Genomic DNA, 144,179 nt, shown 5'->3' with positions numbered 1-144,179 from the left:
TTATTTCTTTGTAAAAGCTACAGATCAAAAAAATAATGTCTTTGTTTGCATCAATTACTACAGCTGTAGACACTGCCACCACATCAAATTACTGGCACAATTATTATATTAATTTAGCATATAATTCTTCATTAGGAAAACAGTACCTTTCTTAGTACCTTTCTTGTGGTTTTTTGCCCCCCCCCCCCTTTTTTTTTTTTTTTTTTTGTTACAGAAAACTACAATAGAAGAGGAAGTGGGGAACTGTTTTAAACCTCTTTAAGAAACTGCCCCTTTTAATAAACTTTGTCATGATATCCCCTACAGCTACACAAATTTTTTCAATCATGTCGTGGTTTAAGCCCCGGCTGTAAATTAGAACCACGCAGTCTACTTCCCACCCCCCGACTCCCCAGAGGGATGGGGAGGAGAATCGAAAGAATGTAACTCCCACGAGTTGAGATAAAAACAGTCCAGTAACTAAGGTATAACACAAATCACTACTGCTGCCACCAATAATAATAATGATAAGAGAAATAACAAGGGAAGAGAATATGATACCGCTCGCCGGAAAAGAGAGCCCGACCGAAAAGAGGACGTGCCCTTCCGGGTAGCTCCCAGTTACATCCCTGGGCATGACGTGCTGTGGTATGGAATACCTCTTTGGCTAGTTTGGGTCAGGTGTCCTGTCCCTGCTTCCTCCCAGCTTCTCCTCCTCCCTGGCAGAGCATGAGACTCACAAAGTCCTTGGTCAGTCTAAACATCAGTGTTATCAGCTTTGATCCCAGGCCAAAAGTCAAAAACACAGTGCTGCAACAGCTACTAAGAAGGAGAAAAACTGACTGCTACTGCTGAACCCAGGACAAATCAAAAGAAGATTTCAGTTACATAACAAAAAAACCCCACATAAAAAAAAAAAAAAATAGTGGCTGTGAAGAAGCATGGTGAAAATTCCTTTAATCTCACTAACTTCTAACTTACCTGTAGCTACCATACCAGAGATCGAGGCCCATGCATCAGAGAGGGACCCATCTGCTAGGCTTTCTGGGACTGTCATCCACCCCTCCCACTGAAAGCTTAGCCACATGCAGCAATTTTATTTTTTCCTTCTGCATCTTTGATTAAAAGCAGTAGATAAAGAAAGACCAAAACAAACAAGGATCTCTGTTTTCCAGCTCAAGGGTACCATCCTAATCTGCTACACACGCAGTAACAATCTTAGCCAGTACAACAATAAATTCTTCAAGTAATCATAAAAAAAAGGAATAAATATCCCACATCACTGTAATCTTATTTCCAAATGTACTCTTTCATTTCAAGTAATCAAAAAGGTAAAAACTATTTCTTCATCTCTGTAAACATTAAGTTTTGGAACAGACACAGCGGCATACTGTCATGTCATCTTACTGGGCAATCTGTTCCAGTGTCTCATCATCCTTATTGTAAAGAATTTCTTCCTAATATCTGATAAAAATCTACCCTCTCTCATCTTAAAGCCATTCCCCATTGTCCTATCATGACATGCCCTTATAAACTTTCTTGTAGGCCCCCTTTAGGTACTGGAAGGCTGATATTACGGTCTCCCCAGAGCCTTCTCTTCTCCAGGCTGAACAAGCTTAAATCTCTCAGCCTGTGTTCACAGAAGAGACGCTTCAGCCCTCTCATCATCTTCAGCCATGTCCCTCTGGTGTTTGGGGCCCCAGAGCTGAACACAGTACTGCAGATGGGGTCTCACGAGGGTGGAGTAGAGGGGGAGAATGGTCTTCCTTAACCTGCTAGCACATCTTTTGTTGCAGTCCATGATACAGTAGGCTTTCTGGGCTGTGAGTGCACATTGCCAGCTTATGTTGATGAGAACAAACATCCCCAAGTCCTTCTTCTCCGGGCTGCTCTCAATCCATTCTCTGCCCAGCCTGTATTTGTGCCTGGGATTGCCCTGACCCAGGTACAGGACCTTGCACTTGGTCTTACTAAACTTCATGAGGCTTGCACAGGCCCACCTCTAAAGCCTTTCAAGGTCCCTCTGGATGGTATCCCCTCACTCCAGTGTGTTGACCACACCAAAGAGCTTGGCGTTGTTGGCAGACTTGCTGAGGCCACTATTCATGTTGTTAACAAACATACTGAACAGCGCCAGTCCCAATACTGACCCCTCATCCATCCCCAGGCAGAGCTCCCTGCACTCCAGGGCTGCCCTCTATCTGAGTGGGGGTGGCTGACATTACTCTTGGCCTCCCACTCACCTCATCAGCTGCTCTCATGAAAGCTAACAACTTCGGGAAAAGAAGAAAACAGCTTAAGCCAGCAGAAAGGAGTTATTTCTTCTGAGACCACAGATGCATTTTGAAGGAAGAGATCAGCACTTTTGTTCTGACAGTTGCTGAAAATCATATATCATGTATATATATGTTTATTTAAAAAAAAGTATTATTCGTCTATTAGACTCCTAATATTGTGTTTGTTCTCTTTAGATTCAGCTAAAAGCACAGTGACTAATACATTGGATCAACTCAGAAACTAAAATTGAGACACATAGGAAACCACAAAACCCCTGGGCTAACTGACACATTTTCCTTTTCATTGACTAATACAAACATGTACAGAAGGAGTTCAGGAAATCAAATACTGCTATGCTAAAACAATCTAACTATAGTCCCTATCTAATTATTTATGTGCTATTAGAGCTAATTTTTTTTCAGTTATCAAATTTTATAGTGAAATAGCATTATTCATTATGAAGTGAAAATTAACAAGACATAACTCCTGATAGCTAACTCAAAGTGATGGAAGACAAAGGAAATCTTTATTTTCCTATTAGCTTTATACAACATGAGCTCTTTGTCATACAGAATACTTCAGAACAGTGAACACATAAATTTTTGCTACACTTTACTTGATAGTCTTTCAAGTCTTTGTACAATCTCTTTTCTTGTGTTTTTCTGCTACTCAACAGATCACTATCCTTAACTTATACCACTTTTGGACTTCAGATTCAAACCTATTTTTTGAAATGCCTCCAAGACAATTAAGGAGATAATATAAAGCTCTTCTGTTTTTCATAATGTAAGTCTCCAACCAAACTTTTGCCTTACAAAGTTTTTTTTTTCTCTTTATCTAAAATGAAGTTTCTATGAACATGTCATAATCGAGTATAAGAATTCTTTTCAAGATAGAAAATAAAGAGATCTCCATCATAAACTGAGCAAGACAGAGAAGAGGATCATTCATGCCAATTCAGCACTGAAGAACAATTTCAGTTTCCTCTGTTTATCAGTTGAATTATTTCTGGTGTTCCTATTTCTGCTTGCAATTATTTTGAAGGCATAACTACATCATCATGCACACAACCACACTCTAAGCTCTACCAGTATCTTAACCTGAAAATCAACTGCCTGATGGTCTTATAAGCACAGATAAAGTCCTACAGTCTTATGGCTTCAGAAATGCAGCTGGTTTGTGTACTGCCACCACAGACTGCACAAAAAAGGTCACATAATAGTATAATGTGGGATTAATTTAGTTCAAGATAGTAAAAAATAAAAACAAAAAATCAAAACCAACCAAAACCCCCATAACACCACAAACAAAAACCCCCCAAAACCAAACACAAAAACCAAAACAAACCCTAAAACAAACACCATAAATATAGCATATTCTTTACATTAACTAAATGCAAGCATCAAGTAGCCAATGAAATCAGGTTCTATTGTGGATTTTCCATAGATTCATTTTCAGATTCAAATTCAAACTGAACTATTACAGAAAACTAAAGGCAGAATGTATGAAAATGACAGAAGCTTTGGTTAGACTAAAAATTATTATTTTGTGTCTTCCTCTTAATAGTTGCTTTTTTAGAAAGCAAACCCATGCAAACTCTTAAAAAAACTTGAAACAGTAAATGGGTATTTCAAAACTGATTGACTTTAAATGCCCAAAAGCCTCTCTACAGTTCAGCTGATTTAATAAAATACGTTACTTCTTATTTAAAACCTTCTCTCACTCAGGCCTCAAATCATTATTATTATAGTGACAATATTACTGCTATTGACAACTGCTGCATATGCTTTGACAAAGTTTTGGGGACTACAGAAATATTTTAGAAAACCTGACTTATTTAGGATATTTTATTTATTAAATTGTCTTATCCCCCTCCCCAGCTAGTTACTTGTTATTTGATCATTTATCCAGTCAAATTCCTGTGCAATTCTTTTTTTTTTTTTTCTGAATTCTGTAATTGCAACATGCGATTTGCTCTCCAGTTAATTTTAATTGTTGAAAAGATACTCATTCTCCTTAATAAGCCATACAGGCAACTCTCATTTGGCAATTTTATCTCAAGTATTATTAGTCACATATATTTTACCATCAACTGTAACTATAAGCCAAAGGAATGATTCTCTCACTAAATATTTAGTAAGAAATGTGCTTCTTTCAAAAATGGGGTGGGGTACTGAAACATGCCACAAAGTTCTTTTTAACAGAGAAAAAAATCCTCAGTATTTCATGCGCAACCAAATCTTTTCCTATGTATATTTTGTTGTATCTATATATGCTTGCATTTTCTTGGCAGTAGGGGTGGTGCAATGTATTTATTTATTTATTTAATCTGAGCTTACTTTTATCCAAATAATATTATTTTTTGTTTTCCTTTTCGTATCAAGTTTGACAAGTTTGTTAATCTACTAGCTTTTTTATCTTGTTTCCTTTTTCCTTTACTGGCGTATGCAGGTTTTGTTTCTCATTCTCTGCTATACTTTTAGAGCACATCTACACTAGGTAGCCTGTGCTAATATAACTATACTTGTTATGTCTTGTAGCTGAGATGCTACATATTCTGCAGAAGAAACAACATGGCTACAGACTTTTCTAATGAACACTGTCTTGATCAACAGACTATTGTCTTGTGCACTGAATTTTTTCTTGGCAGAACAATACTCATCACCATGTTCTTTCTTCCCCTACCTTGCACACAAATTATTATCCTAAATATGGCTTCACGTTCTTTTTGCAGAATTTGAGTACTACCTCTAAGATAATCTTCACATATTTCTGTCACAGCACTGCTTTTCATTCACCACTGTGTAGATAACAGATAGCTTTCTACTCACACCAACTGCATGAGAACAGAGTACACCTTATCTCTGGGTCACCAAAATCAAGGGTCTTTAGAACTAGTCCACTTCATCTTGCTGTAATGTTGCACAAAACAAGCTGTCCCAGAGCATTCAGGATATATTTGGAAGAAAAGATTTACTGCTGAGAGAAAGAAAAAAGGAAACCAAAATGCTCCAAGCACTGTTTAAATTAACTACGTGCATGCATTATGCATGTTTTGATAATTTATATCCAGTTGTGCACAAATAAAAATCTTAAAGATACAGCGTCTGTATGAAAAGACTGCTCCTTTTTCAAAATCATGTACAATTCCTACATTGCATGTGATACCACATCACACTTAAAGCTATTCAAGATTTCATCTCTGTCTTTAATCAAAGAAAAGCTAAGATTACCACTCAGAGCTTTGTCAAGTTGATTTGATTTCTAGCCAATTCAATGACAATCCTTTAAATTCATGAAAGCAATTCTATGGGAAAAACTTCAGCAGCCTCTGAACACTAAAAGCACTGAACAAAGAAAATAAAAAAATCAGAACAGAAGCAGGTGTCTGTTCACTTAAGTCAAAAAGCTGATTAAAAGTAATTTTTATGTAGTCTGGTGCGCTACAACAGTTGCAAGTCTATCAGTACAGAGCTATTCATTATCTACACTTGCTCTGAATCCTGAAGTCAACATTGCTGCTGTGCAGGTGACAGAGTGACAGAGGTGGGGCTATCCACCACTTGGTGTAATTGCCATGAATGCTTTAACTTGGTCAGTCCTGAATTGTTCAGGTAATTGGACTACATTGTTGTAGGTCCCCTCCAAGTGAAATAGTCCAGTCCTAGTCTAGTCTAGCCTAATCCTATTTCTGAATCTCATGAGACTATGAAAACATAACTCACAGATTCACACGTTGCTTTTTTGTCCTAGGACACTGTTTAAAAATGCTATCTGCAATAGTACATTATCCTTTTACTGAGCTACAAAAGTGCACTTGGAAACTATTAACCTACTCTTCACTTGATTGGCTATTAATAAAGAATTCTACCTTCTCAACTTACTACTCTCTAAAAAGTATCTGAGATCCTTCTGGTATCATATACAACTCATTCACCAAATCGATAATCTCATTTTATTCTGGATATACCGACATGCACAGGGCCACAGAAAAATATAGTACTAAAATGTAAGTATTAAATTTTACACAGTTCAGAATGTCATATATTTGTGTTGCTGACTTTCTGATAAAAGCATTTTTGGGTTGCAAACCTTTAGGACTTAATGCAAAGGCCAAATGTTTGAAATGAGCCAAACAGACAGCATCATTCCCAGTTTGCAGCTGACTGATCTCTCGGGGTTACAGGCTCACACAGCCCTGAATGGACGCACTCAGTAATTTCCTACCATTAAAACAGTAACAACAAGGAAAATAAAAGATAACATGGTAGGAACTCTGTTTAACAGTTAAGGACACAACATGAAACAACAAAGCAATAGGTAAGTAAGCTAGACTGCTGGTTGAATGAAACTGTTTAAGAAATATATATATATAACTTTAGAGTAAGTTGCCATTGGAACTGAACTGGGTTTTTTTTTTTTCCTCTTGTTTTGTCATTTCTGACTGGCTTCATTCGGTACTAAAACTGAGCTATGAAATTAGCTCCTCAGGTCTGCAAGAGACAGTCAACCGTACCTGAACTGGAAAATAGCTTGCACATCACATTCTGCACTGGCTAAACAGGAACTGCCACAGAGAAATCCCAGCTATCATGAAAATAACCCAAGAACGGAAGATGTCTGAAAGATGTACATAACCACACTGTAGCTGTGGATCTGTGCTTTGTGGTGATGATGAGCCAAAACCCCAGAAACCACTATGAAATTATGGCATTAATTTCATATTTCTGACATGATTATAGCAACTGTTGGCAGCTGTGTAACTTGGAGTTACATTTTTCTGGGGGTTTTGGCTTTAAGCCAACCAAGAGCACATTGATACATGTATAGGTAAACATACATATGCATGGTTTTCTTCTGCTCCGCTTGTCATAAATCATAGAATCATAGAATAGTTAGGGTTGGAAAGGACCTTAAGACCATCTAGTTCCAACCCCCCTGCCATGGGCAGGGACACCCCACACTAAACCATGCCACCCAAGGCCTCATACAACCTGGCCTTGAACACCACCAAGGATGGAGCATTCACAACCTCCCTGGGCAACCCATTCCAGTGCCTCACCACCCTCTCAGTAAAGAATTTCTTCCTTATATCCAATCTAAACCTCCCCTGTTTAAGTTTTAACCCATTACCTCTTGTCCTGTCACTACAGTCCCTGATGAAGAGTCCATCCCCAGCATCCAAGTAGGCCACCTTCAGATACTGGAAGGCTGCTATGAGGTCTCCATGCAGCCTTCTCTTCTCCAGGCTCAACAGCCCCAACTTTCTCAGCCTGTCTCCATACGGGAGGTGCTCCACTCCCCTGATCATCCTCATGGCCCTCCTCTGGACTTGTTCCAACAGTTCCATGTCCTTTTTATGTTGAGGACACCAGAACTGCACACAATACTCCAAGTGAGGTCTCACGAGAGCAGAGTAGAGGGGCAGGATCACCTCCTTCGACCTGATGGTCACACTCCTCTTGATGCAGCCCAGGATACGGTTGGCTTTCTGGGCTGCCAGCGCACACTGCCAGCTCATGTTCATTTTCTCATCGACCAACACCCCCAAGTCCTTCTCTGCAGGGCTGCTCTGAATCTCTTCTTTGCCCAACCTGTAGCTGTGCCTGGAATTGCTCTGACCCAGGTGTAGGACCTTGCACTTGGCATGGTTAAACTTCATCAGGTTGGCATCAGCCCACCTCACAAGCGTGTCCAGGTCCCTCTGGATGGCATTCTTTCCCTTCAGCATATCAACCGAACCACACAGCTTGGTGTCATTGGCAAACTTGCTGAGGGCGCACTCAATCCCACTGTCCATGTCACGGACAAAGATGTTGAACAAGACCGGTCCCAACACCGACCCTGAGGGACACCACTCGTTACCGGTCTCCAGCCGGACATCGAGCCATTGACCACAACCCTTTCTGATGACCCACTTCCCTGCAATGTAGTACTGCATTTGCAGAAACTGAAGGCCTGCTATGTTACTCTCACAAAGAACAATGTCTGTACTCCGAGAGAAATATTTAGAAAAGCAGCACAAATGGCAGCCCTGTCATTTTGTCAGTATTGCCTTGGATTAATTCTCTTCTCCACTGAATCAAAACTAGCCTTCCCTAAGATTCTTTCAGAACTAAAAATAAATCCAACTGTGAAAAACTCTCCAATAGTTACTGGGAGATTTCATATTAGAAACAGATATATCCTCTTCACAGATTAAATCTGTATTTTGACCACAGCTTTTGACCTGATATATTGAAGCTTGTCAGTCAGTTCAGCCATACTGAAATTGTCAAAATTCCATTTCCAACCCCTAATGCCTCAGAAATCTTGTACATTAAGTGGCATGGTTGTGATATAGCCTGTCAGGCAAAGAACTGCTTTGCCAATTGAATTGTGTGCTGCCAATATTCATACAACTCCCACACCATCCTTAACCATCACTGGTATACCTGTCAATTGCTTGACTTGGGAATTAACAGAGTTATCATCACTGGCAAAAATACATGCACAACTCATTCTATCCCCAGAAACAAGTGCTGCTTTGCTTGACTCACTTCTTCAAACACAGTTGGTCATCATTCAGCACTGTACAAATTGATTGAAAAAACAGAACCTCACTTGCCTCTTAACTCTCAAAAGACGGCTGGAGACTCAGCACAAGTCATCTCTATGCCATAAGTATGAAAATAAATCCTTGCTTTCCTATATTTACCTGTAACTATACGAAAGACTAATTTAGTCAGAGAACATCGCGAACTCTGAATATTACCACCATCTTACATCTTCCACAACACATGCATACAGTCCATTCTTAATTAAAGAACACGAAGAGGCTGTACAATAAACAAACAAGGATTATGTTAATAAATATCCTCAGAAGACACAAAAGAACAGATGAAAAGTATCAGATTAAAAAATCTGGTTATCAGAACAGGCTGGTCCTTAAAGAAACTAAATAGTAAGTAGCTGGAGCCACTTCTTTTTAGATTATTAGCGTATATCAACCTGTTTTTCTCAAAATTCATGTCAATTCAGCTTGTGTCTTATATGCTGCTACCAAATAAAACATAGAACTCATTACTTCAGTAACCAAGGCTGCCTTTGCTCCCCAGAATAGCCAGTGAGCATACAGTATTTAAGTTCACATAAATTCTGCTTTAGAAAATAGCCTGAAGAAAGTTATCACATGTATCTAGTTGAACTGAAAAGACGAATTAGTTCCAACAATTCTGGCAATGATAAAAACGTTTACTTGCTTGTCCCAGTAAGTATTTTGCTTGTTTCATCTGTAATAGCCCAGCTTTAGCAGGCCCAGAATTCACTTTTTGAAGGCAGGAAGAACACAAAACTTCATGTTCCTTTGGCTAATCTGTTCCATCACCTCTCTGCAACTCTGTTCAAGCCAGCTCAGCCACATTATCACAATCCCTATCAGGTACAGAATATCCACTTAATGGCATCTATTATGTGTGCTGTCACTTTACAACAACTCTTCTCTATGCCTCCTAACATTTCACCCAGTCTGTTCATCTGGCATCTTCTAAACCCAGACTAGGTTTTGTTTTGTTTTGCAAAAGATAGAGCTGCAAAGTTAGTCCCAGAAGTTTGACACAAAAAAAGTAAAACATATCCCTCACATCTTTCTTGTTTTCTCAGGCTTACAATTTTAAATGGATATATACATCTTTTTTTTTCTTTTAAAACATACAGAAAAGAATGCTGTTCTCCAAGTAAACAAGAAAAAAATATTCAGTATCCTTTAACAGGTAAAATATCTCTTTAACAAGTAAATAACAGGTAGATTTGAGTAAAATTTGCTGTAACAAGAGTGACGTAACTGAATCTGTAAGTGAAACTGGTTTTTGGAAGGCAGATTAAAAATTTCTACCTTGGTTAGCATTTATGTAATTCCATAAACAACCTATAAACATTGAAAAACATACCTGGCATCAATTCAGCAGTATGGAATATCTTCTCCTGCTTAATTTTACTTTCATGTAATAACTCCTCTTTGGTTAGTGGAAGATCTAGAACATCTCGAATAATCTCCGCCGCTTCTGTGCCTTTTTTCCCCATGACCAAGGATTTTACATCCCAGGTATAGGACTTTCCAAAACTCCCACAGATCTCTTCGAACACTACTGAATAGAGACGCTCAGTATCTGCCAAAAAAACAAACAAACAAAAAACAAACCCCAAAAGATTAAAACCACGTACAGTCAGCTGAGCAGCCAGTCTTACAGGGAGGCTCACATAAATGGTCACAATGAATAGCCAGGACTCAGAGGGACTAACAAAGTGGACAGAACTGCCTCCACTTATTTGCAGAGGGGAGGCCAGACTTCTAAGATCACCTCAGAGGCACCTAAGATTATCAAGCTGTCACTTCTGCATTAAGAACAGGTTACAGAGGGTCAGAACAAAGAACTATCTGGACCTGCTCTTTCACCACCTTTCTTTACTGTACAGGTTATCAGCAGTGTCTTAACTAAAATACTCTGTTTTTTGCACAAGAAATAATAGAAGGGAAGGAAATCTGGCACTTGGAGGATGTCATTACGTTTTTTCATGTAAATTAAAAACAAAAAATATTTAATTATTCAAGAGTATCTTTGACTGGAAGCTTCAGAGTGCCTTCAAAGACACTACAGTCATTTTTATAGTACTGCTGGCACCTCTGCATTTACATGTGATTACCCAAGCAGAACACATCCACTTGTATTTCCAGGGGGTTTCTCACAAGAGAAAAATCCAGGTTGAATTTTGCCTGTGAAACTATCATCTTTTATGTCAAAGGTGATTTTAGTTTTCAAACTATTTTTTTTTTTTTTTACAGAATCTTTCCTGTCTTTAAAAAAGAAGGTAAATAAGGTTTATTTAACACTAAAACAGAGAATAAAATTCCTTGCAACTCTTGGCTTCATTTCATCAAAGATCTTGAACAGCGTCTTTTCTACCTATCTGTTTATCCTTTCAGGTAGTTTCCTCTGAAACTTCAGCTACTGCTGTTAACCATGCTTTAATTTATTTCTCATGCATGTCTTTCCCTTCTGTATCTCTAAAGTTATGTTTATTATTATCATTTTAACAATGAAAGGCACAATCAAGGAAAGAATGTAGTTGCTCTTATGAGATTTATTTAGAGCAATTAGGGACTTCACTTATCAACATGTCCTTTGCCATGTAAAAATATTTTTATAGGGATAGTATGTGAAATTATTCATGCAGACACTGCCTCACTTTCTGAATACATAAAAGGTATACAACAGAGTTTAAACTTCAACATATATACTATGAAGACAACTGAAAAAAGAAGAGCAGATCCCAAGACTACAATATATGCAAATATCTTCCCTGCAGTCTGACAAATGCTTACTGCTTAACCACAGTAATCTGCTTGTCCTGCAATCAGCAGATGATTCTGACATGAAATCAAATGGGAAACAGGGGCCATTTTCCATCATCGTGCCTACCATTATGTGAGCACACAGCAGTGCAGAAGACACACTGCTGCCTGCCAGAATGCTCTTCTCCATGTTTCCCTTCAGTAACTAGAAGGGACATTGAGCCAAAAGATCAGCTAAGGACCCAAAGTACTTGTCTGTATGGCTTAACAGGGTAGCATATGTTTCTCAAAACCCTCTTAGCTTAAAAATGAAAGGAAAAGTAATAGCACCTCTATTATTCCTTGTAAATGCTTCTTAAACAACACTTACTGAAAAAAGTTAAGAGTCATCTTGGAGACCCCTAAACACACAGAAGAGGTATCACAGCAGAAGCACAAGCAACTGAGCTTCGAAAGATAAAACCAGGAAGGAAAAAAAATAAACAAGAAAACAAATACCCCAGTTTGCTTGATACTGGCAGGTGGTACTCTCTGTGAGTTGAAAAGGCAAATTAAGAATACAGTGTTTAAAATTTCACAGTTCTTTTTTTTTCCTCATACACTAATTTTTCTTCTGTATGTCAGGATCACTAGGTGAAGGGCATAAGATTCTTACTCTAAGTTTAAAACTGAAACTGAAAATTAATCCTCATTTTATTGAGTAATACATAGCAAGCTACGCAGAAACAAAACATAGAATCAAAGAGTATAATTGTAGAACATTAAAATTTTCCTATAGGTGTCTATGATAATTCCACGTTAATCTGTTTGAAAGACTCATCTGTATAGCTAAAGATACTCAATTTTAACAGCCTCCTGCATTTTAAATAACACATACCAGACTTGTGAACAAACTTTTCTTTCCTTCTTAAAGAAATGCTTAACCATGTCCAGATTGTGGACCTAAGAATAATCTGCAGTTAGCCAACTGAAGAGCACTATTGTGTGCAGTTCTGGTGTCCTCAACATAAAAAGGACATGGAACTGTTGGAGCAAGTCCAGAGGAGGGTCACGAGGATGATCAGGGGAGTGGAGCACCTCCCGTATGAAGACAGGCTGAGAAAGTTGGGGCTGTTGAGCCTGGAGAAGAGAAGGCTGCGTGGAGACCTCATAGCAGCCTTCCAGTATCTGAAAGGGGCCTATAAGGATGCTGGGGATGGACTCTTCATTAGGGACTGTAGTGATAGGACAACGGGTAATGGGTTAAACTTAAACAGGGGAAGTTTAGATTGGATATAAGGAAGAAGTTCTTTACTGAGAGGGTGATGAGGCACTGGAATGGGTTGCCCAGGGAGGTTGCGAATGCTCCATCCCTGGCGGTGTTCAAGGCCAGGTTGGACAATAAACTATTCTATGATTCTATGACTCTATCCTATTCATACTGAGTTAGAACTTACTTTTCTCAGTGCTGAGAAAAAAAAACACAACACACAAACAACAGGTAAAAGAAACAAAGCCCAACTAAACTGTCAACACACCATAACTGATCACTGCCTACATTTAATTCAAATGTATGTTAGTCTCACATACTACTCAAGTATTTAAAGCAACATAAATACTTAAACAAGCAGGATGTCAGAAAGCCTTCTTTCCTTCCCTCTCCTTATTAATTATCCATTAAAGGAATTGGCTTACAAAACCTCCAAGTTTTCTTTCAAAGCAAGCACTTTCACTCTGCCTGAAGTCGTATCATTTGGACTCTGGACATCAACATGACTGCAATGAAAATTACGATTATCGCAAGATTCATGACCTCTTGTAAGATTCTACTTATTAGTAATTCTTGAGGGGAAAAAAAAATTAATTCTCATGATTGGATGACAAAAGCATAGATGTGGACACTTTACTTCCTCAAATAGACATGTTTCACTATAATGCATGGATAAACACTGAAAACTGGGGGTGGGGGATAATTCAAATATTCAAATAATACACAAATACACACAGACCTCAAAATCTCCAATTGGAAGCTGGGACTACTACTGCTGAAAAAGCTGCACTTCCTACATACTTGATAAGGACATATGTTCCTTTTGACTGAAGAAAAAGGAAAACGTGTATGTCCCCCTTATGACAAGACAGCAGTAAATAAATACTAAATAATGATACAAATTCAAGACTTAGTACTCCCATTGAAATAGAGAAATCTAAAAAAAAGTGCTTAACAAATACAAGGTAGGCTAGCTTTCTGCCATTGTAACAAGAAATAAAACACACCTGATTGATCAGAATTTAACTGGAGCAACAAATTGTAATTTCAAACTACTATAAACCTGCAATACAAAAAGAAATTAAATCTAATGCACACACATAAACATAACACACCAATGAAAGGAAACAAGCAAGAGGAATTAGAAGTTCAATTCAAGCACATAATTATAGGCACCTACTGGTATCTTAGACACCCTAGTCTGTCCAAGATACCCACATACAGCTGATATTAAAAAAAGTAATCGGGGAAGAATTACAGCTTACTGCACAAGCAGCCAGACGCCCTACAGCATCCCAAGTGGTAATAAACACATACATTTCAGCAAGTGAATCCAGCCCCAGCTGCTAGCCCCCGTCAGGAATACAAGCTGAGAACACAACAGGACACATACCCGGCAGTGGCCTGTTCTAACAAGGAAGGAAAAGCAAGACTTCTTAGCTCCTGAAATTTTCAGCAAATGTATAACCTCAGCTTTATTCTCCTCTGCCTTTTAAAATACTCTTCACCTTCCTAACTCTAGGACCTTGATGTATCTTTCACATGGATATTATCAGCACAACATACTGTCCATCCACTCACTACATTTCACTGGGAATGAGTAATATTTATTCCCTAGCCACATATCATCTTCCAGTCATTTTTATAGCAACCCTTCTTCTATATAAAAAGCACAGTCAACTCCACTAGTGCTGTTTACAGTGTGCAAAAGCCAGCCACAATAAATACAAATAAAGTGACAAGAATGACAGAGGTGCTGGATTACTCAATTTGTGATCTGGCAAAAAAAAATTGCTGACGCATATTCAGATAAACCTACAGGTCACTTGGCATCAGACCACAATGCATAACTGGAGTGTATGATCTGCTCAAATCACTGTGGAGTCAGAATTAATGCGCAGATCTACCTAGGCTGGGGGTGCAGCAAGCATCAAGGCAGCATCTAAACTTCAGCTTTATCAATCACTTACTTACATATGAACATATCTTAAAACAGAAGATTATGATTCATGAATATGGAAGCTGATCTTTTGAGGAGGTCTAAATTTATTAAAATTATAAATTTATTAAAGTCCAGAATTTATTAAAATTATGTTATTGTAATTCTAAAATAGTTAATCAAGAAGATGGGATTAGTAGGCATGAAAGCTCATCTTAGCTATAGCTCATCTGAATCATTAGTTCTGAGTTCTTCTTTGAATAACCCATCTCATCTTTGCATCAAGCATGCCAGATGAAATATACCTCTGATTTATCCTTCTGCTAGGAATCTGAACAAAACTATAGTTGTGTAAATTCAGTATAATCCAGTAAATCAAAATTGGATCCTGGACACCTAAGATCTTTATTTTGATAAGGACAGAGAAATGGTTAAAGGGAAGAATTTTACTTCAAGCAATAGCTTTCTTGTGCCCATACCTGTAAGGCAGATTTGTGTCCATGTGTAAAACAGAACCATCTTCAGTAATCAATTTAGCCAAATTCAGACACAATTAGTCATTTTCACCAAGATTTTAACCCAAGATTTGAGAAAATCTCACTAGAGTATGTCACCATCAATACTGACTGAACACACAGATGGCTTTGATTTTGCTTTCCTATCAGTTTTTCATAATATTCCTTAATTTCTTTAGGATATGCAGTAATGCAAGATGCCATACAAATTACTGAAATGCTTATTGGGGGTACAGGAGATAAATATAATTATAAATCAGAATTTAGTTTACAATTGGAAATTTTGTTTTGGTTTTTGCTACTCAATAGTGGCATTTAGCGCAGTATAAAGTGTTAACTTGCAAACAAATCTACGAAAAAGTTGAAAAGGTGGCGGCAATCAACATTCCAAAAAGTACTGGACGCTTCCTCTGCTCATGGAATTATAGTAATCATAATCACATTTTCAATTATTCTCATTTCCAGATTTAAATGTGATACATGCCTTTGTGTGTTTATTCGTCCATTATATCAATCAGTGTTAAAGAACAAAGGATTTAAACACAGTAATGACAAAATCACGGTGACAGTGGTTTCCCATCAGAAAGACTAACTTTGTCAAGTCTTGCGTATCACATGTAGAACTCAGTCAGTGGTCCTCACGCTCACCTACTTCAGCATTGGCAAAATCATGAACTCACAGTTCTCGTCCCTCTCTCTCCAGCATACAAAAGCCATGGCTGATCAGCTCACTGATCACTTGTGTCGTCTGTGAGACTGACGAGTATAACAAATGCTGAAGCACTGCATGCAAGCCAGGGAATGGATGTCACAGTAAGTCTCTCTCCTCTGGAGATCTGTTACCAAGCCTGTCACTCTACCACCCCTGTCCCCACAGGCAGTACATGTTGTTTGCTTGTTTGAGTACACAAACGAACCAATTCTTGAAATATCCATACAACTGAGGATATGAGTATCAAGCAGTGACACATTCACCACATTTCCACATGTGGACTATCACAAAGTTTAGGAAACAGCACTGCCAAAATAAAACCTACGTAACTATTCAGAAGTTTTTAAGATCTGCTAGTGATTTTGGTAAGCTGAGCAGAGTAGGAAATCAATGGCTTCTTGAAAAGCAAACTTAGACTAGAACAAGGAACATCCTCTCAACCCAAAGAATAAATTACGGTATTACTATCCACTGTTTATCAATTACAGCTCTGTGTCAAAAAAAAAAAAAAAAAAAAGAAGAAAATATATTATGACAAACTACTGAAACATAAAAATACAACAGTGTTATAACAACTAGTTACTGAGAGAGCAATAGACTATACCACTGAATAAAGCATGGTGCATTCTTTTTCTGTCCTTACCATTTCTTTCAGACTTTCCCCCTGTGATAGCAGCAGCCAAGCAAGACAGACAAAACCAGTATAAGCAATGCAAAAGACTACCAACTACATGACTGTCACTGGAACAGGTCTGAGATGACAAAAAATAGTTTAAATCACCCAGAAGCACTGAAGAATTACAGCTGAAGGCTCCTGAGTTAACAAAACGATCAGAAAAAAGGAAAGGAGAATTTGAAAATATTTTTGTTAATAAACAATCTTTAGTAGACAACTAGGAATTTGTGGCAAAAGGCCAATCTTCTAGTTCCCTTCCAACATCCTTCCATTCACACCTTCACACTGTGAAAACTAGTTTAAAAATGCATGAGTACAGTTACCTATTATGGCGAGGAGGAGGAAGAAAAAAAGAAAAAGAAATCAGTTTAACAGCTGACCTCAAAATCACTTACAGCAGCTTAGGAAGAGTGGGGATGAGGAAGGTAGGCAGCAAAAATCACTTTCTGCACAATAACCTGAGTGTTACAGCACTAGTCCAGAAAATGAGACTTAGCCTTTCAATCTACCCTATAAGGGCCTGAGCCCACTTCTTTAACATTCCATGAGATTTTTTTTATGCTAGTTATATAAATATATATGCACACACATACATATAATTTATATGCTTGTATATACATATATAAAGCATATATATGTGCATTTATATGTATATAGATGTATATACTGTGTATATAGTATAGTGTTTTAAAGGTAAAAGGCTGTCTTTTAAAGAATAAAAAGCATAAAACTCAGATGAGTGCTAGTCCGTGACTACAAATCAACCTGAAGCCTGTTAACCTGAAGGTTCATTAAAGGGAGGTTGGTTCAAACCCCTTATCAAAGGCGGCGCTCTGAGGAGATAAAGAACAGCAATGTCCTATTCTTTGCCGTAGTGTTCACCCCATTTCTTCCAAATGAACTTGCTTATAAAAAAAAAACCAAACCTAAATCCAAAGTTATCACCCTACAAAGACATCCACTTCAGCCACTGTCACAGGAGGAAAAAATAAGCACTGCTTTTATGCATGCTCAACCAAAATATTTGAGACATGCCTAAATTTCAAGGCATGCAGTGCTGATGTACCCGACCAGGCAGACTGAACCTAAATGAAGTCTGCCCCATCAAACCAAAAGAAATGCTGCTTCAGTATTCATGTCTAGTACCTTTCAGAGGATCTACTCTCATGAACAGTACCATATTAAGCTCACCCTATTGTTACCTAGAAGTTAAATGAAGGTAAAGCCTCTACTAAAATAAATAGCAAGCACAAAATCATAAGTTAGTTATAAATAACAGGTTACTCAGTAAACCATCTTATGTGATTGATAAACCATAAATTCCAAAGATAAAGGGAAAAAAACCCCAACCACCTACTCTATAATTGCTAAAAATTAAAATTACTGCTTCAAATTTGAGTAATGATTTGCAAACCATTATATTTTTGATTAGCACTTAGAAAAATTCACTGAAATGATCCATTATTCATTTTAGTAGGGAGCAGGTAGAAATCTGTTATGGAGCTTTAATTTTTGCTAATCTATTTAATTTTTTCTGTTGTACTAGAATATTAACATAAGTACACTCTCAAGATATATGAGTATGCTACATAATGATTACTTCCCTAAGTCCAGAGAAGCACACTGCCACTGGCTAACTTGTTCGAAGTGCTGTGAATCTGATTGCCCTTCTCTGATATGAGACTTCCTGCCATGAATTCCAGTTATTGTTAACAGGCTTAAAAAGAAAGTAAATTTGGTGCTCCAAAAGTAATAGCTGCATAGAACTGTTCCCAAATAAGCATCACCTATTTTCCCCTCTGGGCTTATATTACTGTAAGAATTCTTCAATGGCAGCCAGAGGAAGCCAATTTCTCATTTTATATGCACAGAAAAATTTTACTTCTATGGTGAAGGGAAGAAGCTTCTCAACAAATTCAAAAGGATTTTCGTTTACATTAATACAGCAGGCATATCTTAACGCTACCTTGCATTCACATATGCACCTTATCCTTCTTTTTAATGTGTCAGGGAAGAAACAGTTCACAAATAAACCATGCAAACACTCTTCTGATGTGGAGCTGTAAACAAATACTCCACCACCAATACAAAATAGCACATGAAAAAGTAAAGAGAAACTCATATTTCAATTTCAGAGCATGAGGGAATCCATCTTTCTACTACATATGACAATTCAAAACATTCTAAAACTGTACTTATTAAGTATCAACTAGGCAACAGCATCTCACTAGTTTAAAAATAGAAAAGCTGTTTATTCACAGAAACTGCCCAACACACTTTGTTAGACATTCACGCAGGCCCTTAACCATTAAAAACAGACCTATGCAAATATGGTGCCTACACAATCCTGCTTGTTGGGCTTATATTACAAACATAAGGCTAACAGACACAGCTTCTTAGTATGTGTACCACAAGGCCCAAGTCAGGTAACAGTTACCCTGTCATTAGCATACAAGCTACTGTAACAAGGCAACAGCATTATACAAGGAATGTTCTCATCCAAAGGAACAATTAATAGCACATTTCCAAGTTAGTCCTTCACCAAGAGGGTATCTCTTTTTTTTGATACATTGCTGACAACTCATAGCAGCAGTTCACTGACCTGAGGAATGCAAAACAATGCTTGAAAAGTTGTTTTGAAATGAGATGTTTCAAGGCACTTGGAAAGAACTACACAAGATAGATGAAACCAAAAGGGTCACTATGTTATCCAAGTCAGCTAAAGAATAACCAAATACATATTCTTAGTAAGTCTGGGGTAGGTTGACCCTGGCTGAACACCAGGTGCCCACTAAAGCTGCCCTATCACTCCCCTCTTCAGCTAGGGGGGGAGAAAATATGTAACTAAAAGCTCCTGGGTCAAAATAAGGGCAAGGAAAGATCATTCACAAATTACCATCACGGGTAAAAAAGACTGAACTTGTGGAAATTAATTTAGTACCAATCAAATCAGTGTAGCATAATGAGAAATAAATATTAAATCTTAAAACACCTTCTCCCCATCCCTCCCTTCTTCCCAGGCTTAAATCTACTCCCAAATTCTCTACTTCACGCCACCAGCAGTATAGTGTGATGGCGGTTGCGGTCAGTTTATTCCACATTGTCTCTGCCACTCTTTCCTCCTCACAGGGAAGACTCCTCTTATTCTTCCCCTGCTCCAGTGTGGGGTCCCTCCCTCCCTCCCATAGCAGACAGTCCTCCATGAACTTCTCCAGTTCTTCATGAACTGCTGCAGCATGGGTCCCTCCCATGGGGTGCAGTCCTTCAGGAACAGACTGCTCCAGCGTGGGTCACCAACAGCTCACAAGTTCTGCAGCAAACCTACCCCAGCAAGGGCTCCTCTCTCCATGGGGCCACAGGTCCTGTCAGAAACCTGCTCCAGCACAGGTTTCCCGTGGGGTCACAGCCTCCATCGGGCATCCCCCTGCTCTGGCATGAGGTCCTCCATGGGCTGCAGGTGGAGATCTGCTCCACTGTGGACCTCCATGGGCTCCAGGGGCACAGCCTGCCTCACCACAGTCTGCACCACAGCCCATAGGGCAATCTCTTCTGGAGACTGGAGCAACTCCTCTTCTCCTTCTGCACTGACCTGGGTGTCTGCAGAGCTGTTGTTTTCACATATTCTCACTCCCCTCTCTGGCTGGTAGTTGCTATTGTGCATAGGGTTTTTTCCGCCCTTCTTAAATATCTTATGACCAAGGCATTACCACCATTCCTGATGGGCTCAGCCTCGGCCAGTGGGTCTGTCTTTCAGCGGGCTGGTCTTGGCTCTGTTGGACACAGTGAAAGTTTCCAGCAGCTTCTCACAGAAACCACATCTGCAGCACCCTCCCCATCCCTCCTCCCCCCCCCCCAAACCTGGCCTATGCAAACCCAATACAAAGATAGGCTTTCTCCAAGAAGACCTCTAAGAAACATGACCTTCCCTGAATAGACTTGCCAGAGCTGCTCTTTTTAACCCAGAACCTAAAGCAGCAACAGTAGCAAAAAGAACAGTCAAGAGAGAGGGAAAAAAAGTCAGAAAACTTTACTCCTCCCTCAAAAAAAAACTACAACAAAATGAGACCAAAGATAAAATACTCTTCAGCACACCACAGTTCTCTTCTAATATCAATTTCCTTATTCTCAGAAAGTTTTTGTTTGCCCAGGAGATACTCTCTCTCTATATATATATATATATGCAAAGACTTGGGTGAGTTGCAAATTCAAGTTGTTTGACTTTCGGTGTTACATGTTTCTAAATCACTTTCTGTAATACTGTTCAAAAAGTCAGCTTCCTCAACAGTGGAAGCATTACAAAAGATAGAGTGACTTTAATAGAAAAGGAAAACATTATTTTTCAAGTGTGGCCTTAGACTATGTTCTAAACTTAATTGCAGCAATGTGTCAAACATGCTACCACAAAGGAAGAGTAAAGAACTACAGATTAATAAAGCTAATCTCTTCCGCCCACTCAAGAGTGTCTAAAATTTTTGAAGTACATCTGCTGATGGAGTAATTTCTCTGTGGTGCTAACACTAAGAGGAGAAGACCAAACATCGCTGATGTACTTGATTTTCCAAGAGGACATTTCACCATGGCTGGCCATCTACATCGAGAGGAAAATGTCAGAAATACTCCAAGACCCAATCACAGTGTCTCTTTAATAGCTCTATACCAAGAACGCCTAATCCTAAATAGAACCTAAAATACAAAAAAGAATCAGACTTTTTAGATTCATGAGGCAAGTGTGATTGAGCAAAAAGAAAATCATGGTTTATGAGCTGCAATCACTGTTTGTTTGAAAACTGTAGATGAAACCCCAAAACCATGGTATAGATATCAATTTAAGGGACTTCCAACATCACGTAAGTGTGGACGTCTATGGGGCTAAGCCACAGGCTTCTCTGAAGTTGCATGACCTCAGCCCTCACCTCCCACATGGGGCTGAGGATCAGAGTAGAGGGCTGTTCTCAGAGGGCACTGAGAAACCTCACATGGTGACAGTGACAGCCGGCCTTCCTCCAGACTTAGGCTGGAAGCAGGTCCTAACGAACTCATGGGTCAAACAGCCCACAGCTCGGAGGAGCAAGACCACTCAAAGTTAGTGGACTGTCACAACTGAGAGTACATGAGCTCCTTTTGTTTCCTAACACCATGGGCGAAGCATAGAACTACTGGAAGACTGTAGTTTAATTTAGACTATAATAACCTTGCTTGTAATTGGCACAATGAAATAAAACCTTATACTTGGCTACAGAAGCTTTTAACTAAGCACCATGGAATCCACTGAGAGATAGTTACCTAAATCACAGAATGGTTTAGGTTGGAAAGGACCATCACTTAGTGTCCTGGGTTCAGCAGTAGCAGTCATTTTTTCTCCTTCTTAGTAGCTGGTGCAGTGCTGTGGTTTTGACTTTTGGCCTGGGAACAGAGCTGGTAACACCGATGTTTTTAGTTACTGCTCAAATGTTAACCTGACCAAGGACTTTGTGAGTCTCATGCTCTGCCAGGGAGGAGGGAAGCTGGGAGGAAGCAGGGACAGGACACCTGATCCAAACTAGCCAAAGAGGCTTTCCATACCACGACACGTCATGCCCAGGAGGTAACTGGGAGTTGCTCGGAAGGGCTAGTTCGCTGCTGGGTGGGGGGGAGTTATCGGTCGGCGGGTGGTGAGGTGGTGTATTCTCTTCCCTTGTTATTTCCTTTATCATTATTATTATTGGTGGCAGCAGTAGTGATTTGTGTTATACTTTAGTTACTAAACTGTTCTTACTTCAACCCAACTGGGAGTTACAGTCTTTTGATTCTTCTTCCCATCCCTCCAGGAGCAGTGGGAAGAAAAGGGGGGGAGTGAGCAAGCGAGACTGTGTAGTGGACAGAGTTTAAACCACGACACCTAGTCCAACCCCACTGCCACAGGCAGGGACATCTTTCACTAGACCAGGTTGCTTAAACCACCACCAATGCACAATACTTTTCTGGTTCTGAGCTGAAACACCAATTGCACGCTAGCACCTCAACAGCAGATGCTGTGCACTGAACACACCTCATATGTGAAAAGAAACTTTTCCTATTCCCAGGAAATTAAGCCAGTCTGCTACTCAGCTACGGTCAGACTGTATCAGTATGAGACCTTTTTATTAAGGTTCTCTAATAAACTGTAACTTACAGAGTTCAGTATGCTATAACAGTTGCTTAATATAATTCCTTTTATTTAATTAGCGAGTATTTACACAGTAATTTTCTGTCCTGCTGCTGAACACTTTTCCTCCAAGTGCATATGTGAACTTTTGCTGAAAATTTTTATCCTCTCAGCATATGTGATCTACCTAGTATTAACAGTATATACAATCACACTAAAAATACAGATTATGGTAGCTTTTATTAACTGGGAAATCTTATCACAGCATATTTTGAATTAGGTTTCTGTTGTAAAATTTGTTGTACAAAGTTGTGTGATCTGCTCAAGATCTCTAACTCCCATCATACAAAGTCTCTACTTAATGCAGAAGATGCAGACTGATTAGGAAGCCTGAAAAACAAATGCAAATATGAAGCATCAACTACAGTTCCTGTAAGACATGGAGAGGAGACACTTCAAAATTAAACATTTGATGCAAAATACCTGTGAAAGGGTTTCAAATCACCTCAGTTTCAAACCACCCTAGGGACTTCCATGTGGAAAAAAAAGCATAAATCTCTCTGCTGCAAACAAAAATTAATTTATAAGTGCTACAGAGTACACTTAAAAATTTGGCACACATCAGGTACCTGGAGGTGGATGCACTAGACCCAGTCTCAACTTTCAAGTAAAATATTTTAGCTTTTAAAGCTTTTTTAAGAGTGGCATTTCCTGACAGAGAGCAGGTGACTTGAGTACAGATTCACCTCATGTCATGTGCTTGGATCAAACTGACCTAGTAGTATTTTAGCACATTATGACAATTCTAAACTAGCATAAGGTCTTCAAACATCAAAATCCACTTAACCTAAACTATAACTATCTCTTGTTTAAAATGGGAAAAAAAAAAAAAAAAAAAATAAAAAAACAGTACCAAGAATGCTTTATAAAAACACATAAAACTTACCCACACTACAATTCTGGAAGAATACAGTGATTACAAACAGGTTCAGACAGAGAATCTCACTAACATGTCAGTGAACCCAATTCACATGAGAAGAAATAGAAAGCTGGAAGAAGACTCTCTGACAGCATCTAGTAACGTCATACTTTGAACTATCTCACGGGAGAGAGGTTGAATCTTATTTTTCTGGAGAGTGGTTCTGGGCATAATGGAAATGTTATGTTATGACTCTGTTTTGAGTGTGACAGCTTAAGAATTACACGAAATACCGTTGTGTAACCTATTAAATGAAATAAAAAAAAAAATGTGTTCAAAGACTGCAAGAAAATTTAGACCATCATTTCATTCTTCCATATGATTAATGTGCTAAAAATAAAAACACATATTGGGAACCAAACTAGGAGTCATTCCAGTTTCACTCAATCTTTCTTCCCTTCTACCTCAGTTCTGCGAGCCAAGGTCAAAGTTTACATCTTGAGACACAAGCAGCTTCACTCTCCGGCAGATGGAATTTAATAAGCTTGACACAGGAGTTTGCTGGAGTGTCCGTAGTCCTACTGCAACAGTGTTTGCAAAAGACAGGCTGGTAAAACATATGCTCAATAATCATATAAGGAGAATTTTTGCTTTATTTCTGTATTAAAAATAGTGTGGCCAGCAAGACTAGGGAAGTAATAATAATCCCCCTGTATTTGGCACTGGTGAGGCCATACCTCAAATACTCAAATACTGTCTGGGCCTTCACTACAACAGAGATAGAGTTGCTGGAGAAGGGCAGTGAAGCTGGTGAAGGGCTTGGAGCACATCTTACGAGGAAGGACTGCGGGAACAGGGGTTGTTTAGTCTGAAGAAGAGAAGGTGCAGTGGGGACCTTATCACCCTCTACCTGAAAGGAAGATGGAGAGAAGAGGTGGCTGGTCTCTTTTCCCTAGTTGGCAGTGATAGGACAAGACATAACAGCCTCAAGCTGTCCCAGGCAAGGTTTAGACTGGATATTAGAAAAAATTTGTTCACTGAAAGGGTGTGCAGGCATTGGAACAGGCTTCCCAGGGAAGTGGTAGAATCACCACCCCTGGAAGTGTTCAGAAAACATACCAATGAGGCCCTTAGTTACAAGGTTTAGTGGTGGACTTGCCAGTCCTGGGATAAAGGTTGGAATTAATGAATTTAAAGATCCTTTCCAACCTTGTTGATTCTGTAATTCCTTCCCTCCATCCAAAAATTAAAGAAAACAATAAAAATCTAATAGCCTGTCTCTACTCAGAATTAGGTACAAATCTACTGAAATCAATTAAGTCATAATGGTACAAGCAAGAAACAATGAAGCTCACAGTTTCTGAATACATGCATTAGATAAGGTACACATTTCCAATTCCACAGTTGCTAACCCGAAATCAGATTAAAAAAAGTAATTTCTTTGCTTCATAGCAACAATTTGCTAACACTCTGCTTGTAAATGTGAAAATTGTTTTTGAAAGTGCATTGCAGGTGGCTTCACAGTTAGAAAGGGGTGAGAACTTTAAAGAAATTAGAAAAAAAAAAAAACAGTCTAATTAACATGTAACAAGGTGTGGCAAAAATAACAGCTAGAAACAATTAATGTAAGCATCACTTGTGCAACTATGAAAACAATTATGAACAGCTGTATTCAGCATTATCCAAAAAGATCTGATGCACAAAATGTAGAATGAAGCAGGATGAAGTAGAAGTTACCCCTGAATATGAAATAACTCTGAAAAAATTGTATTTGTAAGAGACACTCTTCAATACTATCTTCAACTATCACCCCTGACCCCATTCTGGTAATTTCCTCTTGCTTGGTCTGAACTCAAGCTTACAATCAGCAAAATAAAAAGCATCTGCTTCGTTTGCTGAATATACTGAACTGCGCCACTGGAACTTAAATGACATTTAGACAGATGAAGTCCTACAGCTGTAACTTTGGCCTATTATGTTTTGAAATTGTTAGAAGGACTAGTATATCCAAGGTGTATAGTTAAAGCTGCATATCCAGTTAAACAGGGTAACTTAAGCGCAAATATGGTATTCCATCAACAAGCTGAAATACCTTTTTTTTTTTCTGTGGTCTGAAGAGAAAATCTAACTATTAATGTAACAATCCAATTGCATGAAACATTGCAATCAAAGAAAACAGAGCTGAACGCTGTTGAACATGGTTACAGCCTACACTCTAAAATGTAAAGGGCAGCTTTAGCCACTGAGCTTGTCATAAGCAAAAAGGTTGGAGGCTTTTTCCTTGTATTGGGTTGACACAGTTATGGTGGTACTGCTAAAAGGCTGTTTGCCTGTCATCATTTCTGTTATGAACTTTTATCTTCTACAGCTTTAAAACTCTGCTGGTAATCAAATAAACAAAATGAAATTATACAAGAATTAGAGCTGTTTCCTTCAAGAAAGGGATTTCTTCTGACAGTACCCACTGCCCTAATTATAGAACTTCAGAACTTTAACTCCCTCCCACAGACTGTTAAAGGAACTTAAGTAGGTGTTGAACTGGAAATCGGAAGTATCTACACTATTAGTACTGAAGCCATTAATTGTCTCAAAGGCTCCATTATAGACAATTCAAGTGGGCAATACATTTTTCAAACATAAGACTACTACTGAGTACAGTTATACAATACCTATAATCACCGGTCTTTGTAAACTGTTTCACTGAATATTTTATTTATTCTTCTGGGCCTATATTATCAATAAAACAATTCAGAGCTTGGAGTAGGTAATGTTATTTAAACAGAACTGTAGTCATAGTAGAACACCTGTGTCAACTCCTACCAAAGGAAAGAGCAGTATCTGTAAGGTACACTTTATTACACTTCTGATATTGTACAACACGTATGTATTGGGCACCTTGTAAACACTTATGAATACAAGTATAATCTTTCTGAAAGATGTATTTCCATGCTGTGGTCACCTCTAAAGAAAGAATGGCATGATAGAATAAAGTTTCGGAGAAGGCGTAATGATAAGCAGTATAAAATCGGTTGCCAAGTCAAGAAGACTCAGGTAAGATGAGGATTTCAGGACTTCTGTGAGAAAAATTTCTACAAAAATATGACCAAATCTCAGCTGGGACTAAATTTAGAGAGTTGTTTGCTTGTTTTCAAAAGCAAGCCTATTTTTAATTTTAAAAAGAAGACTACTTTTAAGAAATAGCAGGAGAGATAAAAGGCAAATATAAGTATGTAGGTAAGATATAATCTAGAAAGAATGAATGGGTACAAACAAAACTTTTCTGATTGTAGCTCATTTGAAATCTACTTAGGAATAATGTTAGAACATCAATTAAACGTAGTTTCTTGTACATACAAATAGAATATAAAGCAGAGAACAGAAACTCACAATTTCAATATGCAAGATACTATGAAGAGAAATGTAAGCTAAGTATCTACTGAAGAGCACACAGAGGAAAAGTAGCATTCCGCCTTCTTTTTCTTTATATATAAATACAGAAACTTTTAGGTCAAACAGGAATACTTGCTTTAGTTCCCTCGAAAGCTGCAATTGTAACAGAAGGAAGAAAATGAAAACATGAATCTATTCTATGTTGAACTACAGTATTAGAAAAGGGAATAGGTGAAGAGGTGGATAACTTCCATGCTTTTACTATAAATTTCAGAATATAGCTTTTCTTTTTCCCCTCAGTAGAAACTTATAAGAACATATAGCCATTTCTCAATTAACCAGGGTAATGAGGAAACAAAAACCATGCTAACAAACTATCCAATCATCTTGTATTATTGCCTGGGGAAGAAGCAAATTTTGGTTGGTTTTTTTTTTTTTTTTTTTGGTTTATTTTGTTTTTAATCTAACCCTTACAGCCTAGAGCTTCAATTTTATCTTGTTATTCTACAGTGTTTCCAAGTACACATGCTAATTACCTGCTCTCTGTGGCAATTTCCAAAAGAGGGAAGAGGAATAGTTCACTTCCTCTTCGAAAAAGGCAAAACCATGATAAACAGTAAACTATGCAAAGTCAATGGTGAGTCAAGCATTTTAAGAACCTATATTTTACAATACTGTACAATTTGCAAACAAGTGCCAAAAAGTTTAAAGTTCTGGAAGACACAAAACCAGAATAGGAACACTACTTCTTGCTCTTTGTTCTTAGATGTCTTCATTCATGGCAAATTAAGACAGCCTAACTAAAAATGGGAGAAGGATAAATACCATAAAAATATGATCTACAATAATAATAGCAATGCAAGTTATTAGGCAGTGGAGTAGCAATTAGATACACTACAATACCTTAGTGGCCAAAATATATTCATTTTCCTGAGATATGTTTCCCATGAAACATTGTTTTTAATTTTTAAAGACTAGAAATTGATTGCATTGCGATATGCTCTTTGTGGCACCATCTCCCCTGAGCCACAAAGCAAAGAACATTTTGCTAGTCCAATAATATTATAATGCTATAGAGAGGACTGAGTCCCAGCATAAAAGATCAGCTATTTCATATGGTGTAATTTTTTGCAGTAATGGTCTTGCAGCATAATGATGACACTATCCGAAGTTATGTCACTTTATGGGCATGCCTTAGTCTACTCCTCCGTCCTTAAGAGACAGGTCAAAGTAGCTTTCTGTACATATATTACAAAACAAATCAAAAATTCCTTAACATAAAACATTTTATTCAGATGTAATTATCTCTCCATGTACTCATGCTCCACCTTAAAACTCACTTTAGATTTTCTGATACTTTATAATCTCATTTATTTCATTAAACACACTTTATCTTCCATTCCATTCTTATTCAAGTATTAGCATAAATTTTTTCCTCTTTCTTACAGAGATGTTCCTAAAAGAACAGTACCAGTGTCAACTCAAAAAACTTCCCAATCCAGCAAAGACACTCCCTCTCATGACTGGTCAAATAAGTAATCAAGTAAGGGTCTATTAGTTTGAATATGTACTTTGTGGCAGTTTCCATTACACCCAAATGTACTGATTGAAGCAGAACACAATTTTAAAGATATCATGTTCAAAAATATTTCCTAACATGAGTGGGCAATTGCAGTATAAAGCGACATTGTGGAAGAGAACCTGAGTGAACTAATACACACAACAGACAATCAATGCCCAGGAGTGAACAAGAGGGCTGAGCTGCTTGAAAGCAAACCCATTCAGTTCAGCACCCACAAGCACTGAGCTGCTGCAAAGGACTGATATGTATCCACCTATCCTTTGGAGAGCAAAGGGTTCCTGGACCTATTACACCAGCTCAGAGAACGTGTATAAATGAGCTGGGAGAATGAGACACTGTATAATGTCTTATATACTAAACAATGACAAAGATCATAAGTAAATTCCTATGTATGTTAGGTAGAATGACTGGGCTGACAAATAATAAACTGGTCTTTCTTTGCAGTTGTCTTGCGTTATCCTGACAAACTGCACATGCCCAAAACTTGCCCAAAATAACCACACAAAGGCACAGCAGAGGCAAAAACTGAGGGGGAAAAAAATAATGTATGGAGTGTGGATACATAATTGGTGTTCCAAGAAAAGCTTTCAAGAATTAGGAATAAACCTGTTACATCAGAGACACGCAGTTTACTAGAAGTAAGACTTATTTGAGGACTTTAAAAAAAATACTTCATATACCCCAAAAGGGAAATGAGGAAGAAAAGAAAGAATACATTTTAAAAAACACAAAAACTAGTACAGAGAACACTAGCAAAACCATACTTGGCAAAGAGCAGCGTCCACTCATATACAAGTTCTTTCAAATTACAGCATTAAGATTTATTGCCAAACTAATATGGAAAATGGTATTTATTATAATAGGAATTAAAAATTAGTAAAAGCTGTACAATAACAGAAAGCATAGAGGCAGCAAGTCAACAGGTGTACAACACTTCAAGAAGCAATATATAAAAAAAAAAAATAAAAAAGAAAAAAACCTGTCAGATACCAAAAAAAGAGCCACAATAAACAGAGACAAGCATTCCTCACTGGCTATTGAAGGAAAGGAAGCAAAAAGTGAGATAAATAAGACAGGATGGTTTTCTCCTAAGTACCAAGAAAAATCTTGATACAGGTTGGCAGCACCTCAATGAACTTTGGGTCAGAACACTGATATTATTTATTATTATTTTAACATTATTACTATTAAGGAGGAGGAAAAGTACAAATCAAGGAGTCTCTGCCAGAACCATTGTAAGATACAAAAATTATCTTGGTTAAATACTTCTCAGTAGTCTTCTGACTACGAGAATCAATAGAGAGAGGTACAGAAACACATAACAGAAGCAGCAACCATCACTAGCGGTCTCTACATCATGCAAAAGAAAATCAGTTGCCCATAATGAAAGCAGTAGATACCATATTGGAAGGGAGAAGATACTTAGCTTAACGCCTTTTGTGTTACTTAATGCAGTTCCTGGTCTTTAAAACAGCAATGACCATATTGGGAAAGTTATCATCACCATGAAGGTCTGTTGCCAATTAATTTTACATACATAAATTTAAGAAATAGTTAAAAATAAAACAAAATTGTTAAAAACAATAAAAAGCCCAACATGCCTCCTCCTCAAAATCAGAAGTAAAAATGGCAGCATCAAGATTAAGATTGTCTCTTGGAGAAAATACAACAGAATTCATAGAGCAGAATTTTGATGGTAAACTGTACTATCCAGACAAATTAAGGTGTCCCTAAAAATTCCAGTCTCAAAGGGTTCAATTAGCCAACTCACAGAAAGGCTACATGAATGAATTACAGCTACTAAGAACAAGAGCCACAGAGCTGGGCCCGAGATGGCATACAGTGCAACTGCCATTGATATGCATCATAAAAAATGCAAGGTTGTTAAAGTTGTTTTTCTTCTTAAGTAAAAAGAACTGTAATGCAACAGCTGGAAATAGTGTTATTATAAGGTAAAATTCTATGCACCTTTTCTTTGTGTGAAAATCTGTTCCATTTATGGCACCTTATTATTTACATTCAAAGCAAAATTGGAACTTTATACACAAAACAGTGTACACAGCCAACAAATATAAAACCTTATCATCTACAAACAGGTTCTGCATTTAGGCACAGAAAGAGACTAATTTTTACAAATGGTCACACTGCTTTGTGCATCTTTAAAATCACTGAAGGGAACCTTTAGACTCCTAGCACCTTCAAAACAAACCTTTCCACTTGCTAAAGGCCCTTTATACAATTCAATGTCTGTAACAGTCAGAAAATAAAAGCCACATTATTAACAGTGGGATTAATTTATTTAGCAGCTTTGTTTCGTTTTGTTTAATTTCTTTTAAAACCAAATGCTTTGGGTGTGGTTCAACTAATAAATAAATAAGCACAAAAAATACATTGCATTTGAGTGTAAATTATGTACAATATTAAAATCAAATTGGGGATCCTTCAGCTTGAGAACATTCCTCTGTTACCCCCCCAGGGAGAAAAAGGGATCACTGCTAATGCTGCCCACGGCATTTTGAAATGTGGTAACCGTTACAGAAATGAAAAAAAAAAACCAAGCCCTGTTCTACAGATGGTGAACTAAGATCCAATTCTGGATTATTCTAACCACAGACAACAGGCAATCATGTGGAAGGACAATCTGCAAATCAATTATGGGAATAATAGAAGTTAGACTGTAGGTTAGAATGTTTGTTATGTCTTTGCCAAAATTTTCCTTGCTGTTAAATTAAAATGCTAATTTTCAAGTATATGACAAATCTTATTCACTCTACTTATGGTTAATTAATTCTCAATGAGGAGCTGTTTTACTTATGTCCAAAATTTGCTCATGAAGCATCTATGCAGTATTTTAATCTAATAATACCCTTAATCTCTTTGTTTTTGCGACAAAATACAAGTATAGAACACAGGGGCAAGACATTATTTTTGTTTCATTCTTTGTTTCCCAAAATCAGATGGAAATGGAGAATGGCAAGAAATAAGTCTCCACTACCTAGAGGCAAAAAACAGGCTTAAAAGATTGCCAGTTTATAGCCTAAAAAGATTAATTCCTGCACTTAAGCCATAATGGAGGACAATCTAGAGATGACTGATGTTTAGTTGAATTGGTGCTATTTGCTCAGATGCAGAAGAAATAAGAAGCTGTTTTAACCTCCCATTCACACTAAAAAATAAAAGACACCATGCACATCAGCAAACTCCACCATAGAACTCTTACCAGTTTTCTTGTACCAGCAATCTCCTAGGCAACTTGCGCAATGAAATGAAAGTAGGAGTACATTTTTGAGTTCTGACCTCTGTGACAATTGGTAGGTAACACTGGGGAGGAAAGGAAACATGCCAAAACTCACGTGAATCTCAACAGGGTAATGAATTTCACTGCAAGTTAATTTCTTCTATATTATAGACCAGAGATCACCTGTATGACTAGCCATGCAGGAGTTGCTTAGAAGTGGCACACAAGAATCCAACAGTCTCCTCCACACATAGGAGACAGCAGCTGCAAATGCAGCAACTTCTGATCTCAGTTGCTTAAACTACTTCTTGCCCCCCTGTGAATGGTCAGAACAAGCTGGCATACCTGTGCCTGTACAGGCCAACATGACTGAGTTATGCAAAAGGTATCCTGCAAAACTAAGCTACTTTAGAAACCATCTTTTATATCTACCTGAATGCGTTAACTTATCTTACGTAAAGATGATGTTTTACAACACTAGGGGCTGGCAAAGATCATAATTTACATAAAATGGTCACTACTAATAATAAAATACGCGACTAAACTTTCTATACTGAAGTGTGATGTTCTCTGAATGTTACTTTAGCTTTAGTCCAGCTTTAAGTACAATGCTAAGAAATACTGTATCTTTGCTGCAATTTTCACAAATTCATCTGTCAGGAAAGATTAATATTATGCATGCACCTTGTAGAGAATATAATTTCTAATATAGGCCATTTTCAGCCCCCTATAAGTTTAGGCATAGAAAAACAAAGGCAATATTCAATCCTATCTGTGTTCTGGTGGTGGGGTAGTTATTGACTACAAAGACATAACAAACCTAACACTTGTCATAGCTAAAAATACAACCTATGGAGTAGTTGAGAAGATAGATCCTTGGGGGGCATTACTCTAGTTGTGAATTTTGTGCAAATTCAGTATAGATTTTTTGCTTCTCTATCTTCAGTGTTGGTTTTGTATGTTTTTACAATATGCTAAAACGCCAGAATCAGAAATTAAACAGTTCAACTATAACAAAAGTATTAAGCTATCAAAGGTCTCTAGCTTCTGGCTTTTTATTTTAGCCAGCTAATCCTGTATTGTGTGTGCTGAATAAGTGCACACGTAAGTAGGTTTAATAGTTTAGATTATACTACATTGAAGAGTAGTCTTCTGTTGGAACAGACTAAAGCATTTAAAGAAAAAGCAATTTACTGTACAAATTCTGAGCATTTATTGCTAGAATTTGCTGTAGAAAAGCAAGGAGAAATTTAACACTACAAAAGTGTTAAGGAAAAAAAAAAAGTATGGTAGTACACCAAAAATTAAAATTTAGTGATTTCTTTTCCTCTGGTTTACACTACACAGTGAACTGAGCAACACTTATAAACTCTACCAACTAAATCGTGCTACATATGTATAGTAAAGAAGACTGTAACTGCAGTACACTAGCACTAAGGCTGTTTTTTCTATTACAGATGGAGTTTACCACAAAAGTCCTTCAATTAATTTTACGTATTAAATAACAAGCTGTCTAGAGGTGCTGTTCAGAAATTTCACTTACTAAATGAGAGCATTACTCTCTAGTGTGCTAATTTCCTTGCAATTAGAACCACAGATGAAAAAAAAATAAGATTCCATTCAACATCTCAAAGGGAAAGAGAAAGTAATCCAGAAGGGTAAAAAACCCAGAAGGGTGAACTGCATTGATTATAAATGCTGAAAAAAAGGTGTTAGATAACACTTCAAATAAGGATACAGAAGGACTCTGAATAAAAGGGATGAAGTACTTCCACTGGCAAGAACTTTCCTATTGAAGATAAGCTGATGTATCAAGGTGGGACTCAAGGACAACTTAATCAGTCTCAATTATATTAAAGAAATGGGGGAGATGAAGTCACAGAAGATCAGATTCAGCAACACTTTCACACAGCCCAGCGTTAGCCGCTAAAGTATATGGATGCAGATTCTATAGGGTAACACTTGGATTGTTTCCAAAGTCAAAAACCTTGTAAGCTCCTCAGACCTCATTTAAGGATTTTACACTCACTGTTATGAATTATTCATGAGTATTTTGGAAATCTTCCTATCAGAAGATATCGTACCTTCCTTAATCAGAAGCAAGTATGTCAGCTATAGGAAGCAAGCTCATGGCACATTACACTAGATCAATTTAATGCTCGATTTTTCATTGCTTATAGATCAATTCATATTCATTCTACAAAATCAGCGAGGCTTAGGTGACAATTTCCAAAACCAGTCACATTCTTTTTCACACACTACTTTGGAAAATTACTGCAAAACCTAAAGCTTCAGATTCTGAAAAATGCAACCAGCTTTGGAGGTACTTTCAAAAGTTACGAAAGTGTAGTTTTAGATGCCCAATACCAACATCTTTGTCCGTGCTCTTTCAAAATAAGTTATTTAAGCAGATTTCTATAGCTTTGTATTTCTCGAAATTAAAAAATTTCATTTTACCATCTCTGATTAACACTATTTGACACATGAAGAATTTCAGTGCAAAAATTAAAAGGATATTATTTCTCGCATAGCTTTACATCAATATAACCATTTGTCTCATTGGGAAGATTTATAGCAGACAGGTTGGGCAGAAAGTGTCTAACCTGTGTGTGCCTTCAGTCCTTCCTCAAACTTATTCTAAATTTCTTGAAACATTTCTTGAAATCCTGCAGAAGTCCAACCAGTTTCTCAACTGCTTTTCTGCTTCCTAAGGGCCACAATTTGTCATGAAACAAACAGGTTTATAAAAAAATTGTTGAAGTTGTGACAAAACTCGAAGTATTTAGAGACTGAAACATACTGTAAGTCCACTGAAAGGAAGTGTATGTTACAGAAATCATCAAGGTGGTGTCCCTTTTATGCCTCTGTACTGTAAGACACTAAGACTATTTTCAGATTAATTTTATACATAAGTATAGCTTTCATCACAGCTGAAAGATTACTGAAATACAACATACTCTTTCAATGCAACTTTTTAAAATAGAAGAAATCAAAACCACACTGTAGCATAACACAACACAACAAATACTTATCAGGCAAAGGATGCCTTGTCTCACACACAGGGAGAAAAATAAATTATACTAGGGTGCATAAACACTTCACGTAAGTGCATTCTATATGCCTACATTTATGTCTGCTATTTTATTTTGAATCCAGAAAGTGACAAAGTATTTCCCTGGAGCTGTACTTTACAATGGATAAATTTAATAACAGGAAGCAGTAGGTTTATACCTCTAGTGTCTCAATCTTGATAAACATAGGTCCAAGAGTTATGGATCCCTTATAATTACTTCTCAGTAAGAGGTACAGTTAATAATCTAGAGTACTTTTAATGTTTCTTCACTGTATGAACCCCAGGAGTTTGGAGAACTAAATATGGCTCAGAACTTCAAATTGTTTTGCTCGTTTGGAATGTTACAGCAAGGCAATTTCTAAACATCAACAGGATAGCGTCTGAGAAAAATGCCTTTAGCCACTATTGCCCAAAGCTAGAGCACCTGTACTGCCAATACCTGCGCATAACAGATTCACTTAAAACTGATGTAGAAATCTTATGCATCCACATCAATGCCTGCACATTCATATTGCTTACCTAGACTGTCCTGTTCAGGTGAGCATTCTCTATGAAACAGATTTTCAAATTCCACATAAAAGCAGTTGTATGTAAGTAAAAAAAAAAAAAACCTGCCCTGAAACTTCTAAATAAAAATGAAATTGTTAATAAAAAACCCAAACAAACAAACAAACAAAAAAAACCAGCAAACATAACCCCAGGCTATTTGAGACCTCAGTGGTGAAACAGAAAATGAAATAACTTACTTAATCACTCTTTCACATGGTGTACTGAGAGTGCAAATGAAACAAATTGAAGCCAAAGGCTCTAAAGTCACTGAAACTATCTGATTTATGACAGTATAAGTAAAACCATTTTTGTTTCAAACCACGATAACTGAATAGCCTTCACCTCTTATAGGCCTGAAGAAGGGAAAAGTGCACTTCTCCTGCAGAATAATTCGTTAGACTTCACAGAAGTCTTTCCAGAAACTGCAATAACTTGGGTTTTGCAGAAAGAAGGCAGGAACCTCAAGTTCACACTTTTGAAGAATTCACCCACATCCAAAGCTGGCTCCTGTATGATAATCCACATGGACTATCTAAAAAAACCAAGGCACATACAAAAATACTCCGCTATTCTACAGGAGACACACAGCAGAAGGCCCTGATTCAGCAAATAGTTAAGAACAGACTTAAAAGCTGCTCTAGTCATATTGACTATTCAAACCTCAAGGTGCAATCCAGCTGTAGCACAGGAGGCAACAGATTTCAGAATAACCGTGCAAAGCTGAAACCAAAATAACAATTGAGGAATTGACTATCACAGCAGTTTCCAGGCTTTCCAGTTGCAGACTGCAGCTCTAAACATTCAAAAGTGCTCTCCTGGTCAACCCCATCCAGCAGAAGCCACCCCCGGGTAAGGAACTCTCCGTGTCACGGCCCTTTGCAAACTGAAAACCTATGCGTTCCTTACACCCACTCCCCATGGCTTTTAACCCCAATGTGCTCCTCACCTCTCTACCCCCAGCCACCCTAACCTCCCTCAGTTCTCCACCGGTGATTCAGTGTAAGCTCCCTTTTCAGCCTCAGCCCTGGAGCTTTTAATTCGTAAGTTTGCCCACGTTTGGAGGGAGTAACGGAACAAGGAAGTAAACCGCGTTTAAGCAACACCACCCGGGTGCCCTGGCTGCTCGCCCGCAGCGCTGAGACCGTCAAGGAGCCACCGGACAGCCCGGTCTGGCCTCGGGAGGCGCCTCGGTGGAGGGGCGGCGCGTCACGGCAGGAAGGGAAGGGGGCTGCCCGCTACGGCCCCTCACCGCCCGAACGAACGGGCCGGGCTGGGCCCGGCTGCGCAGTGTGCCCGGGCAGCGACGGGCCAGGCCGTGGCGGGGGAGAGGGGCAAAAGCTACACACCCAGGAGAAGGCCGTCCATGTCAAAGATCAGGTGAGTGACTGGCCGCAGCGCGGCTGCAGAGGAGGAGGAAGAAGAAGCGGACATGGCGAGGCCACAACAGCCCCGGCCCTGTGTGGCAGTTGGCGGCGCAAGCGCGCTCCGCCGGGGCGGTGGGAGCAGAGGGGAACCGTCCTGTCGTGGAGTAGGGGTGTGTGCTGGGAGCGGCGCTGGGAGTGTGGGGAGTAGAGGCCTTTCTGGTTGGTTGTTTTGTAGTTCTCTTTTAAAAACAAAGCCTATTTCTCTGCATGGGGCCGTCTTCTAGAGCGGGACTTCTCATTTCAGATTCCGTTTGCTGCTGCTTACGGAACATACTGGGGAGTTGCTCAAGTTTTGACATTTTCAGGCAGCGTTCCTTCGCAAAGCTTTTGTGTGCCTGCGTGGAAAATTACAAGGATACTATCATCGCTGGTAACTGGAGCCATAAGCAGGCACTAATGTATGTGAAACTGTGAGGAAAGAGTAAACCCATCTCTTAAAAGGGCTGCTGGGTGTGGAAATAGTTAATTCTGGGTTGTTTTGCGTGGTAGTTTGGTTTTTTTGGGGGGGGTTTAAGCATTCAAGACCTGAAGTTCAAAAACCAACCCAGTGCTCTTGAGACAAAGAAAAATTTCCCTGCACGGACACATCGCCCAGTTTTATCTGCATGGTTGCAAGGGGAAGAGGTAAAACTTTGCTCATCAGCCTTCCCTTCTATTTTTTTTAATGCAGGTAACTCATCATTGGGCATCAAGATTGCTGAAATACCAGTTGCAGAAGCAGATATGGAAAGAGCTGTGTCAAGCTTACAAGGTGACATACTGACTTGAAGATTTGTATTGCTTTGCTGTTCTGTGGGAAGGCAATGGTTAGTTGCAGCTTTGCATAGGGGAAGTCCTGTCTCTCTTGTCTGTAGGTAGGCCTCTTGGCAATTCTTTTTTTTTTTTTCCTCACAGTTCACTCATTTGAATTTGCAATACTTCACCTTTTTAGCAAGTTAGAGGTGGTTTTTAAAACCCTAACTGTAGGTGTCATACAATCACACTTGAATTTTAAGTTATCCTCCTTATGCATCTTGCCTACCCCTAAAACCTATCCCTTAAAAGAACCCTCACCCTACATTTGTGAGAAATATCATAGACACAAAGGCCTTATACCTCTTTCTATCTTGCAAATAGAAAACAAATAAAACACTCTTTGACTTTACTTGTACTTTAATAATAAAACTTGACTTTCAAACTAAGTTATTTGAGTTATGGGTTGGTTTTCTGGTTGGTTGGTTTGTTTTTAACTTGTCTTATTTTGTAATGATTATATTTGATAATGCTTCTTAGGTCCTGCCTGTGTAGGCTAGTCTTTTTAGACTGTGCACATTGCCTTAAATGTCTTTTAAAAAATGTCATCCGTAGTCCTGATGCACACCTGTTAGGTCTTGCATAAATTACGGAAAACGGATCCTGTGCTTCCAGATTTTTTTTATTTTTTTTTTGTAGCCTTACATAAGTGTTAAGAATGCCCACAGCCATTGTTGTTTCTGCAGTAAACACTGTGCAATAAGTCAATATTCCAACTTTGTTTCAGACACCAAATATGTTTGTCTCCTTAGTTGTTCACTTAGATGAGAACACAGCTAGAATCAATAGAAAGTCCTACGTACAATTGTCCAAAAAAGTGTTACTCTGTTAAAAGGAATAAAAAAATCGTTATAGTAATATCAGTACTTATAATGGTAGCATTCTCCTATTTTAAGAAAGAATGTGTTTCTGCTGTAAAAGCAAAAGTTTCAAGAGGGTGAGTAATGAGGTTGTATGGCAGTGATACTTGAGGTGAATTCATCCACTTTCTAATTAGCAGATAGTCTGAAAAAAAAAACCCCGTCTTTAGTTGTATTTGGTGGCATACTAACTTGTTAAAAAGTTACTTGTTAAAAGAAAAAAAAAAAGAAAAACTACAGCAGTCAGATATCTTGATTTATTGTTCTAATTAGAGAAAAGCATATTTTGATCACAACTCTGGCTCCTCCATTCTCTTCAAAAGGGAGAGACTATTTTTAGTGTCGAGTTCATCTCAGAAAACATAAGGCTTATGCAAAACTTGTGATTATTTAAAGTGGAAATAAATCCTAAAGGCAACCTTTATGAAAAAAGCTTATAAAATTGAAGTGTAATCTACAAGATTAACATTTTAGGGTTAAGTGGTTTGTGCTACATATCTTAGTGTGTGCATTTCAAGACTGTCAGGCTACCTGACAGGCTGATGACCTCAATTTGCTTTGCTTTACTCCAGCTCATCAGTGATAATCAGTGTAATGTTAGCTTACTTGATTCTTCAAAGCTGCATTCAAACACAAGAAAATCTTCTCAAAATAGACAAACTCATTAGGTTTATTCAGCGTGACTATGTCTTTTTACTAGCATAATGAAACTTGATAAAAGTCCAAGGAGAACTTTTAATTCATGGTGGAGCATGGTTTCCTAGATGCACAGTAAGTGAGAATGCTGATTTAAATTTTATTTGAGCTGTCTTAAATATTTGTCTCAAACATTTTAGAGATAGTATTTGGGTTTGTTTTTTTTTAATGAGTGAAGAAGTTGAGATTGAGAATTGTGCAGTTGATTTGTTTTGTTTGCCTTTTATCACTTATTTTAAACCTATTTCAAGTGATGAGGACTTTATTTTAATAACTTCGAGTTGTAGGAAGCATACTGTGGTGGAGGTACAGTAACCATGAAAACAGATAGTTAATTATATGCCTAAGGACCTGATGTGTGCTTATGGGGAAGGGTGAACTTCAGTTACTGAGATGCAAGTAGACTTAAATCCCTCAAAGTCTGAAGAACACAGTTAACTTCTTGTACATTTTTTAAATTAATTTAACTTTCTATCCAGGCGTATACAGAAGCAGATAAGTAAATCTTTGCCAAGTTTTATATTTTATTGTGTTACATGATACATACATATGTGGATGTCCAAGTTTTTGAACAAATGTAAGTTAGCTGCCTACAGCTTACTCTTCCTACTCCAAACGAGTCTTTTTTCTACGGCTTTGTAATAATGCATTACATTCACTTTGTTCTTGCCTGTGAGATAAGGTGTAAACACTCAGGCGTGTATCCATGGGATTATTAAGTACATGACACATTGTTTCACATATACAGTTCTCATAACCTTTTTTTAACCTTTGTATGTTTGTTTGGGATTTGTTTACATTGGAGCTAAAATGTTTGCCACATTACTAAAACTTACCTAAATTCTTTTCCTGGAAAGTAAAAGCTTCAGAATATGCTTAAGTGTTTTCTTAGGTAATGCACTTGACACAAAAGTTGCAGTTTCCTATTTCACAACTTTATATTGTGCTTGAAACATGGATTCACTTACATATTTTTGTACCATATATAGGAATATCATGCACTATATGTTTCACACAGAAATGACTGACTTTATTTTTCTTGTTCTGCAGGCGCCTTGGCAAAGAGGATAAACAGATTATAATCCGTTTTGATTTGCATATTAAAAAAGAATCTAAAGACTTGAATAAATCCAGTAATTTAAAAGTTTTTGCAATGATGTACATGAACAACTGTTAAACCCACTATTAGTAACAAATTGCTTGTAATGAATTAGACTTAAATGTAATTTAATTAAACTATCAGCTGAGATTCACAGCAGTTGCTGTAGTTGAGCCTATAAGCCCTCAGGTAATGAAACCCCTCCCAGTGCTGGATGTCACCAAACAAGAGCTTTTCACCTATTATTGTTTTAGTATATGTTTTTATGGTTGCAAAAGGGAAAATGAGCATGTATATTAAGGCAATTAAATAATACAATGCATCTGCTGATCTGAGTAATCTTTTATTCATTACATGAGTCAAAAGGGAGTCTATTTTCGTTAATCAATCATATGGGTCTTCTTACAGCCAAGCAGGTAGGGGGGAGGAGAGCCATCTGTTTTCTGGATTTTGCTATTTGCCATATAGGTTAGTTACAAACGCAAGAAAGATAATGTGTTATGCTTCAAGAGAATAAAGTGAAGAAGATATGTGTGTTGGTCATCCATAAATTTAGATGAGGCACTATAAAAAGGCTTTTAAGCAGCAATGAGGAGTGAAATTCTGGAAAAGCCAACCAAGCGAACAAGAGACAAGAACTCTTAAGATATTTTTAGATGTCAATTGCTGTATTTATTGATGGGATGGTACAACAGAACAATCAGTTTCTGAGGCTGAGAAATTAAGCCTTAATGCCATCCTTCAGGGGCCTTTTTTTGTTTCCATTCAAGTCAGTGAGAATAATTTTCTCTCCTCTATGGCTTGTGAATAGCTTTTTTGACATAATTTTTTGTCTTCTAGTAAAGTATTGGCTGCACACAGGCAAAGTGTTAAGATGATTAGCAGTGTCATTGTAATTGAAATCCTGAAGTGCTTAGTGGTCACTCTTAGCCTTAAACTACCAGAAAGATTAGGGAGGAAAGGATTGCATTTCCTTCATTTGCAGCTTTATTTATCTAACTTTCCAATGTTGCAGGAGCCTAAAAGTTTGGTCATGCTGTTGGTTTTCTTGTCTGTGAATTTTATAGCTATAGTTTTTTCATTTTACTACAGTTTGATTGTTACAGATTACAAGAAAAAATTTGTAGTGCCATGTGGAATACACATTCTGTCAACCTTCCTGAGCAAGACGTCTGTCACTTGATTGCTGGCAATAAGGGTGGAACTGAATGCACTGACCCTTCCAGTGGTCCCTTTCAGTCTTGTTCAGCTCAACCTCTTCAAAGGCTGCAACAATTACAGCTTCAGATGGAAAAGAGATAGAAGGATTGCGATTCTGTGGGTTGAAAGGTCTCTAAGCCACTGATCTGTAATGCTTCAGAGTCAAGTTTTATATGTGTGTTCCCCACTCAGCATGAAACAAGCTGTAGAACTGAATTTCCAGAGCTCAGACATTCTGCTTACTTTGTGGGTGCACGGCCTTACAATTTTGTACCTACCCAGAAGAGCTGACCAGAGATAAATGAGCTTGCTGACACTCAGCCTAGAATGTTTGTCTGCAGGATCAGGGTAATCATGCTACCAGCCTAGGTAGTGCAGGGAGACATACGTTGAGGAATAAGGTTCAGTGTGTTGTAACAAAATATATGAGAAAATGATGTAGCCTTATTTCCTATTTTATGCTTTGAACTAGAATTTTCTTAGCAGAAGGTAAAGAGCAGATACTTGTCTTCATAAAACATTTGTAAAATGGAAACGCCACTTGTAAATCTGATACAGTCAGATATTAGGGCTGCCTAGAAGGAAGCATATAGTCCCAGTGCTGTGAAGCCAGTGAGACCCTGATTTTGTTTTCATTTTTTATTTCCTAAGACAGCTAGCTCCACCTACTAAGCACATCTGAACCATTTCACCTTGGGTTCTGTAAGGTGAATGATTGCTCACAGACATGCTGCAGGATTGAAAGATTCGTAGATTTTGTTTTCATATAAGCTTAGATGCTGGTAAGGCCAGAAGAGATGTTCAAGACATAGATGAATTTTTTGAGTCAGAATTGTATATGCTAAAAATGTCTGTCCAGACATTCTACCTAAATTTTTCCAAGTCTTTGCTCGTCTAGGATATCTTTGTTCTCCCTCTATATTTTTTCTTTTTTTTTAAAACAAATTTAATTCCTTTAACCTTTCCTCATAAATTAATGCTTTCTGAAGCTTTCAGCATTTCGTTTGCTCTTCAGGATTCCAGTTTTTCTGTATCCTTAGAGAAGTCCACCACTCAGATATATATTTATAGCTGTTGGGTTTATAAGTGACAAAATAGAAAAGCCAGGTTTTACTAATAGACTGCCTTCTTAGTCTCAGGTACAGCATAACTTTGAATTAACATAAGAATTGAATTAGCACTTTTGCCATGGTTTTATTTTGTTCAGTAATGAATGATTTGTAATTCTTTTGAATATTTTTTACTACTGCTGCTCAAGTTGTTCCCATTTTGTAGTAAGCCAAAAGCTTTTGCTGCCACTTGCTCAATTTAAAATTTTCTTTATAGATCACTTCTAGCTGTATCCTCATTAATTAAGAATAGTCAGTATTATACTTCACTGTAAGAGATCAGTGGCAACATATCTAGCCCATGAGGAGCTTACTACGTCTTCATACAGTTTAAAAGATCTTTCTGCATTTTTAAGTATGAAACATTTCTATCTTGCAAGCCTGATAAGGCAACTATCTCCAAAAAAGCTGTGTTACAGAATGAATCCTTGTATCACTGTTTCAAAAACGTTGCATGTGTCACTTAGCCCAGTGGCTGCTAGAACCAGTAGGGAATGAGTCTTATATTAATGACCACATTTGACAGCCTGACTCTGTAATCTGGTTTTCAGTGGCTTTTCATTTTTAGGTCAACAATTATGCCCTTATCTGGAAAAAATAGACTAATGCAATTTTAAAAAAATTATTAACAAGACTTTTAATATTAAAGATGGCTATATATCCTCATTAAGTAAGATGTGCCATCCAGAGACTAGCCGTCTTGTGCTGTGGTCATGAAATGAAGTAGGGTTAGGCTGTGCTCTTGAGCTATAGAGCTCTGAGGAAAGCCTGTGTGCTTCATGAAGCACAAAGCTCCACTCAGTGGGTGGCATTCTTATCACTGACGTTTGTCACCATTATCTTCTGGGGTAGTGCTGTCACTAAAGCTGTTTAAAGTTGGTGGATATATAGTAAACCTTTTCCCATTTTCAATTTTTAAATATATTTAGCTGGGTGATTGTTGCTTCTTAAAGGACCTGACAAAGGGTGGGAATGTACATAGCTGTCTGCTTTTTCTGACTTATCACATCCAGGAAATATAATCAAATACATTATTTAATTTAGATTCAATGGAATATATTTTTCCTGTTTGTGCAAGCCCACCTTTCTTTAAAGATCCTGTTCTGTTTGTGAGTTGGTGTAGCTTAGTCAAGTATCTGCCAGTTAGAAACTATGGCTATAGTGACTACCAAACCTGGATCTTTATACTTGCATAGTATAGTCAGTATGTTCCTCCAGCTAAACTCCTAGCTAAACTCTTAACTAAAGTTAAGCACAACCATGATAAAAAATGCCAAAATCATTAGAACATGTCACTGAGTTCCATAATAAAAGCCATTATGACTTCCTCAGAACTGCACAAAGTCCTCTGCACAGATTTCACAAGTTCGTGTAATGATTCCCCTGCAGCCCTCAGGGTAACTGCATAGCTACAGAATTTTAAGAGCGAAACTTGGCATTAGTGGTTTTGGACAAAGCCAAAGAATAAAGATTAAACATCTTTTTTTTTTTTTTTTGCTGAAGATTTGTTACAGCATAAATATTGTCTAATATACAATAATCCAATTTTTATAAAGTCCCTAGGAACAGCAGAGGTGCATTTTTTAATTCTGGACAAGTGTGACTTTCAAAAACATTTTCTGAAATTAGCTAGGTTCCTTGGGTTTTACTGTAGTGAGAAGTTAACAAGTATCCTTTTTTTCCATTTTTAGCTCTGTTATTGGTTTATTAAATTAAATACAAGTTTGTATTAGCAGATTTATGTAGAAGCATAAGCATTTAGGTGTGTGCCAATATTCAGCCAGTCTAAGAAAGCAGTGCATCATGTTTGGTTTTTACAATGATATATCTGTACTGTAGCTGGTAGATGAACACTTTGTGGTGCAATTGAATTTGATCCTAAACTTCTAAAGCTTTGGCAGAGATATTTTAATGAACTGAGACGAAAGGTCTATCTCATGGTAGCTCTGCCTCTCCACTAGATTAAAATAAATCCAGTCATGCATCTTTTCATCTCCTCTTCTTTCCAAACACAATTAAAAAAATAATTTCCTTTACCAATTCAGTGAGTTGAATTTTGTTATACATATGAATGTTCAAATATAAATGTGTAGCTACTGTCTCCCACTTGGTGACCAGAAAACCAAAGTATCTAAAAAAACAACGTTTCTAACAAATTATGAAAGAAAAAACAAAGTTGAACCCTGCATTCATACCCATGTGGGACAAAAGACATCTTTGGACATGCATCTTTCTGACCAAGTTTCCTTGTGGAAAATATATAAATTGGGGTGGAGGGAAGAGGATAATATGTAAACTAGGTAGCACTTTTCAAAGTTTTATGAATGATTTTTTTTGTATTAGGGTCCTTGGACTTCCTGGGAGCAGTCATTTTCTGGGAGTACAGAAGTTTCTAAGAGAACGTACAGTGAACAAACCAGGATAGGCTACTACTGGATGTATTTATAGAGAGAGAATCTCTGTAATTCTATGCCTCTGATGGAAAAGTTTGAAAAAACTGAAGTTATACTTTAAAAGTGTTTTAATGCAGTTTCTCAGAAATTGCTACATAGATATTCAGCAGGAATGTTTACCATGTGTACAGAAGGCAGAAATGTACCTGAGATTGGCACTGTGCAAAAATTTTTTGTTTCCAAAAATATGTTGCAAAGCCACTAGCATTTGAAAAGCCTAACAGGAGATCTTGAGTAATAAACTAAATTTATATATAGGCATTATGAAAACTTACTGAGATTGTTTCTTAGTAATGAAGTAGCAATTGTGTTGGCATTGTATAGTAAGTTGTCTTTTTCAGTGTTGGCCTTCCTTCCCTTCTTTCTTCTGTTTTCAATTCACGTGACTGGACTTTGTATCCATTTATCGACAATCAGTGTAGAGCCATCTTGTTTGAAAACCAGAGACAGAAACTGAAACAATTCCGTGCTGCAAGGTAAAATGCCCCTCCTGCCCCAAACTCTGTCATTTATACATAGTTATATATAATTGTAAACATTGAGGTCATGTATAGTTGGAGTTCATATTCTTTCACATCTCAAAACAATGTCTTCATGGCGGGGAATTAGCAATTCTTAGAAGTAATTAACATACACTGTGTTGTCTTTTCCTCTTTAACTTAATGCTGTCTATTTTAGATAAGGAAGGAAAAAAGGAAGTTAATACTGTCTACTCTTGTCTGTAAGATACTGTCAACTATGGTGGCAAGTTATTTTGCAACAAAATGCACTTTGTTATTAAAGATTGCAATGGGGTAGAACATTCCCTGCCTGCAACAGGTTAAGGAGTGTATAAGCTTTACTTGAATAATAGTGCAAGCATTTTGAACAAAAAAGCAAGCAGGGTGTTTGTGAACAAGAACATTTTCCAGCTGTGCAACGGTGTTTTTTCTCTTACACTTAAGCTCTGGTTGTTTAAAAAGTAATGTTAAAAGTGTATGTAATTTTGATTACAGACTCTGTTTCAAGAATCAAATGGAAATGAATTGTTAAATAGCTTTGAAGGGGGGTTAGGATCTAAAATAAGCTTGTAGTGAATAAAATAAGCTTGTAGCTTTTGAAGTGACTGTGGTTTGTGTCCAGTGTATGTAATGTGACAAAGTCCACTTGATTCAAAGCCTGCAAGACTTAACTGTACCTTATAAAGTTATATTATATAAATCTAATGTCTTCCTTTGTGATCTTTTACAAATCCAACCTGCTGACTGAGGGTAAACACAGCTACTGAGAGGACAGTGTATATAAGGGTAATCTCTGGGAGAAAGGATGGCAAGGAATAATAGACAAAGAGAAAAGGTGAGGAAAAAATAATCACTTCTGGATAGTTTGTATCTGCCAGGCCTAAGCAGAAGCTCTACATTTAGCAACCATGCTGAGAAAGAAAGAACGAAGATGAAAGAGGAGAAGACTATTTAACCAAAACAAGTGTTAGAACAGAAACTGACCATGCATATTGCTTGCTATGCAATTTTGTAATTACTTGCTAATAATATGGATTCCATACATCCTGTTTTCTCACAAACATTTTTTTTGCTTCTGCCCTTAGGATGCTCTCTAGGTGGATTTTAGTTAAGTGCAGACCTGTGTTAAATCCCTGTCAGACCAGCAGCTGAGGCTGCTTTAACATCTGGAGAACCACAGATGTTCGGCAATTGGAAGTGCTGTATAGTACTGGCCAGTGGAAAAGCCTGTGCTCTGAGGAAAGAAGTCATGTAGGACAAAAGCAGCAATGTGCAGCAGCATCAGGAGTTGTAATGGTAGAGATAACAGCAATATCTGGGCAAGCAGAATTGGAGGAGTTGAGAAGCTGCATACAAGAGGTATTCAGTTTGAGTTTATATTGATGACACAGAAATACAGGATTCTTGAGTAGAAAGGGATTTGGAATATGATGGGAGATGGTTTAGAAAGATTAGGATTGCAGAAGAATTTGTGTGATGGCTTCTTGATTGTATGAGAGGAATTTTGAGGGTGATGAAGAATTAAATAAAATCAGCTTAGTGTGAGAAGAGGAATAGGAGGAAGACAGGATATTTGACTGGGATTGTTAGGAAGTGTTTAACAGGAATTATGGCTATGGCACTCTGGGCTGTGAGCACAGAAGTTTGAACTGCTTCAGGTTCACAGTGATAGTTATCTTGGATTTTTCACATCCTGAACAGTGTTTTAAATTAAAATATAATGGTGTAAAAATGGACTCTTCTTTTTTCTATTATACTAAAGAATCAGTTGATCAGCCTATTCAGAAGGAAATCTTAAGGTACAGAGCTCAGACAGACCTATTTTCCTCTGGCGTTGTCTTAAACTAGCCAGATTGGTGGTTGTATAATGTTGTATGCAAACATGCTTTCTACAGGAATCCCTAGTGTTACAAATTTTATATAATTAGAAATCACAGTTAGTAAGCTAGAAGGCTACTTTATTCTCTTCTTCTCCCCCCCTTCCCACTGTTTTTATTCTGCACTGCTGACAAAACTGGCAACTATGACAAAGAAAATTAGAAGCTGTTGACATGGATTAGTCATTTAGAAAAGTTACTCTTAGCTACGTAAGAAGCATCACATCTCCAGTTCATGTAAGTTATTATAATAGACAACTGAGTATGTTTTCAATTACAGCAGTTGTCTAATAATAGCAGTGAAGTATTAATCCTGAAAAATGCATGTTGGACAGAGGAAGTGACATGTTCTTTTTCACTGATGAACAGAATCCATCCTTTAAAAACATAAGATTGTATTGTACCTAAAGGCATATAGCAAAGGAAAATGTTCTTTCTCATAAACTTCTTTAAAGACATTCTGATACAATTCAAAAAGTGTGTTATTCGCTTCAAACATGCTTGCAGCATGCTTCAGTCCAGGCCAAACGATAATGAGACCCCTGAAGCTATTATTGAGTAACCTTTCAAATGTCAAAAGGAAGTTAATACTGGTTTACCACAGGGAAAAAAAAAAAAAAAAAAATCTTTTTTTAATGCTTGCTATATTTATTTGTGCTCTTAAAATGTCATATAAGGTGAAAATGAAGTGAAATACTATAGTTCTGAGATAATGAAAATTTTCATTTTGCTGTGTTGTGATTTTGCCTTTTAGCGCCTATGTGCGAAGGAACTGTGTTCTAACAGCAAGAATTTACAAGTTTCCTAGAGCTGCTATGAAAGAGAGAAAAAAATAGAGAAAAGAAAGAGGAGAGGGAAGGAGGAGGAAAGGAGCAAGAATTTTATGCTCACACAGGGCAGAAGGAAACTGGATACCTTGTGGCCTAAATTGCTGTTTTTCCTGTATTGCTGTAGTACAATACACACACTTCATTTGTTCGAGATTTTTTTTTTTCTGTCAGACTCTAAGAACCCACTTAGTCTTTTCATGTATTATAGGCAGATATTTTTAGTCTTAGCTTGTTTACTGTTTCAGATATCTCTCATTTTAAGACTTTCATTCTAATTGTTGCCTAATCCTATCTTGTTTAAATTCTATCCCTCAAATATTTCACCAAGCTACGTATATTTACAATTTTTTAGTTTATTTTTATTTTGTTTTTCTGAGGGAGTAATTCAGGTGTTCCTTGGTATTCTTACTGAAGTTACTAAATGATCAAATCTTTGGAACTGGGATATAAAGTTGGCTAATGTATATGCCTTATTTTGTAAATGTCTTTGCCCTTTGGCTTGCACATTTTTTAGAAAAATATGATCTATGTAGTTTGCAATCAGGCAGCTATATAACCATTATACAGCTCATAATCCTTCTTTTCCTAATTGTGCCAGTGTTCTTTCCAGAGTAAATATTTTCCTGATTTGTAAGACCTCCTAATTTTGTGATCACTGTGTTTTGTTTTCAAATCTGTTTCCAGTAACTGTATTTAGTAGTGTTTTCAATGAATAGTGCTAGTGGAGTATCTCTGCATTAGAGCTGGTTAGAAAATTACTTACCATCTTAATTCCTCCCTATTGCGATTTCTGAAGGTTTTTTTCAGCATGGTAATAGGGGAAAAATAAAAAATATGACTGGATAATCCCATTCTATTTGCTCTAATTTTGCATTAGGTCATAAAAAAAATGGGTGGTATGTGGGTTAATCTTTTAACCCTGTTCAAAATAACATAGTAAAAGAATCTCCCAGCACAAAAGAACAACAAAAGTGATTTGGTTTCGCCGTGTAAATGCTAAACACGCTATTTTTCTAGATGTAAGAGAAATAATCATGAATTTAATTTTTAGATGTAAAACAAAACAAACCAAAACCCTATCTTTTGGGTGTTTTCTTTTTCTTTAAAATGCCTTTTATTTTGCCCCATTAGAAAGACTTTTGTCAAAATAATTCAGAACAATTTGTCATGAGACATGTTCACAACTATTTGCAGGATAAGGACATACCATTCCCCGAATATTAGTTCCATGACAGAAGTAACATAACCAGATTTTCTATTGCTTAGAAACTTCAAAGAAGAAACTTAGTCTTCAGTAAGCAGCTATATTTGTTTATTTTAAATGTCTCTTACTTATACAAATTGAAAGGAAAGAGAAGCTGTTCATTTATTTCTTGTGAACCTCCTGCTTACACTAGCAACACCGTAAGTCAGCTGAGCACAATTGAATTATTTTTTACTTAAAAAGCTTTGCCATTTTTCTCCCTGGTAAAAGGTTCACTTTTAGAATCTAGATGGATTGCATCACAGCAAAGAAACTTTTGGTTAATGGTAATCAATGAAAGCAATTTGCTGTTGGATCCATTCATCCTCTTTTCATTTTAAATGTGGTAGGTTGGCCCTGGCTAACAGCCAGGCACCCACACAGCTGCTTGCTTGTTTCTTTCTCTTGAGTGAGATGAGGGAGAAAGCAGGAAAATAGGAGGAACAGAAGTGAGAAGACTCAAGAGTTCAAATAAAGACAGGGAACCACACCTTAATAAGTACTGTCAGGGGCAAAACAACTTGGGGAATTAATGTATTGCCAGGTAGCATAAATATTTAATTTTTTATTGGAGTATTGGGAAACAACAAGAAAGTACAGACATCTAAACATGCAGGAAAAACACCTTTTCTCCTACTTCCCAGGCTCAACTTCAGATTTCTCTCTTCCATCTTCCTAGTCTCCACACCTTCACTCCAGACATCTACTAGAATGTTGCTGCATGTTGTGCTCAATCCATTCAGTAAGGCAATGGGTGGCTTATGAGGATGAAGTCAGTGCTTAGCTATGTGGAGCAGCTCCTATTGCCCTGACGTTGTTGTTCCCGCCTCCTCTCTGTCCTGTCTTTGCCACTCCACCCCCTTCCCTCTGTGTTCATTCCCCAGAGTGGTTTTTGCCCTTTCTTAAATATGTTTTCCCAGGATGTTGCCAGCTTGTCTGACGGGCTTAGCTATGTCTGTAGTGGGTGCATTGCAGAGGCAGCTGAAACTGACTACAGCACAGGACAGCCCCTTGTCTATTCTCCAGAGGCCTCCCCTGCTGCCAATACATTGACACCTGCATTCAGTACATCACCATGAAAAACTGATGTACTGTGATGTTTTGTTTTGATAAACATGGGAGATGGGTTGTGGGTTTGTTTTTTTTTTAATGCTTTTTCTAATACATGTTCTTTATAATAGTGTTACTGGGAAAGAACACAAAGGCTGGATATAAGTAATAGCCCAGATACAAGCATTTCCTCTCAATTAGTTTACGTCCTTCTAATACAGCCATTCTCAGTCTCTGCAATGGGACAAATTGAACAGGTCCTTGTGGACAAATGAGAGGGCTGCTTGCAGTACCATTTTATCCATTGAATGATCTGAGTATAGCTGTATCATATGATGAGTAGTACACTATTACTCTCTCTTCTCCTACCCCTTGTGTGACAGGACTGTCCCATGATGAGAATAAATGTGTCTCCCATGGTGTGATGGGGGTCAGGGGAACATGTGTAATACTTGAGCATGTGAATAGGTTCATTCCAGTGAGACACTATCAAAATGTATGCCATCTATGTGAATTGCTTGATACTGCCCATGCAGATTAACAGACTTTTTCTTGTTGTATGTCAGGAGCTGAAGTGTTTTTTCTTCTGTGAAAAGGAACTCATGAAAGAAAGTAAGAGGATCTAGCAATGACTGGCCAGTCACAGGCTGGTTTAGTTGCTGTGTGTGTGTAGCCCTTAGGCAAGAGGGCAGCAGGGAGTGGGCAGTGAACAACAGTCAGGCTGAGCTCATAGTCTGTTGGTTGGTCATCTCTGACAACATCTTCCTTGAAATATTGTCTAACTTGAGTAACAGTATTGAATGTAATTTCTAGATATAATATTCATTAGGTTACTGAACAGTCTGGAAAGGATGAATACTTATATACATCCTTTAGAGGAAAATTTTGTCACTAAAATTCATGAACGCTTGTCCCCAGTTCTCAGATTTCAGTGGAATTATTCACAGAGTAAGAAACTGTTGCATCAGTAAGTTTGCTAGAGCACATTATACTAATTGAAAAGTAATGTAGTGATCATTTATTGCACAAAGTTGTTTTTTCCTTATTTTATGGTGAGCACAAACAGGCAATGCACCATCAAATTGGGATTTTTTTTTTTATGTAACTTTATTCCTTTTTATATATATCCAGTCTAAACTAGATATTTAGGCTCTCTTTGTAGTCTGTGGAAAAAGATCGTGAGCATCACTTCCAACATTTCATTATACCAATCTTAAGGAGAGATGAATCATCCTCTTAAGGTGCCTGTCTCCTCCTATTAATTAAAAAGGAAGCCTAGATAATTAGCTCAGTCTAAATGCATAACTTTAAGATGAATAAATTCAGATGCACCATGAGTGTCTAGTTGATATGGGCCACGTAGGCATTTAACTTCTACGTGGCTAAAATAAATATTGGCTGAATAGCAACCTTTTCTCAATTTTTATATCTAGATCAGTCAGTTATAACGAGAGCCCTTGAGTGTTATCAAAATGCAAGTATAAATAACAATAGAGCTGTTTTAAAAATCATAATCCCACACTTTAAGAATTAATTAATACAAATGCAAGTTCTCTTTTCTTTACATAAAACATCCTTTTGGAAACAGTATAACATACTGGATTATTTTACTGATGTGTTACTTGCTAGTTTTATGATGCAAAGAAAAATTAACTGGCCATTTCACTGCAATTTCTTTGGTAAACCGTTTTGACTAGAAAAGTAGTTATAGATAGAAGAATATCGTTATAAAATCCAAAGCTTTGATCTTGACAGACTTCAGAGGATGCCAGTGAGTAACTCAGGGGAGAGAGATAGGCTTGGGAGGGTTGAAGGGGTTTTATTTGTTTGGTTTACGGGGGGTTGTTTGTTGGGGGTTTTTTTGGTTTTTTTGGGTTTTTTTTTTCTGTTAGGTTTAATGATTTCCTGTGGCACGCATTTGAATATTACCATTTCAGTGAAAAAGGGTTAGAAATTACTTCAAATTTGATGAAATTAAAATCCAGTGTTAATTGGGTGGCCATTTGTCTTACTGTCCCTCCAAAGACTTACAGCAGGACTCACATACCAACCTTCAGATCTGTGCACTATCCCTGTGAAGGAAGTGTATTGATGGAGTCTAGTGTCTTAGTCCGATATTGCATGTAATCAGATTTTTTTCCTTTTTAAACATTTTGTGGAATATTACTTTGAATATGAACAGAAACTCAAAAGAGATCAGTTTGGCTATAGTTGGATGAACGTGAAGAGACTATAACCACTCAATTAGATCAAGATACAGTTTATATTACAAACGATAATCTTGTCTTCTATTTATATTATAATTTACTATCAAAAATCATGGAATCATAGAATAGTTAGGGTGGGAAAGGACCTTGAGATCATCTACTTCCAACCCCCCTGCCATGGGCAGGGACACCCCACACTAAACCATGTCACCCAAGGTCTCATCCAACCTGGCCTTGAACACTGCCAAGGATGGACCATTCAAAACCTCCCTGGGCAACCCATTCCAGTGCCTCACCACCCTCTCAGTAAAGAATTTCTTCCTTATATCCAATCTAAACCTCCCCTGTTTAAGTTTTAACCCATTACCCCTTGTCCTGTCACTACAGTCCCTGATGAAGAGTCCCTCCCCAGCATCCTTGTAGGCCCCCTTCAGATATTGGAAGGCTGCTATGAGGTCTCCACGCAGCCTTCTCTTCTCCAGGCTCAACAGCCCCAACTTTCTCAGCCTGTCTCCATACGGGAGGTGCTCCAGTCCCCTGATCATCTTCGTGGCCCTCCGCTGGACTTGTTCCAACAGTTCCATGTCCTTTTTATGTTGAGGACACCAGAACTGCACACAATACTCCCAAGTGAGGTCTCACGAGAGCAGAGTAGAGGGGCAGGATCACCTCCTTCGACCTGCTGGTCACGCTCCTCTTGATGCAGCCCAGGATACGGTTGGCTTTCTGGGCTGCAAGCGCACACTGAAGCCGGCTCATGTTCATTTTCTCATCGACCAACACCCCCAAGTCCCTCTCTGCAGGGCTGCTCTGAATCTCTTCTCTGCCCAACCTGTAGCTGTGCCTGGGATTGCTCCGACCCAGGTGTAGGACCTTGCACTTGGCATGGTTAAACTTCATAAGGTTGGCATCAGCCCACCTCACAAGCGTGTCGAAGTCCCTCTGGATGGCATCCCTTCCCTCCGGTGTATATCAACCGAACCACACAGCTTGGTGTCATTGGCGAACTTGCTGAGGGCGCACCCAATCCCACTGTCCATGTCACCGACAAAGATGTTGAACAAGACCAGTCCCAACACCGATCCCTGAGGGACACCACTCGTTACTGGTCTCCAGCCGGACATCGAGCCATTGACCACAACTCTTTGTGTGCGGCCATCCAAACAAATAATGTTTACTATTTATTAATACTGCCATTAAAAGCCGTAATTTAATTTAGCTAAAACTAGCAATTTCTTGAGAAAACATTTAAAAAAGATATCTTATTTACCTTAAGTTGAACTTGTATCTGATGGATGCTGTGTGGCTTCATCTCTATTTGATTTAGACACAATAATTAATCTTGCTTGAGCAAGAAACATGATTATTTGCTCTGGTGTTCTTCCGAGCTCATGTTAAGCAAAATTTCTGTCTTGCAACGAGACAACTTTTAATAAATTTAATGCTGATTTTCATTTTTGTACATAGTTACCTAAAGATGCACATTGAAATCTAATGGCACTTTCCAGAAAAACATTGTGGTGTTTTGACAGACACAGATATCAATCAATTTACAGATACAGAGAGACCCAGCCTTCTGTGACCACGCCGTGAGAGGGCGGAATGCAAATCAGTTCCAACCTGGGAAAGAAATAGTCATCCTAATCTGGCAGTGCCTGATCTCTCTGAATCTGAAGTGCCTAACCAATAGGTACGATGGAAGATGCCTGTATCTCTGGAAAAAAACCCCAACAATGACTAATAAGCATGTCAAATATGCTGGCTGGGCCTGAGGAAACAGGAGGAAGACATCTGGCTCTGAGGACTGGAAAGGATTCTTAGAAGGTATCTATCTTACCAGGCAAGAGGAGAAATAAAATACTAAAAAATGTCGTATGACATAAAAGATGCAACAGTTATGACTGAGTTGTAAGAGAGAGAGATTTTAAGAAATCTTAAGCTAATATCATAAAATTATTAATAGTATACAATATTACTTTACCATTTGTTACAATTTAAAAACTTTTTTTCTCATGAAGCTGATGAATTTTCTTGTTGCAGAATCTTATGGAGGACAGTGTTGCCTTCTAGCTTTTTTACAGTGTGATTTTTATGACTTTTAGAGAAATTTTTTGAGTATATCATTTGTTTTCATCCATTTGTTCTTACACACTTATACTTTATTTTTTTTAATACAAGTAAAAAATATATATTAGAATCCCAAAAATGTAATTTGAAGATATGTAGAAAAGTAGGATATATGTATATATGCATCCACATACATGTGCAGATATGTATATTGACACATCTATGTATATATATATACATATGCATGCATACACGTACATATGCAATGATTAAAGTATCATAGTTTGAAATGGGATGTATGAAATCTAAATTCTTACATAGCTCTTGTTGTATGAAATTAAGCACCTCTTAAATATATTCAACTTAGCAGCCATGTTGGGATGAAAAAAGGTACTATTATTCCTATTATATCACAGGGAAGGTGAAGCAGATATTGAAAATTGCACTTAGGTGTCCTGCATGCAATTAAGGAAAAATTTTGCCACCTGAATCTAAAACATAAGCCTTCAAAGCTGAAGATTACTGTAGGAACATTTAAAGGATGTTGTGGAAGTAAAATAACATCAAATTGGTTCAATGCAAAAAAAACCAACCCAAAATGAAACAAAAGTTGATTGATTCAAAATAGACTACAATAAATTCATGAAGGGAAAAGAATCTACAGGGAAATATTCAATACAGTGCTCTTCTGTTCAAAATGCCCTAAATACCGACTGTCAAAAGCTAGAAGGGTGCACTAGTAAAAGAAGATACTCGCCAAGTTTCTTGCATTCTTACCTTAACCATTTGGATTGTTTGCTGCTGGAGACCAAATACTAGGTTAATGGTTATGGAAGCTTCATCTGATTTGGTGTAGTCATTTATATGTTAGATCTGCATATGCCTGTCTTTTCACAATTAAAAACCCTAGTGTGACACAGATGAGCCCCAGTATCCTCAGAGGTTCATTCTCAATGTTCTTCCCTTTTTACTCCTCTGAATTTCTTTGCTGTTGTCTGTTCCGCTCAATTTCATCCATCCAATATTTCTTGCTTTCCAAGCACATCTCTTCAAGATGCATAAAAGTCTACTGCAGAGAGTACACTAGAGAAATCAGAGTTGTTGGGATTAATTTTTTTTCCTGTTTCTGTGTTGATTTCACTTCAGGGATGTGATACCAGGTGGAGTCAGATAGCCCAATCTGTAAGAGTGCCTACAGATACTCCTTCAGAGTGGAGGAGTATACAGCAATATTACATCAGAGACATCTTTCAATAACATTTTTTGTTGTTGATTTGCAAAATGAGAAATGAGGTACTAAATGAGGCTAACTTCTTCAGGAATAGATCCAGAAAATAAGATTTTCAGCCACTTTGCAAATTACAATGATCCAGTTGACACTGGGCACAGCTATAGTTAACATTGCTGTGTAGATTTATATAAAATATTATATGAATGTTTATTTAAAATATTATTTTTCTCTATGTATATGTATAGCATATACAGAGAAAGATTGTGAAGTTTGACCAAGGTGATAAAGTTTCTTAGGTATTTTCCTGCTCATATCTCTGTGCAGACTTGAAATCTCTTTAAAATTCTTATAAATTGTAGTCGGCTAATTTTGAAGATATTTCACTCATTTTTCAGATTGCTTTCATTCTAGAAAATAAAATACAGCTGCTACTTTGGTTTCCAACAGTAGCTTTGCTCAGTGAAAGGAAAATTAATTTGCTCTGTTCAGTAGTGGCTAAAGACCCCACACATATTCAAAAAGACTGCTCTCTCCATAGTTCCATACCTCCTAATTAAAACACAGGATGTTTTGTTTGTACCAGTTGAATTAAACCTTGGAATTGTTGTTTGGAAGACTTGCAAAACCAGCTAGCTTTGTGCTTTTAAAATGACAATTTTATTAGTGGCAGGAGCATATATTTCTAGGTTTTATTCAGACAATGTGAAGCCTGCAGTAAAACTGAGGACGCTCAGTAATTCTATGAAATAAATGTGCATGTCCTGCGAGCGTCAGAGCAATTCTATATATGTCACTGACATACAGGTCACCCTTTTCAGCATCCCTATTACCATGGGCCTTGAGACCTTTGCAGTCTGAATAGTGGAGTAGGAACTAAAGGTCTGGTAGCAGGTTGTTCCTGTCCTGTGAGGTCAGGGTGCTAGCTGTTCTCTGCAATGTGTGGGAAGAAAATCACACTTATTTATCCTTTGAGGGAAGAAAGCTAAATCTACTGTGCTGATTAAGTCTGCAATGTGGCAGGTGCTACACAGCTTCATTAATATGGTGATTGGATGGAAGGTTGGTTAGATGCATCCCACCAAGCAGAACTGCATTTAGTGGTTTAGTTTTAAAGTTTGTGTATGTATTTTCCCTATCTGAAACAAAGTAGATTGCTTCCCATGGAATAAGCCAGGTAATGATCTGTTGCCACAGTGATAAGGCTGGGATCTTTAGATATTGCTCGCTGAAATTGTTGTCATCAAAGGAAGGTCAATGGATTATAAAGCATATATTAAGCAGTAAAAATCAACTAATATACTTATTAGTGTTTTATCTGTATGCAAACAAGTACTAAGAGTCCCAGTCTGTTGGTTGATCCCCACTATTTTGACTTGCATCAGTCCCAGACTGCCCAGACTCTTTCCAGTCAGTTCTCTTCATCTGCTGTAATCATTGCTCCTCAGCTCTTTCATCCCAGATACTCCCATTTCTCTCACCTGTTTTCCTGAAATTGTTTTCCTATCCACTGTCATCCTGTCCCTTACAGTTTCTTAAACCCTCTACCATTTCTCCTAATTTCACCCTGCAATTCTCATTCCAGCTGGGCCTCAGGCTTTCCTTCTTGCTCTTTATTCAAACCAGTGCAAGCTCTTCTAGTTCTGACTACTTCGTGTTCTCTACAGATAACTTTTAACCACCACACCTCACTGATACACGAATGTATCTCTCTTGACGTCTAGTCTCTGCATCAGCTCTTCTAGTTCTGTCTTCTTTGTCTTCTCTCTTCTCTCTGTTACTTTTATCCGCCGTAACTCACTGATTTACAAGTTTTTCATTTCTTGACCTGCTGTTCCCATTCTCTGTCAAAATTCTTGTTTCTAGTTCCCTTTTCTACTCTTTTACTTTAAAATTTCCACCTCAGTCCTGGTTTCCTCCCCTTTCCTTCTTGTCCCAGCATAATCCAGGGTGCAGGTGTGACTCATGTCTCATCTGCATTTGAAAAAGGCTGCCTGCATCCAGAAATGATGGAAGTATTACTAGAGGCAAAGGAGAGCGAGTCTCTGTTCTTTTTTGATGTGTATTACCTGACACAACCCTTCACAGCCTAGAGGCACTGAATTGCAGCCAGAGCATACTTGATGCAGTTTAAAACAGAGATATGACAAGTCCCTGCTTAGGTAAAATAGTAATAGACTGTGCTCTTATCATAAAAGATGGTGTGTATTATTATGTACAATGCATTCTTATTCCTGTTTTAAGTTGAATATAGCATGAGCATTGTTTATTGAACATAGTGGTATGATATAAAATATTTTTACATAATTTTGCTACAGGCCCTGGTATTTAAAATGTTTGCAAAGAGCTTTTTCTTGAACATTCCGTGCAATAATTTCATAATGTATGTCTTCATTTCCTTTTGGATGGTACTTATTCCTGTCAAGAAACTAGAGCTGGAATTTTTTTCCCCTTGTTGACGAGATATTCAGTCTTTTACATTGGTAGCAGAATTGATGAACATTTTTTGTTATTGTTGTTTTTTGTTTTTCCTACAATGAACCTTGGAAATTTTGGTCCTAAAAGATTTCAGTTTCTGTGTTCCCTAAATCACATTTATGCCTAAAAAGAAAATTAAATAAATTGTTTGCTGTCATCTTTACTGCTGTATAGTGCATCTGTGTATGCAAAAGTATTGTTACTGAGGTTGTAACTAATTCTTTGTTCATCTTTATTTTAAGGAGTCACCTGTGTAAAGAGGTGAAAGGAAAAATTATCTATATACCAAAAGATGCATTTTAATTTTTAAGAACTATAACAGAGAAAATAATGTTAAAACAACTCTTGAGAAAAAAAAAAAAAAATCTACATTCTATTTTTTTTCTTCTACTATACATTCCAGAGCAATAAATAATAGGACTAAATTTGATTAATAGTAAAATTTCAAAAAAGGTCTTATCTATTATGTTTTCCACCTGTTCTTATGCACCAGGAAGAAGATGAGATTCCTTTTATTTCTACTAATTTGCCAGTGTGCCATTAACAGTGTCAAAGCATACAGTGCTTCAAGTCCCAGTGTCATTTTACTGATGGCTGATGATCTTGGTATTGGAGACCTAGGATGTTATGGGAACAGAACGTTAAGGTATGATGATACAGTTGAGGGAGTCAGAGCTTTATTTTAGTTTTTCTATGGATTTGTAAAGTTAAAACCCCAACACATTCAGAGATTTCATTAGTTCTTTATAGGTAAGCAAAGTTAATATCCTTTCTAGAGAATAGCATATTTAATCTTTGTTTTCTTTTCTTAACAAGAAGACTTATCTGTTTTATTTATCCTGCTGAAAAGTTGCATCATAAACAGAGAATTAAGCAACCAACAAAATAAGGGTAGATCTAGAGAAGCAAAGCATCTGATCTTCCAGACAGGTGGGGAGGAAGCTGCATCCCATAGTCTGAGGGGAATGAAGAAAGATTTCAAGGCCTTGGGAGGGATGGTGAAAGATTCAGGGGCTCAAGTGATTTTCTCTGCACTCCTTCCATTTTCAGATGATGGCGTGGGATCAATTAGAAAAATTCAGTCCATAAATGATTGGCTTCAAGACTGGTGCTACAGGCAGGGTTTTGGATTCTTTGGTAACGGCTGGTTTTATAAGACACCAGTCCAGACAGTGATACGTGGGAAAGGTTTATCTCGCAGGGGTAGAAGGATGCTGGGACAGGAATTGGCAGGGCTCGTTTGGAGGGCTTTAAACTAGATTTGAAGGGGGATGGGGCTGTAGCTGGGCTGGCACCAGTGGGGCAGTACTCTAGAATTGATGAGGACCAGGAGGCCTCCCATCCCCATAGGGTGAAATCGGTGTGCTCAACTCGCACCCTGAAATGCCTGTACACCAATGCGTGCAGCATGGGGAATAAGCAGGAGGAGTTAGAAACCTGTGTTCTGTCAGTAGATTATGATCTGGTGGCAATTACAGAGACGTGGTGGGACAGTTCACATGACTGGAACGTGCTCATAGATGGCTATGTCCTTTTCAGGAAAGACAGGCCAGCCGGGCGAGGTGGCGGAGTTGCTCTTTACGTGAGAGAGCAACTACAATGTACTGAGTACTGTCCTGGCACAGATGAGGAGCAGGTTGAGAGTCTATGGGTGAGAATTAAGGGGCAGGCTGGCAGGGGCGATACTGTTGTGGGTGTCTATTACAGGCCACCAGATCAGGGTGAGGAAGTTGATGAGGCCTTCTACAGGCTGCTGAGAGCGGCCTCACAGTCACAGGCCGTGGTTGTTGTGGGGGATTTTAACTTCCCTGATGTTTGCTGGAAGGACTACTCAGCAACCCAGCCACAGTCCAGGAGGTTCCTCCAGTGTATGGATGATAACTTCCTTATCTAAATGGTGGATGAGCCAACTAGGAGAGGAGCGCTGCTGGATCTCATCCTCACTAACAAGGAGGGTCTGGTTGAAGCAGTAAAGGTTGAGGGCTGCCTCGGTTGTAGTGACCATGAAATGGTGGAGTTTAGGATCTCGTGTGGCATGAACAGAATAGCAAGTAGAATCGCAACCCTGGACTTAAGCAGGGCAAACTTTGGCCTTTTCAAACAATTGCTGGGGGAAATCCAATGGGCAAGGCTGTTTGAAGGTAAAGGGGCCCAAGATAGTTGGCTAGCATTCAAGGACTGCTTCTACCAAGCTCAAGATCAAAGCATCCTGACACGTAAGAAATCAAGGAAGGGAGCCAGGAGACCTGCGTGGTTAGACAAGGAACTGCTGGGTAAGCTCAAATGGAAGAGGAGAGTTTACAGATCATGGAAGGAGGGGCTGGCCACTTAGGAAGAATATAAGGCTGTTGTCAGAGGATGTAGGGAGGCAACTAAGAAAGCTAAGGCCTCCTTAGAATTAAACCTGGCGAGAGGGGTCAAGGACAACAGAAAGAGTTTTTTCAAATATATGGCAGATAAAACCAACACCAGAGGTAATGTAGGCCCACTGATGAATGGAGTGGGTGCCCTGGTGACACAAGATACAGAGAAGGCAGAGTTGCTGAATGCCTTCTTTGTCTCTGTCTACTCTGCCGGAGGCTGTCCTGAGGAGCCCTGTACCCCTGAGGGCCCAGAGGAAGTCGGGAAATTTGAGGAGTTTGCCTTAGTCGACGAGGAATGGGTTAGGGAGCAGTTGAGCAATCTGGACATCCATAAATCCATGGGTCCTGATGCCCCCGGGTACTGAGGGAGCTGGCTGAAGTCATTGCTGGACCACTCTCCATCATCTTTGCCAAGTCTTGGGAAATGGGAGAGGTGCCTGAGGACTGGAGGAAAGCAAATGTCACTCCAATCTTCAAAAAGGGCAAGAAGGAGGACCCAGGTAACTATAGACTGGTCAGCCTCACCTCCATCCCTGGAAAACTGATGGAACACCTTATCCTTGGTGCCATCTCAAGGCATATCAAGGATAAGAGGGTCATGAGGGGCAGTCAACATGGCTTCACCAAGGGGAAGTCGTGCTTGACCAACCTCATAGCCTTTTATGAAGACATAACAGGGTGGTTGGATTATGGCAGAGCAGTGGATGTGGTCTACCTTGACTTCAGTAAAGCGTTTGACACAGTCTCCCACAGCATCCTCACAGCTAAACTGAGGACAGAAGCCAGAGAGTTGTGGTCAATGGCTAGTTGGAGGCCGGTATCTAGTGGGGTGCCTCAGGCATCAGTGCTGGGGCCAGTATTATTCAATATCTTCATCAATGACCTGGATGAGGGAATTATCATAGAATAGTTAGGGTTGGAAAGGACCTTGAGATCATCTACTTCCAACCCCCCTGCCATGGGCAGGGACACCTCACACTAAACCATGCCACCCAAGGCCTCATCCAACCTGGCCTTGAACACCGCCAAGGATGGAGCATTCACAACCTCCCTGGGCAACCCATTCCAGTGCCTCACCACCCTCTCAGTAAAGAACTTCTTCCTTATATCCAATCTAAGCTTCCTCTGTTTAAGTTTGAACCCATTACCCCTTGTCCTGTCACTGCAGTCCCTGATGAAGAGTCCCTCCCCAGCATTTTCTCTCATAGAATTGAGTGTACTATCAGCAAGTTTGCTGATGACACTAAGCAGGGAGGAGTGGTTGACACGCCAGAAGGCTGTGCTGCCATCCAGTGACACCTGGACTGGCTGGAGAGTTGGGCTGTGAAAAATGGGATGAAATATAACAAGGGGAGGTGTAGAGTGTTACATCTGGCTAGGAACAACCCCAGGTTCCAGTACAGGTTGGGGAATAACCTATTAGAGAGCAGTGAAGGGGAAAGGGACCTGGGGGTCCTGGTTGATAGGAGGATGACCATGAGCCAACACTGTGCCCTTGTGGCCAGGAAGGCCAATGGCATCCTGGGGTGTATTAGAAGGGGGGTGGTCAGTAGGTCGAGAGAGGTTCTCCTTCCCCTCTACTCTGCCCTGGTGAGACTGCATCTGGAATATTGTGTCCAGTTCTGGGCCCCTCAGTTCAAGAAGGACAGGGAACTGCTGGAGAGAGTCCAACGCAGGGTGACAAAGATGATTAAGGGAGTGGAGCATCTCCCTTATGAGGAAAGGCTGAGGGAGCTGAGTCTCTTTAGTTTGGAAAAGAGGAGACTGAGGGGTGACCTCATTAATGTTTATAAATATATAAAGGGTGAGTGTCACGAGGATGGAGCCAGGCTCTTCTCAGTGACAACCAATGGTAAGACAAGGGGTAGTGGGCTCAAACTGGAGCACAAGAGGTTCCACTTAAATTTGAGAAGACGCTTCTTCTCAGTGAGGGTGACAGAACACTGGAACAGGCTGCCCAGGGGGGTTGTGGAGTCTCCTTCTCTGGAGACATTCAAAACTCGCCTGGACGCCTTCCTGTGTAACCTTATCTAGGTGTTCCTACTCCGGCAGGGGGATTGGACTAGATGATCTTTTCAGGTCCCTTCCAATTCCTAATGTTCTGTGATTCTGTGTGATTCTGTGATAATCAACAGTTGTAGTTTAAAATATACATGACACAAGTACTAAAAATTAAGCATGCTTTGAAGCATTCGTGGGTTAAGCAAAGCTTGTCACTAGCCAATCGTAAAGTGCTGATTTTTTTTCCTTCATCTTTATGCTGTACTCAATAAATTCATTAAAACAGGTGTTAATGTACCTGACACCTAATGTAAAAATATTTGACACAATAGTATTTAGAATTGCAACCCTACCATGGTTTTGATAATTTGCATACAGTAAGTCTTAACTTGATTTTCCTAATAGTTTTTGCTTCAGATGCCTTGATCTTGCCATGCCCATTTCCAAATAATTATCTTTGTGTATTCTTTTGTTGTCTTTCCTGTTTATGTTTTTCTAGAACCCCTAATATTGACAGGCTGGCAGAGGAAGGAATGACACTTACTCATCACATAGCAGCATCCCCACTTTGTACTCCAAGTAGGGCTGCTTTCCTGACTGGGCGATATCCTATTAGATCAGGTAAAATTCCATTGCTTTATATATAAATATAATATTTTATTTGTAGTAAATGTATGCATTTTCTTCACTGGCTTTTCTTGCTATCTTTATCATTACTTGATTAGGTACTTATTTCAGTGACCAATCAAGCTCATTGAAGATGGTCAGCATTTCAAATCTTCCGTATATATGGGAAATTCTCACATTTCCGATAAGTTAACACAAAAATAAAGCCCTTTTTTACTGGGAAAAAGATTTTTAAAATACTGAGGAAAAAATCTGATTGTGTTTTTTTAATGTAAGGAGCAGAGAAATTCCATCGAATTCCTCCACCTTCCAAATGACCTCTCTATCTGCCTCCCCAGTTGCGTTCAGGCTGCTCCCAGGATATTTGAGGGCAGCCTGACTGTTGAGCATCACAGAGATTCATCTAGAAAGACACAATGGAAAACCTGGTGTAAATCTTTCTGCTCAGACATTTCTGTTTCTACAAAATCTTTTGATTTAGACAAGTTGTTATTTTTTTTCAAGGTGGCAGGGGGTGGAGGAGGTGGGGGTGGTGGAGTGTATGATGGCTATTCATTAAGATGTTCTAGCAGCCATTAATACTAGGAAGAAGAAAGAAAAAACCTCCCTTCCTACTAAGTATTTTCATTCCATATCTATGCATACACAGTGTTAAGTACCCCATGAATGCATGCATTTAATAACTTCTCTCACTTTTAAACTACCTGATCCAAAGCCCATTTAAGTAAGTGAAGATCCAGTCTGTTTATTTTAGTGTGCTGGGACTGAGCCCCTCAGTGCTTAGCCGTGCAACTTTAACATTCCCTTAACATCATTTTTAGCAAGGATCATTATACATTAATCAGATCACTTGTTCATTAGTGATAAAACATCCTGTCCTTGCTTCTGGGAATGAAAGCAAAGCAAGACTCTGGAGCCTACTTGATACATTCGTGCTCATTCAGATCAAGTAACAAGCTTCTGCAAAAGTGCTGGCTAATATAACTTGCAAAATTTTCTGTTACATTCAGCTGCAAAGGAAAATTTTATATACCTGTTACAGCTAAATTGCTATTAATTTTTACTGTAGGTAAAACCACAGGTCACTTTCCATTACGACCCGTGTTCTTATTTCCAAAAAATTAGCATTTGAACTGATTTGTTTCTTAACTGTTTGCCTCTCAGGTAAACCAGATTATTTCCATGTTTGTACAAAAATTTTCTTTGTCTTAATTAAATGACTAAATTGCTAAATGTGGACTATTTCCAAACATCAATGAATACTAATAAAAGATTATTATATCTAGAAGATACTACAATCATGATGTGGAAAAAAATGCTAAGAATCTAAAAATCCTGCTAAGAGAGCTGAAGAAAAATATTCCAAAATGCAGTATTTGATGAGAAACACACCCAGAGAAAGGTAGAAATTAAAAAAGTTACCAGACATTGAAGTGCCTAAAAATAAATATGACTAAATATATAATAAGTAAAATACAGATATGTACAGATGACTAAAACTACCTAAACTGTTGATCAATAAAGCTAGCTGGGGTGAAAAACTGAAGTCAGTATTTGGCGGATAGGTTGAGCTCCCTTTAATAAACCAGTCGAACGAGTCTTTTCCTTATATAACCACAAGGGATACCAGAGGGAAGAGTCTGGTTGTCTACATCAGTCTTGTAACTTTGGCACTGCGATCATGCAGTTGCATAATTCAGGCTTCCTGGAGATACATCTGCACAGATTTGCATAGATATTCTGTGTTCTGTCTGTCTATACTTGGAGCCAGCTCTCATCTGGAATCCTAGTAATCTAATTTTCATGAACCTGAGCTCTCAAGTTCCTCATCCTCAAATTAGTTTATAAGCTCAAGTTCATGTTCCTCAGACTCTCAGCATATAATGTCGAAATTACTGTGTCTTATTTAGATGTTGTCTTGTTAGCTGATACCTTATGCTTCTTTAATGCACTCTGTGTGCTTTGAATCATGGGCCTTCATATTGTTGCAGCACTGGTCCTGTCCTACCAAAGCTGAGTGCCTTAGCCGTTCTATTTCCAGAATCAGACTCTCTCTTGCTCTTTTTTCATCTCATGTTACTTACATGCCCAACTGTAAGACTGCCCTATTTCAACTGCCTTCTTTCAAATAACCTTAAAGGCTTGTAGAAAACCACGCATGAGGATAGTCGAAGTTCTGAGAGTAGAACTCAGGAGTGATCTCGCTTCATTCCCAGCTCCATTCCTTCCTCGTGTACAAGAAAACTGAATTATGCAAGCTCAACTTCTTTCAGATATGTTATACCTTAGAACATCGACAGAAGGGGCTGCAGCTTTTTATGTGATGGCTGGCTCCACAACTATAAGCAGAGAATTTTTTTTCTCCACTTCTCAATTTCTGGTGTCGATGCAGGAAAGACCTTGCTCAGCTAAATGGATGATTGTATCTGCCACTTGCAACATTTAGTGTCTGGTGGCAGTACGTAATCTAAGTGATACCATCTAAAGCAAAATAGTGCATGCAGAAAGAATGAATGGAAATTGTTTCACTATATCAACCAAGTCTCATTCATTTTCATTGTACTTAGGAATGGCTGCCTTCTCACGAGTTGGTGTCTTCTTATTTTCTGCCTCTTCTGGGGGACTTCCTTCTGAAGAAATAACTTTTTCCAGACTTCTGAAGGAGAGAGGTTATGCAACTGCTTTAATAGGTAAAATTGCATACATATACAGAATTATTTTTCATTCATTCCAATCAAAAGAACATTAGCTTTCCATATAGGCTATTAAGGATCTGCATTAAGCTTTTTTCCCCCACAGCATAATGAATTTATTTTTCTGGCACAGAGCTGATCACATTCCCATGCGTATGTGAAACACTAATCAGGTAAGTATGTCTAATTCACTTCTGTAGTTATAGTCACATCGTGCAAGGTACTGAAGAAACATGATAAACAAATTGAAAATTAGTCAAGCTCTTGGAAAGTTTTCAGTGCAAATAGGAGTTTGATTACAGCAGAGAGACAATAAGTGATCAATTGCAGGGTACAAGTCAGCACAGTGGTGGGATTCATTTCACCAGTTTTCAAATATCCATAAAGTAGATGATGTAGTATGTGCACTAACCGTCTGGATTCTCTTCTTAGTCATGAGACAAAAATGGGGATTTCTAGGAAATTTGTCTCATCCTGTGGTAGATGTCTAATATAAAAATGTGTTTCTCTCTCATTATAAAAATGGTTCAGAGAACTAACTGTAGCATAAATATCCAGTGATGAGTAAAAGGAATACCATTAGATGAATAATAAATTGAATCGGAATTAGTATCATAAAGGTATAACATTTAAATAATGTGGGGAAGCTTTTTCCTAATTTGGCCATGGACTTAATTCCGCACTGCTTACATTTTAGAACACTTTTGTGAAATACAACTTTTATTACATAATGTATTTCTGTAAAGGAATTTCCAGGAAATAGCTGTTTAGAGAACATCATACCGGAATGTTACTACATTAATTTAGATGATTGATGTACCTAATTTTACCCAATTTGATTTTCAAATATAATAGAAGCTTGCAATTTTGGGAGTAATTTTTGTTTAAAACAATCAGTGTATTTAGCATGGCTAGCAATTCATACCACTGCTAAAAAATATCTGTATGATGTAGCTAGCCAGTATTGATGTTTGTAACTAAAAAACCTACTTAGCGATACCACAGTCTGAGAGAGTATAAACTACCTTGATGTTTTGACAGAGTCAAAATATAAACCCAGAAAATCTTAGCAAAAGTATATTTAGTGCAGTTGTGTTTGAATCATAGTGTAAAAAAGTCATTCATAATTTGTCATGTTCATCATGGAGTTAATTCTTATTGCTCCATAGTCAATTAAAGACTGCAAAGAAATCATTTTTCTGTTTGCAAAAAGCACTGTAATACAACTCATTTTCTGGGGCTGACCTAGTTAATGTTCTTTTTTTAACTACTTTCACTGCAACATGACAGCTTGCCACTTAGATCTCCAGAAGTTATCTCCATGATGCTTAATGAACAATTCTTCCAAGTGGCCTGAATGATAGCTGTGAAACCATAAGATGTAATATTAACATATCCTTAGAGTATAATGAAGGCTTCTAAAAATCAAGAAGTGCATTAAAATTAAGGATAAAGCATGTGTAAGTAACAAAAAGAAAAATCATGTAGATTTGAAGACTAGATAGGCAGACTCTGATTCCCAGCCAGGCCATTTTCTGTCTCTGCTGGTATTCTTATCACATCATATTTGATCTAGGTCAGGGAGTCTTTGCTTGGTTCAGTCTAACTCAGCAGTTCCGAAACAATTAATTGTCAAATCCTGCACCACTGAAGGATTGGCATAAGGGTAATTTGAAGCCTTTCAGTTCGTCAAGCCTGTACTGTTAGTTCTGTTTTTTTTTTTTTTATTAAGTTTCTCTCCCATGTACTCTCTAAGGGCACTTTTTCTTCCCTAAATGCATTTTCGTTTCTTCTTTTTAATTTTCTCCATGTCTCCGCATATATGCTTCCTCTTGCTTGGTACAGCCTGAAATATATTTTAGTTATGAATCTATTTTATGTATAAACTTTTTTACCTCATTATTTTTCCCGTGACACAAAGAAGGTGACATCCAATAGATCTGGCAGGAAGAGACACAGTCAGAAGATCTGTAACAAAATCAAGTTTTCTCAAAAAAGGTAGATGCATTGCATATGTAATATTTCACCGGTTAAGGATCTCAGAGATTAGCAAGAACTGTTAATGTTTTATAGGAAATAGCTATTTATAATGCAAAAATTCTACTGAAAGTAGATGGATATTATTTTAACTACTACTATACTCAATTACAGTCAGCTTTTCCTCACTACTGTTATCCAGTGTGTTGTCCAGCATCCAGAGAACTTTAAAATCCACCTATGTAGCTTGTCTCCAAAGCTTAAAATACTAATGTATAAACTGAGACTTGTATCTTTCCTCCAGAATGAGGTGTTGTAATATTTGGACACATGACAGTAGTGAAGTGTCCAATACAAAATTGGCAGAGTCTATGGAGCACAATTAATAGAACAGCTTAAAAACGGACTATATTAACAATATATGTTTAATACTTATTATTGCTATGTACTTCATGTAAATATATTACTTTGAGCACATAAAATATTTCTTTTTGGATCTTGCTGTGCATCTTGCATCTTACCATTTATCTGAAGAGCAGAACTATATCATTATATACAACTCAGTCTTCATAATGCTCCCCTTTCAACTATCTGAGGGAAAAGTAGAGGGAAAACATCGATTTTTTGCAGCTTCTCCAGCATTCTGGATTCTGAAAAACTGAGTTCCAAATTAAGTTTCTTGGCTGAATAGCACTTGCCTCTCCTTTCCATGTGGCTTTCATTGCGTCGCTCTTGCTCTGCAGAAGCCTTATTTGTGGCCAAAGGAGAGAAAAAAGATTTCAAACTATTAAGGTACAAATAATTTACAATTAACAGCATAAATCTTACTCAAAAGCTTGCTGAAATCTGTTGAAATGTGTATGATGCTTGTCTGAAGTGTCCCTGCTATGAAGCTTCACTTGGCAAGGAGGTGAGAGAATTTTGCACTGCTCTTGGATTCACAAGGGCCCCAGAGTGTAAAGCACATTACAATAATCTGTTGAAACACTAGCTCAAGGCAGCAGTTATTGTCACAAGGAGTGAAACAAAACATATACTGTGGGCCCAGTCATCACTTGCTTTTTCAGAGTAGTACAGCATCTATCAAAACCCTCTACCTCGTCAGCCATTTGAGAATGGCAATTTTGTTTTTCCATCACAGCTGCGGATATAATTTGAACCAGTGCTTCTGTGCTTTTCCCAGCTAACCTGCTGTCTGCTTTGTTTGGCTTAAGTTGCTTCACAACAAATCTTTTTTTGAGACCTAAGTTCATCTTGACATTGAACAATTTGTTGTGCTTGCTAAAACCCTTTTGAAATAACAGGTCCTACATTTTACCCTGTCCTAATTTGTTATTGCAAGATTCTTCTGTCCTAGCTTGCAATGTCTAGTTTTATTGAGATCTAGTTTAAACAAACATCTTTGTATAATAATAAATGACTTTGAAAGTATGCTTAAGTTGATGTGGTTTCTTTTTCTTATTTTTTACTGAATTATAAGCGATTTGAGATTAAGAAATAACAGAGAAAAAAAACCCCAAACTTTAAGACCATTTATATTTGTGGTTATAAATCTCTTTTTTTCCATTACCTAACCTGATAAGAATTGTTACATCCTAACCTTGCTACTTCTGACTTTATAATTATTTCATAAAGACAGTCATGTAAACCTAAGAGAAAACACTGAAACATTTATTTTCCAAAATCTGTATCTTTGCTTGCTGGGAATGAAATTCAGAATTGCAGCCTTGGCTAGCCCTTTATGGCACCATTCTGACATCTGAAAATTCAGTACAGTGTCCTGCATTTCTGGTTTTGTAATCAGTTACAAAAACGTTCACTGGACCACATCAAAAGTAGTGATGAGAGCCATTCTGCCCACAGAAAGTAGACTTCCTTCTCAGGTGAGGAGGTATTCTGACAGTTAAGAGGGAAAATTTCTGATGGGATGAGAAAGCTATGGGCACCTGCATTTCACTGGCACATAGGAGGACCTGAAAATGCTTTCATAGCTGCTTCTGTAACCTACTGAAGGCATTTCTAACCTAAGACCATCAAGAGATACACGAAGAGAAGTGGAGTCAATTAAACACTCAGGTTCAAGATTTCTGTTGTGTTTTAATTCACCTTTGCTATGAAAGGGAAATAATGACATTGATCCCATTTGCAAAGCACTATCTCAAAAAATCAGAACTGATCCCCATCTTCACCCTCTTTGGTACTGCAGTATCTGCATTTGTCTTTGGCAAAGGAAGAAGTGCAGGATCAACGTGCTGCTCTCTAGATCCCCAAGATGCTCAGGACTGCCTGTGTCAGGACTTTTTCTTACAGATGTGTAAAAGCTGGAATGGTGCAGGAAAGGGAAAAAGTCTATTTGTCCTTTTTGCCTTTTATGTACTTTCTCCCACTTGTATCCTGAAGTCTCTAGAACAAAAGATTTCAAATGTCTTTGGGCTAGGTTATGGGGATGAGGACTTACTGGGTTTGTGGGGAGCTTTGTTTATTTCTTTAAAGATCATGATCCCTAAAATATGCTGGTCATGTTTAGGTATTTGATTCAGAAAAAATAAATAAAAGTTGACCTAGCAGTACATATTGTCATCTGTTTTGTCAAGACTGATATGTTTGTCAAATATTCAACATCCTTGCTGAGACCAAAAAGCATATAGCTGTAGCCATCATTTATGTCAATAGACTTAACTAAATTTGATTTTCTTTTTTAATTGTGCATTTGGATTTAATGCTACCAAACAGTTAGGTCTGTTGGACTAAGTGATGCATAAGTATATGATGAAGGGATATACCTGAATCATAGATTGAATTACCTAGATACTTGTAATTAGCGTGAAATAGATTATGCTACTGTAATGCAAATCAGACTCTCCATTTTCTTGTATCAGTCAGTGTCCAACATTACTGCAGAAATACAATGATTTCCTAGTGAGACAGAATGCTATGAAAGATAGTATTTAGCAGTAATTTCTTTTTTACTATTGTTTCTTCTTTTATTTTCATACATATGCACACCCATATGTATAAGTATGTATATAATGTATATTTTATATATAAAATAATCTTCCTCACTATATATATGTATATTGTCCATTTCAGACACCTTGCAATCATTTAAATAATAAATTTCTTTTTCACTATTCTTGTTTTATCTCCTGTTTGTCTGTCTGTTACTGTTTTGTTTTTTGGGGTTTTTTAAACCTAGTTAAAGGTGAATGATTTGCCAGCAAAATTTTGGAAAATATATTTCATTACTACATATTGGCTTTTCTTAAAAAGGCTGTAGCTGCCACAGTTTTCTTATGACTGCTTAACTGTATATGTACAAGGGCTTAATTTTCAAAGTTAATTATCTGTTAGGGCTATGTTGCTCTTCAGTGACCTGCTAACCCACTCAAAATTTAATGGTTTCCACCAGAACCCATGCCAAACTGTTTCTCACTAAAATGAAGAGGCAGACATGGAACAAAGTCTTTGATGAAGGCATAAAGAAAGATTAGATAGAAGATAGAAAATAGGGATGCTCACAATAAATGCTTGGAGGCAGGGAAAATATCACATAATGGCAGTTTCATGTTTGGAATAGGGAACATTATAAGTTTGATGATTTAACTACAAGAGTACTCCCTGTCCTTCTCTTTTTGTAGGAAAGTGGCATCTTGGGATGAACTGTGAAAGAAGCAATGACTTCTGCCACCACCCCCTCAGTCATGGATTTGATTACTTTTATGGGCTTACCGTAACCAACTTGAGAGACTGCAAACCTGGCCAAGGCAGTGTATTCTTAAAAGGTGTTCAGAAATCCCTTGTCATCCCACTCCAAATCACTGGAATCAGCCTGGTCTCTTTGGCAGTAGTGCATTACATTGGTCTTCTCAGAGTACCTTTCCGAGCACTGGGTTACTGCTTTTTAATAGCCACCATTTCACTTGTGGTTTTGATTTTCTTCCTTTATCATTTTCGACACTTGAACTGCTTTTTAATGAGGGACCATCAGATTATCCAGCAACCACTGTCCTATGAGAACCTTACTCAGAGACTCACAAAGGAAGCTGTGCAGTTTATAGAAAGGTAGGTTTCTAATTGTGTTATAATTTAATGGTGGCATTTCACAATGATGATGCTTCTGAAGAAGTAGAAAGAAAAAAGTGAGCTGGTGGGCATAAGGAATATGTCATTACATATTATCATCATATTTTTCCTTCAAAAGATGGCTGCAGTTAATCTTTTTAGTGAAAGTGACTGATTCTTTTTCTATCGGATATATAATTATAAAAATTAAAAGCTTTATGTTTACATGCTTCATAAATTTTTGTCAAAAAAAAAAATTAGCTTTTTTAGGACTTTCATTCTTGAGAATTTCATGTAACTTGAGATATGAAAAATCTTTCGGGGTGTGACTTTATTATGTGAAAGCACAATGCAGAGTCATAATCCATTACTTTTCTAGAATGGGAAACTGTTCTTCATCATTGATTTGATGCATCCATTAAATGCCAATCATAAGGCCAAGTTTTTAAGATACTGTCTTTTAGATGCCTCACTTTTATGGCAGATTCATTTTGAGAAGATTCGATTTACAGAAGTTAGGAAATAAATGGGGTTTTGACAGAAATGATTTTTCTTATAGCCATCACATTGAGTTACCTAAACATTGGATGTACAAAATCATCCTAAGTCATTCTTCATTTTTTAAGTATTAGCTACTTTGGTGTAATTATTACCACAGGTCTCTTAATGAGATCAAATCATAAAAGTATACATTTATAGATTGTGAAATATAAATTGATATATTTGGAGAAAAAATATTTCATCCATTTAAATTCTTGAAAAATATTCCAGAGTATTGGTCACTTTTTAAACAGGTTGCACCATTTCTAGAAATAGTTAATCAAAACAAAAATATGTTCTAAAATATAGGAAGTCTCTTAATTGCTATTTTGAAAAGTATGTACCAGGTTGTTACTGTGAATACATTTGCATGGTGTTATTGCTGAATGAAAACTTATACCAAAGAATTGGAGCCTATCTTTTCTAGACTTAGTGTGGCATTCATCAAGACTTTTAGAAAGAAAAAGAAATTTATCTAAAATCTTGATCTCATACTGCAATTTTATATCATTTCTATCTATATAAATATTTGATGTGGCCATCTGTAGTCGTCATATCAAATAAAATGTCTCTTATATCAAATTTCTTTAAGTGAGTAAGCCTTTCCAACAGCAACATTCTCATGAGTATTTATAAATAACCTAAAACATCTTTATTTCCTCTTGGCAATGGTGATATAAAGATGCCTTCTCATCTACATTCTAACTAATTTAACAGTGAAGTACTTTGTTTACTATAAATGCACACCCCTTCGAAAATTGTTGAAAGGTTATTTGTTCAGTGACCAAGCATTTGGTGATTTCAGAAGACCCTTGAGTACATTAACCATATGTCAGATGATTCTTTCATGATTACAAGTGTGCAGTGTGCCTGTAGTGATTCATAATGTTTTTGATATGTCTGAGTGTTGCATTGATTTCAATGCAATGACAATAAAATGGTAGCTCCAAAACAGGTGAGTTGAAGATTGGAAATCAATGCCAGAACACTGGTAACTCTTTTAAATTTATTACTATTCATAATGTGGACAATGTTATTGCAGAGGTTAGTAGTTAGAGCTGGCAAAACAATTTATCATCTTAAGTCAGCATAGCTTTGTTGATGCAGCTGAAGGTAAGTGACTTTACATCAGGGAGGCGCTTGGCTTCAGTTCTCAGTGTAGTTCCCAGACAAAAGAGATGTTAAATTGAAGTCAAGGTTAATATCACATATTCATAATTTACAATAAACTTTGTTACAGGAATGCTGCAATTATAATGAGAATTATAACCCAAACAATTCAGAGTCAATGTTAAATTAAAGAATATCCAAGCATATTAAGGTGTTGAGAAGCAATTAGGGCACTTGAGCAATCTTAATTGTGCCCTGTTCACATTGTATATGACCATAAAACTTGTTCCTGGGGATAAGAGTAATCAAATTAATATGGAGAAAAGAAGACTCATGGGGGACCTTATCATTCTCTACAACTATCTGAAAGGAGGTTGTAGCAAATGGGTGTTGGTTTTTTCTCCCCAGTAACAAGTGATAGCACAAGAGGAAATGGCCTTAAGTTGTACCAGGAAAGGTTTAAATTGGATATTAAGAAAAAATTCGCCAAAAAGGTTGTCAAGAATTATAACAGGCTGCCCAGGGAAATGAGCAGCCTGTCACATTGCTGGAGGTATGAGTCACAATTCCTGGAGGTAATTAAAAGAGATGTCAGTGTGGTACTTAGGGACATGGTTTAGTGATGGAGTTCACAGTGTTAAGTTTATGGTGGAATTTGATCTAGAAGGTCTTTTCAAACCTAAATGATTCTATGATTCTGTATAATAATTAGATTTTGTATTTTTAAAGTCTTCTATAATTTCTTCATAGCATATAGCTATGTGCAGTTATACTTAATTTGGTCTGTTTTTTTTGAGAAGTGGTATTGTATTTGTTCTTCCTTAGTCTTGTGTATGTGTATTACCATTTGTTCCTAAGTAAACTGAAAGAGAGTAAATACAACATTCAATGCAGAAATGGCACAGGAGTAGCATATATGCAATTAAAAGTGTCAGATCTAAGTGTGAAAAAGCAGATACTAATTTACTTGGTCACCCTAATTGTAAGTGGGCATGTCAGCTCAGTCTATGTTAATTCTCACTACTTTTTCCCAAGAGCAAGTGTGTGTACATCTTGTAAACCTATTAGAACACTCTCTAGACATTACAGCATATTTGAAAGTCAAATGGATGCTAATTATTCAATGTGGTTGTCACTCGGACATCTTCTGGATATCTTTTAATGACATGCTGCACAGACAATCCAAATTTGGACAATTCCAGGGATCCATTTCTAACATATCAGAAATTAACAACACAAATTACCACTCTATGATACAGAATACTTCTCTGACAAATCGTATAGGAGATCACAAATAATAATATTAAAAAAAAAATCCTAATGAAATCTCACTTCTGGAAAACAGTCTTTGCATGTAAACTTGTATATGTTCAAAATCTTATGTTGAAGTTAAACAATTTTAATTCCATTTTTTCAATTAAAGATTGGATAGCTGTAAAATTCTGTGATGACAGTTGATAATTTTTTAATTTTCCGTTTATCTATTATATTTCAGTCATTGAAACACTGTTAGAGCATGCATTCTATTTTTTTTTTTCATCTACTCTACCAGATTATGGTTTAGAGTTTTTCCATGTATAACTTAAGTCTTAAGATACAGCAGTTAGCATGTTGTACTGGAGTTAAGAGTTCTGAAATCAAGTGTTTTTATGAATCCTGCAAGAATATTCCTAATAGTTTACAGCAAAATACAAATTATAGAGAAGCGTGTTTTTTTTCTTTGTATACACATGATGCATATGTGCATATATATTAGAAAAGGGTAGTAACTTATAAGCAATAACAATTCTGCTGAATCTTCATCCCTTTTTCTCAGACTTCTGCTTGTTCTTTTTGAGCAAAAAGCTAACAGGAGAAGCTGTGAATTCATATACTTTAGGGCCATCTGGAAATGAAAAATTTAAGTAATTTCAGAATTAAGGACCTAACTCATTCTGTGATGAGTGACAGACTGCATTGGAAATGGAACACTTCTAAAAAGCAGTAGATCTGTAAACTGGGCTCCAAGGCTTTGCAGGGAAAAGGGGTTTAGTAACGAGTATAATTTTTAGTAAATGAGAAATTTCTTTCTTTTTTTTTTTTCCCAAGATGTTTAAGAGAATATACTCTTTGAAGGGAAAAAAAGGTTATATAAAAGGGAGATAAAAACATATATGAATTATGTGTCTTAACCATTTAAAGGAAGAAATATTTGTGAAATCAGGGATGTCAAAAGTAACTTGTTTGTTTGCGTGTTAGAGTTGTTTCACAAATGTAGATATAGTAGTAACACATCCTACTTTTTTATGTCTTCTAGAAAGACTCAGGTTTTACAAGTTTCTACATTTTTTTCCCTTTCTCATTCCATTTTCAACACCTTTTTTTGTTTTGATAAGTTACTCCTGAGTGATCTGGATTTCTCTTTTCAGGTTAGGAAAATTTTGAAAATATGAGATCTGTGTTTTAAGGTGTGTCACATGTGTGAATTAGCTGGAATTTATAAGACTTTGGGGGTTATGGAAACAATTGTTAACCCAATTTTAACACAGCACAGCATTTGCCCAACTCAGGGAAAACCAAATATATCTGCTTTCATAGCTGTTGTGAATCGTAGTACCTTCATTGATATAAGGGGTGTAATGGTCTAAAACGTTAAAATTATCTACTTTATGACAGAATGTTAGGATAATTAATTAGAACATTAGGATAATGTTAGGATAGTCAAAAATGTTCAGAAAGATCATATTTGTACATCGTATTAGAGGTTAATTTAGAATTTATTGTGAAAAAGTAAATTGAATGGCCATTATGGCATATCCATATCTCGTTTCAAGTACATACTTGAAATATCAGTTTGATTTACAAGTGCAGGACAACAAATTCAGAGCCCCCCTGTTGCTCTGCTGCAGTAGTCTTCGATTATTAGACTAACAGCAATGAACAGAAAAGCAAACAAAATTACCTAAGGAGTTTTCAGTGCAGCAAGCATCTAGAGCAAAATTTCAGGAAAAAAGTTAAAGACCCATTTATGAAGCATGTCAAATTTGGTTGTACCTTGCTCTCTCACCCACTTTAAAGCTGTGCTTTGCAGCTCAAACCTGAACTGAATCCTTAAGTAATGTAAAAGTGCACGCTAAGAAAGAAGGACCTAGTACTCTACAATGCAGGGGAGTCACCAGCAATGTGATGCTTTTAGATGTTTTTGAGATCAGTTAAATGCATATGAAAGAATGTCTTATGTCATATATATGTAATCTCTCTGGCTACTCAGTAAATTGAGAAGACTGTGTGATTCATGTTATGATAAAAAAAATTATGATAAAAAAATTGAGTAAGTGAATCTCTGATCTTTTGAAACTGAAGTTCCCTGTGTAAAAGATAGTGGCAATACATTTTTGGAGGAGCTGTTTACTGAAGTGGTTCTGCAGTTAAGCTGTTATTGTCAAATTTCTCTCCTGCCTACTAGCTGATTGTTATTCCATTTTCAAGGTCAGGGTAAAGGTAGACAGTTATGATCCTTCTCAAAGAGTTTGGGCAGGAGATAAATAGCTGCCTGTGATCTTTTATAGGATATTAATAGGTGAGACACTTCTCCACCTGACAGCGAACTGTCAATCAGATCCTGTCAATTTGAGTTGCAAAGAAGAGAATGATGAAGTGCCCTTCCATATCAATCCTTGATTAGATGGCTCTTCATGAAAGTTAGATCTTTGTGTCAGTTCCATTTAAAAAAAGAAAAGAAAACCAACAACAAAAAACCCCACAAAACCCCCACAAACCAAACCTGAATTATTATCTCTTGAGAATAACATTTAAAATGGAGGCTTTAGATACTATTAGCAATACAGCTATGCATTTACAGTAATACACTGTCTCTGTGATCACAGAACAAGGCAGTTGCATGGAAAGTAAATTGTGACTATGCCATTTTATGTATAAAGTAAATTTTTGTGGTGTTTTACTCTAGACTTTGTATATTACTCTCAATTCAGTGAACTGTGCTTAAGGAAAAAGTCAAAGATAATCACATGCAGTAAAAAGTTGTAAACTGAGAATCAGCTGCCTTGCAGAAATGTTCTTTAGTGAAAGGTCAGTGTTACATTAATGTACATATTAAATATTAAACTTACTTATATTTCTTTTTACTTGAAGGGCTGGTATTTCCAGTCTTTTTAATTGACTCAGAAGTCTCATATTATTTATTGTTACAATAATGTAACATGTCTCAAATAGCAACACAACTTCATAGAAAGTGTATATTTTATGAAAAATATTGACATTTTTCTTTTTTTTTTTTTTTTGAATCTGTAGTGTATAATAGTGGGAAAATACAGGATATGTGCACAAATATTTGAAGGGAATTAATTTTGTTTCCATTTTCCGCATGAAATTTGTTTATTCTGTCATTTACATTTTTTTTAAAAAAAAGTGAAAATTTATATGAAAAAAAAGTCCCAGTCAGAAACACATTTATCAAGTGAGTAATCTGGATCAAATTTTTGCATTTTGTGCTTATGTACTGCTGTATACGCAAGTAAAAAAGAAAGCTTTTACCATGCAGCTTGTATAAAAACAGATCCAACTAAGGGGAGAGGAAAAATGGATCATAAATGTACTAGATTATATCTAGTTATTTTCCTGAAGAATAAACTATTGATATCAGATTAATCCCTTTTATTAAAAGACTTTGTTTTCAGGTTCTAAAGGTTAGATTTTTTTTTTTCTTTCATTTTAAAGAAACAGTTTGAATGTGCATGTCTATATTGTTCCTTCCCTCTTTAAAGGGTGAGTGAATCAACTCCATGTGGAAATATACAGTCTCCCTTTGATGTTGATGTGAATCACAGGTATTAGCCACCACAGACTGGTGAGAGAAAATATGGTAAATAAATGCAAAAATACCCTGTAATTTACTGTGAGCTTTAACGTAAGATCCAGACAAGTTTTCTGGGTAGTGCTTTTGTGATTCAACTGATATTTACAATATGCATAATGCACTACAAATGCTGTTACAGCATATAGCAGTAAATTTGGCTAGTGCCGCACAATTTTAAGTAAAGTTCTATAAATAATGCATAAGTAAAAGTTCCTACTTGAGCTGTGCTTTCACAGCCTGCTGGAATTGATCATAAATATCATGTTGACAGATCACATGAAGAGCAAAATTTACAGATTTTATTTACTGTACTCTTCTGTATCAGTTCAGGATATAGACTGAAGACAATGGAGACTGTTAATTACTGTGAGAGGAAAAATCTTTGTATTAATATGTACTTTGAGATTACATATTCTTTGGTGCAACATACTTATAGTGTTATGTACTGTTATTCAATTGAGAATACACAGAGAGAGCATTAAATGACAAGAGATTTGGTCATATACCTTAGTCCAGGATAAAGGAGGAGGAAAAGTACTAGTATTCTTGGTTTAACATAGTTATGATGTTATGGTATGTTTGACCCTGATCATCATACAGTCTAGTTATCAACTTCCATATGACTTTGTGAGGAAGGTAATTGTGTTCCTTATATACATGCATATATAGTTTGGAAGGTATGTTCTTGAACAGCAATTATGTTTGGGCTTTTAAATATGTACTTGTGAAATGAAGAGAGGTGCTTGCAGCCAGAAACTATGTTCCTGGCTTTAAACAACTTTTTCAGTATATATAGCAAACAGCAATTAGTTAGGTTTTGTCATTTATTATTGCTTTCAATTCAGTGTTCCGCGTGTGTGTGTGTGTGCGTGTGTGTTCAGGGTTACCTTGTAATCAGTTACAGTATTACTTTTCATCCTCTTTGTTGTTGTTGTTGTTGTTGTTGTTGTTATTGCTTTGTTGGTTTGGTAGAAATTTTGTTATAAAATATACTAAGTGTTTGGGGTTTGTTTTGTTTCTTTTTCTTTTTTGTTTTTCAGGAACACTGATGCGCAGTTTCTTCTTGTCTTGTCTTATCTTCATGTCCATACTGCTCTATATGCTTCAAAAAATTTCAGAGGAAAGAGCAAGCATGGTTTGTATGGGGATGCAGTGGAAGAAATGGACTGGAGTGTAGGTATGTTACATGTCCTTTTAATAGCAGCAGAGGGAATTAATGGAAAACTTATATTCACCAAATGCAGGCTTCTGTGGTTTGGATATCTACAGTATATCTGAGATACTTGTCTTTTATGCTTAGAGGAAAGAAACAGTTGTTTAAAAGGCACAATAATTTGACCTCTTGTAATATCTACTTTATGACCAAATTTATTGTGTCCTACAACTGCCTGCTCTCTTCTTTGACTATTAATGTAGCCTATGTAGTATAGTCTCAATGGAGATACGGACACCATAACTGTGGACATTTGAAGCAGAGTAGTTAAATCCAACTCCATGAGCGTCTGGGTGCTATTTGGCTTCTGCATGTTGTCTTCATAAAGCAATATAATAATTTGAAAAGTTACCACATTATATTGATACCAAAACATTTTCAAATACAGTGACTACAATATGCAGTGTTGCTAAAAGTAATTTGCTAATTATTTTAATGAGTTTTGTGAATAGTGAAATCACTCACATGTGGTCCACTTCTGCTCATGAAGAATAGTCAAAACCAAACAATTTGCCCTTCAGAGCCTTCCATTCTCTTTGAGGCTGGAGAGCAGTTGATCATTACGTCTTTCAACAGGCTTTCTTTACAGCAACTAACAGTTATTTGAAAATAGATAGATTGGAGCATAGCGGCATTAGGAGCTAAAGATGATCTTACATTCCACCTTCACGTATACCCCAAGTAAATTCTGTTCTCAGTACAACTCAGTGCAAGTTGGCTTTCTCTAAGAACACATTGCTTCCTTATTAAATTGCTATAAACAGATACTTAGTTTTGGTGCATACATATTTTTAAACTATGCAAGCATGTGCACTTAAACATCATGCAAAGTTCTTTGCACATTTTGCATCAAGAATTCTAGTTGCCGAAGCTAAGGGACAAAAGGCAGCATAGCACATTTAGTGATTTGTAATGTATTTAGTGCACTATTTGGAAAATGGGGAAAACCCTTTTTTTTCTCAGGAAAAAAGGGGAAGGGTTTTCATGTGGCAGATAACAGAAAAAAAACCCCTCTTATTTTAAATCAGGCTTTGTAAAGAGGGAGTGGCTTTCATTCCAGTTGTATCACAACTTGAATCATTATCACTTTCGTAGTGGACACCAGCATTTGGTCAATCAAGTGTTCACATTTGGTAAAAGTATGCATGTGTTGTTATTTCTGTTTGCATCTGCATTGTAGTAAGCTACTGATCATTAGCTGGTCTTGCTGTCTATGATTGATTTTACTATTGTTTTTCTGTTCTATGATATTTATCTTATGGCAACGTAATTGATCATTTGCTGCTGCCATTATGTTTTTCTCCCTCTTCCAGGAGAGTGGCTCTGGGGCTTAAACAGCAAGTTGGAAACTAGGGCAGCTGACATGCTGCTGTTTTTGGCTATTTAATGATGCAGAGGTGGTAACAAATTTAAAAACACTGCTCTCTTCCAGAATGACCACAGGCTCTTAAGAGATGTGTCAAACAAACCAGTTTTTGTAAGACAGAAGCATATTATTAAAAAAGCTTAGGATAAATCAGAGATACAAATTTAATGGTGCTAACAGGAATTTTTAAACAAACTCAGAGGAGATAAATGAGTTTCCTCTTGTACTGTCCTTTACAATTCATTACAGAAGCATCAGGGGCAATAGAGCTAGCTTAATCAGGAAACAGATCCTCAGCTGTCATTTACTAGTATACAGGCATCAAATCTTGTTTCAGTTGGGGGTCTGGTTATGTCAGTTGGTTTTGCTTATGTCTTCTAAGATTCCTCTGTTGACACATGGCATACTTCCTCCAGGAGGTAGAAAACGTATTTAGTTCCATTCTTACACTCTCCTCTGGTATTAGAATGGTGAAAAAAGTTATGGCTGGCATTTCCAAAGGAGTCTGAAGGAATAATATAACTTCTTTTCCTTTTTAATTCTTTTTTTCATTGGAAGGGAGTGCTTATTTTCATTAACCTCCACTGAAAATTCCAGTGCATCAGCTATATCAGACAAAGTAGATTTATTCACTGTATTGCTGATGTCAGTAGCCATTACTTTCTTGAAATGCCTCTGAAGATGTAACAGTAGGAAAGTTAAACAAAATTTTCTGCAAAAGCTAAAAAAGATAAAATTACAAGCTTTCCACAAAGGGAGGTTGTATTATCCACTAGACAGAAATTAGTATTTATGCATAGATGAATGTAACTTGTAAAAGCAATAAGAACAAAGTAGCCCAGATGTAACAATATGATGCAAAACCTTAAAATAAAAGACAACACAAGCATAAGAAATAAAAATAAATGTATGGAAAATTGTGTTATAGCACAATATCATAAATGTTTGGTAGGAAAAGAAGCAAAAATTTTTACTTAGTTCTGAAAGAAGCTTAAAATGTGTTATCCAGTGGTTAGAAAATGTAGAATCCCTTGTGGATGACTAAACCAAAAAAAGGTAGAATAGAAGTTACAAGTAGAAGTTAATACTGTCAAGTACCAGTGATTAAAAAGTTGTATCAAGATTAGACCATTAAATGCAAATGAAATATTGTTCCTGATTTTAGAGGTCGGCTAGAATCAGAAAAAATACTTTAGCTGCCATTTACAAGAGAAAAAGCAACAGTCTATTGAGACAGAGAAGTCCACAATGAATGAGAATTCTAAATAAAAAAACAATTCTATTTTCATTTGTTTATTTATTGGGAATCAATTACCAATAATTCAATTATAAGACAATCCCTATGCTAGGAAGGGAGAAACCTGTAAGACACATGAATAAAATACTGCTTTGAATATTTCATATTTGTGACTTATTAAACCAATACTGAAGGGTATGATTACAGTTCATGTCAAAAATGCAGAATACAAAGTCTCTGGGTAAGCTTTGGGACCATATATGTGTACTGCGTTTGCATACCAATGTGTGTATAACAGAATTTAATGTTTAAAGCATTCACAGTTATAGTGTTACTGCATGTGACATGCCTTAGAGAGTTATTCTCTGGCTAATAACATTAATTTTCTTTCAATACAGGCTGAGCACCTTATTAATTCTATTAATTATAATTCATATGAGAGCAGATAAAATAATCCTACAGTCCAAAAATGGAAAAAGAAATGATGAATGTGTGAATGAATTCAATATTACAATTTTCTTCCTTCCTTTCCTTCTTTCTTTCCTTCATCCCTTCATTCCTAATTGAGTATAGGAAGAGAAATGAATATGTTCAGGAATTGTTTTTGATGTGAATCGCATTACACTAATCCGAAAAATATCACTGCAAAGAGTTTTGGAGCCCCCTGTAGACTTGCGTGCAAGCTGTGTGAAGATGCACTTATTCAACATCACTTTTGCAAAGTGGTTGTTTATTGTTCTGCTAACAATAGAAAAACTACATATCACTTCTTAGTCCTTTGTAGAACCATCACAACTGAATGGTTTAAGTGTAAAAAAGTCTCACAACTGGTAGTCTGGCATATCCTTGTCTGGATATCTTTATTATGTAGATGCCTTACAAGCTTAAAAATCTTAACTGTCTCTCTGTAATGATCTCACCTGTTTTAAGATCAAGTTATGCCAAGAAAATATTACCATCATCTGATGTTAGTAAATTAGAAGAAAAGGAGCAAAAATAAATCCCAATGCATCTTGCTTGTAACTGGTTTTTGAAATATTTTGAAAAGTTTGGTAGGGTTTTATATGAAGAGAGTAGTTCTGTATTTCCCCAATACAAGAGGTATATGGAGCTAGTGAACAGTGTCCAGCAAAGAGTCACAAAGATGATTAAGGGACTGGAGCATCTCTTCTATGAGGAAAAGCTGAGACAGCTGGGACTAGAGCTCCAGGAGAAAGCTGGGGTAGGATCTTCATGTGTATGAATACTTGAAGGAAGGATGCAAAGAATATGAGGCCAGGCTCTTCTCGTTGGTGCCAAACTGAAACACAGGAGGTTCCCTCTGAACATCAGGAAAACCTTTTTTACTCTGAGAGTGATCAATCACTGGCACAGGTTGTCCAGAGAGGTGGCGGGGTCTCCCTTCTTGGAGATATTCAGAAGCCATCTGTGCATGGTCCTGGGCTCCAAGTGACCCTGCTTGAGCAGGTTGTATTGAAAAAAGGCTCTTCCAGAGGTCCCTTCCAATCTCAACCATTCTGTGATCCTGTGAGATGCTAGAGAAAAAAAAAAAAACTATTCACTGAAGTAAATTCATACTGTGAAAGAAAATCAGACATAACCATTAGAAGTCAGTCCAGAGTAGCCAAGGAACATTTCACTGAAGCAAACAGAAGCAAGATGCTCTCATGATACTCTTATCCTCTACTCCACATTTCATTGAAAAAGGCCAGCTAGGATAAAATCTTGTAGGACTAACTGAAAGTCAGACCACTTTTCACACTGTTTTTCTTTGATTCAGCTTTTATTATGCTTAGGAATTGTCTATAAACTTATTTTCACACAGTGCTTTCAAGGAGGAAGGGAAGAGCAAAAACTCTGCCAAGTCAACTCCAGACCTTTATGGAAGCATCTAATTCACTTGTTCCATGATTAGATTATCCAGGGTTGTAAAAGAGATTGTATCAATATAAATATGCAAAATTATGCAGTGTCTCTTAATTTGTACAGTGGCTGTAAGATGTAAGATGATAAAACCCAAATGCTTATATGACTATTATCTGATGAGTGTCTGCACATCTGAATAGAGAATGTATGATGTTTGTGGATTGATCACGTCCTCTGCTTTTAACTTTTATTCAACTGTGGAGTGATGTGATTCAACGGTCTAAGTAGAAACCATTTCAATTAAATTTAAACAATTTTTATCGACCCCTGTAGCTTTTTTCTGTTTAAGTAATAGATGTACCACTGCTTTCCCAATAGATAGAAAGAATGTTTTCAGAACCAAACGAAAGCTACTTTCGGAAAATCGTAATGGAGACATAAAACTGCATTATGCCCACAAGACTCAGTAAAGTTCTTGTTCTGATGAAGGCATCGTAGTCTAAGGTATTCACTATACAAAAAGAAGGGTCTAAATCTTACAGCCAAGGAATTGTTGAGGTTCTGAAGCACATCAGAGTCACCCAATTTTTTAGGTTTTGTAAACTAGCATAATAGCATGTGATCTGTCTTCAATTTCTTAGTAAAATTATTTTCTTTATAATTTAAAAAGAATTATTTTAACCTTTCAAGTCTATAAGCTCTTAAACTTGACTTATTATTTTTAATTACAAAGCAATTAAAATGTACTTTTAATATTTATTTCAAGTTATCCTGCCCATGAAATTGTATTCCTAGATGTTGGGGGTTTTGTTTGTTTGTTTGTTTTTTGTTTCATGTTCCTTCCTATATTGAGCAGCAACTATTCTCCTTCTGTGAAACAGCACAGTATTGGTGAGTTTCATCTGAAATCTAAATTTCTTCTTTTACAAATAATTGCTAATGGCTGTTACTGTGAATTCTTACATCTTTATTTTGCTTTACTGTGTTTTTTTTTTTGCTTTCAACCTCTATTTAAAATGCTACACTATTTGAACCAATCTAAATACGTACCACAAATCTTATGAGAATTTTGAATTATGCTAAAAATAATCATTAACAATATGAAAGAAAAAGAAGAATAAATTCCTATTGCTTTGAGAAAAAAATGAATAGGCTATCCTTATTTTTTTCTTATTTTTACTTTTTTTAAAAAAAACTTTTGTACACAGAGATAAGCCTAATTTATCATGGTTTTTCCCCTGATGTAGTCATTTGTAACAGTGCAAAGTTGATACAAAACATAAGCACAGCTGAATGATGCCACATTATCAAAAATTGCAGATAAGCAGGCTCAGATCGTTTTACCCAGCTGTTCTGAATGTGACATAAACTTAGCTGAGCCAGGTGTTGTTATCTTGGAAAACATTCAGCCAGCATCTCTGAGGAAGAAGATATTCAGCCAATACAGGTACTCTCTGACTTGAACAGAATTATCCCCCACTTTTCTGCTTTTACTCTAAGAGACTGTTTCTTCAGCTAAGGCAGTAGTTAAGCTCTTGAAGCACATTCAGTCTTTAGGTCAGATTTGGGAAAATCATCAGTAAGGGTGCACATTGAGGATATTTGTGATTCTGCCTTTTATGATGTGGATGCTTTCAAACTACCATCTCCACTAAGACCCAAACTCATTTCATATGTCACTAAGCAGCAATAACTTTCAGTCACTACTGAACAGAACTGAATTTAAGAGGTAACAAAGTGATGAAAGACTCCTATTTCCACGATGATAAGCCTCCTGAGCTACCTAATCCTTCTTAAGTACAGTTCCCTTTTTCTTTATTACATCTTTGTATACAGCAGAGCTCCTTCTTAGAACATTAGGTATTGCAAAGCACATCTTAAGCAGCCATTCTCATAGCATTTTTTTAATCAATCAAGTTTAAATAATGACTTAGTAATGTGCACTCTGTGGTGGAAAACTTCAGTGTAATGCAGTTTGTGGTAGTAGTGCTGTGTTGTTCAAATTTGCTGCCAGCTGCTAAGCAGATTACATCTGCATCTGATATTGCAGGAGTTAAATTGTCTGAGCAAGATGTGTTAGTGCATTGTGCATTTTACTGTACAAAAATGTAATCATATACTTCCAAAGTTTTAAAGGCTTTCTATTAGTTATGAACTTTTAAAAATTGTGTCTAATACAAAAATTGTGAAATGATATCTGACATTGTGATCAAAATGTTCTAATCATTGAAAAAATTAGCATTGTTTTCGGTACAAACTAATCTCCATTACCAGGATAAAGCACAAAGCTTGTCTTAGATCTGATAAAGACAGAAGAATCATAGGATAGTTAGGATTGGAAAGGACCTTAAGATCATCCAGTTCCAACCTCCCTGCCATGGGCAGGGACACCTCACCCTAGACCGTGTCACCCAAGGCTCTGTTCATCCTGGCCTTAAACACTGCCAGTAATGGAGCATTTACCACTTCTTTACGCAACCTGTTCCAGTGCCTCACCACCCTCACAGTAAAGAACTTCTTCCTTATATCTAACCTGAACTTCCCCTGGTTTAAGTTTGAACCTGTTACCCCTTGTCCTGTCACTACAATCCCTGATGAAGAGTCTCTCTCCGTCATCCCTGTGACTCTCCAAGCAAGAGGATAGGAAGTTTTGTAATGAAATGTACTACCAACATTTTCCCCTAAATTTTAATTTCATAAATAAATGGTATGGTTGGATTTTTGCTCTTTGCTTAAGGTAGATGGGGAGTGGGATTAAGAACACAATAAAGATTTAAGCCAAAATTGACCTGCAAGAATACAGTAATTTCTATGTATACTTGGGCCGAGGTTGTGATGAGGAAACTGACTGTGCTAACTGTATCCAAATTATAGCTATCTCCAACATAAAAGCTAGGAAAGCAGTTTAAAAGAACTTTAATGACTGTGCTGGTGGAATGCCTCTGCATAGCAAACTTTTTCACACAGATACTGTGTTTCTGTTAAAAGGAATTACATTTGCCCTGTCCCAAAGTCACCAGGAATTTAGTAAGCCAGTCACCTAGAACAAGGGATCAGGATGACAGACTTTGCTCTCTTTGGCCAAAGTGTCCCTGTTGTGAACCTGAAACCTTCATCACTGTCTTATGAACATGAATTTGCCATCCTTTTTCTTCAACACTTGGACTCTGAAAGCAGTATCTGTCTAGGTATTTATAGAGCTTGTAATCATGGTTTTAATAAAGGATGCAACTGAGCTAATAGGTGAGGGATGTTACTGGTAGAAGTTACATCCGTATGAAAGAAGATTAAACAGAAGAGTAGATGAACTAAAGATATTTAAACCTTCCCTCCCACCCCCCTTCCTTGTACCTTCAGATGGTTTTGTAGTGGATAACCCAGTACCTTAGTATAACTGATACAGTCTATGAATTCCTACAAACACACAGAAGATACAGTGAGCATTTTAAGACTATGAAGTCAGGTACTCTAAGACAGGAGAAATCAGCCTTCCTATGTTTGTGTTTTATGGTACAGCTTTTAAGTGTATGTGTACATGGCATTTCTTTTCCCATTGGAACTGTGTCTCGTCATCACAGAATGCCTTCTTAATTAGCAGCTACTCAACAGTAGGTGTATTCCTCATTGTTAAATATGAATTCTCATGTTTTATTTAACACAAGCTATTGAAGTTCAATGTTGAAGACAGATTTATTTGACACCACTCATCTTTTCTGTGGCATTTCTTCACTACACTATATAACATATTCGCAAATAAGCACTTTCACAAAGTTTCTGTGAGGCAGGGGAATCTCATTAATTGGTTTCCAGGATGAGAAACTAAGACACAGAGATGATGTTCAGATTTACCTACTGAGGTATAGCTTTGCTGCCAGTCACCCACTAATCCATCTCTGGACCTATACTAAAGTGTTAGGGCTTTAATTCAGCTGGAATGCAGGTAGAGAAGAGGGGAAAGCAAGCCATTTATCTTTCCAGGTCTTGATCCATGTTGGAGTTTGGAAATGGTTAGAATGTGCACCTAGGCTCAGGAACTCCAGTTGTCTTCTGGTCTTCACCAACACATGAAGCATAATGATATGAACAGTTTCTGTGATGATTCAGGAATGTCTTCCAGCCTTTTGCCATTTGTTCATAGTTGCCTGCATCTCTTTTAACTATAGAAAAACCCTAAAATTGACCAAGTGCATTTCAGTTTCAATGATGATACTGAGAATCCTAGGAGTCCTTTTTAAATCATCCCTGCTGTTTCTTGGAGAGAGACATGAAACATTTTCATGCTTCTTCTGAAATGTACATTAATTTTTTTGAGACCATACTATTAAAAAGAGGGGAACTAATTCTCAGTGAAAACAGTAATCATACAATAAAGCTTATGACAATATTGATTATGCTGTAAACTATTGTTCAGTGCCAGGCTGGTTCCTATTAATGAATCGCCATGCAGAAATTTCACTCTGCTGAATCACAAGGCTCAAATTCCGTGTGGTAATAAGTTCTTATTGATGAGGTTGGTAGAACTGCCTTTTTATTGGCTGTGGCTGGGGTTTTTTCAGTGGTGTGTCTGACTGCCGAAACGACTTCACTATATAATATGCAGGCTGGTAATATTACCAAAGATCATTATTCCTCTAGAAATCAGTTCTGTATTTTGCATTACAGAAAACTCTTTATCATTTTCTGTGTAATAATGAAGTATAATAATGAGAAAAATAACAAAGTTTTTAAGGTTAGGGAAAGTACTGGAATAAGGATGCTGTGATTAGTGAAAGGCAGTCTGGTAAAGCTATAACTTTGCGCTTCTCCAGCTTTTTTCCTCACTACTTGGTTGTAAAATATGCCAATTTTGTTTCAGTTTAGGGTGCTGTTTCATAAAAACTGATACTGAATCTTCACTACGCTTTCCTACCTGTTATTATTTTTTTAATGTTACTGTCTTTTTTTCTTTTTTTTTTTTTTTCCCCCCCGTACTTTATTTAGTGTACTCAGGGTATTTGTTACTATTTTGAGTATTTTCTTTTTTGTTTTCTCTTGGCTTACCTCTTTTTAAATCATTCCGTCTCCCACCCCTGGAAGTTTCATTGTAACATTTCCTCAGAAAGAGCACATTGTAGTAACCCTGAGAACACCCGACAGATTCTAGGTTACAGTACTAAGGTCAATATCCAAAGGAGCACATGACCCCCAAGGGCTGAGTTGCTTGACTGAGATGATGAAAGAGAGGCTCTAGGATAATAAAAGCCCTATCTTAGACCACCATGAAGTTAAATTGCACAGCTTCAGTCTATCTTGCAGCTTGCTGCTACCACAAGAAGAGAGGCAGTGTACCTTTTTGCTCCCTTCCCTTCTTTTTCCTAGCCAGCTTCCACGCAAAGCACAAAGGAGGAGAAACAGGACAAGCATCTTCCTTTTTCAGCAAGTACCCTTTTAGCAAACTACTAGATGGACTCATGTCACACTTAGTTTGCCTAAAATTACGTGTGATTAACTTCGCCCTTTGTGTGCTTCAGTTTACATGCTTTTAAAGCACTACTGCAATTTCTGTGTTAAAAGGATAAAGGTTTTAGGCTTTTCAGGCTTTTGTATTTCAGTGGATGAGATATTAATGGCTTAGAAATAGATTCTACATGCACTTCTGAATCAGACTGAATTTAAAAACAAAGCAGGCAAACAAGAAATAATACAATGTAAATGTGCTTTAAACTTAAAGAAAAGAATGGTCCGCCCCTGAAAAGTAATATGCATTTTATATTCCTACAAACCCAAAGATAACTTAATGCCAGATGTTTGAAATAAATGAGTAGCTCAGGATGTCTCAGCATTTCTACCAAAGTCATGGAAGATAATGTTTTTGGCAGTGTGAAAAGTATAGCCGTGTGTATAGAACATGGCTATGTGAAAGGCATCAAAGTGCTTCTAGTCTAGAGTACAGCTGATTATTGTACCGCAAAACAGCAAAGCACACATTAAACAAATAATACATGAATATTTTTTTTCTTTATTTATGATTGGAACAGGTATAATTTATCTGTTCAGTTCAGTGTATGAAAACTGGACATGACCTGGCAATGTGCACTTGCAGCCCAGAAAAAAACCCACTGTACCCTGGGCTACATCAAAAGGAGCATGTCCTATAGGTTGAGGGAGATGATCCTGCCCCTCTACTCTGTTCTAGTGAGACCCCACCTGCAGTACTGCATCCAGCTCTGGGGGGCCCAACGTAAGAGGGATGTGGACTGTTGGAATGAGTTCCAGGGGAGGGCCATGAGGATGATCAGAGGGCTGGAGCACCTCCCCTATGAAGACAGGCTGAGAGAGCTGGAGCTGTTTAGCCTGGGGAAGAGAAGGCTCCAGGGACACTTTATTTCTGCCTTACAATATATGAAGGGGTATTATAAGGAAGACAGAATGATACTTGTTATCAGGGCCTGTATTGACAGGACCAGGAGCAACACTTTTAAACAGCAACAGGGTAGGTTTAGATAGGACATAATGAAAAAAAAAAAAAAATAAAAAAAATTACAGTGTGATACTAGGAAGAAATTATTTTCTGTGAGTGTGGTGAGACACTGGACCAGGTAGTAGTAACATATGTACCTTCCCATGTCAGGGGTTTGGACTAGATGATCTTTGAAGGCCCCTTCCAACCCAGCTTCAGGACAAAGTGATGTAAGTTCCTTTGTATCAAACACGGCACATCCTACAGGGTGAAGTTTGAACATCTTAGCCCAGTGTTATGGGCAAAGTGCTGCCATAATGGCTTTTGTTACAGTCTTATTTTAATAAGGCACAAAATTGGCAGTTGTCCTTAAAAGAATCCCTAAAAGATTTATATGGGATATAACCTAAATATTCTTACCTATAGAGCTGAGGTAGTCAAGCCCCATATCCCAAATTTCTCAGTCTATTCACACTTAGCTTACATGTGATTTTGCTGTAGTTGATCAAGTAGTTGTTGCAGTAGCCCCCTGCTCATAAAAGTAGATGGCTGAGTTAAAGACAGCTTTGAGGATTTTCTTGGCAAAAAGGTGCTAAAGAGTAATACCACATTTCTCTCTCAGAATACAAACTTATTTTCTGATGTGGCATTTAATTACTTCGTTGGTCTATGTTACCTTTAGGAATACACAGTAAGATAGTAGAAAATAATTGTTTTAAATAGGAGACACTATGTAATAATATACACAATCAGGAAATGTATGCAAATGCTCTATCTTGCTGTTTTCCTACTTATTTAATCTCAGTAATGATATAGTCAGTGGCTGAGTATAGCTAGCCATGCTTTCCCAGTGCCTTTGAGAGCAAAAATCTATTTGCTGTTCTATACTTACTTTTGTCTGTATGTGATACTTAAGGATCATGGTTATGGGTTCAGAAAGAGCTAACCATGTCCCTGCCTATTTATCTATATATTCCTAAAAGTAAGAAACTTGCTGTCTGGAGCATTCTAGTAGTTATTTGCCATCTGTGCTTAGGAAAGTTTACCTTAGCAATAACTCCTCTCTTCCCCAAATGCTATATATTTACAGTTAGATTAATTTGTTCATGTATCTATGTTAGTATTTCAGCTGATCTGTGGTGTTGCTATGTGAATGATCCTTCCTTATCTCATATTTATCCTTCAGACTTACCTTAAACCCCACATCTTACTGTGATCCTTGTATGCAAAGCAGAGCCTTTCCAGAAATCTGTCTTGTCTTCACACAGGAAAGTCACATAGGTCTATTTTTATAACTCCATTTTACAAACTGAATAAGACATAACGTTCATATTGTTGAACCTCTATAAAGATAGATTAATAACAATATTAGTAATTTCACATCACATATTTATTCATGAGTAAGAATTAGGTAGAGAAAAAGCGAGAAAAAAAAAGAAATGGCCTGATGATTTCAGGGCCCTCCATGATTTTATGCGCCTACCATGTTTTGGGGCATCAAATGCATCTTGGCCTAAGGTATAAGAAAATAACTCAAGTATTGTCAAACTAATTTAAAGTGAGTGACATGTTTCTTTCTGCAGGCCTTGGACCAGAAAAAGGCAGATTTTTTTTTTTTTATTTTGTTTTGTTTTGTTTTATTTTTATTGCTCTGCTACTGAATACTACTCTGAAACTTCAACAAAAGCTCTTCCTGAATAGGCTGGGAGTACTTTTACAAGAGCCTTTAGATGAATTAAGGAATCAAAGTCCCATTTTATAAGGTAGTGAGCAATCTTTTCAACTAATCATCTATGATCAGTGAGAATGACCTGAAAAAATATTTGCCTTCCCTTCTGAAGGGATCCTCTGGAATTTAAATAAACACAGATACTGTCATATTGAACTCACACACACATATACTGGGAACAGAAAAAAAAAATGAAAGAAGGAGAACTGAAAAAAACCCCAAACAGCAAAACCTGAATCATAAAGGAAGATCTGTGACCTTCAATCTGTTTGGGTTTTTTTACTTAATTTAGAATGTCATCTAGACAAGGCAGATTGGAGTTTGCATTCATTAGCGGAAAACTCCCTTGAGGACAATTATCAGTCAAGCTTGCCTTCTTATTGGTATTAACAGTGTCTATACAGAGAATCATTCACAGGTAGCATGGTTTGGAGATGGTGATTGCACAGTAGGCTTCAAGTGTCTTAGGCACAAAAGCCACTGAGTTGCCCCAAAACAATTAGAGAAGTAGATTACATTAGTAAGTGTGAATGGTAATGGTCCTGTCCAGGCTAAGAAAGAGGCATCTTGTGTTTTGGGGTGAGTTAATGCACAGCTACTTTCATGTAAGATTAGCTTTATACAATTCAAACCAGAAAACCAGGAAACTAAAATAATTAAGATTTCATGAGGACTATTAATTTGATCTTCATAACAGTCCTCTTAACTTTATGGTATATGATTATACCAAATTTTTAAAACCTACTCCCAAATTCAGCAAAGTTTACAAGGTTTGGCTGCTGAAAGACAAGAAATGCTTAGGCTCTAATGTCAATCAATTTTATCACAGTTCCAATTTTATTTAACAAAAATTATAAAAATGGAACAAACACACTGACAAATACTTTATAATTTTCAGAAAAGTGCAGAGGATTAAAAAGTGGGGTTAAATCACTTGCCCTTTTTTAAATTCTTCATAATTCTTCATACTTTAATCTGGCAAAAAGTTGGCATTATACATCTGGATCTAAAAGCATATGCATATTCAGTTAAAAACTGAGTCTGACATTAATAGATGTTTAAACCTTTGAAGATATGGAGAAGGGTTTCTTTTATCACCCCATAATTATTGAATCAATCACCATCAGCTTATATTGGAATGGTCAAATAGCTGAAGCCTTAACTTCACCTGACAGTCTAATTCAAAAATGAACAGCATCCTTTGGTTGTCTTTACAGTTTGTCTAGGTCCTACCTAGAGAAATCCCTTCCAAAATTTGAAAGAAAACATGGGATACCTCAAAGTGGGGAACTAGACTGTGTGATTTTCATTATGCATCTTAGTTATATGTGTGAAATGGCATCTTATTCTCAGATGTGTGCAAAATGAAGATGCAAATTTCCTCAAAAAGTTATCACAGCTGTCATGCAAAATGCAAATGCAATGGACCCTTCTAAAATGCATCTCTCATATTTTAGAATTTTAAGCAGGCTAAAAATTAAGGTTTCCATTAGAAATACATAGCCTTATGTTCAACAGATGTAAGGTCTAAAAGTGAATTTCAAGCAATAAATTTGTTAGCTAATTTAAATACTAATAAGGAGATAGCCACTGAATAGTTATATTTTGACCTTTAATGTTCTATCATTAGTGTTGTAATATTGATGTAAATATGAGAAACTTTTCCATCCTGCATTGTCTATATTGCAGCTATACCTACAGGTCTTCACAACTTTCCTAATCACATCATAGCTCTGTGCTTCATTATCTGCATGTATTTATAAATATCTAAAGTATCATTTCAACTTTAACATTTACAAACTAAATTGAACCCTATATGAATAAGAAAAATAAGAGATGTGGTACTTATCTCTAGGAAAAACTTACACATAATTACAAGTCAAAATTTGTTTGATTTATTCATAGCTGCTAAGCAGTGCATACTAATCTGCTGTGCACTATGCTGAAAATTTATCCTGAGGTCTGAAAGACACATTATACTTATAAGACTGTATAAACAGTCATAAGTCAATTACAAGTTTACAGTTAGAAGGCAATCCAAAGCCAAACAGAAAGCAAATTCACAAGGATAGCTTAGCTGACCCCACACCACAGTTGCTCTGCTTTTTTTAAAAAGACTGCCCTTCTCCAAGCACTGATTTTAGTTGCCTAACCCTGAGTCTAGGGGAATCCTAGATGTTTGATGTTCTGCAGATCTATCTGGAGCTAGCAATCGCATAATTTGCATGGTAATGGTAGGTAGGTAAATCTAAGGCAATTGTCTCACTTTATTGTGAAAAGAATTCAGATTTCTTGGGGCCAAATTCATTCATCTTAAGATAGATGAGCTGTGTATGAAAATGCTTCTTTTACTTTACTGATCTTAAAAAATCTTTATAGTAACTATATCATATGGAGATGGGTACACTGTTTGTAGATCCCAACCCCTATCTATCTACAATGTGCACAAGTGGAGCTTGATTGTGCAAGCACCAGAGTTTCAGTGTAGGATTCATCAGTCCTGCCATGTTTTGAACTTCCAACAGTGGCAGGTCTGAACTATTCAAAGCTGGAGAGAGACTGTCAGCACATTAGCAGAGATGGGAAATCCACTTCAGACCAGCTCTACTGTGGTCCTGTAGACCAAATGCCCATCAGCAGTGTGAGTGCCTTAGGTGCATGCCTGGAGTCCATCCTCGAGTTTAGTTTAATTTGAAAGGAATCCAGGTCGCGAAATCCAAGAGGGCTTTGCTATGCAAATAAAAATATATTAACTGTCCCTGACTGGATTTACTGTAAATATGCACTCCTGATCTAAATTAAAAAACCAGTATAGATGTGCTTTTTTCAGAAACAGGTATTACTTGTTTGGCAGAATATCCTGTTGACACCAAAGATCCCACTAACATGTCATAGGAAGAACTGAGCACATTTGAAACTCCAGTTTTGTACTTTGGAGAAGACTTCTTTGTATGGGCTGATTCCATCGCATAACTTTAAAAATAATAGTAGCACAATAAGACTGATTCAAGACTTTCCACTGAATCTACACTCCACTTTCTTCCTGCAGGAATTATTGTACATTTTGTAATTAGTTATGCATTTGTTTTCTGTTCTAGTACAAACAGTTATACTAACTAGTATTCCCCTCACCTTTGATGTTCATATACTAATACTTCCTGTATGCAGAATCGCTCATCTTCCAGATAATGTGCTGTAACATCAACCTATTGCTTCACCCCAGAATTTCCACTTTCCGGTAGTTGTGTTCTAGCTCTGAATGTTAAACAAGTTGCATGCAGAGTTTATGTACTATTCACCATATGTGCAGCCACTTCTTGTGTTACTGTCAATGGTTTTATTATTTTCCATCTTTACCTCAAGTGTTGAGCTCAATGACTAGGTCTGAAAGTGATAATTACTTCCTCTCTGCAGAGACAAACTGATTTGCATATTTATCAAGGGGAAACTTGATGGCTCTGAGCATACCACAGAAACATTTGCATATTTATAACCTGAAATGTAAAAAACCCTAAAATTAAGATAGGGATGTCTTGGTCTTAGTTACTAAGCTTGTTTTTATACAAAGGTTTTAGTCAGTGTATTTTGTAATCAGATCAGTGCATTAAAGAGTGAAGTATCTTTTTCCATCATGCAAAATCAGCATAGAGATTAAAATGATTGTTAGCTTCTGCATGACGGTGTGCAGAAGTTGCAACATTAAGTTTTTATAAGGTGAAAATCTTAGCCTTTGATCCCTAAAGAGATGATGAACTGTGGAATTACCTTCATTAAATCCTGTAGGAGGAAGAGTGTCCCAAAAGGTTTACTGTATAGTGGTTATATAGTTGAACAGCTTCAGCATCTTTTCAGGGAGAAATATCGGCTTCCAGATACTTATGCATGTAGGGTTAATTTGTAGGAGTTTATGCATGTACTGATAGTACTCCTGGGTTGCCACTCACAAAGGTGGCCCCCTTCAGCTGATTACGTTAGTTGTGATTCTGATTAATGATTCTACTCAAAGCCAAACATTAGTATCAGTAGGGAATTCTGAAAACACAAATAAAAATAATTAAAGAAAACCAAACAACAGTAACAAAACCCACAACGAACTGCCGCTTCTAGGTAGAGATGTGATGGCAGATGTTCCCAGATCACTCTTCACCCAGTAATTGTCTCAAGATTACTGGAAGCTTCTGGATGAAACAGAGGGTTTTAAATCACAGAATCACAGAGGGTTGGAAGGGACCTCAAAAGATCATCTAGTCCAACCCCCCTGCAAGAGCAGGGTAACCTAGAGTACATCACACAGGAACTTGTCCAGCCAGGCCTTGAATATCTCCAACGCAGGAGACTCCACAACCCCCCTGGGCAACCTGTTCCAGTGCTCTGTCACTCTCACAGTAAAGAAGTTTTTCCTGATGTTCACATGGAACCTCTTATGCTCCAGTTTACACCCATTACCCCTTTTCCTATCACTGGACATCACTGAGAAAAGCCTAGCTCCATCATCCTGACACTCAGCCTTTACATATTTGTAAACATTGATGAGGTCACCCCTCAGTCTCCTCTTCTCCAAGCTAAAGAGACCCAGCTCCCTCAGCCTCTCCTCATAAGGGAGATGTTCCACTCCCCTAATCATCTTTGTGGCTCTGCGCTGGACTCTCTCCAGCAGTTCCCTGTCCCTCTTGAACTGAGGGTCCCAGAACTGGACACAATATTCCAGATGCGGCCTCACCAAGGCAGACTGTTCGAGTGGGGAAGAAATGTTGTATTTACAGGAATTCCCTTTATCATCAACTGTCTTGTTCTGAGACAGATCCTTAAGCCTCCTTCTGAATCCAATTCCATCTGCAAATCTGGCAAACTACTTTAAAGCTTTCCTCAATGTTTTGTCCTACACAGAGGTCTTCTGTATTCTGGGCTTTTTAATTCATAATTTTAGAAGACTGAATTATTTCAAATTAACACAAATAACATTTCTGTCCTATTGACTTCAAATGGCAGTAAACTAATTTATGAATTGAATACATTTGCTCATACGCTTGCTTGATTAAACCTTTGGACAGTTTTCCAAATCACTAACACATTTGTAAACACATTATTGTTTTTAACTTAATCCTAAAGTCTCTGTAAAATCTACAGAAATAATGAAAGTGGAGAGTTAAAGAAGTTAAATTGTTATAAGAAAACAGTAGAGGATGTATTTTGCCTACTTTGTAGTATTTGCTTCCAAAATCGATGTAATATTGCATGTGAAAGGTAATTGTTCACAGAGGTCCATAATACATTCTTTGCATTTTTTCTTCTGTATTGGTTACCATTTAGAAATGCCAATAAGTGACTGTGTTGTTTGTGTTAACAGTGGCCACATCATTCAAATGCACTTTCACGGGGCTTATCTCTCAGTAGTACACACTATATTGTTTATTTATACTTTTCATTCTAGAAGGTGGCAGTGTTCGAGATAAAAATAAAAATGAAAGTTTTGCTTCATTTCTGTGAGTGCATTTGTTATCCTCGTTCTCTGACAATAGTGTCGTTTGAATTACAACTATTAGTCCATCTGTACTGCAAAATGTTGTTGCTAAAATAAACTGTCATTTTAGCATTTGTTAATTGATGCTAATGTAACCAATCTTTTTTGTGTTTAAAAATCCAGATGAAGAAAATGAAAGTTTTACCACTGAATTAGACAAGCTTTGGATGAGACTTTCTGTGCATTTTATTGGTTTTGTTTGTTGGTTGGGTTTTTTTTGAGTGGTTTGGTGGGGTTTGTTTGTTTGTTTGTTTGTTTTCTTGGGTTTTTTTTCTGAAATGGTAACATTCGAGTGCCAGAATTTATCTTTTTTTCAGTTCAAGTCAAGCTAATCAACCTTGCTTCAAGAGAAAAAAAAAAAGTAATTATAATGATGACTGCTTTATTTAATTATTTGTGATACTGAGACATTTTTCATTGCTTTTCATTTTTCCCCAAATGATTAGGAAATCAAAATATCCATTATTGAATGACAGCAGATGTCTCTGATCACCAGAGATTCTTTAATGTGATGTACTGAGTGGAATTCTCATTTTATTTTAATTTAGTTTTATATACAAGGTGAATTGTAAAATCCCATTTCATCGAGAAAAACTGCATGTAAATAAAAATACATTTGTGCCTGCCATTACACATATATTTATTTGTGCAATCCCATTTATTATTATAATCATAGAATCATAAAATCATAGATTGTTAGTTGTTGAAAGGGAATTCAGGAGGTCATGTGGTTGAATATCCACACATAATGCCCTAATTTATCTACATACTCTACTTTTCTACAATCATTGCAGCTTTTCCAAAGGATATTATACTTACTTAGCAAGTACATTCTCTAGACAACCTCAGAGGCCGACTGGAAATTGCCTTTTTCTTTTCTGGCACTAAGTCCACCTACTGCAGCAAGCGAGTGGCTTGTCAGATGGATCTGCATGATTTTCCCTCAACCCACCAACTTTAAAACGTCAGCCTTTGTAACAGATTTTTCTCAGCTCTGTTGGGAAATTTCAACTCCCACAAGGTTTCAAAATTTACATAAACAAACTCTTACATTTCTTCTTTGCTCTTAGTTTACAAACAAGACTAACAGGTATCGCTTTCTTAACTGCTGATGTTCCTTTATTCATCACCCAGTCAATTGAGCTGATGAGAAATGACAACAGTCAGCCTTTTTAAAAAGGCAGTTTTAGAATGCTATAACATTAAAAGACATGTAGAAATAGTAGCAATAAGGTAAGGTAACTACTCCTTATCCAGAAAGAAAGAGTATAGCAACAGAAATGTGATCTGAAAATCTTTAAAGAAGACTCCGTATTTCAAAGTTCTTTTCTCAGCCTCCTTGACACAATAATTGGGCATCAGCTGATGAATTAATTCTTAGTTGACAGGTGAGCAAATCAAAATTAACACTGAAATTGGACCGGTCTTGGATGTTTAAGTAAAAAGAGTAAAGATAAAATGGTTGTGAAGACAGAATTATCTTTATATGCTCTAAGATCCCTAAAGGACAAGGTTAAAGCTCATTTGCAGGCTGATGTGAAGAAGTATATTCTTAAACTTTGGTCATTTTCCAGGACCAATAATTTTAAATTCCATATGAAATTCACTGGAACAAGTTACAAAGAGCAGTTTCATTCTCCTTCATGCAGAAACCCTCTTTAAAGAACTCAATCTAAATAGGTTTGAATGTAATTTATGTGTCCTGCAAGGCTGTCTACAGTGCCAGTATGAGGAGTCCTTTGTGAAAAAGTAGCATAAGCCCATATAGCTTAGAGTTACAGAACACATCCATGTAGATTCCTCTTTTAAAAGGTGCATGTGTATGTATTAATTTGCACATTTTGAGTTTAGTTGATGTTTATTCTTATATCATGAGAAATTAGGGACTAATTAGTAGGTTTGATAACAAAACATGGGGCCTTCAGAAGTACTCCATACATTAACTTCCTTTTTTTCTTAGAATGTCTTATTCTAACATTCACACTGAGATTTTTGCCATGCTGCCTCTATAGGTTGCTAAGTGGCAAAGCTTTATCCCCTAACTATTAGCTCTATTCTGCATGCCGAGATCTCAGATATCCTGAGTGGTTTGAATCTTCTTGCTGAGGGATTTCCTTGGTTGAGAGCAACTGCTTCCAAAGGTCACTGGCTCCCTGTGGATTAGCCTTTTTCTCTGATGTGCTCAAATCCTCTTATTTTATGCTTCAAGTAAACCTGCAGCGATCGAACCATGGTCCTGATTGCAGCAAGGTTTCTGCAGTTGTCCCCTACTGTATGCTGCATGAGGCCAATCGCTACATATAATAATATTTATATGGAAAGTGATGTTAAAAAGGCATAAGGACAAAAATATTTGTATGTGCCAAGGCTAATGAAAAAGCCAGTTAAAGACATTAAAGCTGTTCTCTCTCTTTTTTTTTCTTTTTTTTTTTTTTTCTAGGGCAGATTCTGGATGTGCTGGACAAATATAATCTGAGTGATAAAACTCTCGTATACTTTACGTCTGACCAAGGGGCTCATGTGGAAGAAATCTCCAGTTCTGGAGAAGTACATGGAGGATACAATGGCATATATAAAGGTGAACTTTCTCTGGTGATTCTTAAAATCTCTGTCAGAAACTATAATCTCCTTGTTTTCACTCCAAAACTTTAACCTACTCTACGGCCAAGGTCAAAACTTGATTCCCTCATAGTAAACTTCTCCTGACTGTCATTCCAAATTTCAAACGTAGGTAGTAAATATAAGGGATTTACTTGTCAAATACAGCAGCTCAGCCAGAGTACATACTCAGCCAGAGCTTTGTGGAGTTTCAACACTAGCAAATATACTCCTGAACTGGGCAGAAATATAGCTTTGGAAGGATGTCAGTTCATAGTACTTACTATAATGGCCAGATAGCAGAATAGAATGGAAAAAAGGTGGTTTGTGAGCCACCAGGAATCATAATTACAAGTTAAATATCATGGAGTGAGTGGGATCACAGAAACAGAAGATACAGAGAAGATGGGAGAACAGAGTCCATTATATTCATTACAGAAAAAGTAGAAAAGGAACGTTAGGTTAAAAAAAGAAAAAATTCAGAGCTAGATTGAGTTTGGGATGGGCAAGTTCAACAACAGCCAGAAGAGGACAAGATTTTAAGCAGAAAATACTGAGAGAGTTTTGAAAGTAGTGCATAACACACTGAATTGAGGACTGATTTAGAAATGGAGAGACTTTAGTTAAAAGGACAGAGTTTAGTTGTATTCTTTTAGTGAGGGTCTTGAGGAGATTAGTACATAAAAATCTGTTTATTCCATGGAGACTGAAAATGCGTTTAGAGTCTACCTTATTGTAGTGTACTTTCTCCTGGTGATATCACACAGCAGTAGTGAAAGGAACTGCTTTTGTTGCAATATGGTGATTTGTAAAAAAGAAAAATTCCAGCTTAGCAAATAGCGTTCCTCAGTTTTTCTATTCCTATATCCCTGGCATGGTGATTCCCTTCAGTCGGTAGGAATGTACTACATCATTGAATATGTTTGAGAACATGGTTCCAACGTGGGGATTAAAATAATTATTGTCAGCAACATTTTTCTTTTTCTTTTTTATTTTTTTAAAGCAGACAAGAAGGGATAATAGAATGAGAGAATGAAGGATGTGGAGATGGAAAAATTCTGCTTGGTAGCATAGCATGGCTATAACATTCAGTCACAGACTGGTCATAATCAAAGATTATGATTATTCAGTTATAGACTGCTCATAGACCACATTATCAAATAGAAAATAAATTATTCCTTCTGACAAACCACTGAAAACAGTTTTCCAATGTGCAAGTAGTAGACACACAGCATTAGGAAAATGAATGTCAACATGTTGTTATAATCTCATTGAAACAGGGTAGGAATGCTTGTTTTTATTATTTTTAAGTAAATGTGATGAATATTCTTGTTGTTTTACCAGAGATAAAATTATTTTCATTCTTTCACTAAGAAGTGGCTATGTTCAGCTAGTTTTTCTACTCTTCTCTTTGTTGAACTTCATGAGGTTCCTTTTGGCTCGTTTCTCCAGCCTGTCAAGGTCCCTCTGGATAGCAGCACAACCACCAATGGATCAGCCATTCCTCTTAGTTATGTAACATCTGAAAAACTGCAAAAAGGAAGAAAAATAGACATATACAGTAAGCAATAACAATACAGTGAGGTTTTCAAATGAGAAGACTCTACGGTTTTTAGTCTATAGGTATCTGCCTGAGAAATGACCCTTATGTTTTAAAAGAGCTGTGTGTGAAGGAAATGCTACACAAGCAAAATGAGCAACACCAGTCATCAGGTTCCAAACTATCAGATGGGTCCCCTTCAGCTAACACCAGAGTGAAATGTATCTTGACTGTTAGCACATAGGCTTTACATAGTGATTTAAGTAATTAAGAAACCATATGGTTACATATCTGTAGCTGTAGGCACAGCCTGAGGGGTTTTAGAAGCTCTGAAAAATACTTACCTTCTAGAATGCCAGACATAAGATACAGGATAAATGTTGAGGCTGAATTAAAAAAGACAAATACACTGGGGAATATGTCTTCCTTAGGAACTTGATGATAGAATGGAGCATTTTCTATCAAGCATTGCAAAATTTTGTATTTATACTTGCAGAATGGAGAGCAATTTGAAATAAATCTGAATTAATAAAAAAATCTGACTTGATACGGTTATTTGGGAGTCATTTTTAATATTAATTGTGTGGTTTGTGGTTACCACCTATGCTATGCTGGCAAACTTACTGCACTATGGAATAGAAAATAATCACTATATAAGAAATAAAAAAAATATTGTATGAGAGACATTCTTAATAAAATAGAAATAAATCAAAAGTAAGTTGAATATACTTCTAACTTTTAAAAATATAATGAATTCTGCTTTATCTTCCACTCTTTCCGTCTCCATATCCGTCCTCAATTTATCAAGTATATTACGGATCATCTTTAGAATCATAGAATAGTCAGTGTTGGAAAGGACCTAAAGATCATCTACTTCCAGCCCCCCTGACATGGGCAGGGACACCTCACACTAAATCTTCAAAGCGGATGAAGTAGAAGTGATCAATCAATTGCATAATTAACAAGACTTTATCCATATTAAAAGTCATGTACAATAAACAGTGTTAGAGGTCTGTAGGTCTGTACATCTCTGCAAGATTTAATGGACATCAGACCCGTGAAGGCCTAGGTCTCCGGCACTGATATAGCAATATGTCAAAAAGAAAAAGCTGAAGGTCTATCTTTATGCTGCTTGTGCTTCAAGCACTAGGAGTTTGCTCCATCTGATAAGTAGTTTACAAAGCTGTGAGACATGCGCGTCCTTTTTTCTTCTACCAGAGATTGTCTCTGCTAGACAACCTCCACTACTTATCTTTTTGCACATGAGAACTCAACAAATCTCCACAATTCAAACTCACTAATTTGTCTTGATATCTGGCCAAATGAGCACCAATAATAAATTTCAAGAGGAGTTTGGAGAGTTAGGCTAATGCTGCAAGACTGAATGCAGAATGGGGAAATTGCTTTTGAAGGTTTTATTACTCTGGGTTCTGACTGTGCAACAGTCACCATAAATTTGTATAGACCTTGAAATTAGAAACCCGAGCTAACATAGTGTTTAACTACTTGCTGTCATTTACATTTACAGTTTCTCTCTTCAATATCCTTTTCCAGAAGACATTATATAGTAATATTGCAGTGATGGATCAAAATCATGGCCTATGTTTTCAACGGCCTTTTTCTGGCAATTACCAGGATACTTCCTTGGAGGAAGGTGCAGGAGCTGTGTAGTAAATAAAGAAGGTCCCTAAGAAGATATTTTCCTAATCCCAGATAGTATAACCTTGGTTTAAGTTGTGAAACCTGTCAATTTAGATTCTACAAAGAACTTTAGCATTAGTTGTATAAATGCTAGGAAGATGAAATACCACTTCAAGTCTTTCTAAATTCTTAGCATAGCCTCAGTCATTTGTCAATGAGAGCATTTACTGTTTTGAAATGGGGCTGTTGCAAATTTAATTGAACATCTTGAAGTTTAATACTGTTTCCTCATTGATATAGGATAAAGGAGGAAAAACTTATTATAACTTCCCCAGCTTCCCTTTTTTTTATATACTTTTATTATGCCTCTTTCTCTTTAATACCTCATTCAGAAAAGAATTGTCTCTCCAGTCTCTCTCTTTAGTCTTAACTGATGAGGGTTTTTTTGTCCCTAATTTTTCATTATTTTTGTCCTTGAACTCTTTCTAATTGCACAATATTTTCTTTTAAAATGGTTTTGCAAGTATTGCCTTTCACGTTTTGCCACTACCTGTTTGTATACTTACTTGTTAATATTATCCATTAGATACTATAGATTGACTATTGTCTTTGTATCTTACTAATTACAGATGTGCATTAAGCATTAGTCTTTGCATAGGTCCTTTTTCTTAAGTATGCAGTGAATGTTATGGTATGAATAACTAAGGCCATAGACCTTAGTTAGAATACTTAGAATAAGTAATTTTTATTCTGATGGTCGTTTGTTCTGCAAATACTTTTATAGATTTTGAACCTGCATCTTCTTTCCTGTTCCATCCAGCTTGAAGTCCATTATCTTTTCTTCTGAATTTTATCAACGTGTCATACATGGACTTTTCAATTCCACAGCTCACTTCCCTTCCAAAACTGAAGTAAATATATTAAAATAGCAAGGGATGTAATGCAGAGTAGCATCAAGGTACCTTAATATTTTTGCATAGTGTCACAGACTGTTTGTTTTATCTCTTTGTTTCCTGCCTGTTACTCAGATTTTGATTCATGACAACCTTTTGTCTCCTGGCCCATGATTTATGTTCCTGAAGCTGTTTCTGAAGGTCCTTTTCAAAGATCTTTCAAAGGTTGAAGTCTGGATACAGCCTCTGAAACAAAAAATAGTAGCTATTTCAGTAAGAATTTTTTTCCAATAACTCAAGACTTTCTTACCTGAACTCCTGAAGAACTCCTGGGTACATACGTGATAATGCATTTTTCCTGGTTACTTAGTATTTTGGTCAGAAACTGATCAGAGAAAGAAACCTAGTAGTTCCTTTGGACTTAGTGGTTCTTTGAGTCATTTGGGCCAGTTATTTTCTTTGGAAACTTCAAGTTTGTGATTTTTTTTTTTTTTTTTTTAAATTTTTGTTTCTGTGTATTTCTTTGTTTCTGTGTATCTTCCTGTCTATCTCTTTATCTTTCATATCAGGTAACTGAATGATTTTTTAATATATTGTCCTGTAAGTCATATTGGATGTATAATTTATAACCTCTAAGTTGTTTATAACATAAAAGTTATGATTTATAACACATAAATTAGGGTAGTTTTCACCCTGTTAAAATTAACATTTTCAGATTAAAATATGGCAACTGTTGTGTTTAACTGAAGTCTCTTAAAACTTTCTAAGGTATTTTTCCAAGATTTTTGTTTGGTTGATTGATTGGTTGTGGGTTTTTTTGTTTTCTGTGATATCTCTGTGTTGAAAGGTATGGAACTTTGGGGTATTGTTTTTGAATGTGATATGCAGGATACCTGCACTGACTTCTTCTTATGTGTTTTTCACTTGCTTTCTCATTATTATGACATCTGCAATTTAAGCATGTCCATTTGAGCTAGTCATCTTAGCTTTCCTTTAGGAACTACCTAAGGTTAGTTTTCCAAAATACTTTAGATCTCTGTTTTAGGATAAGATGAATAGAATATTTGCTCAATTGAATAAACACACTGTTTAAGATGGTCTTAAGGATGCCATTATATTCTTATTTGGTGCCCTGAGATATTGAATCTAATTATATTGTAGTAAGTTTTATTTAGTTGCTTAATTACTTATTTCTTGAATAAGTTTTATAAAATTGTGCTATAAAATGCTTCTCTTCCATTACATACTTTATAGCAGTAAACAGTAAAGGCATAAAAATCTTTTCTCCATACCTTTTAGCATTATACTATTTCACTGGTACATATTCAGACAGTGGAAATCCTCCCTCATTGTCAGTTGTTGACATCTATTCCACTCTGTTACGTGTGGGATTTTCTGTGAAGTCTCCTTGTACCTCTTATTGAAGCTTATTATTTTTATATAATTTATTATACTGTTGTAATAAGTTCATTCATCAGTGTTTCTTGAAGCTAATAGTAAACATTTTTCCTATCTATAAGCCACAGAATAATCAAGCTGACCATTACTCTGGCCTCAGGAACTCTGCTATTGCATATTTAGTGATATTAGTTGGAGTTTCCTCTTTGATTATAATGACAGCTGGAACTGAGCTTTTGTTTCAAATGTACTGTATGTTTATATTTTCTCTGAAGCAATCCAGATTTTTATATAATCAATCCGTCTTGTAATTTTAACTGAAACAGAAAATATCTTTAGAAACCCTCTCATTTGATTGAAAGACAGGTCAGATTCATCCAAATGAGCTATATCTGATACATTCACCTGTACAAGAAATGCTCAAGTTGAAAATTAACAAAGGTATATAAACCAGATTAAAAATCAGTAAAATAGTGAACTTGCCACTGAAAAGAAATTGCTGTTTGATCATTTACTAAGGTAACGAATAGTAGCATGAAGTCCACTACAGGTGGGTAGAATAATTAATTTCCTCTCATTTTTCTGTCGTTCAAGAGAATTAATTGGGTTTGGAAGCTTTGTTTTTAGAAGAATATAAGAAGGACAGAAAGGGCAGTATGGTTATAACCCAAATGATCTAAGAAAGTTATTTTAAATAGTTTTTGTCATTCATCATTCAAAATATTAATAGTGATATACCACAGAGTTCTCCTTTATATATCATCTTTTGTAAAAGCTCTATTCCCAGAGTTCAGTAATAGCAGTCAATTTAAACCAGAGGGAGAAAAAAAGATATATTCTCATAGCTAAGATTTAAAATGAGGTTAAAATGGAAATTTGGCATCGTGTTGTGGATGACTGCAGAGAGTTATGTCTGTACTTAGTCTGCTCCTGCAGAATTTTCAGGAAAGGTAAATGTAGGCTATTGTTCAATATAGCACTGAAGGGTACAACTACTCAGAAAGCATAGATAGCTAAGCATGAAAATACAGCCTGAGGTGTTTTATGCTGTTTTAAAAATATTTTTAGAAGAATTTAAGAGAAGAAAAATAATATACAGCTAGGCTGCCTAGAGTTTGCTGGGCATAAAGACTACTAGGTTGCTGCCTTTTCTCTGTTTCAGTGTTGCCAAGTCCAAGCAAAATACAAAACTAATCAGTCAGATCCTTAAATATCAAAATATTTTATTTTAAAATAATGACCTGCTGTGATTTTTTTTTTATTTTCCTTCAAATATTTTAGCTATTTGGATGTTTGATTCACGTTTCAAGCATTAGTAGTGAAACCTTGGTTGTTTTTTTTTTAAAGAAAAAAAAATTTAGCTAGCTTGAACAATGTTTAACAGCTGGAGTTTTAAAGACAATGTATATCAAGGGATTTGTAATCATATCATATCATTAAGCAACTATAGTGATGTCAGTAAAACTAGTTCTAATGAAGATGAACACCATGTAGGCATAGATAATAAAAGACAGTCTTCCGCAATGGACCTGTAATTCCTGCCCTGGTTCCTTGCTATTCCTAACCTCCAGAGATATAAAAAAATTATGCTCCAATTAGTCTTTTGATAGGAAAACATCAGTCACTTCTTCATAGACATAAGTGAGGAGATAGCCCTGCTGTGGAGTCCATTTTGCTTTTTGTACCTCACAGCAGGGTGGCTGAGTTTGCACCTTTTTGCACCCTTTGTGCTTGGGTAATGTGCAAGTTTTTTGTCCTGTTCTGTAATGACTCAAGAAAATTGTGCTGTGAACCTAGGAGCTGTGAAAGTGATCCAATATCTAGGTTTTAAGAATTTCAAAGTGTGGGAATGGAATTCCACTTATCTTGAAATTGCTCTGTCTTCAGATTACACAGAATGCAACAATAAAACAAGAATTTCTTTGGACAATCCAGTCTGCCTAGCACTGTGACTAGGTTCAGACAGGTATAGAGAAATAAAGGAAACCTTGCACTAAAAGCTACCTGCGGTATAGATCAGCTGAGTTTTCTGTCTCTCCATACTGTCCATCCAACAAGCTGCTGTGACGTGTACACAGAACTAAGATCCATCTCATGAACTAAATCATCTTCCTAGCATAGCTATTCACTGAAAATATCTTAATTTGAGGATACCTGTAATTTTATGTCCTTTTACTTGTCTTGAATTTTATTCAGATTTAACTATTCCCTTCTCAGTAGGATTTTCTGTGAACCATAGTTCTGTCAGGATATTAATATTAACACTTTCCTGCTAAGTAACACATAATCCTCACCAGACTTTTAAAAACCTAATGACTGTTGTACATGGGTAGAGGCATTTTTTCTACAGTCCATTGACATCTACCGTGGTCTCAGCTGTATTAACAACCAATCGTCATACTGTTACACACACAGTATCACAGTATGTTAGAGATTGGAAGGGACCTCAAGAGATCATCTAGTCCAATCCCCCTGCCAGAGCAGGAACACCTAGATAAGGTTACACAGGAATGTGTCCAGGCGGGTTTTGAATGTCTCCAGAGAAGGAGACTCCACAACCTCCCTGGGCAGCCTGTTCCAGTGTTCTGTCACCCTCACTGAGAAGAAGTTTCTTCTCAAGTTTAAGTGGAACCTCTTGTGTTCCAGTTTATACCCATTACCCCTTGTCCTATCATTGTTTGCCATTGAGAAGAGCCTGGCTCCATCCTCATGACACTCCTCCTTTATATATTTATATACACTAATAAGGTCCCCCCGCAGTCTCCTCTTCTCCAAACTATAGAGACCCAGCTCCCTCAGCCTTTCCTCATAAGGGAGATGCTCCACTCCCTTAATCATCTTAGTTGCCATGCGCTGGACTCTCTCCAGCAGGTCCCTGTCCTTCTTGAACTGAGGGGCCCAGAACTGGACACAATATTCCAGATGCGGTCTCACCAGGGCCGAGTAGAGGGGAAGGAGGACCTCTCTCGACCTACTGACCACCCCCCTTCTAATACACCCCAGGATGCCATTGGCCTTCCTGGCCACAAGGGCACAGTGTTGGCTCATGGTCATCCTGCTGTCCACTAGGACCCCCAGGTCCCTCTCCCCTACACTACTCTCTAACAGGTCGTTCCCCAACCTATACTGGAACCTGGGGTTGTTCCTGCCCAGATGCAGGACTCTACACTTTCCCTTGTTATATTTCATCAAGTTTCTCGCTGCCCAACTCTCCAGCCTGTCCAGGTCCCGCTGGATGGCAGCACAGCCTTCTGGCGTGTCAGCCACTCCTCCCAGCTTAGTGTCATCAGCAAACTTGCTGACAGTACACTCAATTCCCTCATCTAAATCATTGATGAATATATTAAATAATACTGGTCCCAATACTGACCCTTGAGGCACTCCACTAGATACAGGCCTCCAACTGGACTACGCCCCATAGACTATAACTCTCTGGCTTCTGTCCTTCAGCCAGTTCGCAGTCCATCTCACTACCTGATCATCCAGGCCACACTTCCTCAATTTAGCTATGAAGATGCTGTGGGAGACTGTGTCAAATGCTTTGCTGAAGTCAAGGTAGACCACATCCACTGCTCTGCCATCATCCATCCACAATGTTATTTCCTCATAAAAGGCTATGAGGTTGGTCAAGCATGACTTCCCCTTGGTAAAGCCATGTTGACTGCCCCTCATAACCCTCTTATCGTTGACATGCCTTAAGATGGCATCAAGGATAAGGTGTTCCATCACTTTCCCAGGGATGGAGGTGAGGCTGACCGGTCTATAGTTACCCAGGTCCTCCTTCTTGCCTTTTTTGAAGACTGGAGTGACATTTGCTTTCCTCCAGTCCTCAGGCACCTCTCCCGTTTCCCAAGACTTGGTAAAGATGATGGAGAGTGGTCTAGCAATGACTTCCGCCAGTTCCCTCAGCACCCGCGGGTGCATCCCATCTGGACCCATGGATTTATGGATGTCCAGATTGCTCAACTGGTCCCTAACCCATTCCTCATGGACTAAGGCAAACTGCTCCAGTGACCTGACTTCATCTGAGGTCTCAGGAGTACAGGGTTCTTCAGGACTGCCTCCGGCAGAGTAGACTGACACAAAGAAGGCATTCAATAACTCTGCCACCTCTGTATCTTCTGTCACCAGGGCACCCATCCCATTCACCAGTGGGCCAACCTTGCCTCTGGTGTTAGTTTTATCAGCTATGTATTTGAAAAAGCTCTTTCTGCTGTCCTTGACCCCTCTTGCCAGATTTAATTCTAAGGAGGCCTTAGCCATCCTAGCTGCCTTCCTACATCCTCTAGCAGCAGCCTTATATTCCTCCCGAGTGGCCAGCCCCTCCTTCCATGACCTATAAACTCTGCTCTTCCACTTGAGCATACCCAGTTCATACCCTGTTGGGTGAACACTTCTTTCTCCTAGGTGATAGGCATTTTAAATCTCACCAAACAACACAAAAATAAACATAAATCTACATTTTCTTTGGATTTTTCTTTTTTAAAATTGGATTTTCTACAAGTGTAAATAAAAATAATGCAAGTATCTCTTTCCTGAGTTTTAGGATAGGAAACCACATGCTTTATTGTGAGAATGGAATTGCATCTGACGCAGTGACAAGAGTAAATTTTTCAGGCTGCTCTAAAAGACAGATAGTTGTGCTCAGCTCTGAACTTGGCACTGCTTTCCAAAAACAACTAAAGCACAGTTTGTTGCTTGATGTAATGTTGGATATTAGAAAGTCTGAGTTTTCTGATTTTGGACTAGATAACTACGTGTCCCTGACTATTCAATATTATGAATTCTGATAAAGCCCATGAAAAAAGTAACCAAAAATTTTGTATAACAAAGAATCATGAGCTAAAGATTTTTCAGCCACAAGACTGTGTGTATATATATATGTGTGCATATTTATATATAGGATAAAGATCTATGCAAAAGAGAATTTTCTCTCCTGAAATTGCTACTTGCCTTTATGAACAGTGAAAAACCTGTAGAAAACCTTACTGAGCAGTGAAAAAGCTGCAGAAAAACAGCTGGATTCTGAATCCCCCAATGCTCAAATAGGAGGAGTCATTAAGATCATTGAGGGGTCAGTAAGGTAGGCAGTATGTATGGCAAGGCCTGGGCTTGACACCAAATATATTAACATGTATGTGGTGTTTCAAAGGTCTAAGAGGCTGAGGAGACAGAACTGTTGAAGTACTTTTTTGTAGTATTTTGTTCTTTTGTGGGTTTTTTACTTAAAAAAAGGGAGATATGAAAAAATATGCTTATAGTAGTTTTTGTCAGAACCCTGAATTGCTGTTTGATTCAGTTAATGGTAGGGGTTCAACAGACATATTTCTCTTCTTTCGGATGTTGCTATTATATAAACCAACCTCAATTTAGTTGTAAATGCCTGGCCCTGACCACGCTTAACCACATCCAAAACTCATCTCTGTGAGATTTTTTTTCCAAAGTGATATATGAATTTCAAAGATCAACCTGAAGTGCTGTACATATTCACATGACTGTAAGACATTAATCATAGAACATGTGATAGCTCTTCATACAGAGCTGTTAAATCATATATTAAGTAATGGTAGTAATATGGCAAAGACATTGCCCTTCTGTAAGGATTTCAGATGGGCTGGCCAGTGATGGATTTTGTAGAAACAAAGAAAATGGCTGCAATGTAGTGTTGAATGCAATCAGTTGATAGTGCATTTGATGCAACTGTGTTTGTTTAGAAGTCAAAAAGGTCTCTTCACAACAAACTGAGATCTACCATCCTTGCGGCTAATTTCAATTCTCCTATTGCATTGGAGAATTCCGTAACATACTTAAATTAGTACTTCTATCTAAAGTCATTAGGCACCCTTTCAATATCTTTATTAAAATATGTCTATATATATCTTATCTTTATAGCTTATATCTTTAAAACATCTATATCTTCTCTGGTTTCATACCTCAGACATATAGGCATACCTCAACTTATTTTCAGTTCCTGTTTTTTGGTTATACCTTCACGTAGCTATGTGTCACACTAAGCAAAGTTCTATCTTAAGATGCCTACAAGGTGCCTTTTTATCTCCTACATCTGTTACTTAATTTTGTTTGTAAACTAAACACATTTTATAAGCTCTAATATATATTAGTAGATTTACTATGAGAAAAGTACTGATTGCATGTGGAAAATCTAAACCTAGCAAACTGAAAATAAGATAAAGCATTTGATGAAAAGATTCTAGACAGACAGAATGCTTGATACTTGGAAATTGAATTTTATGGGGTGGCTATTTTTATAAGAAGAAATTGATTTCTTAGCAAACAAAACTTACGTTTTTCAGGTGGAAAATCAACGAACTGGGAAGGAGGTATTCGTGTACCAGGGCTCCTTCGTTGGCCTGGAATGATACAGGCTGGTGCCTATCTTGATGAACCAACAAGTAACATGGATATATTTCCTACCGTAGTCAAACTTGCTGAGGCACAGTTACCCTCCGACAGGTATGCTCTGCAGTCATCTTTGTTTTGGAGGAAGTCTCATGAGTGTTTTATACATTCTGGTGATGTCTATTAAGATAGAGGTGGAAAGGAAAAGAAAAAAATAGAGTTTAAAAGCACTATTTTTGTGATCACTCACAGTAGTATGCTCTCTCTTTTAATATTGACATACTTAAAGATTTTGCAGAAACATGATATGTAAATACAGCTTAACTTGTAGAACAAGCACCAAGCAAAAAGAAGAAAATACAGCTGTTGTGGTTTAAACCCAGCTGGTAACTCAGTGCCATGCAGCTGTTCTTTCACCCCCGCCTTACCCTCTTCCTGGGTGGGATGGGGAGGAGAATTGAAAGAATGTAAACCCCACCACTGAGGTAAGAAAACAGGTTTGCCTGAGTAACTATCATCGGGTAGATTCCATACATGCCAACTGCATCCCATCCTGGAAGTAGCAGCTGCATTTTAACCTAAGGTTTCCTTAGTGTTATAACTTTGTGGGACTGGGGTGAGGTGGTCTAATTTCCCCCATTTCTCCCATTTTCCCACAGCCCTCCCACCCCTCCCAGTTTATATACTGGGCATGATGTGCTGTGGTATAGAATACCCCTTTGGCTAGTTTGGGTCAGGTGTCCTGCCTCTTATCCTTCCTGTCTTCTCACTGGCAGGGGATGAGACTGAAAACTCCTTAATCAGGGTAAGTGCTACTTAGCAGCAACTAAAACGTGGGTGTGTTATCAGCATTGTTCTCAGACTAAAGCCAAAACACAGCACTGCCAGCTACTAAAAGGAAAGTTAACTCCATCTCAGCCAAAACCAGAACAAGCACCAAGAGTGACATACTGTCAAATCAGGCCTTGGAATTATTTCCTAAAATCAAAAATGAATGTCTGTGTTTTGCATGAGTGAATGTGGTAGAAAAGGAACTGCAAGTGTAAATTGAACTTTACGAGGTCAACCTTGGCCTGCTTAGTATAACAAAATACATCAAAATGCCAGCTAGGCTTTTCTCACAGTTTTTAGGTTTTTTTATTCTCTACTGAAATTAGTGAAAATAATTCGTTACAGAGTTTTGAAGCCTGATAAGAAAACTGGACGTCTAAAATTCGTAAGATGCTTTATTGTCACTCCTACGTACCTGTGTTTTGTCTTGTTCAGAAGATACCTAGCCTCAGCAGCAAGATGCCTCCACCTATAGTCTCTTGCCATCCAAATCCAATAAATAGAGAAACCTGCTGATATGCATATGCTTTGAAAACATCTACCACACACAAACGGCTTCTGAGCACAAAGCATCCAGAATCCCTGTGGGGAAAACCAGTGATGAGCAGAGACACTCTGCTAATGATGATTCATTTAATGCTTGAAGGAAATGTCAGGGCAGGACATGTGTAAGACATGAAAAATTAGTCAGGCTGGTCTTGAGAGATGCCCTACAAGAAGTAACTCTGTAAAGCATTTCAGATTGTTCTTAATGGGGGCAGATCTTATGCACTTTGTGTTCATATTGCTTGAGTGAAAACCAAGCACAGATGTTTTATTTTGATTTCTGATAGAAATCCCAATTTACTTGTGTACCTTCCACTTGCAAGTTGCTCTATTCTGATTCTTCTGTGTAGACTAGATGCTGTAATTACTGCTTCACTGGTGGGTCAGGAAGAAAAGTCTCCCATACCCTCTGAAACCAGCAGTTGTGGGAATGCAAGAGTACAGGAGACATCCTTTTCCCTATCAACATGCTGAAGAACAAAAAGTGTACAATTGGCATGCATCTGTCCTGCTCCCAGCTTGACAGTGAGCAAGTCAAGGGACAAAACAAAAGTGCATTACTCAGGCAAGAAAACACGACAGATGGAAAATGAGAAAGACTCTAATTCAACAGACTCCCACAGGCAGGGATGCACCCAGAAAGCAGTTATTGGACAGTATAGCTTTAAAAATTCCAGGATGTTTTCCTGCCCATCCTTTGAGAAGTGTCCTATGCAGAATGGTGCCTTTGCATACAATTGCTGCCAAGAATTTTATACATATAATAGGCTTAAAAAAGTGAAGTTAGTACCTATGTTGTAATAGTTACACTAATGTGAAAAGGGTTTTACACAGTAATGAAAATTAACATAGACATTATTGAACTTTGAAAAAAGTTTCAAAAAGTTTTTGTGAGAAGTTGCTCAAAGTGCGTGAAAAAATTAACTACTGAACTGTATGTCAGTAAAAAAATTTCTTGTAGAACTTCTTGTAACATTTGTAATTCACACAGGTCTAAAGTACAGATTGTGATTTCTTCCTTGCCAGCTGATTTCAGCAATTCAAAGGCTTTTCTATAACACATATTTAGACATAGTTCATTTCCAACTTCGAAATTACTTCTGTTTCAAATCCTGGCATACATAATTTGCTGAACAGAGTTCTTACCATTACTTCGGGGGATGCTAACACAACACAGCATGTTTTTCTCTTGTTTTAGGGTTACTTTGGCCAAATTAGTCCCAAGCAGTTTTAGCAGGTATACATGGAGGGCTGTGTTGTCACAATTTATTCATGAATGTGTGGTCATTTTCTCAGAAAAAAGTAAAGAAAAAAAAAAAAAACATTTGTTGAGGAAACAAACTTTCTTCATGGCAAAATGTAAAAGTTGAATTAAATAATGTCAAAAAAAAAAAAAAAGGGAAAGAGCACCTGAAGGTTTTTCTCCAAACTGACCAACTGGAAGTGGCTGTTCAGATTTGTTTTCTTAAGTAATGGAAATGCAGAGTTATGAAATCTTTTCAGTAAAGTGAAGTTTGAGATAATCTTCTGATTTTGAAATGCTTTCTTACTCAGAATTATTGATGGACATGATCTGATGCCCTTACTTCAAGGAAAAGTTACCCAATCCAACCATGAATTTCTCTTCCATTACTGCAATGCATATTTAAATGCAGTGCGCTGGCATCCAGGAAACAGTAAGTAAACTTGCTTATTCACATTTTAAATATTTAATTTAATTTTTATTGCAGCTTGAAAAGAATCAGGAAAAAGCCTTCGGCTATAGTAACAAAAGTTTATTTAAAATATCTAGCCTCTTAAATTCTTTTCCATTTTTATTTTTGCTAGAACACACCTATTCACCATTTTAACATTTAGCATTAGGTTTTTGCTATGCATTAATGTTACATATCAATACAATACTGAGATCTATGGTATCTGAAACTAATTTTGCTTGAAAGATAGTCTGTGTTATAGAATTAAGTAGTCACGTTTAACTGTTATGTCTTCCTGAAAATATTATTGCTGAATAACAACACAAGTATGATGACAGAATGGCCATTTTTATTACTGGAATTGCAAAGTATAGGGGAATCATTGAGTCAAAGTCATAATAATACAATAAATAAATACAATATTATAGAGTTTCTTTTCATGCTTTTTGTGAACAATATAATTCCACTTTTAGGCCAAGGAAAAGGCATTTCCCATTGATTTGCTTCTTTTTAACTAACAACTTGCTGTTTCTGGTATCAACTTCCACATTAACAAATGCATATTTCCCTTTCTATAAATCTATAAATACCAAATGAAGTCAAATACACATTTGTCTCATCGCAGTTGACACTCAAAATGACAACTTGTGTTACAGCTTCAGAATGATGGTCCAAGACAAGCTTTGATGTAGCATTTTAGGACAGTGATAGGACATTTTAGTGTAGTGACAGGACAAGGAGGAATGTCTTTAAACTGAAAGAGGGTTGATTTAGGTAGGTCAGATATTAGGAAGAAGTTCTTTAGTGTGAGAGTGGTGAGGCACTGGAATAGGTTGCCCAGAGAAACCGTGGCTGCCTTTTCCCTGGAAGTGCTCAAGGCCAGTTCGTATGGGGCTTTGAGCAATCTGGTCTAGTGGAAGGTGTCCCTGCCCATGGAAGGGGGGTTGGAACTAGATGATCTTTAAAGTCCCTTCCAACTCAAACCATTCTTCGATTCTATGATTTTTTTTTGTTTAAGTACCTTGGGAAAGGACTTGCTTAAGAGTTAGTGGACAAACTTAAAGTAAGTTGGAAACTTTGTCTTCTATGTCGTCTGTAGGCTGACTTTTTACCTGACTCTCTTACTTTAAACTAGGCAAAGTGAAAATATTGCCCATAGTATTTATTTACCACTTCTTTGCCTATATATCTTGATTTCAGTAAATAGTTTTAAGAAAGAACCAAGCAATGAAGATGTGTTTATCTAATACCATTTTGTATCTAAGGTTGGATGAAATTATGCTGCCTTATGATGAGAAGTAGGCAGACCCCCAGTTGGGCAGAGAAGCTTTTTCTCTCAAACATACACCTTTGTAAGATGAAGTACTGCCTGTCTGAAGAAAGGCTCAGCTTTGTTATCATTGAAGGATATGGGCAATGAAGGGAAGCAATGATGGGGGACTAGTATGTTGTACTTACATGAGGGGCAACAATGTAGACTGTTTCTCCCTTTATCCTTTCCCCAAGGCAATCAAAAGACAAAGTCCAGTCAGAATCTGGCAATAATGTTTTCATAACACTGATGTGACTTTTTTATGGAAGGTTGTCATGGTCTAACCCCAGCTGGCAACTAAGCACCACACAGCTGCTCACTCACTCACTCCTAGTGGAACGGGGAAGAGAATCAGAAGGGTAAAAGTGAGAAAATTCATGTGTTTTGACAGTTTAACAGGTAAAGCAAAAGCCACTCACACAAGCAAAGCAAAACAAGAAATTTATTCTGCTTCCCATGGGTAGGCAGGTGTTTGGCCATCTCCAGGAAAGCATCATGTGTGACAGTTACTTGGAAAGACAAATGCCATCACTCCAAACGAACCACTCTCATTCTTTTTTCCCCAGCTTTAAATGCTGAGCATGATGTCACACAGTATGAAATATCCCCTGGGTCAGTTGGGGTCAGCTGTCGTGGCTGTGTCCCTTCCCAGCTCCTTGTGCACCCCCAGCCTGCTTGCTGTGGGCATGGTGTGAGGAGCAGAAAAGGTCTTGACTCTGTGTAAAAACTGATCAGTTACAGCTAAAACTCCCTGTGTTATCAACACTGTTTCCAGCACAAATCCAGTACACAGCCCCACACTAGCTTCTATGAAGAAAAGTAACTCTATCCCGGTCAAAACCAGCACAAAGGGGTTTTGATATACTACCTTGTCAGCCTACAGTGTAGTGTGAGAGCAGACAATAGTCGAATACTCCTCTCTACTCTGTTTTGTACAGGTCTGGGAGTGCTCAACACCTTCTTCTTTCTTACGTGTCCGAGCTCAGATTCCTTTTCCGTGTAGACAATGCAACCATATTTGTAAAGATATTTGTTGCAGTCAGCTAAATGTTTGGCCATTTATCTCTCTCCTATGTGTTATTCTTGTATAGAGATAAATATAGTTTCATTACAGCTGTACGCACCTGATGCTATCTGCATTGCTGTGAGTACTCGTGGAAAAATGAGTATGGTTGTTTTTTCTTCTGATATCTCAGCAGCTCTATATGAAGCAACTGATAATAAGTGCCTTATATTCCTAGAGTATTTTTGTCTTCTAGCCTCCCATCACAGATCACCCTTTACTGATAATCTCAGAGTCTATCTGCAGTCACTATTTCTTATACTGTTAAGTGATATTATACTAAGTGAAAATGATCACAGGTAAAGCAGAAATATAATGTAATGCTCTCTACACACCCTCCACCCCTTTTTTCCTTTATTTTTTTTTTCCTGGAAAAACGATTATTTCAAACATTTAATTCAAAATGTTGCAGAGCTTTTGCCTAGCAGCAAAGAACTAAATTAGAAGGATCCTATAGCAACAGTTCATTCCCTATACTTAGGAATACATTCAAGAAAGTTAATGAGGCCATGTTCATTAAAGACAGACTAGAAAGCTGGAAAATTATGCAACTCTCACTTTACCTCAGCATGCTACTATTATCAGTTACAAGACTGTAAGTCTTCAGGGTTTTATCATCTTTCCTAACTGCACATGTATTCCATGTCTAACACAATTTATGGCCTAAATATTTACCCTGTTCCTCCATGAGCACACACATTTTTCAGTATCCAGAAATGATTGTAGGATCTGTCATGTTTTAGTTGCACCTTGCCAATAGTCAGGCAAACAGCACTTAATTCAGAGAAGACCTTCACAAACAGATAATTATCTTAAGGATAGTCTTGGTGATACTCCTTATCTAAGAAAAATAATGAAATTCTTGACAAAAAATTTCATCAAGGAACAATTGTTTTTTCCTGTGTACTGTAAGTGATCTTTCAAACTAGAAAAGACTTGTTTTGTTCTTTATCTGTGTTCCCCAGATAGTTAACTGGGTTGACTATTGCTACTTTGGAACTGTGTAAACACATACTGCCTGCAGATTATACCTGATGTACAGGCCAAAGCTGATCACCTCTGCCTCCCACTAGACCTGAGGCTTAGCAGAAGAAACTGCGATATTGTGAAATCCCTGCCATATACAGCATCTTTTGTACAGTTCTAGTGATGGGCACTTATAAGAAGGACCCAATTGTCCAACTAGTCTGAGACTACATTTTATAAATTTAAAGTTGCACCTTTTGAAGAAAAAAGCAGCAACCTACAGAAATTCATAGAAGAAAAGGCTTCCAACTGTTAAGGAAAAAAATATGCTTTTATGTACCTATTTAACTAAAGTACAATCCATTCTAAATAAAGGGTAAATATGCATATATTGCATAAATGAACTTATTAATGCATATATTCTCATATTTCTTGCTATATTTATTTTATGGGAAGGCTTAGTTTGTGTGTCAGCTTCAGTTTGCATATTCCACTTTTTTTTCTTAGACAAGATTTTGACCCTAAGGAAAAATGTATATACCAAGGAGTAAAAGGGAAGAAAAAGTACTGCTTAGCCATTTGGTCCCTTGTTGACTCCAGCACTCCAGAGTTCCTTTAGTAACTTTATCTTTGCCATTGTTAGATTACCACTGTGTTTCAGTCCAAAAAACTTTTTTGGGTTTAATTTTTGATTCTTAGGCTACATATATAAGAACCTAGTAAATTTAGCGTATATTAAATTCATAGTACTTCCATACCTTTCACCTGCTTGCAAGCTTCTAGAGTCTGACTTAAGCAGGGGTGATTCTCACGTCATTCAGGGAAGGTCAGTATCTCAGAGTGAAGAATTACCATTTTAAATTTATATATTTAGAGGCTAAGCATTTCTCATAACCACATCAATACATATCTTCATTAGACATGTTATTTAGGTCAGTTATTGCATTCACAATAAACTTTCCCCTTCATCAGCCATTTGAAGGAGCATTTAAAGGATATGTGCTATGCAATGCTCTTTTCAAGCAACCCTTCAAAATTTAAGCCTTATCTTTTCTAGAGAGACATTAAGGAAAATAATTTTTTTCTTCTACTTTCCACTTCTTCATCAGCCACAGAAAATAAGGTACACCATTTTTTTCCTGCTTCCCTTATATTTTGCATGATATAAAAAAATAATTCACATTATTCTTCACATTCTGGATTAAAAGAAGGAATGTGTTATCAGGCAGTTTTCTTTGCTTGTGATTCATGTCTTACTCTCAGACTTGTGCATGCTGACATTCGGTATCAGTGGCTTAGAAACAGCCAAGGCATACAGTCCCAGTCGTTAGAGGATGATTTTCTCTCATTTTGAAACCTTATAGACATATGTAATTTAATTGCTCTGCTAAAAATACAGAGCAAGACATGCTAAAACAGTGTCAGCAAAGTACTGTGATTGCCCACTATCAATGCTTATTCTCCATGGCTGCTTGGTGTACCATATGTGTACCAATATAAAAAACCAACACCTTTGGAAAAAAACCCAAACTTCTTTCTGCCTAGTAAGGTGTAATAATTTAAGGCGTTTCATTCATTAAACATTTCCATTTAAAAAAAAGTAGCTGAAGGATCTGCGTTTACTTTCTTGAGCTGAGCCACCCAAACTTTTATTTAGCTTTCAGTTGTGTACATCAGCTTATGCTTTGGCCTGTTTTAAGTCTGATCATATGCTCTTATGCTAGGGCAAGTAGATGAGTGCTTGTATATTTGCTAAAGTTATAATATAGCATAACTGAGTACTAAAAATCTAGCAAGAGCTCTGTCTCCAGAACATTATTGGCATATGAATTAGTACTATTAAAAATGCATTGCTATGACAACTTAATTATAAGGAGAGAATTCATCAGATACAGAGCAAATCTACAGTTGAATGGAACTACTGCATCTTTCAGACTCCTGATTGTGTGCAGAATTTTCATTTAATAAGAAGGAAATATATTGTAATCCTGTGTAACAAACACTGAGAAAAGTAATGCAATACAGTCTGTATTATAAAGAAATAATAATCTTCACCGTATTCTGGTACTAATAAAAATACACTAATGTTTCTAATAAATGCTGGAGTGACTTTACTAACAGCACTTCACTTTTTCTATTTCAAAATGAATTTCATTATTTGGTGGAAAATGTCATTCAGTAAACAAAAGAAAAAGAGACTTGCTGTGGCAATCTAAATTGAAGCATGCTAGACAATAGAACCAAACTAGCTTATCATGCAAATATAATGACTTTTAAAGACAGTAGAAGTTCACCAAAAAACTTTACATAGACATTTTCTACTTTGCCTCACTTAACAAACAGGATATATTTCAATTACTGTTTATTCTGAGTTTCTTGTATGTTGTGATCTACTGCAGTTACTGAAAATAGTGTTGTCAAATTCACCAACCAGGGATTCTTTCTATATTATCACAGAATTCTCATTCTTAGCTGTTGCAGTGTCCTCCAGCATCCAGTTGTCTACAGTATTTCATGAAACATATTTTGTTCTTTGGCTAGGAATAACGGCCTCTTCTCAGTCATGCATTTAGCCTTTTCTGCAGTTTCAGCTGTTGCAGATTAAAAACAAAGAAGAAGAGAATGGAGAGGAATATTTTCTGTTTTACAGTTTTCAGACTGTGTACTTAGCATATATTTACAGAATAGTGGGAGTTTTTTAAAGAATTTGTTTCAGGTTTGGTTCATCTAAAGACATTGCAGTCCAATAAAGAGGACAAAGCAGGAAAAAGTCTGCTCAGAAGGGCTGTTTTGTAACAACTTCTGATATGGACACATGCAACCTTTCTTGTGAAATGGAATTAAAATAAGTCTTAACAGTTAAAAAGTGTAAACTGAATTCATATGCTTAAATAATGCTAACTTGTGAAGACAGTATTGTCCTGAGAGAGTGCAGCAGATGGAGTCTAGACAGGTAGCAAAAACTGGGAAGCATCTATGAAGTTCTATAATACCAGCTAAAAATGTTTTTTCTACAGTCAAGTTCTCAGTGTGAGGGTAGGTGAGGCTAAGTGGCTGTCACTAGCAAATGGAGACACATTAATTTGTATGTGAGAGATATTTTGGATCGTAAGTGGTGGTAATATACTTCTATTTGAAAATGCCAGACCTTTCTTGTTCAGCCCTTGTAAAGCATTTAAAAATCATAACCTTTCAGACATCCACAAAGTAAATTAACAGTTCTGTTTTCTCTGAAGTACAGTATTAGTTATCTGTCAATATTTGATATTTTAAAGATATGTCTTAATATTGCTTCTACTTTTTTAATACAAACAAGAAATGTCAATGGTAGCTTCATATGTAAACTGTGGGATGTGCTTGTCATACCCAGTAGACCCGTTGGCAGAACCCATAACCTTGCCTAGCTTTTGCTTATTTTTTTGCTTGCTTCCCTGAGGAGATTTTTTACATTTATTGTTTATTTGCCTTCTCTGTGGTGAACAAAGGTCTTAGAGGATGCTGTTAGAGATTAGTAAAGATTTACATTGCCCCTGAGAATGCCAGCAGTTATAGTTCCTTTAATTGCTTAACAATACAAAGGAAGGTAAATTTAAAAGACATTTCATCCAGAACTTTCTTCTTTTGCACAGCATCTTCAAAGAGAAAGCTAATATTACCATGTGACTATAACTGCTGTCAAGGAAACATTTTGTTTTCTTATAAAGAAATATCTTTTCTTTAATCAAGTCTTATGGTACTAACCTCCTATATTTTCTCAGAAAAGAACAGATGGGAAGGGATAAGAAAGAAAGGATAAACATTTGAAGGAGTAAGATTTTCCCATTGACACAAAAATTTCTGCTTTCTAACTAGAAACTATAGACGTCTTTAGTCATAGTAAAATCGATGTAGGAACACTTTTGTCTCAGAGCCATTTCACCAGTGAAAGACCGTGGTAAATGTCCTTTGACATTGACATTATACACACAGACTTTCAGTGATCATATCATAGTTCTTTTTCTTCATATAAAAATAGCAACCATAACATACTGCTGTATTGAATCCATGATATCCTGACCTAAATTAGTAATGTTCTAAGTGAACAGAGAAAGGTTGACAGATTTCAGTGATCAAATAAAGGCAAAGGCATTTAAAGTAGCTAATTCACTATTATTTAAACTTCAGCTTGAGTGGCTTGCTGTCAGATATTGTGTCATGCACTTGTGACAGGACGAAAGAAAAATCTCTATGGATTTTTTTTTTCCTGTGTACTCCACAGCTAACACAAATAGAAAAAAAAAAAAAATCTGAGTTAGAGCTACTGTCTGGTAATTTTTTATCTATTTATAATGTTAACAGTAATTAAAGCAAATATAAACAACAGCTACAAAATAGAGAGATAAAAATGCCCTGCAACTTTCAAAAATTAATTTCAGCTTACCAAGTAACGCAAAAAGTGGGACTTTAGCAATTTCTGAAGCATTGCACTTCCAAAAAATATCTTTAGTTCAGTGCTGGATTTGAGCCTGCAGCATTCTGCATGTTGCATTCAGAACATAGCACTGATTCATCCTAATTTAAAAATTATATTCAAATGGCATATGTTGTCTTAGGTAGTGTTCTTCAAGGAAAGTAGTTATAGCATGCACAACCCACATAGAGTATTCTGTGTGCCACAGTCTCTTACATCCTGTTACTCCTAGAAAACAGAGCAAAGTACTTGTGTATTAGAGAAATTCCCTGGAACGTGACTGTCAAGTGCAAAGTGACGTCTCAGGATGCCATAAAAAACCATGCCATTAAAGGCAGAAAATATAATAGAAGAGAACAGTGGATGCTCGGATGATGGGTGCCCTTGGATGATGTTACACTGGAGACCAGTATGTGTCTGTGAATGATGTGCACTATGAACTGTGTAGTTGCTTCTGAATGTAAATCCTGGACTTTACTTTGGAAAGACAACACAACCAGAAAGATTCAGTAATCTGTAAATGTCTTCAGCCTCAGAAGAGCTCACATTTCATTACAAACAGTAACCTTTCTGTTCATCTCAGAGCTTTTTATGTTGTCTCAAGCTATTAGAGGACACATAATGCATTACATTTTTCAGGTATCTTTTATTAAGACATCCAGAGTTTCCTGAAACTAAAAAGAAGATAAAAACCCCAATATTTCTTGGTTTTTTGTTCTTAGTAGGGCAATTTTGTAGATGGATTTGTGTAATTTTTTTTTTTTTTTAACTGGAAAAGACTGGATTTCACTAGTAGTTTCTTGTCATAGTTCTTTCAGTGACCTCTTAGTAGAAATGAGAAGTCCATGAAGTAGTATAGAACAAGTTCCTCCAATGAAACAAAAAATGTTGTGATATTTTTCAAATTTATTCAAAGATTTACCCCAATTTTTGTTGAAAATCATACTCCAGCTGCAGTTCCATCATAGTAATCAGAATAGTAAATATAATACATTTATTTTTATAGACCCCATGGTCTCATAGATCTGGGACTCTAATGAAACATTTGTGAGACACACTCACTCACTCCTCTTCAACATTGGCATTTCAAAGCAAAATAGGTTGCCTACAGTTCATAGTAGGACCAGAAAGTTAGAAATCATGGTGGAATCACACATTAAAAGTCAACAAGACTGTAAAAACTCCATAAGGATCATGACAGTTTAGTACTTAGAATTAGCACTAGTGTAATAAAGGAAGGGTGACCCTTTTAGTGTTTGGAAATGTTAGTCAACCATAAGATAAATTTGTTATTACCCCAGTATCCTAGTTTTTTGTTTACAACCTGTTACCTGTGTATTGTACATTAATTTTAAATGGTATTATATCACAGAAGTCAGCTTCTCAATCATCTCACTCAGTGAGAATAGTCTTCACAATTCAGTAAAGTGTTCAAGATTAAATTAATTATATTATCTTGTCTCTCTTCAATGTGATAGGATGTTGTACAGGTAGGCTTTTAGTCCGTAGTTCTGACCCATCCATACAGACCTGTTCAGTGACAAGTGGAAATTTAATCTCGATCCTGAAAGCATTATAGATACCTTGGCATCAGTTCATGTCCTCGATCACAAAACCACTTAGCCAGCAAAGTTATTTGCCTTTAGTGAGCTGTTACTTTTTTGTCCTAGACATATTTAAGTTGTATTAAGAGAAAATGCAGTTCTTGCCTACAGTATGTAGATTGGATTATGACATTTGGTTTTATCAAAATTAGCAACATTTACAGCTTTTTTTTAGAACTGAAATTATCCTATTGAATATCATACATTGACAGTTTGCAGTTTTATCCTTCCGAAAATCTTGTAAGGTGCAATAATAGGCTTGTTTTAGCACAAGAATGAGTATTGAAAATAAATGTCTTGGTATAGTTTCATGGTCAATGTAAACATAATTAGTAAGTGGATAGAAAAGCAACTGGCAATTGCAAAAAATTGTAAAAGAATGCAGGTTGTTCGTTTATCTGCTTCAGTTCATTCAGCTGTGCCCTAGCAGGGCTGCTAAGTCATTTAGAAGCTCTGATGATGTCAAGAATACCAAGTAGGTCCAAACACCAGGACGGTGTACTGACAATGAAAGGCTTGCTTAGAAAACTCTGCTGGTGTTCACAGTGAGGCTGTGATAATCAGGAAAAGGTGCTGAGAAATGCTTTAACTGGATTTTGAAACTTGATACTAAATACATTATATAATGCCTGTAGCTCCTGAGCATTATCACAGTCCTCTTTTTTCTCCCTTTTATATGCCCAAATATTTCACATCTTCAGTTAGGAGATGGTTTACTTTCAGCCACTGCTATTAAACAGTTACAACATACTGATTTTTGGGGAAAACAAAAAACCAAAACAACCAACAACAAAACAAACAAAACAAAAACCTCTAAGTTCTGAGAATCATATTTGAGTGTTCATCAATTAGCAGGTTGAACAAAAGAAAGTAAACGTACTATTCATATTTCACAGAATATTTTTTAGTACCTATCTCTCAAAGCATTTAATCCAGTTATAAGTAACCATGAGGAGTGTTCATATTCTGAAGACAAAAAAAATATGTAAAGGTCAACATATTACTGTGTCTTTTTAGCACAGCTTAGATGTGAAAAATTTTATAAATTTTTATCATGTAATCAAGTGAGAAAATTAAGTATAAATTATTTGAGTGCTGCAAAGGATTATTCCATTAGTGGGTACTCCTCAAACTTAAGATGCTGGCAAATGATTACAACCAACAAGGACAGTGTCTACATATGCAATGGCCTGAGTATTCCCCACTAAGTATTTTTTTCATGTTGTCAGGCTTGATAAATCCATGTTATTGCTGTGGCATGGAAGACCCCTCTTCAGGTACCTTTTTATGTCTACACAGCTTAAGTGCCAGGATCTCAGCAGTACTGATTCAGTACTAGTAAAGAAACAGAGTATTAGTAGAGAAACAGCCAGCTAGTTAGGCTTCCATTTTTAGCAGTGTAAGAGAAAGTTAAGCAACCATGTAAACATTTCCTGAATTCGCATGTTTTAATTAATCACTAGACTGAGGTTGTAGTAAATGTCTGTCAGCATGCAATGCACTATAGTATGAAGCAGAATTGATCACTGCAAATCACTGCTCAGTGCTGAAACAAACCTGTTTTACAGCTGAAAATAATTTATGTAATCCATTTTCTTTTCCATTTCAACAGATGAGGAATGTGGGAATGCGTGCCTAGTTACTTGTCTTGGGGAGATTAGCATAAAAATGCATAGAAGTAGGAGCCATGGTAGTGAAGACAATAGAAAAACATTTCCTGGTGTTTCCTGTTACTATTATCTCAGATCTTTAAAGACCTGAGATTTTGACAAAGAAACAAGCTAAAATAGAGAGATGGAGACTGAATTTGCAAAACTATAAATTAAAAAGTGAATGTAAGCTTCAAAAGCCAAAAAACAACTACCCATATGCAGATGTTTGTATTTCACAGTATCCATGGAGTGCTGTCATCACTCTTAACTGCAGTGAGGAGGAGAACACATATATAAAATTTATATCTTGTTGTGTAATGCCAAAAGCACTTTCAATAATTTTGAGGAAATACAGTGTTTAACTGGATGACTTTAGACTGCAAGCTTGTTTATACTCTATTTATTTATGTTATTTCCTAAAATAATGGGTTAAAGCCATTAAAGTAAAGGTCTATGGGACATAAACTTAGACCAGTAAAAAAGATGTAGGCTTTCATGCTCAAGGATGTGCTTGCTTTGTTTAACTCTCTTGTGTAACAGAGCCTGAACCTCATATTGCCACGATAAACAGCACCAAATGTTGGATTAAGTTTTTCTCATAAGTGCCTTCTTCAAAGATACTTTGAGGTATGCTAGAATTATTACATTGAATTATAGAATTAATTAAAAGTAGGAGATCAGGAAGCCAAAGAGAGTAAACACCTCATTTGCAGCAGTGGTCTGCTTGCAGTCCTTCAACCATGCTTCAGAGATTGGAGGGACTGTTAGAGAGTAGTGTAGGGGAAAGGGACCTGGGGGTCCTAGTGGACGGCAGGATGACCATGAGCCAACACTGTGCCCTTGTGGCCAAGAAGGCCAATGGCATCCTAGGGTGTATTAGAAGGGGGGTGGTCAGTAGGTCGAGAGAGGTCCTCCTTCCCCTCTACTCTGCCCTGGTGAGACCGCATCTGGAATATTGTGTCCAGTTCTGGGCCCCTCAGTTCAAGAAGGACAGGGACCTGCTGGAGAGAGTCCAGCGCAGGGCAACTAAGATGATTAAGGGAGTGGAGCATCTCCCTTATGAGGAGAGGCTGAGGGAGCTGGGTCTCTATAGTTTGGAGAAGAGGAGACTGCGAGGGGACCTTATTAGTGTATATAAATATATAAAGGAGGAGTGTCATGAGGATGGAGCCAGGCTCTTCTCAATGGCAAACAATGATAGGACAAGGGGTAATGGGTATAAACTGGAACACAAGAGGTTCCACTTAAACTTGAGAAGAAACTTCTTCTCAGTGAGGGTGACAGAACACTGGAACGGGCTGCCCAGGGAGGTTGTGGAGTCTCCTTCTTTGGAGACATTCAAAACCCGCCTGGACACATTCCTATGTAACCTTATCTAGGTGTTCCTGCTCTGGCAGGGGGATTGGACTAGATGATCTTTTGAGGTCCCTTCCAATCTCTAACATACTGTGATACTGTGATACTGTGACTGCGGGGGGACCTTATTAGTGTATATAAATATATAAAGGAGGAGTGTCATGAGGATGGAGCCAGGCTCTTCTCAATGGCAAACAATGATAGGACAAGGGGTAATGGGTATAAACTGGAACACAAGAGGTTCCACTTAAACTTGAGAAGAAACTTCTTCTCAGTGAGGGTGACAGAACACTGGAACGGGCTGCCCAGGGAGGTTGTGGAGTCTCCTTCTCTGGAGACATTCAAAACCCGCCTGGACACATTCCTATGTAACCTTATCTAGGTGTTCCTGCTCTGGCAGGGGGATTGGACTAGATGATCTTTTGAGGTCCCTTCCAATCTCTAACATATTGTGATACTGTGATACTGTGATAAAAAAAGACTGAATTCATTTTGCCACCCATGTATCATGAGGAAAAAAAAATCGAAAAACCCACCCTTCCTGGCCCATGAAAATGATTGACTAGAAGTTTTAAGTTAGAATCTGGATTATACTCATTTTTGTGAAAGAAATCTAACACAACCTTAAGTGCTAGCAATTTTGTCTTTTTTACACATAAAACTGTAAGATTTAACACAGAGAATGAAGGACAATGTCTGGAGTTTCCCAGCTCCTTTGTTGCTTTCTTCTAGTTTGAGATGAATTCATTCAGTGGCTGATTACATTTCAGGTGAGCTCTCTGGGCATTGTGTAGGACTATTTTATGCAGCTAAATGTCTCCCCAGCAGGCCCAAGGGAAGGGCTTTTTCAAATTCTGCACCCAGGTCCATGCACCACACAGTTCAAAACCACTGGGATTTACCTGGATATATTAGGTCGTATGTCATGTATACATATCCATGTACCTGCCCGAAGAAGAAAATGCAACAAGGTTTTACCAATGGGATGTCAAGTAACTGAAGAATTTGTGTTTGGTGTTAGAAGATGTTGCTAAGCAGACATCAGTTTAATCTTCAGGGAGGTAAGATCTGAATGCTGAACACTGGTTACTGTCCAAGGTAGAGCTGTCCAGTGAACAGGACACTTGTCTTAAACTTGGTAAAACTTGATTGAAAGGTTTCTTCTTCCTATAGACTTTAAGAAAACATTAAATAAATCACTCAGAGCATATCCATCAGTGTCAGTATAACAAAGAAATAAAACATTTTTATTAACTCTTTTAGTAAGAAACAGCACAGATTGCCAAGAAAATAATTTGCTTTTTTTTTTTTTCCAAATGGTTTGAAGTAGGAGATTTGATGAGAAATGAGGAGCATACATAGATCCTTGCCTGAACGATTAGTTTAGCACTCAGCGTCTTCAGTCACAGATTATCTTGTAGTTTTCTAAATTTAAGCATGAGGTTATTATTAGTATTCCTAAGCTAAGGTCGAATGCTTTGCTGAACAGAAGGCAAACAAGATGAAACCAACTTCTCAGTAAATTCACAGGGATTTTAACATTCAATTCAGTCTGCAACTCTACAAAAGGTGTAGAAATTAAATTTGGACTAGACAATGCAACAGGTAATTGAGGGATGGGACAACCCAAATGAACTCCAAGCAGTCACCTGCACCAAAATCTTTGTTTAAACTCCAGCAAAACTTTGTGAAGGATTTATATTGAAAAAGTTAGTAGATAAAACACTACGTGAAAGGAGTGTGCCAATGAAATGTCTTTGTCTTCTGCAATAAAGGAAAGAATGATAGTAGCGCAAAAGTTACAATAGAAGACACCATCCATCAAGAGAGCTCTTAAAAAATACATTGTAGGGAACAATTGTGCAGTGGCAGAGGGATGAATTAGATGACAAAAAGAAAATTCATTTGAAATATCTGAAATGTGCTTTTGTTCTTATGTGCTACAACTGGAACAGAGGAAACTGCATGCATTAATATGAGAAAGCTGCATGCATCACATAAGCAGAGTCAATGCAGATTTGCTGTAGCTAGGGACTATATTTCAAAGGTCATTAAATGATCATTAAGGATGAATAAGACTAATTTTAAAAGTATATAGAAATACTTTTATTTAATAAAAAATATGTTTAATATATGAACAAGGAAGGCAAACCCCTGTGTTTTCTGGCCATGTTAGTTAAATATGTAGGTTTTCGCTGTATTTGAGAGGAGATGTTTATCCCACTATCTGAGAACACTGTGGGATTTTATGTAAGTAGCAGCACCATATAGATAGATATTTGACCTTAGAAAGAAAAATTAAGGATGGACTAGGAATGCTGGAGAAACAAGATTTTTGACTCTCTAACTTGGGGTGATGCTTCACTCTAATTGTCACTCTGGCAGAATCATAAGTGCCCCCAGCACTGGCAGTGCTTTTATTGATGGAAAAAGGTCTTCCACCACCCAAGCAGAGCAAGCAGAGCAAGCAGAGCTGGATGTTGCTAACAGGATTCACCAGCGGTTCCTGACTAAGTAAAGTGGTGATTCAGGTCCAACGTCCATTCAGGGAGTCCAGTCAGCAGCAGGAGGAGATGAGAGCACAGACAGAACTGTCCACTTGGGCAGGAACTGATGACATTGGGATTAGCTGAAATGGGAATCCTGGTCCATTGGCAGGGCGCACAGATAAGCATCTACCCTAGGGCAGGGCAGGGCCAGTGAGGTTCTTTGGTACCCTCAAAGCTCTTGACATCTCAGATTTTAGCAAATTCTCAGGATGGTGATGACAGCATGTAGAAGTCGGCAGTATAAACGTCTACCTCTCAGTTAACCTAAGCTAGTCAATTTTATCAAAAGAGAAATTCTTCTCAACCTAAGGCAGGCTTCTAACAAAGGTAAGTAGCAGATCAGTATGAGCTCGTAGATAGCTTACATAAAGACCTCCACATTGCAGGGATCCAAAATTAGGAGAGGTCACCAGATTTTCAAATTGGATACTAAGTAGCAGCATAGCAATGAGCAATAAATCCTACTCAGTACCTTGAATTTAAAATTAGAAATGCCTTGCACAATGCGAAAAACATTATTATTTTGATATGTCTCAGGAATGACACTATGGGAGTCTTTTGAAGTTGACTGGGAATTTTAGGATCATGTAATTTAATTAGTGTTATTTTTCTTTTAAATCAGTGAAGGTTCAAATAAGGGCCTGTCTAGAAATATGCAGTCAATAAGATAACCAGGTTAGACTGTGTAATATAATACATACTGATTTGGTTTTGTAGTACAGAGTGACATTTTATCCATGAATCAGTTTCATGAAAGAACTGACAAGAATGGTCAGAAAAGAAAAACATGGATGAGATACACATCCTGATTTGAGTTACAGTGGCATAAAGATCTTTAAAATCGAATTGAGAAAGTGCCACTTGCTTTGCTTGTTCAATTTTCCTTTTAACACACGACCAAAATGGTCATTTACCTTCTCTGTTTGCTATCAGCTCTCTGAAAATATTTTTATTCTTTCTTACAGATGATGTTGGTGATTGGGGCAGCTTTTAATGTGGAGGCATAGGTGTCCTTCCCAAAACTAACTTTCTAAACTTAAGTCTCATTAAACCTCATACCTTTTTACCAGCCTTTGTCTTAACGGCAACACAGTGACTAAGTAATCTATCACAGAAATAGTAGTGACTGTAACAATAAGTAACAAGTTTCTATAAATACATACTCATCTTTTACCGATATGTACACATTTGCATGTTATACTTTGTAGCAAAGCTTTTTCTTGAGGTTTCCTGAACAGTAGAAGGCAAGAACAGCAGACCACTTTTCTGGTTTTGAGGGTCACATGCATGAGGACGCTGAATTGTCAGCGTGATGTGAATTTATGTCTGCTTTCCACTGGTTCAGCTACATAATTCCATGAAAGACTTAAATAGCATAATTCACAATATGTAGGTCATTGGAGAAAATTCGTTTTTCCTTCAGTAATAACTTGTGGTCTTCAGACCACATTTTTGCTGGACGAAGAACATTCCTTTTCTTGCCTCTGAACTGTGTCCTTCTACCCTGTTTTCATCCTTTTTCCATCTGTTTATTCCCCTTTCCATCCCCATTTTTGAGCTTCTAGTCTCACTGATAGTGAATCTTCTTTTGATTCTTCTAATTGACCAAATCTTTGCATGTCTTCCCCTTCTGTAATGAACTTTGACCTTTGTGAGGGTTTTCCTGTCATTTACCTTTTCTGTTTTGTTCTTTTTTTTTTTGCCTCACAGGCTCCTTCACTTTCACTTTTCTCTTTAGATAAGTCTTTTGTCTTAGAAGTAGGGTTTGCTTTGCTTTGTTGTTTTTTTGGGGTGTGTGTGTGGGTTTTTAAGACCTTTTTGGCTTCTCTCCTTGCTCCTTTTTTGATGATATTCTTCTTTGATGATATCAAGAAGACGTACATTTTTGCACTGCATGAAACATCTGAGGCATTTACTATTTCTTGCTGGGGTCCATTACAATCTTTTCATCTCCTTGATTATTGAAGATATTTTTTTTCATTATTCCTAACTTGCTTTGTGGGTATCATCTTCAATCTTTGTTTGCACCCTTGTTTGTTGGGTTTTTTTCTCTCTCTATCTGATCTTGCCTATTTCATGAGGGCACCACAATCAAGAAAAGCCTGCATAAATTCCAAATAATCTTCCAAATCCCTCATTTATGTTCAGCATTTCAACTGCAACAGCTGGAGGAAGCAGAACAAGCATTAAGTGTCATTTAACTAAACTATCCCACTAAGTATTTTAATTTGCTATCTTGATCCATATATCAGAGCAACTGCAGCTAAATTTGGGTGACACAGCATGGGCGTATTATTTGGTAAGTGTGAAATAATGTAACTGCTAAAGGATAGAAGAGTATTCCTAGGTTGAACAGACACCACAAAACTGTTTATATGCAGCTCAAGAAAATTGACCTGATCAACTGATACACATTTCTGCTAACAATATTTTAGGTAGGAAAGTGTTTCCCCTGACAAGCATGACAAATACTGTTCCAATATTTTCTTGCCTCTGCTCTGCTCTGTGACAGTGGCAGCAGAGTTATTGTTAGGCTCAGGCAGAGCTATTTATACACTGGGACTTGCAGTGCCCCAGAAAAAAAGAAATTAAATCCTTGCTTCTTTAAAAAAAAAAAAAAATTATTGCTAATCATTGTAAGAACAGAAACCCAATTTCCTAATCCAGTTGATTGAAGTGAAATAGAGACCTTCTTCTTCTTTATTTGTTTTGAGGTTTTTGTTTGTTTGTTTGTTTCTTTCTTTCTTTTCAGTGTTTTTTTTTTTTTTTGGTTTGGTTTTGGTTTGTTTTGGTTTGTTTTTTTGTCTTTGCACTTCCCTTTCTCATGGTTTAGATTGCAAACTAAGGGGCAGGAATGGCTGCAGCATTGGAAGCTGTATAAAGAACAGCTGAAATGTATTCATCCCATCTGCAGCCCCAGGAGACCCTTCTCTGTTCTTGTTTTTAATATGAAGGAGATTTTAGCACTTCAAAAGGTAAAGCCTGTTTTTCACTGTGCTGCATACATGCATTCCTTAAGCTGCAAATTAGGAGAGAGTCAAGATTTTTTCCCTTTTCCACCACTTTCTGTTATCTGGAGAATAGCTGAAGATGTCTGTATCCATCTTGCATACCACAAAGAAAAGAAATTGCTTTCCTAAAGCTCTTTCCCATTGCTTTCCTAAAACTCTTCAAACTCAGACATTCGTGTTGACTGGAGAACTGTGAAATTAATTAAGTTTGTTTTTTTGTATAGAGGTCCAAACTGGCAGACTGCTGAAATACCTGAACCTTGAACAGGTGAAAACAGAAAATAGACTTCCAGAAATTTTCTTAGGAATAAATGTATATGAGTCCCTGATCATCTAAGAAAACATCCTGTGTTATCTCCTTTTGATGTTTATTTTTAATTCATGATTTTGAGGGATTTTTGCATTGTTTGAACATACTCTTATTAATCACATTATTCTGTGTCACAGACCTTCAGTAAACTTCTGCTTTCCATTTCTCGAAATGTATTGGTTCCAGATGATAGGTTCATAGGAACCCTAATGAACTAGATATAAACTTTCCTACACATTTCAAAAATCAATTTCCACCTTAAATTCTGATATTTGTACACCCCTAAGGTATTAGGTGCTATTCCAAGCTATCTAGTTCTACTTGACTTGGTACCTGCACAATTTTCTCAACTTTTCTTTCTAATAAATACAAACAACACAAGTTTCAATTTTCTTTCAGCTATTCCCCCAAAAGTTTGACACCTTTTATAATCTTTTACTAGTTTCAGAGTCTGGCAAAGAGATGCATTTTCTAACACTGAAACAAAAACTATTCTCATTTATTTCAGATGCTAAACTACACATACTATAATCTTTGCAGTAAAAAGAAAATTCAGTTTCTCAGATTTACTTTTTTAATATTTAGGACTGCCTGGTACTGATATTTTTGCACCATATCACATAGAAATCGTTGCTTTCCTTAATTCAATTTTTTTTTCTACTCTGACAAAAGATACCCCTTTGCTATGTTGTCATTTGTGCTTAACTGATTCAATTTTCAAGATAAACCCATTTTTTCAGAAGATTTCCTAATTATCCTAGTAGCTTTTTAGCAGTAAAACAAAACAACCCAACAAAACAAACAACTAAAAATTCAACTAAGACACCTATAAGGAAGCATAATGTACCCAAGTTTTATAATAAAAGAATATTCAGTGTTCTTTGGCAGTGCACAAAATTCCAGGGAACTGCATAACAAAGTTTATACTTTTCATTTTTAAATTATATTTGAATAATTATGTCTTTGTTCTTAGATGTACATCTTGCTACTTAAAGGTTAAACACGTTATCAGTTTTCAGATTAATAATTTGGGATACTTTATTAGCATTCTGTGTGTCAAGGGTTTTCTTGACATCCAAATTTTGAAAAAATGTCTGGATAAAATAATTTATATACAAATTTCTGGGGATAGTTTTGGTTTTGGTTTTGGTTGGTTCAAGCTTGTCTGAAAATTTCTGCGGAAGTTGCTAAGGAATTTCTTTGCATTTTTGTCTTGTATGATTGCTCAGTATCAGGAAAATTGCTCTCTGAATCTTGCAGATCTGTTCATTTCACTCAGAATGATTGCATCTACTTTATGTAAGGGAGTAATGATTGTCCTCAATTTATTTTCTTTTAATAAAATGTGTGTTTGAAGGACAGAAAGAACAAAAGGCAAAACACAGTTCTGGATAGTTTTCTCTTTGGTATTTGCCATGTCAAAGTGGCTATCTTTGTTACGTTCAGTGTGGTGTTGTCTCAGTTCTTAACTCTATCTCTTAGTGACTCCAGTGGAAAACCAGTACATGCAAATTGATACCATTTCTCTCGCAAGCAATAAAATAAGGCTTTTCTATTTTCAGGGACTTTTGAATATAGGTTGGAAATAACCAGTTTTGTTTTTTTTTAATTTGGTTCCACCTTTATATTCTATTTTCAGTATGCCATCAACTGTTGATTGTTTGAACTGAAAATTACATGGATCATTCAGCAAGTAAATAGATGTTTCAAAATAATCTATAGCAAGTATCTGGATTACATGCACCAAATTATTATGGATGGATTTATTTATTTAATTATTTTCCAGGGCAACACGTATTCTTCCATGTTGCTGTTAAGTAAGATTTCCAAATAAGAGGCATATAATTGCATTATAGCAGCATAGTTTCTATACCCACAGATTCTTCCCATTTGGGACTTTCTTCAACAAGAAAACACTGTAAATGATTAATCAAGTATTTTTGAAGATGATGAAGAATTCAGGAAAATACTTCTTTGTCAGCTGCTACCATTCAGCAGAATCCAGTGGAAACTTTTCATACCATACCGCTTACTCTAGATAATGAGCTCAGTCATGAAGTTTCTGTCTTGATTTCAGCAGCCCGAGCATGATTTCACTGTCTTTTACTCCAGCAGTTGTTCAGTATGATTATTATATATTCATCAATGTGCAATCCTTTCCAGTTTAGAGGATAATTAACATTGCAGTTTCTATCTATAAGATTTTAAATCACTGCTACTACTGGTATTTTTCATGGTTTTACCTCAAATACTGTATGTTCTGCCGAATTCTTTATGCAAGCCTCTTCTAGCAACAACTGATTCTCATAAAATAACATTATGTTTTTGAATATCAGTTATTCTCCACCTATTACTACAGGACATAATGTACTGTCTTTTGACTGATGTAACAATATTACATTGTAAGATACCCAGATACTTAAAACAAGTATATAAAAAAATAAATTTACTGAAAGAACAATGAAGTTACAAATTTTTAAACTCAAATAGCAGATTTTTATTAGCTGTTTGAGGAATGCACATAGTCATTAAAACAATGCATGTATTTTCCTTATAGCAACCAGATAGTATTCTCTAGGAGCTTCATATAGTTCTACAAGGATGTCACAACTGAAACCTTTTCTAAATTGCTAAATTATTGAAGATCTGAATATATACACGTGTGATATCTACTTTATAAAAGATTAGCAGAGAACCTAACAATAAATGATTCTAAAGATACAGGAAGTGGGAAGACAGGATTCAATCTAATAACAGTTATCTGAAGAATGTAATTTTCAAGCTACTCTGTAGAAAAGTTGAAGAGCTTGATCTAGGAGTGTAGGAGCTGACAATGGCTACTGAGCACACTCGAGATACAGGAAAAGTCTGTAGGCAATTTACATCAATATGCTACGCCTACAGGGTTATGCTCAAAGGCATCTGATGTCAAGGAGAGACCAGCACTGCAATTTACAGTGAAGAACAGACTCGTTTAACTTGTTCTTCTACAGAAAGAATAAACAACATAATGTGAACAAAGGAGATAAGTTGCAGCAAACTTATAAAGCTACTAAGCTTTATAAGTCATAGATAAATTCAGTAAAAATGAGGTCCAGGCAATAACACATCAATAGCTTCTATTCACTTCAAGAACTGCTTATCAAAAAACACCATTTAGCCATCAGTGATTAAGAACAGTTATATTATAACAGAGATTACATACCTATCCAGTGTGTTACTTCGTCTTGGAAATATTACTATTACTTACTGAGAGACTTTTATTTGTTCTCATGACTGGTGCCTGTCTTTTGGAGCTACCTGTCTGTTCAGGTGTGAGAAAATAAATAGATGAGTAAAGGATACTAAAACAGGAGTCTGCCAGGGAGAACTCTGACCAATTATGTTCATAGCAGATTTGCTTGAACTAATTACAACCGATTTTAATTTGAGACTATTTAGATGTACAGGTTCTGCAGTTTCTGTTTTTCTTAATGTGTGAAGGGAAGAGGTGTTCTGAGAGTTGAATAGGTGAAATTGCTGGACAATTCAGAGAGCTGGAGAGTTGCAGGAAAAATGGATGCTAAATAAAGTAGCCGTGAAGCACTGGGATAGTATCTTTAAGAGTGCTACAGAGTTAGAGCTTGCCTTCTGTTTTGGAAGGGACCTGATATACTTGACTGTGGGAGAACACTGACAATTTTACTGCTAACTTCACTGAGGAGGAGACATATAGTTATCTTTCTATATAAAGAGAGTTTACTATCCAGATGCTTTGCAGAACAAAGGTATCGTTAATTACTGAGAGATTAATTTGATCCTTGTAGTTAACCTTCTGACAAAATGAGATTTTATATCAGCTGAGAGAGACTGGGAGAAAGCTCTTACTTTTTAATATTGAGTCTTATACAGTTCATCAGCTTTACAGATTAGAAGTCTGACAGCTCTTTATGTCTCCTAGTATATTACACTGGCTGCTCCACAGCAACAGACACTGATAGATATGCATTAGTTTTTATAATGCTTAGGAAACTGGCAGTTAAAGTCTGTGCTGCTGTTCCTCCAGCGCCACATGAAGTTCCAGATCCTTGCTGAAACATTGCTGCAGTGCAACAGATGAACATTACACAATAACAGACTTTGCTCTTGCAGAGCTCAGTGGTTTTTTGTAGTATGATCATGACATTATATAGATGCATAGCTAACAAACTAGCACTAGCTCTTCAAAACACTAGTGGTGTGATTCAGACATGATATGATGTCACACATGCTCTCTCCTCAACCCCAAACCTGATGCTGCACCATGCTGTCTGCTCTGCGTAGAGCAAAACCTGAACAATTCTTTATTCTTTGGGAGAAGAAAAAAATGGTACAACTGCCTTATTTCTTCCTTTTTTCCATGCCTTACCTACATGAGCTGCTTGTACTGACTTGCATTAGTTCAAAATCCCCAACTTTATATTGCTGTTTATAAGCCCTTAAATTGCCTGGTGATACAATGCCCAACATCAAAAACATTGGTTGAAAATTTCCTTTCAATGTCATTCAGCACAAGTGTAGCACCAAAGATAGATGAGTGGTAAGACACCCTGACCACAAAGTTCTCATGTGCATGGCCTTACTGGAATTCCTATTAATTGACATTTTAATAGCTACATAAGTTTGTTTTTTTTTTTTTTTTCTTTTTCTATCAAGCTGTTATAGTGCCCTGAATCAAATTCTCAGGTGGGGCAAATGTTGTGTGCTCTACAAAGGTGCACAGTGCACTAATTAATAAAGCCCTTTGGCTTTTTCTGTTATTCATTGTCCATCTTGCCAACTAGACACTTTTAAAGGGCCTGAAAGAATGTTTGGTATGGAATTACATACCTTCCCAGAATGTAAATTCTGAATCTCAATAAATAAGAGGCATATATCTGCTCCTGGAAGTGTTCCATGCATAAGTGCAAAGAAATTTTAGAAGTGTTGCTTTGTTTGTTTATTTCAATTCTGAGAAAATGGCAAATAATTCAAGTATCAAACCAACCTTTCAAAATCTTATTCAAAAGGTAGATGAAGGAATATTGCCTTGCCTTGCCTTCCTTTCCCTTTCCTTTCTCTTCTGTTTTTCCCAGTAAGACTGTGCCATTGCGGCTGTCACAGCCAGAGCCTTTTAAAGCTTGCCACGTCCTATTATCTGTGCCTGCAAGTCACTCTCAGCCTTTAAAGCTCCTTCCCCTTTGCTGGCTTCCAGGCAGCATTCAGAGGATTCTCCCAGTCTAATGTGTGTAATAACCATCACCCCTCCAACCCTGATTTAAGTGCAGATGAAGTGAACTGGAAGTCTCCAGGCTCTGTCACTGAATTGGTTCCAAAAGGTAAAATCTCCTGTAATATGAAAAAATGCTGTGGGATAGAAGAAGCTGTAAAGAATCTGAAGGTCACATACTGTCCTTTAAATTCATGCTATAGACTAGCACTACAGCCTGTGAGTCTTTAGTCCACTGAAACATTTCTTTCTTTAAACCTGTTTTTCCATTTTAAAATTGAGTATGATATAGTTACAGCTTGGCATATACCAGTTCTGAACTGATGAATTGATTAATGAATATTAACCACTGTAGTGCACATAAATCTGTGGCTATCCGTTGCTACATTAACAAGCTTTCTGATAAAATTCAACAAAATACCAAAAAGTTTTTCCCCCACTGCTGGAAAAAAAAAAAAATGAGGTGATACATAAATGTTTTTCGCAGTAGGGTGCTGAGGAATGTAAATTATTGATGATTAGTGTCCTGCTTTTATTAAGAATGAAGTAGGGGTTTTTATCTATTCAGTGATTCTCTGGTCCCTTTCTGGAGAACAGTGTGCTTTCCTGGTTGTGGGAGGACTTTGTGTTTCCCTGGAAGTGCCTGTCACTGCCTGCCTTTCCTGTCTGTTCTGTGATACTTGAGGAAAACAGTAGCCTTTTTTTTTTGTTTACTCCTTTGTTTTTAAATATTTTCAGATTCTCCAGTGTACCTTCTGTTCAAGAGTGCTTCTTGAAGGAGCCGATTGATATCTGTTTATTATTAATCCAGTAAATAACTAGTATTTTTAAACAGTGAAAATTCTAAATGAAGTTACACTAGTTCAGTTTCTGTACACAGCAAATTAATCTGAAAGAGAATGACCAAACTGCAAATGAATACCTTTGCTTCCCATTTTACAAAGCAGAACATCACCTAAAAATTGTTCTACTGTAATAGTTACTTATTTTGGGAAAAAAAAAAACATCTAGGGGCCCAAGAGAGCAATTTAGCATCCTTTGTACCTTTTCATGTCATCACATTTAATAATGTAAGAAACTGTCTCCAGGTGCTTGCAATGAAAGCATGTGGCAGGGAGCAATGGTTTAATACACAAAAGAGAAGAAGAAAGAAAAAGGTAAAAAGGAAATTGTTTTCATTAGTAAAATGGGAAGCAGACATGACCCAGAAATGTCTGGATATGATCAAGGGGCATTTTAATAAGTTTTGAAGAAGACAGTACAATGGCTTAGTAAATATTTATGCACATCTTCTTGGCACTGTTTATGTAAAAATACAAAGTTCTTTTTTAAGTATTCTATGGGTTAGTTAATCAGAATCCATCCAAGGGAATGAAATAATCATAATTATTTCGTAAATCTGTGTTGCCTGAAAATCAGTGTGTTTTGCTTCTTTTTGTTTTGCTCAATTTTGTTTTATTCTTTCAGTATATTGCAGTTCCTCTACAGAGCAAGGTTGTACTAAAAGACTGATTTCCTGTGGTGTAAATTAGAGGTTCATAAGACTAGGAGACTTTCAGTTTTTCACTTTATCACCAGCTGTTTTGTGTCTGTAAATTGCAGGTGAATCTGTCTGGAAAGTCTTCTTCTTCACTCCAAACTTTAGTCCGGAAGACTCCAATGGTTGCTATGATTCTCATGTTTGCTTCTGCCATGGAAGATTCATCACATGGCATGATCCCCCACTGCTCTTCGATCTCTCCAGAGACCCTGAAGAGAAAGTCCCACTGACTCCAAAAACAGAGAGACGTTTCTATGAAATCCTCAGGGTCATACACTTAGCAATAGAAAACCACACCAGATCCCTGCATGCTGTCCCTAACCAGCTGTCATGGGACAACCTTCTCTGGAAACCATGGCTACAGCTGTGCTGCTCATCTCTCTTTCAGTCTTGCTATTGTGACCATGATTCAGAAAGAAGCCTGCTGGAGGTCAATTCAGGATAAACAAGCTGCAATTCCCTTTCAGAAACTAGAACAAGAGAGAGTGGGTAGTTGACTTGAACCACTGTGGTACCAGACTTCAGAATGTTTTGTTACATAGGAGCACCTGTCTTCAAATGCATCATTGCAGAAGAGAATTTCAGTCAAGAAAATGTTCCAAGAGAAGGAGGGCAAGACACACCTTTTCTATCTTTATAATACAAGAATCAGTAAGAAGCACATGCTGTCATCCTCATCTACCAATGGGCAGGCTGTAGACATTTTCTAGATGAGATAATTATCTAGATATCTTCAGCTTCAGCTTTCTTCTTTCACAGCAAGAAATTTACCTATAGTTTATGTCAATTACAATCACTAAATGCACACTTTCCTGTCCTTTTTGCTAAGTGCCACCCAGTGTTAGTAGGACATTACAGAGCAATTAAAAATACAGAGATAATAATGGAGAGGTCCACCTGTTACTATAATTTAGTAACTGATAAGTAAAGAGGACACCTGCAACAGCATCTCTATCAGGTGTTATGGATATGAAATAATAAATACCTTGCCAACAATCTAACATTGCTTGTGCCATAATAATGTAGAGAGCTATGTAGCAAAGACCTTGTGTTCACATTAAAATAGTGCTTTGTAGCTACTGGCGACAACCTTTGTTTCTAAAGAAAACTACTTCAAGTATGCCTGAGTGTGTGCCATAAGTCTGCATATGTATATATATCTGCAAGCCAAATTCATAACCCCTGAAACCACCCAAATCCTTCAATCCCTGATGTGGATACACCCGTATAGTCATAGCCCAGTTGCTAAAAAGTGAAAGATTAGGTCCATACTTGATATCTGAGTTCCAAATTCACATGATACTACAAAGATGTCTTTCACTGTCTATGAATTCTTTTATTGATGAATGTAGTGTGATCACAAATAAATAAAATGTAAATAAAATAAATAAAATCTTCCTTTAAATATCTTTGCCATAGTTTAAACTCTCTGAATAGGATCTATCATTTTCTGAGAAGAAACTTGGGCTTGAGCACTTAAAGCTAAATATAACTGTCTCTGAGTTCTTAGCCTTGGGAAATATACAGTACTTCAGGACTAATTTTTGTATCCATTTTTATCTACATCTTATTCAGGCAAATTTTTTTTCCACACTACATGCAGGCAAACTATTTTCTTTAGCACATTGTACCAGAGGAGATGTCGTGGTTTAAGCCCAGGCCGTAAATCAGAACCATGCAGTCTACTTCCCCCCCCCTCACCTTTCTTCCCTCCGCTTCTGGAGGGATGGGGAGGAGAATCAAAAGAATTCAACTCCCACAGGTTGAGATAAGAACAGTTTAATAACTAAGGTATAACACAAACCACTACTGCTACCACCAATAATAATAATGATAAAGGAAATAACAAGGGAAGAGAATACAACCACTCACCGACCGGTACCTCGCCCCCACCCCACAGTGTTCCAGCCCTTCCGGGAACTCTCTGTTCTACATCCCGGGCATGACGTGCTGTGGTATGGAATACCTCTTTGGCTAGTTTGGGTCAGGTGTCCTCTCCCTGCTTCTCCTCCTCCCTGGCAGAGCATGAGACTCACAAAGTCCTTGGTCAGGATAAACATTCTGACCAGCAACTGAAAACATCAGTTTTATCAGTGTTATCCCCAGGCCGAAAGTCAAAACACAGCACTGCACCAGCTACTAAGAAGTAGAAAAAAATGACTCCTACTGTTAAACCAGGACAGGAGAACATATCAGCAAAATACTAAAATGATTTGTCGCCTGACAATGAAAGGTGGCTTGCTCCTTATCACAAGACACTGGTTAATTCCAATAGAATAAGGTATTAAAATCTGTTTGATGCAAAAGTGCTCAGTGATGATAGTAATGCAGTAGCTTCAGTCAGCCAACATTAAGGTTGTGACCTAGTTCTTGGGAGCTACTGAAGCCTGTCTTGTAAAAATATATTGTGATATATGGTATATTTCTCTCTCTGTAAAATCTGGGCTTTATTTGATTTTTCTGCTGCAGTTCCATTCAAAATTTCATTATCTACAATATCCAGATGTCTGTCCTGGGAAATGTTGTATTCTTTCCTTGAAGTCCTATTTTTGATGTTTCGCCTTGTGTTCATGACTGTGTATCTTAAATATGTGCTCTGCAAGCTCTCTGTAGGTAGCAAAGTCCTGTGTATGCTGATAAAGTTAGACTGTTCAGGTATTTGTCTGATAACTATTCAGGATGGTTTATATTGTACCTGGAAATCTGTCAGATAGCCAGTAATGTGGCACAAGTCCTTCTTTGCTTTAAGTAACCACTTAATGTTCCACGTAAACTTAGAAAGAAAGATGCCTGTAGTTTGAATAGAAGTATTCTTGTGCAGTGATAGTGACTGCCTCTCAGCATCATGGCAGGATCCATACATCCCACATTTTTGGTGCTCACCATGTGGTCCAGGACCCCCTTGGGGCACAGCACCAGTGCCTGCATGCTTCCCCTTGCAGTGGGCAGCCAGGATGCTGGCTGCTCCTGTGCTTAGCACCACGGCATGGAGGGATGCTCTCTCCAGCTCTTGCAGCTCTGCCACAGCTTATACAAAACTTTTTGAACAAATATTCCTGCTGAAGCATATGTGAAAAAATATGTTGTATGTTAGGTATACAGCAGTAACCCAGACAATGTGTTTGGTGCCATTGGATCTCTTTTGTTCCCATGGTTGTTAAGCTGTGACCTTGACAGGGATCTCAATTTATATTCTCAAGGACATTCACATCTACTTTTTTTCATTGGGAAGATGCTATGTTGCTATTATTTCCTTTCTTTCTGCAGGTGCAGGAACTGTTTGTTCTGTTAGGCACCACAGCTGTTCTGTGCTGCCTGACCGAGGTATCAAAAATCATAATTTTTCTACTGCTGTGAATTCTTCTTGCTTGAA

At 37.1% G+C, this 144,179-nt stretch overlaps 2 protein-coding genes and 1 long non-coding RNA gene across 3 annotated transcripts in view; 2 read left to right on the top strand and 1 right to left on the bottom strand.

Moving 5' to 3' along the window:
* Positions 1-37,120, bottom strand: part of PUDP (pseudouridine 5'-phosphatase) — a 76,274-nt gene extending 39,154 nt beyond the window's left edge. Inside the window, exons 1-2 of the mRNA XM_080613050.1 lie at positions 36,900-37,120; positions 10,185-10,403 (exon numbers count right to left, since the gene is read on the bottom strand). Of these exons, the coding sequence (XP_080469176.1) occupies positions 10,185-10,403; positions 36,900-36,984 (304 nt within the window). The 5' untranslated portion in view covers positions 36,985-37,120. The remainder of the gene's footprint in view (positions 1-10,184; positions 10,404-36,899) is intronic.
* Positions 36,244-40,699, top strand: LOC308218708. The gene is made up of 3 exons (XR_013956417.1): positions 36,244-36,930; positions 37,648-37,728; positions 40,376-40,699. It is a non-coding gene; the product is annotated as an uncharacterized lncRNA (long non-coding RNA).
* Positions 40,700-54,591: 13,892 nt separating this feature from the next.
* On the top strand, positions 54,592-141,251 carry STS (steroid sulfatase; the record flags this gene model as incomplete). Its single annotated transcript, XM_080612224.1, has 10 exons — positions 54,592-54,717; positions 59,160-59,312; positions 63,530-63,651; positions 66,225-66,347; positions 71,966-72,389; positions 79,935-80,071; positions 100,706-100,843; positions 112,650-112,809; positions 115,627-115,748; positions 140,869-141,251. Exons 2-10 carry the CDS (start codon positions 59,167-59,169, stop codon positions 141,249-141,251), a joined length of 1,755 nt encoding a protein of 584 aa, XP_080468350.1. The 5' UTR covers positions 54,592-54,717; positions 59,160-59,166.
* Positions 141,252-144,179: the final 2,928 nt, after the last annotated feature.

The sequence above is a fragment of the Psittacula echo genome (assembly GCF_963264785.1).
Source record: "Psittacula echo genome assembly, chromosome: 3".
In the NCBI taxonomy this organism is placed as follows: Eukaryota; Metazoa; Chordata; class Aves; order Psittaciformes; family Psittacidae; genus Psittacula; species Psittacula echo.
Note: the sequence above shows the minus strand (reverse complement) of the source record. Positions and strands in the feature narration are given on the sequence as shown.